Genomic DNA, 144,179 nt, shown 5'->3' with positions numbered 1-144,179 from the left:
TTCTTCCTATTGTGGCTTGGAAGGCATTATGCCATCCTTCTACCGCGTTGTTGGTTTTGGCTTTTTGTGCTATAGTGCTAGTGTACACATTCCACCATGGAATTTGGAACTTAGGTTGTCTGCGGTGACCAGAACAATGTCATCTTCCTACCCAGATGTCTTCAAAATAGTCTAAGAAGGGAGTTAATTTTTTTTCATTACTGCGGTAGAAAGGGCTGTCAATTAATACATTGTAATAATTAGCCACTTCTGTTGTTGGGACATATGCCAGTGCTATTAATTTTTTTATCTGGTAAGCAAAGTTGCTGTTTGTAGAGTATTCTATGCTTAAAGTAGATTTTTGTAAGTGTCTCCATATACTTTGGTTGTAGTGATAATAACACCCTTGTATTGCAGTGTGTGGATATATTTTAAGTATAGCTTGAATCATAGCTATTTCAAAGTCTATTATGATTCTTTGTGGGTAGTAATTATCTGTAAAATCTTTGTTGTTAAGATTTCTATGTAGGTTGCATTTGTTTTATTTGGCAGCAGTGTATAAATTAAGGAGATATTAGTTTCCTGGTATTCACCGTGGATGGTGTAAAGTTGATAGAAAGGTTTTGGACACACTTTAAAAGTTCCGTCTATCATTCATGTTTCACACGATTTTAGTTTTTGCAAGTTGCTATTTGTTGCAAAAAGTAAAATTCTTTTATCATGACTTTGGTTATCATACATTAAGAATTTATCTTCATTATGGGTAATAGTATAGTCTGGATATATTTTAATCTCTTCAAAAGTTTGAGGTGGTGGTGGAGTTGGATCAGAAGCTCTTTTAGTTTTAGCTTTTAATCTTTTCAAGTTGGGGATTGAGGGTAACTGTCCTGTTACGTGTTCTGGGACTTTGGTCAAAACATTTTTCAAAATAGTGGTGCTTGTTTCTTGGGAGCCTGTACTTGCTTCTCTAAGTGTCTCTAATGCTTCCCTTACTTCGACTTCTGTTACATTGGGTGGGTGATTATGCTCACGTACATTTACAACATTGTTATCGACAGTAGTTGCTCTACCATAGCATGCAGTTGAATAATATTTACTACATTTCCAATGAGTTTTATTCTCTTTGACTTTTTCTTGGGTGTAGGTATAACCCATGTAGCTGAGCATTATTTTTCCTTTTTGAGATGTTATAAAAGTATCTCCTTCTGCCCTTTCTAAGGTAGATCTGTGAAGACATATATATGTGTTTTTAGTAAATATGTAAAACATTTATTTCCATGTTTAGGTTTAAATAGTAAATTAAAAAATGTACTTACAATGTTGTTTTTTCAGCTATTCAGATGTTTTCAGTTCTTATATTCAGAGTTTCACTGTTGAATTTCCTGTAGTTGTGGTAGAGAACAGTAGTAATTAATAATATTGTTTGATACTTTTTTGTTTCTCTTTTCTGATTATTAATTGACACAGTGAGTATACTTACTTAATTTTGTAGAAGCTGTTGTTTGTGTAGATGTAGCTTGGTAGAGGAAGTTTGTTGAATCTGAAAAAATAAGTGTTACTATTAGTTTTATATTATATTTGGATATATTTATAGCTCATACAATATCAAGTCATTTCGAACTTTTCTTTGCTATATTGTTATTTATTTTGAACTTTTCTATGTAGGCATTGATAAGGCTGTTCATATTTTAGTATATTTATTTATTGTGGCTGTTGTTGATAGGATTTTTTAGTTTAATTAAAAAAAGAGAGAGCATTTATTTAGTATAGGGAGTTTAGCTAACTTTCTTGAGGCTTTTATTGTACATAAAATGGGAGTTCACTTACTTGAGTTGTAGTAGACTGAGTTGTAGTAGTTGTTGTAGGTGTGTATTCTTTTCTTTTCAGCAAAGTAACCGTTTTCTCCAAGTTTGGGCCAAAAATGGTAATTTTAGTTAAGTATGTAATTGTTTTTATAGTAGTTAGTTAAGTATTTCTTCATTTTGATTGGTTTAATTACATGTATTTTAAATTCATTGGATGAGAACGTTAGTTTGAATTTGATATCCGTTATTTTTAAATGAGGCTGTTTTATTTGTAATTTCGTTCTAGTATATATTTAAAGATGTTTTGTATGTGTTTTATATTTATTGTTTATAATGTTAAAAATGTTTCAATATGTGAAGTGTTGATAAAAGTATTATAAATGGAGTATATTTGAGTTATTAAGTAAGTTTATATTATTTAGTGTTTTGAAAAAAATATATATATATATTTTAAATATATAGTATATTTATATATGTTTTTGAAGCATTATTTAAAATGTAATAATTATAAAATATTACATTTGTTGAGGGTATTGTGTATTTAAGGTTATAGATAAAAAGTCAATATTTTTGGTATTTTTAATTAGGTAGTAAGTAAGTCGATATTTGTGTTATCGATATTTGTGTAGTTGGTAATGTTATTTCAAGAATTGTCAATAATTTTGTAGTCGATATTTATGTACTCGATATAATTGTGAACAATATCAATCTAGTCGATAATAAAATATCGATATTTGTGTAAATCCTTGTTTAAGTATATGGTGACGATATTTTTGTTGACGATGTTTTTGCGACGATATTTTTGTAGGTCAGTGTTTTTGTAATCGATATTTCATCATGGAACCCCTTCTCAGGTGGGACCCAGTCTGGAGCAGGTAACCTGCCCCTCTCTACCTTGCCTTAGTCAGCCCAGGGCTGCAGAGGACAAGAAGGACGGTGAGCCCCAAAGGGCCCCCTGTCAAATAAAGCACCCCCATCAGCAGATTAGGGGCACCAAAGGTAGCATACATAGCCAGGTGAAAACTTTAAAAACTCCTGAGGGTTCCCCCTTAAAAGTAGTTAGGGACCTCCCAGGTTTGGGTCCCAGCCAAACCTGGGACCCAAAGGGCCCAAACCTGAACTGTCCCTCCAGTAAGCCAACCAAAGGGACCCAGCCTCCAGCTTTAGGTAGCCAGAGGTTGACCCTGAGAGCACAGTGCAACTCAGTTGATGAAAGAAAGGCACACATGGTGGAAGATAATTGAAGGAAGCTGAGCCCTAAATTAGTGGAGCCTCACTTCAGTACTCCATATCAACACCAGCCTTTTACTTTGCAAAAACACACCCAAGGTAGTGATTCCCTATGGTGGTTCTAGTTCTAGTTCTAGTTCTAGTTCGGGCATTTGTATAGCGCACTACTCACCCAGAGGGTCTCAAGGCGCTAGGGGAAGGGGTTCATTATTTGTCGAATAGCCAGGTTTTAAGTTCTTTTCTGAAGGAGATGTGGTTCTTGGTAAGGCGGAGGTGGGTGGGGAGTGAGTTCCAGGTCTTGGCAGCCAGGAAGGAGAAGGATCTGCCACCCATGGTGGATTTTCGGATGCGCGGGACTGCGGCGAGGGCTTGATTGGACGATCTTAGTTGGCGGGTGGGTTTGTAGAAGGACAGTCGAGTGTTGAGGCATTCAGGTCCTAGATTGTAGAGGGCTTTGTGGGCGTGGGTGAGAAGGCGGAAAGTAATTCTTTTGTTGACGGGAAGCCAGTGGAGGTCTTTTAGATGTCAGGTGATGTGATCTTGGCGAGGGATGTCTAATATGAGTCTCACTGACGCGTTTTGGATGCGCTGGAGTTTTTTCTGTAATTTTGCTGCGATTCCGGCGTATAGTGTGTTACCATAATCCAGTCGACTCGTGACCAATGCGTGGGTGACAGTCTTTCTTGTTACGAGGGGGATCCAGCTGAAGATTTTTTTGAGAATGCGAAGTACGTTGAAGCAGGAGGACATTACTGCATTGACTTGTCTGGACATCGAGGGAGAGGAGTCTAGGATGAAGCCGAGGTTACGTGCATGGTCTGTGGGTGTGGGTGCTGTGCCCAGTGCGGAAGGCCACCAAGAGTCGTCCCAAGCTGAGAGGGAAGATCCTAGGATGAGCACCTCCGTTTTGTCTGAGTTGAGTTTTAGGCGGCTATGTTTCATCCATTCGGCTACTTCTTTCATGCCTTCGTGAAGATTGGTTTTGGCGGTGTTGGGGTCTTTGGTGAGGGAAAGGATTAACTCGGTGTCGTCGGCGTAAGAGATGATGTTGAGGTTGTGTTGACGCGCGATGGAGGCGAGAGGACTCATGTAGATGTTGAAGAGGGTGGGACTGAGTGAGGATCCTTGAGGTACACCGCAGATGACTTCGGTGGCCTCTGAGTAGAATGGGGGAAGTCGGACTCTTTGAGTTCTCCCAGCGAGGAATGAGATGATCCAGTCCAAGGCTTTTCCTTGTATGCTGATGTTGTTGAGGCGATGTATAAGGGTGCTGTGGCAGACTGTGTCGAAAGCGGCGGATAGGTCGAGTAGGATGAGGGCCACTGTTTCTCCGTTGTCCAGGAGTGTTCGGATGTCGTCGGTCGCTGCAATGAGGGCGGTTTCGGTGCTGTGTTTGGCTCGAAACCCGGATTGAGATGGATCAAGGGAGTTGTTGGATTCAAGGAAGGCGGCGAGCTGGCTGTTGACGGCTTTCTCGATGACTTTGGCCGGGAATGGGAGGAGGGATATGGGTCGGTAGTTTTTAAGTTCAGAGGGGTCTGCTGTGGGTTTCTTCAGAAGGGCGCTGAGTTCTGCGTTTTTCCAGCTTTCTGGAAAGGTGGCAGAGTTGAACGAGCAGTTGATGACATCACGGAGATGGGGTGTGATGATGGAGTCAGCTTTGTTGAAGATGTGGGGGGGGCAGGGGTCGGTAGGCGAGCCAGAGTGGATTGAGTTCATGAGGCGAATGGTGTCTTCAGTGGTGATTGAGTTCCAGGCGCTGAGGTTGTTAGTTGGCAGTGCAGGTTCCTCCTTATATGGCCACAGGTAATATAGGCTTACCTGGTCAAGGATAGCCTTATCTCCTTTCATTTGGGGGGGTTATGTAGGAGGGTGGACACCTGACTAAGGTTACCCCAGATTTTTTGCCTTGTGTTTAGCTGGTTTTCGACTTAGTTGGCCTGGTTCCCTGCCAGTCAGGGCCCCAGGCTATCTGCTCTCTCTGTAAAATGGACTCCATGCACCCTAGGTGCATAACCAATCTGGTACTGGACACCTTATCAGCCTCTGTACAGTGCACTATAGGTGCCCAGGGCATAGGTGCATCCACGGCCTACCAGGGGCTGCAGCATATCTTTTGCCACCCCTGGCTGGACCTTAAATTGACACAACTGGCTGATCACTCAGCTGGGGCAAGGTGGTGTAATCACCCCTTGCTTAGATATAGTATACCTATATCTAAACCTATATCTGGACACATATATACTATAAGTCACTCCTATGGCAGGCCTTAACAATCCTGGAGGCAGAGTGCTTGGTTTTATGTGAGATGGTGCTCTAGCATGAGCTGAGCCTGTCTGCAGCTGTCGGGACCAACTTCCTTAGCTGTTCCGGGATATTGCCATACCATATACTCTTAAGTGCATTGTAATCCATTGCGGTTATGTGCTAACTTTGGTTTGGATTTATCAAAACATGTCGTGTAAGGTGTCATGGGGCTGCGTGGGGCCCTTCTGCATTTTGCTGCTCAACGCGTTGGTCCGGTCGCTTGCCCGTTGGCTAGCGGCCCCAGTACCTAGGAACCTTTGAATTTGCTCTGCCAGTCCGGTTGCTCTGGACTGGCACTCACTCCCCTGAAAAGGAGCACCCGCTCTGACCTTCATGGTCCGAGTAAGAAGCGATCTTCGAATCCTGCGTGGGTTGCCCTTGCCAAGGTTTGTTTGCTCCAATCCGGAAGCCGACACCGGCGACAGCGAGAGCCTTCGTGGGACAGCTCGTGGTCCACTCCTGGACATCCTCAGTACCCCAGAGTCCACGTGGCAGCGGAGACAAGCTTCTCGACAACCACCTGATTGCGCCCGACATTGCCTGGTTCCACCCTGGTCACTGCTGAGTGACCCAGATGCTGTCCCCTCTGCTTTCAGGTACTCTTCATCTTCGATCCACCCTTGGATCGCACCGGACACTTCTCTTCTGGCCGCCTGCAGCATCTTCATCTCCAGGCTCCATAGATCCACACGACGAAAGCCGACACGACTTTGCACCTGTGCACCTGCTTCCTGTGGGTGAGGTAACTCTTGAACGCCGGTGTTCCTGTATTGGTATACACCTCTAGTGTCTAGGTCTAAAGTTTTGTCCTTCTAGGTCAGTCGGAAGACTCTTAAAACAGTAACTCGATAACTTTTACGCACCATTAACTTTGCATTGGTGCATGTGTGTGCTTTCAGCGCTGCACCCGAATCCCGCGGGCTTTTCCCGACTTCAGCATTGCTAGTCCCGATTGGTCCCAGCGATTCCCCAGGCCCTAGGCCTGACCACTGTTCGATTAGTGATACTTATACCACTATTTTAGTATATGGTTTGAGTGGCCCCTGGGCCTCATCCATAATTGTGCAACTTTCATATGTTTTACTGTGCTTTTGTTTAAACGCTTGTGCTTCTAGACTCATAAAGAGTATAGTGGATTATTTTAGTAATAAATACATATATTTTTATATAATATAACTTGTGTGGTGTCCTTTCATTTGATATTACAGGATTGTGATTGGTAAAACAGCTTGCTTCACATGCCCTCTTGAGTTAAGCCTTTAAGGCTGCTTAGTCCATGCTATCCTTAGGATAGCTTGTCTATAAGGTTGACTTACAACCAGACACCATAAGGGATTGTTTGGACTGATACAAGGTGCCCCCAGAATTGGAGACATAATATATCAGGCCAACTTCTCACAGTTTTGAATTTTCTTTGCTTAATGCTCGTTAAAACACATTGTGCAACCCTAGTACTCGTACCTTATAACTGCATGCACAATTCTTCGTGTGGGTTTATAGTTTTTATTCTAATCACACTGCTCGATTTTCGTACTGCATTTCTACGGTGTGCTGCTACAATAACCTCGGGACATTCTTTTACTGTATTAACTTTCACTGACCTTTTTCATTCACACTTCAGGACTATTTATTACATTTGTATAGCGCGTTATCACCGATTGGTCTCTAAGCGCTTGTACTTGAGAAACTGATCCTTTCAGAGAGCAGACAACCTAGTTATATCACACCCCACGCTTCTCGAAAGAGCACTGTTTTTAAAGATCGCCTGAAGGGCATTAAATTTGGTTCCTTCCTGAGACTAGATGGTAGCTTGTTCCAGGCTGCGGGAAGAGTGGTTGAGTAAGCCCGTCCACCTAAGGTGGTCAAACGATAATGCAGATTTACCAGAAGAGTGTCCTCAGATGAACGCAAGGTTCTTCTAGGGGTATACTGCACCAACCTAGCTTTAATGTAGGTGGGTGCATTACCGTAAACCGCTTTATGAGCGATGCACAGACCTTTAAATAAAATCCTCTGCCTAATAGGAAGCCAATGTAATTGGCGTAAAAGAGGAGAGGCATGAGTGTTTCTAGGCTTTCCGAAAATCAGTCTGGCTGCATCGTTCATCACGATTTGCAGTCTCGAAAGTTGCTGCTGGGGAAGCCCAACATAGAGGGCATTCCCATAGTCGAGACGTCCTAGGATCATTGCGGACACCACCGTCCTTCGTGCGGAAAATGAGAGCATTGGGAAGATTTTCTGGAGTTGCCTTAGGAGGCCAGCGCATGTGCCAACCACCGATGACACTTGATTTTTCATGGATAGATTACCATCAATATGGATACCCAGGCTTTTCACCACTTTTGCAGGTATCGGAGTCCTACCCAACTCCTGAGGCCAGAGAAGATCGTTCCAGGGATTGCTTGAGATGGTAATGGGCAATACTTCGGTCTTCTCTGGATTAATCTTCTTAGCCTATTTCACTTCACTCAAGTCGAGCTGTATAACTTTTGTGAGAAGTTGGCCTGATATGTGATGTCCACTATTCTAGTGGGTACCCTGTATCAGTCCAAACAACCCTTATGGTGATGGTTGTAAAGTAAACCTTATAGACCAGCTATCCTAGTGGTAGCATGGACAAAGCAGTCTTAGGCTAAGCTCAAGAGGGCATATGAAGCCAGCTGTTTTACCATATGTAACCCCTTTAATACCAAATGAAAGGACACCACACAGGTTATATATAAAAATATATATGTATTTATTACTAACACAACCCCCTGAACTCTTTATGAGGTCAGAGGCACAAGCACATAACAAGATACTCAATTATCATACAATAAGTTGCACAAAATACAGTAGAGCCCTAGGGGCACGTAAAACCATATACTAAAATAGTGGTATAAGGACCACGTCACGAACAAAGGAAAGGCCTAGTGCCTAGGGAATCACTGGGGCTACGCTGTACTACCAAGAGTTAGGAAGCAGGAGACCCACGGGAGGCGTGTGCAGTGTCTTAACACACACACGAGTTACCATAGAGTTAGAATGGGAACGAAAGAATTGGAAACTAAGCATGGGCGAATTTTGCAAATCTGGCGTTCGCGAATTTGCGTATTTACGAACTCGCAATCCGCAAAATCCGCGAATTCTCGCGAATTTGCAGATTTTTTTTTTGGGTTCACAATGGTTTCTGCCAGTTCGCGAGGGTTTTGTACCAGTTCGCAATTGCGAACTTACTTGTCGGCTCGCAACGGTCGCGACTATGTTATTTGTACATCTGGTTCATCATCACAGGTTCCCAGCACCCTCTGTTTCACCACTGCCACCCTCTGTTTCACCCATGCCACCCTCTGGTACATCAATGCCACCCTCTGGTTCATCATCACTGTAGAATATGGGGGGGGGAAAGGAAGCACACCTGCCCTGCTTCAACTGACATGAATTAATTTGGGGTTGGTTTATTAATGTGTCACTGTTTTAAAATTCCAGTCTGGCACCTGCTTCCTTATCTGTAATTTGCTTTATGTTGCAGTGCAATTTTTTTTTCCAGGACCTTTGTGGCCTACTTGTAGCTATTCTATGAGCCTGCTGTGAGGGTCAGAGCAGGGTCATACAATTGTTGCAACTAGCAACTGAACTCTGGAGGGGCACCAGTCAGGAAGCACTACAGGGAATGGTTACTAATGATGAGTTTGAACTTTTGCACCTGCTGATTACTTTCAGTTTTGCAAAACTCGTTTTTCTGCAATTTCGCGGGATTCGCGGGGCGCGAACTTGCGCGAGATCGAATTCGGAAGCCGCGAATTCGTGCGAATATGCGATTTGTTTTTTTGTGGCGTGTTAGTTCGCAAGGTTTTGTGCGTTTTAGCGAGCCGCTTGTAGCGCAACGGCGCGAAGTTACCCTTGCGGTCGTTCACGGGCGCGGCCATCTTGTTTGCATGACGTATTTCCATTCCCGGGCGCGATGTGTAATCTCGCAAAGTGTGTGGCTCGCTAGTACAATTTCGCGAGTGATCGCGAGGAAAATCTCGCGCGAACTTACCCACGCGGTCGTGAACGGGCGCGGCCATCTTGTTTCTCATTCATTGCTATGGTTCTGGGCATGCTTTTTGTATCCTCTCTAAATATCTGCCATCCTTTGCTTGTTTGAAGTTTTTTTAAATCTATTTTACTTATTATCTATCCCTCTATTTTTCTAGCCCTATATTTTTGTGTTTTCTGCTACTTTTGGTTAATTTTAAACTACTTTTTAAAACTCTTTTCTTTTCTTCTCTTCCCTATTCTATTTTCTTTATTATTTAGCTTCCTTTCCGCCCAGACCATGGTAAAGGGAGCCGGGAAGCATCCCGAGAAGGGGAAGGGTCCCGCACCCCATGCCCGGCTCCCGTGCGGGCGTTTGAGGGGGGAGCAGGTCGCACCCCTGGAGATCTTCAGCCCGGAGGAGGTGGCCGCACTAATTTTTTATGTTCAGCGCCGCCTCCCCAGGACCATCATGGCAGGCGGCAAGATCGGTAGCGGGTACGGGATCCGGGAGCGCCGGAAGCGGTGGGAGAAAGTGTGCCAGGCCATGTACCACCACTCTCGGGTCCGGCGCACCTACAACCAGGCCACCCACCGCTGGACGGATGTCCTGGACCGTGAACGCGATCTGCTCGACCTGCTTGGCCTTGAGATCCCCGGGCTTGGTGAGTTGTAATGTGTTATTATATTGCAAATTTTTGTTTTTTACCAAGAGCAATAATGCTGCTCATTACATTGTAGGTAAATTATATTTCAAAATCTTCTGTGCATTTCAGGTGCACTGCTCTCCTTCTCAGTAGTGTTGCTACTATGCTTATTTGTTTTCGATTTTGTGTTCATTTCATTGGCCTGTGAAATTATGTATGAGTGTAGTTTAAAGAACTGCGTAATGCTAGACACTAAGGTTCAGATTTTTAATTACCGGCGCATCCCTGCAAAGTAGCAGGGATGCCCCAGTAATTGTGCGCCACGCCACCATCACCCATGGTGCGCCCTATTTACAATGCGGCCAGCATGGGCCCAAAACGTCACCAAAGCATTACGCATCTGTGCCGTAAAGGCGGCGCATTGCTGGAGTTGTGTCGCAACGATGGCGCAGCTCCATCAATGCTCTGGGGTGCCCTATCTCCCCAATGCTGCGTCAAGCAGTACGTCTGCTTCAAGCAGGCGCAGGGTTTGAGTCACGCATCATTGTCCTTAAAGTGACTGATTGAAATCTTGTAGATTTCCCTCAGCCACTTTTAGGATGCGTTCCTGCGCAGGAACGCCCTCCCTTGCGCCGGAACGCCCCCTGATGGCGCAGGGCTTTACAACGTGATGCATCTCCCATATGCGTCACGTTGTTAATATACGCCGCACCATTGCGCCTCTTTTGTTCTGCCGCTGCGTCACAAAAGTCACGCAACAATGGAGCAAAAGAGCCGCAAGGGGCTTCTAAATCAGCCCCTACAGACTCAAGTCCAGTCCTTCCTTTGTACACATGGCGATAAGAAGAAATAGTGGTGGTGGATTGATAGTTTGAGTATTTTAATGACTGGTTAACATAGTAGGAAGCTTTAGTGTTGTCGCTGATCTGCAATCACGATGGACTTTGTCTGTCACTTCGCGTGCTGCGGACTGCTGCCTGCCAATCCTAGGCAAACCTTTTTAGTACTTTGTTTAGTGAGTTACATAAGAACTTTCCAAGTCGACGGTCCGCAAATCAAGCAATACTAATAACGTAGTAGACCACATGAGATCGGTCAATATATCCCGTGGAATAGTTGTCTATTTGCTATTTCGCCAAAATATTTTGTTATTGTTCTTTTAAAATGTTTGATTTGGTTGACAAATATCATCCATGTTTTCTGGTATTTCTTTCTTTCATGTTGTACATCAGCTCCCCCCAGGGGCAAGAGGACACAGGAGGAGGAGGAGGGTGCTGTTCAGGATGCAGGCCAGGATCGGGCAGGCGAGGGCTCCTTTGCTGGCCCCAGTAAGTTTTACTTTTAATATAGAGTACCTATTTTTTCCTAGCGATCCTCATTCGATTTTTTCTAAATCGTCTTTGATCTTCTTGTAGACTGGATCTAAATTCTTATCCTGCCTCGACTATGACTCCCTGTGGTATTACTAGATTATTCTTATTAGTCTGTCTGTGTAGCTAACTAAGATTGCATATTTGGCAATTCCATTGGACTCCCATTCTAGTCAGCACTAGCTCTATGCACTGAGTGCAGTCCTCTGGGATTGCCCATAATGTCTTTTCAAGTCTTCTAAATGTTTATGCTTTGACAATTGCCAACAATAAAAAGGTGAATGACCACCAAGAAAAAATAAGATACTACTTTACTTTTGGTTTGGATAGGAGGACAATCCATTCTACTACTGTTGCAGGGACAAATCTGCACAAACAGAACTATGGACACTAAATAATGCACTGCTTAGCTTATCAATTATAATAGACGCTGTTAGACTTTCCACATACCTCAGTGATAACAGACTTTGTAGTTGAACCCCTAATCTCCTTACTGACTAGATAGTGTGGCAGAGTCATTTAACTCCCAAAGTCACCGATGATTGATCCCCAATGATGATTAGATTATCCAACGCAGGACAAGAGTACGGAGTCAGAGTCAAGAAGTGTCGGAGGCACGGACTCATGCTTGCAAAAATTCCAAAACCTTTAGCTCATCCACTCTAGTCTGGAGGACCAAAAACCACAGAGTCTATTTAAGTTTAAAAGCTTTATTAAAAGTAAACACATTTATTAAAATCAAGTTTGTCATAAAACTAAACGTTTAACTGAAAATGGAAAAGTGCTTAGTGCTGACGATTAATTGGACACATTTCTTGTGGTCGAGCCGAGCTCTCACCTGGTTTGAACTTGATCCTGCTCGTGTTCTTAGAAGTCAAGCTTCTGTCTGTTAGGAAAAAAAGTGGTGCGTGTTAAAAATAAAAAGCAAGCATTCATCAGTTGTGCCAAAAAGTGCAGCAAGACAACAGCCTTCCCTGGAAAAAGGGAAATTTTTACTTTAGAGTAGACAGTCACAAATTATTACATTGTATTCTGTTTTTTTCACATTTCTTTATTCCTCCTAGACCAAATATTAAATAGTAGTGAGTGGTGTATTCTAACATTCTTAAATGTACTTTGTAGGTGGAAAATCTGGTGGCGGGGCCAGCGCGGAGGTGGTGGTATTGGACGAGGGGAACAACTCTGGGGAGGAGGCGGTGCAAGTGCCGGACGACACCAATGTGCCTGTGAGGGTTAACACGTTGGTGGCGGGCAGAGGTAAGCTATATATTCCTTACTTATTGAGATTGAAGACTGCAGAGTGTGCTTTCTGCACGGGTGTATTATAAATCAACCAGGTAGTAGTCTCCTCAAAATGTACTTCGACTTAGCTGTGAAGTTTTTGGCGAGAAGAATCCCAATCAGATCTGAGATGAACTTGATGGATGGGATGAACGAAAAGCGAAAGAAGGGTGTAAGTAAGTGTGGAAGGACGAGAAATTTAATGATGACTGGCAAAGAAGAATGATATGTGTTTGCTTGGTCCCCGAGGTGGCTGGGAAGGAAAGAATATGGTATGGTGCATGGCTGGGTGAATGATGAAGCAAGGATGGGTGGAAGGAGAAAAGCCCGGTTGGGTGAAACAGAAACTGTATGTGTGCATATACTTTGAATGGATGGATGCCTGGATCATGGTACTATCTGACTCTTAGATAGCATATGTGTATCTAGAGAGAGTAGACGGTCACTGGATGAACTAAGTGTTACTTTGAAGAACATGTAACACCGCACCCGCACGTCCGTTCCAGTGTAGGAAAGGCAAGGAAAAGAAGTTGTAATTTTGTCCAAATACTACCATGAATAGTAGCAGTAGTTTGTATTGCAACTGCAAGCACAGCATATATCTGGTTATTACGGTGGACACTCCCTACCTCTCTTAATAACTTTAGTTTAGTAGTAGTACGTCATTCATGTGTGGGTGTATCACTGTTCACTCAATAATAAGCAAAGCACCTAAAGTCATCCAATATGTAATCAAATACATCCCATGTGAAGTGATAGATAATCAGATTATTTAGCTTCTTCGTTTTCCTTTTCTAGTACTCATTTGCACTGTAGGGTGAAAGCTAAATTAATTAAGCAGTAGCCCTTTTAACAGAGTATTCTCAGTGCCACCCGTAATAGAAAAGTAAGAGCTTCACCACCTGCATGTACTGGACCGGTACAGTAACGCAAGTCTGTCTCACTCATCATGGTGTGCGTCTGTTTTTCTCGGGTGCAAGTTCACTGCGTTGGCATTATGCCGGCTTGCATAAGATAACGTACCAATTTTCCTAAACAAGAGAGAAGAAGAAGAATAAGACTGGTGTACTGTCATAGTCGACTGTAATGGAAGTCCATAGTGCTCGTAGAATTTGTTCCTTAAACTCCCACTAATGTTAGAGCCAGGATGAAAAAGTGGGAGGTTAGATAGATACTGTCCTCAATAGTTATGTACTATGCTTTCAATTTGCTACTTGTACTGTGACAAAACTTTCTGCTCAATCATTTTGTGTTAATCTTAAGGAGCATTGGTTACAGACTATGTCTTTCTTTCTTCATATAGTTGCTCCTTCCAAATCAAACAGACCATCAAGGAGGGAGCTGGCTCGAATGGCCCGGCAACGGAGGCTGGATGCCACTGTCGCCGAATATCGGCGGCTGGTGGCCCTGGAGGAGGAGGACACGCAGTCTACCGGTACAACAACAACATCCACTGGGACAGCTGCATCCTCCTCCGTGCCCCCACGGGCGGCCAGCCAGTGCAGTGCTCCAGCGGTACGGAGCCGGGCTACCAAAGCCAACCGCCTCCGCCGAGCAGCAAAGACAGCAGCTGCCCCCCACAGGAGTTGCAAGGTACGCCAGCGCCGCTTATGCCTCAGAGTGTCCTACCTGGAGCAGGAGGTCCTAACCTATAAGAACTTTGTGGAGGGCCTCCGCTTCGACCATGCCACCCTCCGCAAGGAGTATGATGCCCTGGCCGCTAAAGTCAACTGCACCCTGCCGTAGTGTCCCTTGCCCCTTTTTTAGAGACTTTTGGGGGGTGGGAATTGGGAGTTGGGTTGTTTTTGGGACTTTTGAAGGACAATCGTTGGGGTTAGGGAGGGTCTTGCTGGAGATTATTTTGTTAGGGCTACAAAAATATACTTTTTGAAACTTTATCTGACCATACCTGTTTTTTACTGCTTTTGAGTCTGGTGGGTGGGGGTTTAACAGTAAGTTTGTTTTCCTGAAGAGTCCTGGACTTTAGTAGTACTACCGTCAATCTCTCGTCTCTCCTAATACTCCATTATACTACCTCCCACCAAACGCTTTTCTTACCTGTAATTTGTGTTTGAAAGTAGGGCTAGGCCCAGGGCTGGCTCCACAGGGAATGGCGATTAAGGTTGGCAATCCTGGGCGGATGAAATGTCCTCCTCATTGCGGTGGTACTAGTGGTGTGACACAGTGGCAGTTGCATGCCTATGGAAAAAAAGAAAATGAAACCTGGTTTGTCCTTACTGTAGCATTACAACGGTACGATAGAGAATATAACAGGTGACAGTACACTAGAACAGTGCCACAATGTAGCCTAACAAATGGTAAAGTATTGAAAGTATAACTTGTACTTGTGTTGAATTTCTTTGACATTGGCTACTACTACAAGAAATAGTACTGAAGCTGAGTAAGTCTAGAATATATCCTCGGATTCCTTCACCAGCCTGTTGCTATGACCTTATCCTCCCCAGCAAGTGTGTGGAATTATTGATGTCATTTAGTCACACATCAAGCAAAACCACACAGCCCGGGGGAAGAGGGTTAGGGTTTGGAAAATGGATGGGAATGGGGGTTTCTTTTTGGGTAGGTTTTGTTGAGAGAAGAAAAAAAAAGCACAGCATGGACAAACAATAATTGAAGATAAAGAAATCTTTGGGTACAAAGCTAACCATAAATCTTTTAAGTGACATAAAGGAAGTGCATGCACTACTGCATGCATTGTTACTGAAAAGTAAGTAGTACTAGAATACGACAGTACAGGGCTGCAGCGTTTTCACTTGCCTATCTCTGCACTCAGAGAAACACTTCTTACATTAAATTAGGTTTAAAAAATAGCCGAAGTAAAACCTATAGAATGGCTGTAGGGATCAATTTAGAAGCAGAGAGAGATCCAAGAAATGCAGTCACACTCATAGAAGAAAACAATGGATACTGTATATGTATGTTGTTGTAGTTGTCCTGTTGAATTTGGTAAGTAAGTTGCATGCAGCAAACAATTCCTCTTATTAGCGGCACTCCTCCATTCCAGCTGACGCTTCATCCATCAATGTTGGTGACCAGAAGACACCCTGTCCACTGCCTGCCTGGCGGATGCTGAATTGCGGCTCGCTAATGTGAAGCCTGACTCCATCCTTTTTTCCCCATTGCACAGACTGAAACCCGGCCTGTAATTATTGAACGAAAAACAGGAAGTGATATTAGAACACCACTGATAAATAAATATAAGGTATATATGCTGTGTAGTGCAAAAAGTCACACTTTGATTTTCCTAATAGACAATACAATATTTTTGAAAGTGCGTACTCTGTCTGAGTCACCTTTTGAAGGATAAATAAGTATGGGCAAATTAATTTAGCGGATCTTTCCCTCAAGCTAGGTGTACTGTAAACTGTGTTTTAGAACAAAATTAGACCTTCCCAGCAGTGCTTCCACCCAGACCCTTACTAAAGCCAGTCGCAAAAATGTAGAAGACCCCCAATCAGATCTCAAAAAACGAGGCCTAGCAGAAAACTGGTGACATCACGTACTTTGAAAGTAAAAGTAGGCCCAAATACCCCCTTACCCACCGTGGATTGTATTCAAACCACTTGCAAGCAAGCAAAAGTATCCATAGCCAGCATCGCTCCAAGACTCGAAAACCCCCCCACCCAAACACATGCAATAGAAATACTGCTAACCCTAACGAGCCCTAAGTTAAGAATAGTGGCAAAGGCTTTCTTTAACTATGCCAAATCCCTCCTTTCCAACCATGGATTTTCTCCAAATGACTTGCAACCAAAATTACACATTCCCACGAGTGCTCTAAGACCCCAGAACTCAGTTGCAAAAATCTAGAACACCCCGAAACACATGCAATCCTGCTGCTAGGGCTAACCCTAACGAACCATAAGTTACAAAAAGTGCTAAAAGGCTTTTCCTTATGGATTTTGTACGAACCACTTCTATCCGGTATTAGACCTTCCCAGCAATGCCCCAAGACCCGCCAACCCACCCGCAAAAAAGCACAACACCCCCAAACAGCCAAAAAGGAAAATCTCATACTTACAATATTTCTCGGCCTTCGGTCCAAACGCGCTGTGCAGCTAGGTCCTAACTCCCGTTTCCCACCACGGATTTCCTGAAAAGCAAATGCAATCAAAATTAGACTGTCCCAGCAGTGCTTCCAGACCCCAAAACTCAACCACAAACACCCGGAACCCCCCCAAACAGCACCTGAAAGGCAAGCAAGTCAGCAAAAATGCAAAAACAAATTTCACCTCCGATTTGGTCCACACCACTTTTATCCGATATTAGAGCTTCCCAGCAATGGCCCCAGAGCCGTCAACCCAGGCGAAAACTAGTATAAGACCTCCAAACAGCCAAAAAGCAAAAGTACAAAAATGGGACACAGTCATTTTTTTGGCAATTTCCAAAATCACTCCGCGCGTGCTCTGCAGCTAGGCCCTAACTCCCCTCTGCCACCATGGATTTACTTCAAACCTCTTGCAATCTAAAGTATCCATAGCCAGCAGTGCTCCCAGATCCCGAAACCCACCCACAAACACCAGGAAGCCCCCCAAACAGGCCCCCTAAAATGCTACATTGAGCAAAATGTCAGAAATAGCAAAAAGAAATTCGACATGGATTTTGTACGAACCACTTCTATCCGGTATTAGACCTTACCAGCAATGCCCCAAGACCCGCCAACCCACCCGCAAAAAAGCACAACACCCCCAAACAGCCAAAAAGGAAAATCTCATACTTACAATATTTCTCGGCCTTCGGTCCAAACGCGCTGTGCAGCTAGGTCATAACTCCCGTTTCCCACCACGGATTTCCTGAAAAGCAAATGCAATCAAAATTAGACTGTCCCAGCAGTGCTCCCAGACCCCAAAACTCAACCACAAACACCCGGAACCCCCCAAACAGCACCTGAAAGGCAAGCAAGTCAGCAAAAACGCAAACAAATTTTCGCCTCCGATTTGGTCCAAACCACTTTTATCCGGTATTAGAGCTTCCCAGCAATGGCCCCAGAGCCGTCAACCCAGGCGAAAACTAGTAGAAGACCCCCAAACAGCCAAAAAGCAAAAGTACAAAAATGGGGACAGTCATTTTTTTGGCAATTTCCAAAATCACTCCGCGCGTGCTCTGCAGCTAGGCCCTAACTCCCCTCTGCCACCATAGATTTGCTTCAAACTTCTTGCAATCTAAAGTATCCATAGCCAGCAGTGCTCTCAGACCCCGAAACCCATCCACAAACACCAGGAAGCCCCCAAACAGGCCCCCGAAAACGCTACATTGAGCAAAATGTCAGAAATAGCAAAAAAAAATTCTGCATGGATTTTGTACGAACCACTTCTATCCGGTATTAGACCTTCCCAGCAATGCCCCAAGACCCGCCAACCCACCCGCAAAAAAGCACAACACCCCCAAACAGCCAAAAAGGAAAATCTCATACTTACAATATTTCTCGGCCTTCGGTCCAAACGCGCTGTGCAGCTAGGTCATAACTTCCGTTTCCCACCACGGATTTCCTGAAAAGCAAATGCAATCAAAATTAGACTGTCCCAGCAGTGCTCCCAGACCCCAAAACTCAACCACAAACACCCGGAACCCCCCAAACAGCACCTGAAAGGCAAGCAAGTCAGCAAAAACGCAAACAAATTTTCGCCTCCGATTTGGTCCAAACCACTTTTATCCGGTATTAGAGCTTCCCAGCAATGGCCCCAGAGCCGTCAACCCAGGCGAAAACTAGTAGAAGACCCCCAAACAGCCAAAAAGCAAAAGTACAAAAATGGGGACAGTCATTTTTTTGGCAATTTCCAAAATCACTCCGCGCGTTCTCTGCAGCTAGGCCCTAACTCCCCTCTGCCACCATAGATTTGCTTCAAACTTCTTGCAATCTAAAGTATCCATAGCCAGCAGTGCTCTCAGACCCCGAAACCCATCCACAAACACCAGGAAGCCCCCAAACAGGCCCCCGAAAACGCTACATTGAGCAAAATGTCAGAAATAGCAAAAAAAAATTCTGCATGGATTTTGTACGAACCACTTCTATCCGGTATTAGACCTTCCCAGCAATGCCCCAAGACCCGCCAACCCACCCGCAAAAAAGCACAACACCCCCAAACAGCCAAAAAGGAAAATATCATACTTACAATATTTCTCGGCCTTCGGTCCAAACGCGCTGTGCAGCTAGGTCATAACTCCCGTTTCCCACCACGGATTTCCTGAAAAGCAAATGCAATCAAAATTAGACTGTCCCAGCAGTGCTCCCAGACCCCAAAACTCAACCACAAACACCCGGAACCCCCCAAACAGCACCTGAAAGGCAAGCAAGTCAGCAAAAACGCAAACAAATTTTCGCCTCCGATTTGGTCCAAACCACTTTTATCCGGTATTAGAGCTTCCCAGCAATGGCCCCAGAGCCGTCAACCCAGGCGAAAACTAGTAGAAGACCCCCAAACAGCCAAAAAGCAAAAGTACAAAAATGGGGACAGTCATTTTTTTGGCAATTTCCAAAATCACTCCGCGCGTGCTCTGCAGCTAGGCCCTAACTCCCCTCTGCCACCATAGATTTGCTTCAAACTTCTTGCAATCTAAAGTATCCATAGCCAGCAGTGCTCCCAGACCCCAAAACTCAACCACTAATCCCCGGAACCCCCCCAAACAGCACCTGAAAGGCAAGCAAGTCAGCAAAAACGCAAAAAAAATTTCGCCTCCGATTTGGTCCAAACCACTTTTATCCGGTATTAGAGCTTCCCAGCAATGGCCCCAGAGCCGTCAACTCACCCGCAAAGAAGTAGAACACCCCCACAAGTGAAGAGTCTTTCTTCATTGGGCGTAATCCAGCCCTCTGCTTTGAGGGAAATAGGAGTCTGGAGGAGGAGGATAGAGGAGCATGTTCTTGTGAACTTGTGAACCTGAGGAATGCAGACTGCGGCACCTTCAAATCAATAAGCAAACAAGTGAAGATAGTTCTGCTGATGGGCTTGTTTTTGTGATTAGGTGATTAAAGTTTGAATTATATTAACTGTGCACAACAAAGAAAGACAGACACACAAGAATAAAAGTGAATAAGGACGAAAAAGAAAGTTATTGATTCATTGTCTCATTTTCAGGGCTCGGTGTCAGTGAATAAGAATAAGGCTTCGTCATCATACTCTGCGAATTCAGGCAGGGTGAGGTCAGTGTCACCTAACAGAGAAGAAATTCCCTCATCTACGTTGCTGTCCACTTCGTCTTCATCCGGCGTGCTTTCTCGTACTTTGTAATCTGGTGGTATGAGGTGCTGATTCATCTTGATCATTGTTAACCTCTCCACATTTTTAGGCGAGAGGTGGCTCCGTTTGGAAGTTACAATGCCACCAGCAGCACTGAAAACACGTTCAGAAGACTGTCACACTTCAGAACAGATTGACCCACCTGTAGTTCCAGATACGGCGGGAGCGAAGCAGATGCTAAGTTCCCTCCTCCCTAGAGAAGGTAATCCAAGTGGGTAATACAGTTAACACACCACCAAGATAACCCCTCTCAGGGAAGGGGGAAAGTGGAGAAAGAAAATATAAAGGACTGGCAGCCAGAAATCATCTACAGCACAGAAGGACAGTGGGAACCCTCACATCAGGTCTAAGATCTGTGCACCTGCAGAAATACACAAGAAACACTGTAAGTATTCCCCCCCCCCCTTTTCCTGGTCTAGACATACACTATAGGTGCAGCTTAAAAGAACACTCACTGATAGAAGCTGCCACAAACATCCAATCCACACAGGTGTAGAAAAAATAAAGTAAAAAAAATGACGAAGGAAAAATGACCCAGCAGCACTTCACAGTTTAGTAGGGTGTGAGTCTAACAGAAGCCCATAAAAAAGCAGAGGGCTTTAAACTCATAAGCTACTGGCGCTTCCAGAGACGAGAAATCCCTTTATAGGTCCAGTGTTTGTCATGGAAGCAAAGCACTTGCCTCCTTAGCGGTCAACAAGGTTCTAATCCTGAACTGATACACAGCTCGGAGGTCCACACTCTAGTAAGGTTGAAGAGTCGAAGAAAACAAACAAACAATATCCAGGAACTGTTGATCCAAGGGAAAGTCACGGTACAGTTCATACAAAAAAGAAAAGGAAATCTGAAAGCGTTTCATTCCGCTCTCAGCGCGACTTACTCAGCGCGTTTCTTCCTGCTCCAAAACGGCACAGCAGGTCAAAGGTAGGAACGCCACGCTACCGTGAAGGCGTATCCTCCGACTCCCAGCGCGGCTCAACAGGTCAAAGTTCGTGAACACCGCACCACCGTGAAGGCGTATCCTCTGACTCCCAGCGCGGCTCCTCCAATGCGGAGAGAACAGAATCCCAGGTCAGGTACACTGCACACGTAGCAAGCCTCTTACTCTGCTACCAGCGGATAAGTTCCAAGCCTGAATCACAGGCACTCGATGTCATACACTCGAAAACTCGAAGAAGGCTAACACTCCTAGTGACAAGCCCCGAGTGCACCGGAAGTGAGTCAATTATAGGAAAGGGAGGGGAATCAGTATGACAAACACAGAGAACGGACACACTCGCAGGCATTCTGGGACATGGAGTCCAAAGCAACCGCACCTAAACCGTGACAAAGACACACTTGCGAGTGGGCAAGACAAGTAGTTTATAGCCAGGTTGGAGAGCTGTGCCCACAATTCTTTATTCCCATGCCAATACGCCAATGGGTCAGCATTAACATAGACCTCTGTTGAGTCATTCAGATAGTCCTGAACCATCGACTCAAGGTCCTCCAAGGTTCCTCCACTAGGCTTACTTTTTGCCGTGGAAAAGAAAAGGAAAATACCCTGCCTTAGGATATGATGGCCCTAGTTAGAGGGTCCAGAAGATATACATAAAGGGGTGAATAACCTAGGGGTTGGCACTGAACATCACAATCATATGGTCACATCAGATAGACCAAACAGCTTATATTGAAAAATATGTATTTTTTTATTATTTTTTGTTTTCTGATCACATAGATATAAACAGTTTCTTCTTAGGTTATAGAGATATATTTTTTAATATATAAAAAAAGTTTTTCAATAGTGCATATATATCATAAATAGGACAAACATATATATCAAAACAAACACAGATGGGAAATTTGTCCTACCCAGTAAAGGCCAATACTAAACACACACCATATCATTCATACTCAATTCTAACTAGTCTCATACCATACATCCTACATTCAACTACTTAATTTTTCTACTCCTTGCAAGTATAGCACAACGATGGTTCATGTGCAGAATATGTCAGGGTGTTAATCCAGAACGGTGGTTTTGACTACGGGTCCTGATGTAGTGAGGACAATGATCGTGTTCGTGGAGACATACGCCGACGCGCGTTTCGGTGACAAGCCAGTAAGGCTGCACCTTCGTCAGGGCAAGGGGCAATATACTGGGGCGGACAAAATGATAAAATTCTGCAAAACAAGGAATAAGACATACATTTCACTTTCAAGTCTGTACATCAATGTTTACAAATTACAATTCATTTATGACATTTAACCCTCATCGTCTTGAATGGATAACTGTAAGTTTCAGACATTTTAAGAAAATTATAAACTGCTAGTTTGTCCCTCCTATAAACATAGGGTCAATCATCCTATATCCGACCGTAGGTTGTCATGCAGTGTCAACCCTTCTAGAGACACTCCCTAAAAAGGATTCCCCAAAATGGTGGAACCTTACAAAGGCATCATGATAGCCTTGACTGTGTGGACCACAGAGCACTTTCAACACTTCACAGATTCATTACTCACACGTAAGTCCATACTTTTTAAAGACGATTCTCATATTAAAAAATATATCTCTATAACCTAAGAAGAAACTGTTTATATCTATGTGATCAGAAAACAAAAAATAATAAAAAAATACATATTTTTCAATATAAGCTGTTTGGTCTATCTGATGTGACCATATGATTGTGATGTTCAGTGCCAACCCCTAGGTTATTCACCCCTTTATGTATATCTTCTGGACCCTCTAACTAGGGCCATCATATCCTAAGGCAGGGTATTTTCCTTTTCTTTTCCATGGTTTTTTCCCCCCTATTTCCTGCCATATCCGTAAGTTACCCATGGGGAACCCCCTTCTTTGTTTACTTTTTGCCGTGACCTTTTGAGAACCAAACCCAAGCCGAGTTAGCCAATCCTCTTCTGCATCCAATGTTACTGTTGTGTCTGGTGCAGATGATCCGGTTGCCGGTGTCTTTAACGGCTGAGAGGTCACTTGTGCCACAGCCACAGGTGCAGAAGTGGATTCTTTTGACTTGGGATGGCCTGCTGATGCTGATCTACTGCCTTTTCCTTCAATTTTCTGCCGTTCTCTTTCAAACCTCTTGGCTGACAAGGCTAGCCAACGTTTGTACTTTGTAACATCTTGATCACCAAAAGGAAAGAATGCTTGGCCTGCCAGCGCCTTTTTGTAGCGTGGATCCAGAATAGTAGCACAAATGTAATGCTGTTCTGAGTGGGTCATTTTAAGACGTTCATCACCAAGTAGGCGCTCTAATAATTTCTCCGCCAAAAGAAAAGCGTCTTTCATTTCTTCATCTTTTTCAAACATAGAAGACACCGCTTGTTGGTGCTCCAGCATGCGCAACAATGGGATAGCTTTTCCTAAATTACAGTCCTCCTTGCTGACTGAACGCGTGAAGACCTCAAAAGGACGAAGCATGTCTGTCAGGCTTTTAACTAGGTCCCATTGCGCCGCATCTAGCCTCAGGTCCTTCTGAGCTGTACCCACTGTTAAGAAATAGTGATCGAGTACCGTATACTGCTCATACAGACGCTCAAGCATGTAGAAGGTTGAGTTCCAACGTGTTGCCACCTCCTGGATGAGTCCTTTCACTGGCATTCGACGTTCATGTAGCAGGGTCCTCAGATGCTTCCGGGCCTTAAAAGAATGGCTGAAATGGTTGCACATTCTTCGGCAGATGGCCACTATCTCGCACGCTGGACTGTCTTCATCACTCAAGAATTTTTTAACAACCAGGTTTATACAGTGCGCCAAACACGGCACTCTGAAATAGTCACCCAGCTCCATGGCCTTAACTACATTGGCGCCATTATCTGTGGAAACATAACCAATCTGGCGTTTTTTTGGGGACAGCCAGTGAAAGACCTTTGTGTTAAACTCATCCAAAATGTTTTGTGCTGTGTGACGTTTCTCCAAGCCAAACATGGCTAGTGTTGCATGTTTCCGAGCAGCTTTAAAAACTTGGTCCGGGTCAACACCTGCGTTTAGCTTTGCTTTAACCCCTGAAAAAGAGACCCAGTGTGCAGTGATGCACATGTAATCAGTGCCTGCGCCACTGGTCCACATGTCTGTTGTCAGATGTATAGTGTAAACAGCACTCTTCTGCAAAGCTGCCCCAATCACCTCCAGCACATCTTCATGTAGTGCTGGAACCGCAACTCTGGCAAAATAGAACCGGCTAGGAACCTTCCATTTAGGGCAGAGCGCTGCCACTAATTCTAGAAAACCAACCCCTTCTACAAAAGAAAAAGGGAGAAGGTCCAGAGCTAGCATTTTAGCCAGCTTAGTGTTATACAGACGTGTCAGTGGGTGGTTGTGTTCATATGGCGCTTCTGTAAACAACATGTTTCTAATGTTACCCTGGACCAAGCATTTACGGGATGATGATGATGATATCTTCGACCCAGTTACGCTCGCTGATGAACTTTTTCGCATTGGTGTCTCACTCTCTCCCACACACGGGGTGTGCTGCTGACAGGGGTACTGGGTGTAAGTGAAGTGTTTGACACGTCTTCTTCCTCCTCGTCATCATCAGATGAAACAACAAAGTTTTCTTGACGTGCAATTCGGGCTTCCTTGATCGCCTTTAGGTGCGCAAACCATTGGACAGCGTGCTGTCTCTTAAGATGACCTCTCTGGCCTCCGGTACCATAGTTGGTACCAAACTTACCACGACTAACTGCAAGCTTACAAATGCCACAAATGGCGAAGTTTTCCCTTTTTGGGCAAACACTAAAGAAGTCCCAAGCTGGGGACTTGAACTGTCTGTGGGGGCCGGAGGAGGCGGCGATACTGGTGGTGGTGGTCATGCTGCTAATGCCAGATGAAGTGGAGGATGTGGATTGCCGAACTTTAGTACGTTGTGCACTTTCACCACCACTAATTGAGGTCGAGGTGGATGGAGGTCCCTTCTGGCGAGGAAGAAATATGGAAGCGGTACGTGTTGGTGTACTAGTTAACTCCAATGATTGTTGTGTTTCCATTGCCTCCTCGTCGACATCATCATCACGCTCAGCAGCTTCTCGGGCTAGGGTCAAAATGTCTGTTTGCTGCATGCCCGCTGGGGCTGCAGTGACCTTTATGATGACTGGGTCGTCGTCGTGAGAGCCTTCATCAGCAGCAGTATCCACCACTTCTTGTTGAGCCTCATCTCACTCCATAACTATGAGACTTTGGACGACCTTCCTTTTACGCTTAAGTACCTTTGTCAGATCATGGTGTGCCTCACTCTCAGACGGCAGTGGTGCTTGTTCCCAATTCTGATCCGTATCATCAGAAGGAGGTGTGCTTGAAGAAGATGTAGACACCACCCTTGATCTCTTCCTTGCTAGGGGTGTGGAAGACAATGAATGATCATCAGGAGGAGTGGCTTCCTCAAATGATACCTCGCCTTGATTGTCGATTTCCTGATGTGCCCCTACTTCGGGAGGAACAACTATTGTGGGCACTTGTGACCCTCCATGCACCTCTGCTTGCGCATCTCCTTGTGCTGCCTCTCCTTCCATTTGTACTTGGGCTTGTACTTGCACATGTGGTTGTTGTTGCGGCTGTGGTTGTTCAACACTCGTCAGATGAGTTACAACAACCTGTGTTGATTGAGGGACATTGCTGCTACTTTCTTGCGATGAGCCAACATCACTGGTCGATGGTGATTGAACAAGTACACTGGCTGCCTCTGCAGTACTCAAGGGCTTGGACTTAAGTTGGCGAACTTGGCGTGGTGGTGGTGGTGGTCGCACTGAGCCCAATGGAGCGGGGGTGCTGCTCCCAGCTTGGTCCCCAGCAGATCCCGCTGCTGCTGCAGACGTACTTTTTTTTTTACTCCTCAAAAATGAATCGGGCGACACACCAGTCTCCTTGGTAAATTGCTTCTTCTGCTCCTTACTGGCAACTTTCTTGCTAGAGGAGCTATGGGGAACTTTTTTTGGGGCCATCTTCTTCAGAGCAGGTCAGAACAGCAGGCCGCAGTTGCACGAGTTGCAGAGTTGTCTGTGGCCAGACGTGACGTCGCGTGACGTTATGCTGCACACACACTCCGCTGCAGGACTTCTTCCTGGCACTGGTGGTTCTCTTGAGTCTTGTGCACCTAAAAGCAATGGAAGACAGAGGAACATCAGTTCAGTTATACACCCCAAAAAAAACGAAAATCACAGAAAAATCTGCACAATCCCAAGCCATCCAGGCCCTCCATGATGTTTAAATTCAAGACACCCCACAGAAAGACTAGGCCCATGCATCACTCACTACCCCTGGGCATAAAGGTTGAAAGCTAGGCAAAATGGTGGCAGACCTAAGAACACTGCCTGCATTCAAAATGGCCCCCTGCCTCCCAGCACATGGCCAGGGCCTGCCTGTAGCAGCACTCAAAATGGCCCCCACCTACATGGCCTGTCCCCATGAACACCCCAAAAAATCGAAAAACACAGAAAAATCAGCACAATCCCATGCCACCCATGCCCTCCATGATGTTTAAATTCAAGACACCCCACAGAAAGACTAGGCCCATGCACCACTCACTACCCCTGGTGAAAAGGTCACAACAACAGCCCAAAAAACGAAAATCACAGAAAAATCAGCACAATCCCAAGCCATCCAGGCCCTCCATGATGTTTAAATTCAAGACACCCCACAGAAAGACTAGGCCCATGCATCACTCACTACCCCTGGGCATAAAGGTTGAAAGCTAGGCAAAATGGTTGCAGACCTAAGAACACTGCCTGCATTCAAAATGGCCCCCTGCCTCCCAGCACATGGCCAGGGCCTGCCTGTAGCAGCACTCAAAATGCCCCCCACCCACATGGCCTGTCCCCATGAACACCCCAAAAAATCGAAAAACACAGAAAAATCAGCACAATCCCATGCCATCCATGCCCTCCATGATGTTTAAATTCAAGACACCCCACAGAAAGACTAGGCTCATGCACCACTCACTACCCCTGGTGAAAAGGCCACAACAACAGCCCAAAAAAACGAAAATCACAGAAAAATCAGCACAATCCCAAGCCATCCAGGCCCTCCATGATGTTTAAATTCAAGACACCCCACAGAAAGACTAGGCCCATGCATCACTCACTACCCCTGGGCATAAAGGTTGAAAGCTAGGCAAAATGGTTGCAGACCTAAGAACACTGCCTGCATTCAAAATGGCCCCCTGCCTCCCAGCACATGGCCAGGGCATGCCTGTAGCAGCACTCAAAATGGCCCCCACCCACATGGCCTGTCCCCATGAACACCCCAAAAAATCGAAAAACACAGAAAAATCAGCACAATCCCATGCCATCCAAGCCCTCCATGATGTATAAATTCAAGATACCCCACAGAAAGACTAGGCCCATGCACCACTCACTACCCCTGGTGAAAAGGCCACAACAACAGCCCAAAAAACGAAAATCACAGAATAATCAGCACAATCCCAAGCCATCCAGGCCCTCCATGATGTTTAAATTCAAGACACCCCACAGAAAGACTCAGTCCACCCACCACTGAGTACCCCTGGGCAAAAGGCCCCAAAAATCGAAAATTCCAAAATTGTAGTTGCAGCAACTGTAATGCCCCAAACAAACTTAAAGTCAAAAAGGCCTCAAATCCAAATATCCAGCAGCATCCACAAAAAGTAATCCTTCCAGGTGAAGAATCCGAATGACAGTGACCAGCACATGAAGAAAGCACTGGGAGGAGCCTGCTGGACAGGAACAGGAAGTTGGAGACTGTGGGGCACTTCCTTCCCCCCCCCCCCAAAATGGACTCCTTGCAAAAAAAAGTGCAGGCAAATGTCAACCTGAGAAGTTATTCTGATAAAAATCATCATTTCCAGAAGGTTTATGCTGCTTGCTGGTGGATTTCTTGTGCAGAATGGCAAATTTTGTATTTTCGCGAGTGCGAGATTGTTGCTGCCCGCCACATCTACAAGTTCGCAATTGCGAACTCCCGCGATACGTGATCACGGCGTACTCGCGTTGACAAACTCTTGCTGTGCAAGGTGGCAAGCCGCGATGACGTAATTGCGCTCGCCAAACTCCCGTGGGATCCCGCAGCAAGATCCAAAATGGCGCAGCACTCGCAAAATATCGATAAAAACAACTCGGCAAACGCTGAAGGACGGTAAGTGAACGCCGCGCGCCGCAAAATTGTATCACCAAGAAAAAAAAATCCGCTGCTTGCGAATTTGCGGATTTTCGGTAAATTCGCGAGCGTTCGCGGATTGCGAATTTACCGAAAATCCGTAAAATCCGCGAGCGGAACGGATTTTCCGCCCATGCTTATTGGAAACTAGTTCTTTTAGGGCACTTCCGGATGGACTAAGAGAAAGCTACTGAAAACTAGGACACTAGGATAGTCAACACCCACAGGAGCACTGGAGTACTTGCGTTACCTTACCCACAGGTATGGGTGCATAGGTGTCAAAGTGTGTCGGGTTTCGTAGCTGAATCCTATGGAGCCGTGAAGAAAGATGCTGCAGGCGACCAGGAGGGAAGTGTCCGGTTGTATCCAAGGGTGGATCGAGGATGAAGAGTACCTGAAAGCAGAGGGGACAGAGTCTGGGTCACTACCCAGTGACCAGGAAGGAACCAGGTGATGTCACAAAGCAATCAGGTGATGTTGTGAAGCTTGTCTCTGCAGCCACGTGGACCAGGAGGTGTCGACGATGACCAGGAGCTGGATACGGATTGTCCCACGAAGGCTCTCGCTGTCGGCGGTGTCGACTTCCGGATTGGAGTCAACAAGCCTTGGCAAAGGCAACCCACGCAGGAATGGAAGATGGCTTCTTGATCAGACCAGCAAGGACTGATGGACTTCTCCTTTTCAGGGAAGCAAGGGCCAGCCTGGAGCAACCAGGCCAGTGGTGTAGATTTGAAGGTTCTTCAACACAGAGGCCACTAGCCAACGGGCAAGCGACTGGACAGACGCATCGAGCAGAAAAATGCAGAAGGGCCCCACGCAGAACTCGTGGAGTGTGGAGGGCTGATCTTCGGTGCAGATGATGCTCGGGGCTTCTCAATCCCCAATGCACAACATCGAGGGTGCCTCTGAAGCTGCACAAGTAGCAAGGAGCAGGCTTTTCAAGATGGCCGGTCCCACGTCTCTCGTCGCCTCCACGGGTCCCAGCTTTGTACGGACTGTGGATCGGGGTAAGAGAAGTCTGGAAGTCTGGCTCTTGTCGGACTCTGTGCTCGGGCTCCGGCGGAAGCGTCGACAAAGTAAACCGCAGATTGCTGTATGGTGCCTGTAGGTACAGGGTGGTCACTCCTTGACCACAAGGGAGATTCTTCAGTCGTCTTCTGTGAAGTAGATCGTCGAAGGTCCAGAGTTTCGTTTCAAGTTTCAGCTCAGGATAAATCTAAAGTCTCTTGACTCAGCTCCTACCTTTATACTAATCAAAGGGGCTGGATTACCTTCTAGGTCCCACCTATTGGTGGGACCAGGGAAGGGGGTGGTTACACCCCTTTCCCTTTGTCCAGTTTCGCACCCGAGCTGGGGCTGTAGTGCCCCAGCACCGGTTTGAACCGGACTAAGCATGGAACACCTTGTGTGCCCCAGGCAGTGTCTCATTTCATTCAGCCCTCCCTGCCCCAATACACTATGGCCTGTCTGGGGTGGTGCTAGCACCTCCCAAGACAGGAAACCTATTGTCCAAGCCTCCCTCACTGGAAGGACTCCCAGCAGCATGAGGTCAGACTTGTGTCTGTGGCAGCAGCATCCATTTTGTGATGCTGAGGCTCTGGTTAACTTTAACCGGGATTAACAGGAACAACATGTCTTCTCCCTCTAGAAGGGTGGAATGCTTCCTCCGCCGCCAGAACTGGCGAGGGGGTAGTATTCTAAAGCGTATGACACCTTACACGACATGTTTTGATAAAGCCAAACCAAAGTTCGTATTCAACAGCAAGGATTATATTGCACTTAAGAGTATATGGTATGGCTATATCATAGAACAGCTATAAGGACATGGTTCCGAAAGCTGCAGACAGGCTCAGCTCATGCTAGAGCACCATATCACATAAAACCAAGCACTCTGCCTTCAGGATTGTTAAGGCCTGCCATAGGAGTGACTTATAGGTGCATATGTGTCTATATATAATGGTAGGTATAGGAATACTATACCTAAGCAAGGGGTGATTACACGACCTTGCCCCAGCTGAGTGATCAGCCAGTTGTGTCAGTTTGGATGGCCAGCCCGGGGTGGCAAACGATATGCTGCAGCCCCTGGAAGGCCTTGGGTGCACCTATGCCCTGGGTACCTATGGTACACTGTACAGGGACTCATAAGAGTGACCCAACATCCAATTTGGTATTTACCTAAAGTACATGTAGTCCATTTTACAGGGAGAGCAGATAGCCTGGGGCCTTGATTAGCAGGATCCCAGGCCAACTAAGTAGAAAACCAGCTAAACACAAGGCAAAAAATCTGGGGTAACCATAGTCAGGTATCCACCTTCCTACAACCTTGTCACAAATGATTGTCTAACTTTGCATTTTCACAGCTGGCCACGAACACTTTTTAGTTTGCTCCTAGTGCTATAACTTTTGCTATGCATTCCCCCTTTGCTGACCAGCGATAGACCAATGTTTTTCTTTGCTATGAATGAAATGCATAGGGGACAAAGTTCACGCTTTTGTAAATGCTTAATTATGTTGAAACCTATATAATTGATACAAGTTCATCTAAGACCAATTAATCATATGATGGAATATGATGAAGATCTTACAAGAATATGCTATACAATAAAGCACTAATTCTTTGAATACTTTTTTGATAAAATTCATCTTCATCTTCGACTACCACAACCACGCGCTAAGTCGCTAGGAGTGTGCTCAGTGTTTGCCCTTACACGGAGTAAGGCTTTTCATTTGGTATTTCAGGGGTGTAACAGGGTGTCCTTTTGACACCCTTGCAACCTTGAAATTGCATGCTCAATTTGTGATTCTCTAATTGCTAATCACAAATTAAGAATGTCTTTCCATTCATTCCTATGGACCTCTAGGCCTATAGGAATGAATGGGGAGGGATTCCTTAATTGCGAATCGCACTTTGCGATTTGCAATTAAGGAATATATAGGATTCTCAAATCTTTTTGCAAATCCTACATACATCTCGTTTTGCAATTCTCAAATAGCGATTATCTGAAATTCACTATTTGAGAATCTCAAAACCAAACTTTCATACATATGCCCCAAAGTGTTAAGCTAATCGAGCATCATTTTCACAAGGGCCCCAACGTCCTTCCTCTATCAAATTACTAAAAGTGGTAATATTCTTTTGCAGGCGGCTCTGTACTTTCCATTACCATGTCTAAAAAGTTCTAAGTTTTAAATGAAATCTCACATTTTAAGTCATTACAAATGACAATAAGTCATGCACACGCCTGATTTGAGTTCCCTAAATGGAGGTAATAGTCTCTTTCCATTTCATAGGATCTGCAAAATACAAGTAGGTGCATAATGTTGAAGAATCAGACGTGCAAAAGGGGTAGATGGATGTTTTGCTGGGACGTTTTACATTATTATCCTTAGGCTTCCTCCATTGTAAAAACACAGGCATTAGTACAGGTCTTAACAACAGCGCCCATCTGCTGGTGCTTCCGACTTTGATATTTTTTAGGTATGGATGGATGCATGTCCCCTCTAGATTCTGTGGTCTGCATATGAGCTAGTTGTTCTCTTCCTAGGCAATCCTTCTCATCCCTTTTAATTGCAGCAGCTTTTATCAACCTTTTTATCACTTTTCCTTACATTATGCTGCTAATTCTCCACTTTTAACACCTGGCTCAACATCCAATGATCATTATTTTTTCAACATTCTCCTGTCAGAGTGCTGCTTTCTTATGTTGGAGATGGAGATTTACTATATGTTTTCGAGCAGAACACTACCTGGTTTAACATAATAAAGCATTTATTCAGTGTTCTTTGATAGTATGTATACTTTATATCTGTTAATCCACGTTTGTTAGACGGACCGGGAGGGTCGGCCGAGGACAAGAGGAGAGGTCTCCGGGGAGAGCCGTCTCCAGCGATCGTACAGACGAATAACTTCCCCCCCACAGACGTACACCACACAAGGATAAGGTTTAACGTTCTTTATAGGCAATCTTTAAGTACGGTAGAATGGTACAAGGAGGTCTGGACTCAGGGGTCCCCTCGATTCTAGTCTCTTGGGCGGAAAGGAGGTAGCGGGACAGTCTTGTTACCAATCTGGTAGTTGCGATGATAAGATGGATAGCTCACAATCCTCGAGCTCGGCGTTCTTAGATGGACGGGCCGCGGCGGAGCCAGCAGGTCCCGAGATGATCGTAGGTAGCGACGGTCCGCGGCGGCGCCAGCAGGTCCCGGTGAAGATGAAGGGTTCAGAAGGTTTGCGGCAGCGCCAGCAAGCAGGACAGTAGTTCACAAGGCAGGGCTACGGCAGCGCCAGTAGTCCGTCAAGGATGAGTTCGTCACGGTGTCTCTCGACTCCAGGATACAACTGCCTTCCTGCTCTGGAGCTCCCCCAGTTATAGGTCTGGCGCCCTTTGATGTCCGGACCCTCGCACTTGGAGGTCGGGAGGTCCGGGATGAGGGAGTCCAGACACCCAGCAGGGGGGTGGAGCCAGCGCCCGGGGGAGCTGGGGGCGATCGGCACCTGGCGGGGGAGAGCCATCGACACTTCTTTCTCCCATTGACCTGCCAAGTGGGCCGCTCACCTCCTGGGTGGATGGTGGTGCCGAGATGTCGGGGCCTGGCCAGGCCCAGGGTTAGGGTCGATCTGAGGCCACGCGGCCTCGTGGTGCAGTGTCCAAGATGGAGGCCGGTCCGGGCGAGGGAGCCGGTAGTGATTCGGCCCCATGATGCAGAGATGTCCGGGGGCAGGAGTCCCGTATGAGACGGGGGGCGGGTTGAATCTGTGGGTAACACCTGGAGGGCCGGGCTCGGGCCTTGTCATGTGGGGAGGAAGCAAGCCCTTCACGTGGCCTGTCCAACATGCGTCCCCCCCAGCTGAAGGCGGGGAGAGTCACCCATCCTCTTGGGGACTCTCTTCGTCGAGGCGGAAAAAGCGTGACAGGCCATCTGCGTTGGCGTGGTCTTGCCCAGGTCGATGTTCCACAGTGAAGTCCATTCCTTGCAGGGAGATGGACCAACGCAATAGTTTTGGGTTTTCCCCCCGCATCTGCATTAGCCACTGCAGGGGCCGATGATCTGTCTGCACCCAGAAGTGGGTACCAAAGAGATAAGGCCGGAGCTTTTTGAGGGCCCACACCACTGCGAAGGCCTCTCTCTCGATGGTGCTCCAGCGTTGTTCTCGGGCCAGAAGGCGTCTGCTGATGAAGGCCACTGGTTGGTCAAGTCCTTCGGGGTTTAACTGGGAAAGGACTGCCCCAATGCCATGGTCGGAGGCATCCGTTTGGACGATGAATTCCCGACTGTAGTCGGGGGCCTGGAGCACAGGGGCAGAGCACATGGCGGCCTTCAACTTCTCGAAGGCCGCTTGGCAGTCTGGGGTCCAGTTGACCTTCTTTGGGTGATTTTTGGACGTGAGTTCCGTGAGGGGCCCCACAATGCTGCCATAGTCCCTCACGAACCGCCGGTAGTAGCCGGTGAGCCCCAAGAAGGCGCGGACCTCGGTCTGTGTGATGGGGGGCTGCCAGGACTGGATGGCAGCGATCTTGAGTTGAAGAGGGGCCACCAGACCTCTTCCCACTTGGTGTCCGAGATAGGTCACGGACCCCTGACCTATTTGGCATTTCCTGGCCTTGATCGTGAGGCCGGCCCGTTGGAGGGCCTGCAGGACCTCTCGGAGGTGGTGGAGGTGGTCGGACCAGTGGCGGCTGTACACAGCGATATCGTCCAGGTAGGCGGCACTGAATTCCTCTAGTCCCGCCAAGACCTGGTTCACTAGTCGCTGAAAAGTAGCTGGGGCATTCTTCATGCCGAATGGCATGACCTTGAAGTGGTAGTGGCCATCAGGGGTGGAAAAGGCGGATCGTTCTTGGGCCCTGGGTGTGAGACCGATCTGCCAGTAGCCCGCTGTCAGGTCGAAGATGCTGAGGTAGCGGGCAGCTCCCATGCGGTCGATTAGTTCATCTGCTCGGGGGATGGGGTGAGCGTGGGTTCTGGTGACAGCGTTCAAGCCCCGGTAGTCGACGCAGAATCGGAGCTCTGGAGTGGCGCCGGGGGCGGCAGCTTTGGGGACCAGTACCACTGGGCTGGCCCAGGGGCTGTCTGAGGGCTTGATGACCCCGAGCGTGAGCATCTTGGACACCTCCTCTTGGATGCAGGCCTGTACCCGATCTGGTACGCGGTATGCCCGATGTCGGACAGGGGGACTGTCTCCAGTGTCCACGTCGTGCAAGCACCAGGGGGTGACCCCTGGAGTGAGGGAAAACAGAGTTGCAAACTGCAGCAGGAGGTCCCGGCAGCCTTGGCGCTGCTCCGGGGTGAGGGCCTCTGAGAGTCGGACCCCGTCCACGGAACCATCTTTCTCCCGGGTCCTTAGGAGATCAGGGAGGGGCTCGGAGTCTTCTTCGGCTCCGCTGTCGGTAGCCATCAGGAGGCTGAGCTCCGAGCGCACAAAGTGGGGTTTTAGTCTATTGGCGTGGAGGACCCGGAGGGGGTTCCGTGAAGATTCCATATCGATGAGATAGGTGACGGGGCTCTTGCGCTCGACCACTTTGAAGGGCCCCGTCCACTTGTCCTGTAAGGCGCACGGTTCGGTGGGGGACATCACCCACACTTGTTGGCCAGGTTCGAATTCGATGGAGGAGGCATTTTGATCGTACCACTTCTTCATGTCCTCCTGACTGGCTTCAAGATTCGCTTTCGCCATTTCTCTGAACCGCCTGGCCTGATTGCGTAGGGTCAGGAGGTACTTGAAGACATCTGGAGGGGTCTTCAGAGGGGGCATCTCCCAACCTTCTTTGACTAGGCTGAGGGGCCCTCGCACAGGGTGTCCGTATAAGAGTTTGAACGGGCTGAAGCCAAGGGACTTCTGGGGGACTTCCCGATATGCAAAGAGGAGGCACGGCAGTAGCACATCCCACTGGCGATGGAGGGGCTCTTCCAACCCCCCAATCATCCCTTTGAGCGTGCGGTTTAACCGCTCGACTAGTCCGTTTCCTTGAGGGTGATAGGGGGTCGTGAATCAGTAGGTGACCCGCACTGTTGCCAGAGGGACTTCATATATTTTGAAATAAAGTTTGTGCCTCGGTCGCTGACGACTTCTCGGGGAAAGCCCACCCGGGAGAAGATCCCCATCAAGGCCCGGCCGACCACCGGGGCTGTCACAGTTCGCAGGGGAACCGCTTCGGGGTAGCGGGTGGCGTGGTCCACCAGTACCAGGATGAACCGATGTCCTTGTGCTGTACGGGGGTCCAGGGGCCCCACAATGTCTATTCCCACCCTCTCGAACGGGGTGGTGACAACTGGGAAGGGTTGCAGAGGTGCTTTAAGTTTGCGACTGCTCTTCCCGCTGGCCTGGCACGTGGGGCAGGACCGGCAGTGGTTGAGGACGTCGTTTCTCATCTTGGGCCAGAAAAAGTGGGTCACCAGGCGACTGTAGGTTTTATCTTGACCCAGGTGACCAGCCAGGGGGACATCGTGGGCCAAGTTTAGCAAGAAGTCTCTGAAGCGGAGGGGCACCACTAGCACTCGACCGGCCCCTAACTCCGCGATTCTCTGTTCACTGTACAACAGGTCGTTGTCCCAATAGATCCAATGGCCTCCGGTGGTGTCCCCTGCACTCTGGGCAAGGGCTTGCTGGCGGAGTCCCTCGAGGGAGGGACAGGTCTTCTGCTCTTGACGGAACTGTTCCTGGGTGGGCCCCCCTTCCTGACGCCACTGAGCCAGGTTGGGAAGGTTCTGGAGCTGAGCGAGCCCTTCGGGGGTTTGTTCTGGGGGGTCGGCACGGTCGGTGTCTTCTACTGGAGCGACCGGGGGAGGAGGTGCTGGCCATTCAGGTTCTTCGGGTCGGGGGATGATACGGGCAGCCATGGACCGGGTGGTTACGCACGCCCAGTCCGGGAGGCCCAACATCCCCAGGTGCTCTCTTCTCTCTACGGCGGCCCATGGGGAACTCTCCAGATCATTCCCCAGGAGACAGTCCACGGGGGCATCGTCTCGGACCGTCACCTTTAACATGCCGGAGACTCCCCCCCATTCGAAGGGGACGCAGGCCATCCGACACAGACTCTCGGAATTGTTGGCTGAACGGACAGGGCAGAGAATGTTCGGCAGTATCTGTTCCGGGGTCACCAGGTGACAGCGGACGGCTGTCACACTGGCCCCTGTGTCACGTAGGGCTTCGGCCCTGCGCCCATTAATGTTCACCCACTGACTATATTTTCTGGTGTTGGCGGGTAGGGGAGCCCGCGGGACCATGTCTCTTCCCCCTAGGCACGCTAGAACCATGGCGGCCAGCTCCAACTCCGGTTGTTCTTGCTCGCATTCCTCTTGCTCTTCGGAGATTTGTTCTTCCCCCAGGGCGGCGGCCGCCACCTGGCGGGGTCTCGGAGTCTGATTCTGAGGACAGTTTGGGTCACTTGCGTAGTGGCCGACGCGCTGGCATCGGTGACACGTGACATTGGCTCTGTACCCCGGGCGCATCGGGGGGTTGCCCCGGTTGGCCGGGGGCGGGGTGCTGGCAGCGGAAGCGGCCGGGGCGGTGTCTTTTCCTCGTCCCTGGCCTCCTCCTCCTCCTCGGGGACGGTGCTGACCTTGGTGGTTCCGGTTCTGTTCGTGCGGCCCGTTCCGGCTTACTCGGGTAATCTCCCACCGGTCAGCCTCGGCGGCGAGCTGCCGTGGATCTGTCAATTTGCTGTCGAGGAGGTGCTGCCTGAGCTCGACGAAGCAGTTGTTAGAGAGGTGCTCCCACACCATGAGATTAAAAAGTTGCTTGTAGGTTGTTACCTTGCTCCCCTTGATCCACCCCTCGAAGGCTCAGCTGAAATAGTTCACATACTCCACCCAAGTTGTACCCGGGATCCGGGTGCAGTCTCGGAACCTCTGGCGGTACATTTCGGGTGTGAGTCCATATCGGGTGAGGAGGCTAGCCTTCATGTGGTCATAGGAGGTCATCAGATGGTCTGGGAGCTGTAACAGGGCATCGCGGCCCTCATTGACGAACCTCCCCCATAGACCGGCTCCCCAGTCACTTCGATCGATCCGGTGGGAGGTCATGGCGATCTCGTAGGCCTTGAACCACTGTTGTATGTCGTCATCTCGGAAATACTCTCGAACGACATCCTTGGGGATGTGTACTTTCTTTTCTGTCGCTCCGGGAGTGCGTGGTTGCTCGGGCACCCCCAGATCTTTGTTCTGTTTCCGTAAGTCTATTTCCGCTAGCTTGCGCTCGTGTTCATACGCTAGTCTCTTTTCTTCGAGTTCTCTTTGTCTCTGTTTTTCTTCTCGTTCTTCTCGGAGCCGCAGATGTTCGAGGTTCAGTTTTTGTTCGGCTAATTTGAGTTCACCTTCCATTTTGAGCCGGGCCATTTCTAACTCATGTAGTCTGTTTTTTTCTCTCTCTTGGATCTCTTCCTGCGAGAGACCCGTTCTTCGCTCCTCGGGAGCCGTGGTGCTCCTCTCCGATGCTGCGACATTTTGGTCCTGGGGTCTGGCGGTCCCGGTTTCTGCCCATGACTCAATGGCGTGCTTGAAATCGTCGTTCGTACTCAGACCGGTGGTAGCAATGCCTAGTTCAATGCAGAATTGTTTCAACTCACGATGGCTGTATTCTTCCAATTTCTCGATCTGGAATTTCTCGGTGGATCCGCTCTCTTTGGTTGTCATTGTGGTTTTGTCGTGGGGTGAGCTACTCTCTGTACGTTTATGCGTTGATTCGGATCGCGCCGCTGGCCACCAATGTTAGACGGACCGGGAGGGTCGGCCGAGGACAAGAGGAGAGGTCTCCGGGGAGAGCCGTCTCCAGCGATCGTACAGACGAATAACTTCCCCCCCACAGACGTACACCACACAAGGATAAGGTTTAACGTTCTTTATAGGCAATCTTTAAGTACGGTAGAATGGTACAAGGAGGTCTGGACTCAGGGGTCCCCTCGATTCTAGTCTCTTGGGCGGAAAGGGGGTAGCGGGACAGTCTTGTTACCAATCTGGTAGTTGCGATGATAAGATGGATAGCTCACAATCCTCGAGCTCGGCGTTCTTAGATGGACGGGCCGCGGCGGAGCCAGCAGGTCCCGAGAGGATCGTAGGTAGCGACGGTCCGCGGCGGCGCCAGCAGGTCCCGGTGAAGGTGAAGGGTTCAGAAGGTTTGCGGCAGCGCCAGCAAGCAGGACAGTAGTTCACAAGGCAGGGCTACGGCAGCGCCAGTAGTCCGTCAAGGATGAGTTTGTCACGGTGTCTCTCGACTCCAGGATACAACTGCCTTCCTGCTCTGGAGCTCCCCCAGTTATAGGTCTGGCGCCCTTTGATGTCCGGACCCTCGCACTTGGAGGTCGGGAGGTCCGGGATGAGGGAGTCCAGACACCCAGCAGGGGGGTGGAGCCAGCGCCCGGGGGAGCTGGGGGCGATCGGCACCTGGCGGGGGAGAGCCATCGACACTTCTTTCTCCCATTGACCTGCCAAGTGGGCCGCTCACCTCCTGGGTGGATGGTGGTGCCGAGATGTCGGGGCCTGGCCAGGCCCAGGGTTAGGGTCGATCTGAGGCCACGCGGCCTCGTGGTGCAGTGTCCAAGATGGCGGCCGGTCCGGGCGAGGGAGCCGGTAGTGATTTGGCCCCATGATGCAGAGATGTCCGGGGGCAGTAGTCCCGTATGAGACGGGGGGCGGGTTGAATCTGTGGGTAACACCTGGAGGGCCGGGCTCGGGCCTTGTCATGTGGGGAGGAAGCAAGCCCTTCACGTGGCCTGTCCAACAACGTTTTAGCCTGAGCGCACTGTTGTGTGCCTTTGGCGAGGCTAAGCTGTTCTTTCCAAATCTTTGTCCCCACGGTTGGAGGCAGCTAACAACCTAGTCATCCAGGACCTCGCTACCACACAACAGTAGGTTTACTATTTTCAGATTGTATGTTTCTTTTATTATATTCAGAGTGTATGTCTCTTTTAGAACTTCCATGGATTCATGGCCAAGTACAATAGCCATATGTCCTAGGGCACCCGCAACCATCATCCTTCTCTGTTCCAACTAATCAATGTGATATTTAAACTTTAAATCCATTAAAAAAAGTCTAAAGTACACATACTCATTCACAATCTCTAGGCCTTCACTATTCAACCACAGCTTCTGGTTAATTTTTAGGGCTTGTAAGAGAGCCCTCTTGAACGGGTTTCAAAATAGGCTTGCAAATTCCACACGCTCGTGCGTGTGATTTTCTTTTTGTGGCTGGCTATTGGCCTTTCACTGCTTGCTGTTTTGTAAGATAGACACCAATAGGCCAGAGGCGGGTGCATAGCTCCGCCCCTGGCCTATTGGTGTCTATTACTCGTATTTCCAGACATATGCTTTCAATTAATTCAAAGCATATGGCAGGAAAGGCGTCCGCGCGGCACCACTCACGAGCTTCTTTCGCAATCAGACTGGATTTTTTTCCTGAAAGCTCTGAGTCGACTTGTTTTTTTTTTAGTTGTGCTGCTCTGGCCATCTGTTGCCTCCTCGCTAGCACCCCCTCCCATCATTGCTGCCCTCACTTACTCTCCCCAGTGCCGTCTCCACCTCCCATGTTTCACATGCATTGCGCCTGCCCCTTTTTTAGCCCGGTTCTGGTAGATCTCACCTACCGACTCTGTCCTCATTAGATCGGTGCTGGATTCGGCATGCTCCCCCTCAGCCTTTTGCTGGATTGACTGTGCTGTGCAGCGCTGGTTAACAGAGAGCACGTGGAATGTGTAAATTGAGGAGGAGTTGTTTGCAAGTTTTTTCATGTGGGCCTTTCACTCTTATTTCCTATTAAACCTCCCCTCCTTTTCCATGCCCTGTTCCATTCTTTAGCTCCCGCTCCTACTTCTGCATGGCTTGCGCCATAAGCCTAGACTTCAACTTAAAATGTTCATCGTCGAACGTTTCCTGCCGTTGAGGCAATTACTATAAATAGAATGACCCCTGCGTATACTTTATTATTTTTCATTAAAACCTCAGTCTAGGCGCTGGCTCATCTTCTTTTGGGCCCGTCGATCCTGTACTATTGTGGCTGGTTGGGACACTCTGACTGCATTTAATTTAAAGAGCCCACCACCATTTTTCTACTTGGTTCAACGTGCTGCACTGTACTCTGCTGACCGGCATTGCTTCATCTTCTCAAACACGAGGCACTATACAAGCACTTCCATCCTCCTTGTGCTCTTCTCTCGAAGTCCGTGGACGGTGGACCCCACGCTCTCACTCACTAGTGTCAAATCTTTGCCCCTGTCCCTCAACCCCACCTTCTGTCCTTTCTGAGCTCTCTATCCTCCGATCACAAGATTGGCAAACTCACCACCACACGCCTTCGGCACCAGCACAAGAAAAGAGAAAGGAAACTTCCAGATCTTCCAGAACACATACCACTGGCAGCGGAATACCAGACTATAAACACACCAGCATCTTCCGGCAGCACACTGGACCATCAGCAGCAGGCAAAGTGACTTTAATAGTGGAAAGACGCTGGCTCAATGGAATAATGCATTCACATCTGAGCCCGATTACTACCGGTTTAATCTCCACGAATCCCATCAGCTCTTCACACACCCCCTTCCGTCAAAAAATTATCATTGAGCTATTGTCCCCCCCAAAATACTCCGTGCCCAGACACCCATTGAGTGCACGCGTCACAAATACAGTTGCAAAAAGAACAATTGATGGACAGAATGCAGAACAATGTCATACATTCATCCCAGTATAGAGATCTGGGCCTTAATCCCTCGTTTTTAGGTCTCAACTATTATATCCCACAGGGATAAATAGGCGAGTATATAGCAGGCAAAACAAAATCTCTACCAACTGCGGATTGCGTCCAGTTCATGTGATGCAGTCGTGTGAGACACGCGCGTGCACGTCAAACCCATCAGCCTCGCATCAGACTTCAATGGAATGCGCTCCCAAGCGGCTCCCCGACCCCCGCCATCAGACTTCAAAGGAAAGCCTCCGGCTCCCCCGTTCCCCCCACAGCAATGCAGACAATGTTTACAGTAGCCTTGCTCCTCAAATGCTATTGCTGTGTTGCCATCTCTCTAGGGGAACTCAGCATGAAAACACTCGACTTGCTAGCTGCAATGCTACATCCGCTATGCTTTGCCTCTAGACACTCCCTCACCCTCACTCACCCTCACCCCCTCACCCTTTCAACCCTCTCAACCCTCTCACCCTCACTCACCATCACCCCTCACACCCCCACACACCTTCACCCTCACACACCCTGTTGGACTTGGCCCTTCTGGCAGGTTCATCCCTAAACTGTTCGCTTTTTAAATGTGAATTGGAGGTAGTGATTTTTGGTTTCTGCGCACTTTCACTGTGTCCTAGTGGAAAGTGCGTGCGCACTCTGAGTGCGTGGAGTAAGGTTGGCCTACCCTCCCATAGGAAGGCATGGGGAATGTGTGTGTCCCTGGTAGTTCCTGATGCGTGGGGTGTACAGGCTCGAGTCTGGTATGTGCGAACTCGTGCGATTGAATGCTGCGAAATGATGTATGCGGCGTGTATGTGTCTAGTGTGGAAGTGCCACTTCTAGACATGGCAGAACGTGTGCTGTGAGGGTGCTTGAGTGTGATGGGCTGGAGCTGGCTGGCAAGCCTGGCTCCAGGAAGTCTGGATGGGATTGCCCAGGAGTGAGTGGAGAGATCAGCATGAGTGATGTAAGGGAGGGCTGCACCTGGTTCCTGAATGGGGCTCGGCTTTCCCCACACAATGCTGGCTCCGCCCCCTGTGGTGCGTCTAACGACCCTAGCCTCCCTAGTGAATGAAAGGGGTGGTTGAGCCATCAAGGGTGCTCCAAAACGAGCTGCGACTGGTTTCTCCCCCACCCTGCACACACAGACAAAGGATTTATTAGTATAAAAAGGGGCTGTGTCCCCTTGCAAGTTATTCTCTTCCAGGATCCTGAGGGGGCTGCTGCTGTTGCTGGGCAGGAGGACCGCCACTTGAACTGCCTCCCTGCCTGGAGGCCCAGTGAGCTGGCTCTGGGCCCAGCCTTGCCCCCCCTGCCTACCTAGGAACTTTGCTGGAGCTTTGCTCTCACCCCTAGCGCTGAGAGCGCTGTGAATTGTCCTTGAGCGCTGTGAGTGCTTTACTTTCCCCCCTAAGCGCCTGGAAGCGTTTGCATTTTCCTCCTAGCGCCTGAGAGCGCTTTGTTCTGCTTCTAGCGCTTAAGAGCGCTTTATTTTGGCTTGTAGCGCTTGGGGAGCGCTTTATTTGTAAAAGCCGGTGCCCACCCGGCATTGGACCCGTTTGCCGATTTTCGGCGCATTGCCCCTCTTTGGCTGCGTTCGTGATTTATTTACGAGTGCCCACCTCGATTTAATATTATTGAAGAAGAGCCGGTGCCCACCCGGCATTTGCTGCTTATCCCCGCCTGCGGTGCCTGAGAAGGGCCGCCGCGCTGCCCGCGACGACCCGGAAGTGGTTGTAGCCGGCCAATTGCGGCGTGGCCAGGACCGGAAGTCCCGCCCCGCAGCCGCGGCGAAGAGAGAGCCGACGCCTGGTCTTCCCCCCCCCCGGGCTCCCAAGAGCGAGGGAGAGCCCCAGGGAGAGAGGGGAAGAGTGGAGAGAGCCCCCGAGGAGCGGGAGCTCTCGAGAGGAGCCGCCACACAGAGGAGCTGCAGCACCTTCCCGCAGAGACCCGGTGAGTGGGAGCCATGAGGTTGTACGGGAGGAGGGGGAGGCGTCGGGGCACATTGCCGGTGCCTGCACCCCCCCCCCCCCAGTGCGAGGGCCAGGGTATTCAGAGGCCCGAGGGGCCCCAGCGACGGCAGCATTCTGGCAGAGAGCCCGGAGAGGCTCCAAGGAGCATATTGGCCATATTAAGCCCACAAGGGGCTCAGGGGGCATTTGTTGCAGTTGCGAGTCCCCCGGGAGGGACTCCTACAGTACCGGGGCCGCTCCCACCTTGCCCACAGTGTGTTGAGAGCCCAGAGAGGCTCTCGAGGGCATTTTGTTTTGCAAAGAGCCCAGCACGGCTCAAAGGGGCCAGTCATTTGTTTAGAGCCCTGTGAGGCTCAGGGGGACATTTTATTTCTTCAGAGCCTGCGAGGCTCCCACGTTGACCCCATCATTTTCTCCAGCTGCCCAGCACTTCGTGGGCAGCTGCCACGTTTAGGCCCCCCTGACTTTAGGACACAGGGCGTCCTAGCCCCAACAAGGCCAGAGGGCCTAGGGACAGTCACAGGTGGTGACTAAAGTGAGTTTTGCGCAACTTGTGATTTACTTGCTAAGGTGATTTTTGCGCAAATGTGTTCTTTGATACACCTCTGAATGTTTTTAGGCATCATGTGTTTTCCTTCCCTGCACCTCTGAATGTGTTGTTTATGCATCATGTGCCTTGTTCCTTACACCTCTGAATGTATGTTCTGCATCATGTGTTATGTGCTTATACCCCTACAGGTATTGTGATACTTAGGTGGTTGTTTTTCTCCTAGTACAGGTGGTGCAAGTGAGGTCCTGGTTCCCTGCGTGACCTGTTCCTAAGGTGGTTAGGGTTGCGTAGGTGGTACTTACCTGTTACCAGTATTACTGGTTGTGTGCTTTATGTTCTATTTTGTGCTACAGTGATTTATACTCTATGTTCTAAGTGCTATTTCTAACCGTGTTTCAAGTTCTAAAAGTGCATATTCCTGACAGTGGTCCATGTGGCCCTGTCTTGTACATATCCCCTGTAAATTCTGCCCGTACCTGTTGGCACATTGTAAAGTGTGTGTTTTATCTAATGTGTTTTGGTATAATACAAAGGCTATTTTATATATAACCTTGTGTGGAGTTTCCTTTGTGGTGGGCCTTGGGTGTTGTTGCTGGGATGCGTGAGCAAATACTTAACTCACATAGCCTCCAAGTTTAGCCTTGCTGCTCGCGCCACGTTACCTAGAGGGTGAGCAGGGGTTATCTTGGCGTGTAACTCCCTTGCCCTGACGTAGGAGTGGTGGTCTCTGACTGACTTTGGCGCAAGCCCTGGCCAGCCAGGGATCCCATTTCTAACATTGGCGGCAGCGGTAAGGATAAGGATTTGTGTTTGCGTTGTACCACAGTGGCAACTGGCCGCACTACAAAACTCTACATTTTAGATGACCACATTTTTGGGATTAGTGTTTTCAAAGTTCTGTTATTTCTTTTCATAAGAGTATCATTTGCAAAGGGTGTCCAGTACATTTATTCCCCGCCCTGCGCCCAGAGTTTGGTACCTGTGTCACTTGTGGTCAGGTTGAGAAATCAGGGGTGGTAGAAACTGCCTTACCAGTTCGAGGGGAGGGTTGTGTGTGGATGAATGGTGTGTTGCCTTGGACAAATGAATGTGAGTTCTCTTTGATAGGGAGCTGCTGGAAGCTTTGAATTGTGTACTCTTACTTCAGACTGTTAGGTCCCCTGTGTTGCACGTGTCTGTGAGCATCCTGCCAAGATGGAATCTTCTTTTAACCTCTGTGGCCTGTTTAGGTACAGTATGCGTGAGTTGGTGCAGTTTTGTGAGGACAGAGACCTCGCAGTGAATGAGTCAGACACCCAGTCCAAGCTTAGGGATAACCTGATCCTATGGCAGAAGGATGACTGGGAACGTGAGCATAGTGAGAAAGAGAGGGCCCGGGCCTCACACCATGAGGGTGGTTGGTCTGTGGGGAGCCCTGAAGAGTCTGATGAGGAGGATGAAAATGGCAGTGGATGGGCACCAGCAGATAGTGAGGACCCCATAGATAGGAAGTCCCTTGCTGGGTCCAGCGTAGGAGGCAGCGCCTCATCCCTTTCCCTGTCCCCAGAGGCGAATAGGAGATTAGCCTTAGAGGAGAAAATGGCGTTATGGGCTCATGAGTTGAGTTTTAGGACATTGGCCCTTGAGCAACAAAGGCTAGAGACTGAGAAGGTCTTAGCGCAGGAGAGGATGGCGGAGGCTGAGAGGGCTTTTGCCAGAGAGAGATTAGCTCAAGAGGGTAGATTGTCCCCTGAGCGCAGTTTTAATTTTCTTAATTCCCCAGGGAGGATTGAGTCCAGTGGTGGCAGCTATTTAAATCTCAGTGTAGAAAATCCCATTCCCAGTTCCCAGAGTCTGGTACCTGTTTCCCCAGAGGAGAAGTTAAGGCTAAAATTCAGGGGCAGTAGGAAACTGTCTCACCAGTCTTGGGAAGAGTTTGTGGTTGAATGTCAAGGTGCACTGGCTGATTGGTTAGAGGTTCACATGGAATCTGAGTTTGACAAGCTATTTGATCTGGTTCTAAGAGAGCAGGTGCTCAGTAGTTGTTTGCCAGAGTTGCGCCAACACCTGTTGGAATGTGGGTTGACTGATCCAGACACCCTTTCAGAAGAAGCAGAGTGCTGGGAGAGTGCCAGAGGTTCTGTAGAGTCATTGGAGAGTGAGTCCAACAGTAGTGGTATAGGTATATTCCAGCCCAGCGTGGTAGAAGGGGCTCAGTGTAGCCCAGCTAGGTCCCAGTATAGTGAGAGTGGTGGAGAGGCTGACTACCTGGCTCAGTGGAGCAGTAGTCAGTGGGAGGCTGAGAGTCCCCCGATGCCCGAAGCCCTATCTCAGAACCTGGGCGGTTTCTTGAGGGAACACCAGGTTGGGGATCTAGGCTGTCCTGTTAGTACACTTGAGGAGGATCTCCTAGTGTCTAGGGAACCTGGAGCATCTGTAACTAGAGCTTCAGGGGTTCCAGTGTCCGGCAGTGCTACTCCAGGAGGGAGGGCACAGAAGTCCGAAGTGAGGAGGGATTGGGGGATGAGTTTCCCAGTGGATGCACCAGTGGACCAGGGACTAGCCAGTTGGGCTAGATCTTCTTGGGGGGACCCGGGTGGCGCCTGTTCTGGGGGACCTTCACGCACTGTCAGGTGGACATGGGACGGGAGATCTGCGCCAGACAGACAGTCACATGACACATGGGTCATGTGTCAGCCTCAGGGGGATGGTGTGTGAGTCCCCAGAAGTCCTGGAGTGCCAGGCAATTATTCCACCAAATGTTTTAGACCGGAGGTTGGGAGGCCAGGTTCAGGTTCAGCCTGACCTGAAGGGTAGGACGTCTGTAAGCAGCGTCCTGACCGGTTAATCATCCAGGGGAACCCCTCCAGTTGGGAGGGTGCAGACCTCTGGAAGGGGGTGCAGCGGGTGGGAAAGCCCACCTCTGACCCCAGTGCAACCTGAGGGGTTAAACCCTGGGTTGGAGTGGCGTTGTAAGGGTACCCCTCGCAGGAGGAGAAGGAACCCTAGAAGAAGAGGTAGGGGGAGGAGAGCCTTCCCTGAGACTCCTGGTCCACCTGAGGGTATAGACCATAGGCTGGAGAACCAGTGGCAGTCTAGCCCTGTCTTGTCGACCGGAAGAGTGGAGAGTGGCTACTATGTGCCAGGGGTAACTACCCCCCACTCTGTGAGTAGGCAGGAACCAGTGGCACCTGGGTGGCCTAGGGCCTGGTCCTGGCCGAGGACAGCTGGAGAGTACCAGTGGGGTAGCCCAGTTAGCCCTACAGTAGTTTTAGAAGGAACCCCAGGGGTTCACGGTGGCGTAGAACAGGAGGGTGTCCCTGCAGTTGCGGGCCCGCGTCCATGTTCTATCGCTCAAAGCAGGGAAGTCCATCACGGTGGTGATTGGTCTCCCCTGCGTTTTGGCTGGAAGGGGGTTGTCTTGGACTTGGCCCTTCTGGCAGGTTCACCCCTAAACTTTTTGCTTTTTAAATGTGAATTGGAGGTAGTGGTTCAGGTTTTAAAGTCTTTATTTCAATTTTTTAGATCATAAAAGACAATTAAAAGCGCAGTAAAATTTGAACATGCATAATAATATTGTATTTTAAGAAAAAGAAGAAAGAAGGAAATTCGATTAAAGTTAAAAAAACTCTCATGGTTATAATTTAACAATTTCATATTTTCCAATCGTTACAATACAAATGTCAGAATTAATATCAGAATTAAACAATGTGATAAAATAAAGAACTAATACAAGTTAGGATAAAAAACCTGTTTAAGAGTTTAACATACAGAGACATAATCAGAGAACGGGAAATGAGTTCATGGTGCCTCCAGGTGTCTTAATCTAATCAACCATGACCACCCCAGGAATTTGGCGACGGCCAACACTACCACCTCTGAGGTATTAGTTCGAAGCATCCAGGTAGCTTCTACGCTCCCTCTGACTTTGAGATGGCGGCAGATAGGCCCTAACCATTTACATCTTGGGGCATGATATGCCGGGCATGCAAATAAAAAATGACCCACACTCTCCTTATGTACGGGACACCAAGGACACAAGTCACTCACTTGGTTGGACCAGTTCCTAGTAAACGATCTTAAAGGTAAACTACCAACTCGGAACTGGTGATAAAGCTTCTTGTCTAGGGGCTTGGTTATGGCATCCCAATAATTTTCTAGATGAGGGTCCAGTTTGTGGTGCAAGAATGTTCCTGTTAAACTAGCACGGTCCAAATCAGTGACAAGCCCTTTGCGAACAGAGGCCAATAAAGTGCTTTAAATTCCTGTTTTGATGGAAAGCTGGTATGTCTCGGCGAAGTCCATAACAGATTAAGGCCCATCGCATCAAAAACCAATTTCACTTCACGCAACCAAGGTATACTACTAGACACCCAGATGGATCTAACTTCCTCAAGTTCTCTAGCAAAGAGGCCTAGATCTGGGGAGGTCCAGATGCGTCTCCACATAGCTACTAGTCTATATCTAGCCATTTCATTGATTGGATTACAAGCCATATCCAGACATAAGGGTTTGATTGGGGTAGATTGTGGGAGACCTACTAATTTCCGCATACATTTATTCTGAACCTTCACTAGTGTTGATAGATCCATATATCCCCAGAGGTCTGCCCCGTACAATATAGCAGAGCTTACCTTAGTAGTATAAATCTTAAGTGCGGGTTTGATGCGTTTTGTTAAGGACCTTTTTTGCTCCTGTAAGAGACAACCTGTAAGGCGGGCAAATTTGAGATGCAATGTATCAACCTGTGGTTTCCAACGGAGGTGGTGATCCAGGGTTACTCCTAAATAAGTCATGACCTCAACTTGTTCTAAACCCACTCCATTCAGGGACACTGAGGAAAATTAAATTTTGGTCATGATGTGTTCCCTAGCGCGTACCCCACCGACTCCATGTACCAGCTTAAAGTGCATGTAACTTCCCTCCTGTGCCAGCTATGAAGACGCAAATACATTTGCGTCCACCGTCAACTTGTCCTCTTTCAGATCCACCATGAATGGATTATATAGCCCGTTCCTAAGTATGCTATGCCACCGTCTTTTTGTAGTACACTTTTCGCTTTCTCCTGCTCTAGCCAGAGTAGGCCCTGAATTCCTGCCATCTGAACCTCTTTTGTGGCTCCTGGCTCTGCCCAGGCTACCTCTGTACTCATGAACTCTGTCCTACTTTCAGCGCGGTCCCTCGCGCTCAGCTCAAGCCTGCTTTCTGCCAAGACTGACTATAACCTTCGAGTTATCTGTTCCGCTCCCCGAGAATACATTCCTGCCTACTAGATCCTGTAAACATCCTCTCCAGCTGCAGAGCCAAAAGGGCCGACCTGTCTTAATGCAAGTAATTCATAGCCTCCGTTGCCATGCTTCCATGGAAGGCCCCGTGCCCCCACGCTTCACATGTAGACACTTAGGCGCTCATACACGCATCCACAGTTAGCATAGAGTAGCTTCTGCCCTAGAGACCTTTCCGCCCAGATAGTATAGTCCCTAAACATCAGATATCAGATATGATAGAAGTACAAGTTGATCTGACATGCCAGACTTCTGTCTCTTTCCGTCAGCGTAAATGTCAAGTCCCCTGCACCCCGTCAATCACACGTCATGCAGCTGCGCGCGCATCCAAGCTTCCGATTTTCTGCTGACATTGCAACATTCTGTTAACACCACCCCTTGGTGCCACCCACTTGCGTCACCTATCAGTGACGTTACTAGCACACACCTCTAGTTCACGCCTAGTTTACGCCTCTTGATGATGTACTAGTACCACGTGTATACTGTTATCTTGTCTTCTCTCAGCTGTTACGCCTCTTACATTGACTCCTATGTATAAATCAAGTATATAAGCTATGTAATGTCAATAAAGTTCAGCGCGCTCATCTATCCCTTCTGACACCCCTGTGGTGGTCAGAACATGATATCCTGATTCCTTTATGAGGAATAAAACCCTTAGAAACTCTAACACCACGGACTCTGTTTTCTTTCCTTCTGATTGAGTTATTATTGATTAAGTACTTACCTGCATAGAAATTAAGAGAGTAAATTAATTATTTACGTCATTTTGGCGCCCGAATAGGGACCCCTCCCCCACCTCACGCGCCGGTAGGTGCGTTGCAATCCGTGTCCCCTGCCATCAGTTAGACGGACTACACGTGTACTGGCAGGATTTCCTGCATCCCCCTCTGACCCACGGAGGTGACGAAGACTGCGATCAGTGCCCAGACGAGGCGGTGAGGAGTGCGGAGGATCCCGACCAGAGCCCAGCCGAAAGAAGCAAGGTCCGAGGTGTGAAGAGGCCCACCAGTTTCCGACGTTTTCCGAAGTTTCCGAAGTTTTCCGAGGTTTTTCCGAAGTTTCGAGTCGAGTCCAGTCGAGTTTTCCGAGGCCTTCTGTTTTCCGTGCTTCCCGGTGAGTACCATTGCTGGGTCGTATCTAGACGGGTTTGGGTACGCAAGTCCAGTCTGCACTGTTTTTAGGCAGTGTATCTGTACTGTTTAGCAGTATATCAAGTATTCCGAATTTCTGCACTGTTACACCAGTGTATCCGTACTGTTGAGCAGTACATACAGTATAGGGGGGTAGTCATCTATGTTTTCAATGTTTTTATGTGATTAATGTTGTGGTATGAATGTGACTGTTCAAACGTGTATTATTGTGTTTCTCGTATAATCTAGCTGTCAAGAGTATTAAGGAATAAAGATCTAACGTTCAGTAATAAGTAAGCAAGATGCCGTTCTTTAACAAGTTAAAACAGATAGGAACCAGGAAAGGGTTACTGGAGGAAAAAATTCCTATCCCCCCTAGGGACACTCCAGGCAATTTTATGTATCAAAAACACGGCATAGATGCCATATTATATCTAGATTTATGGGCCGATTATACCAAACACCTAGACGAAAGACATAGATGGCCTGTCACTGGAACGTGGGATGCCGAGTGCATCATGAGGGTAGAAGAAGCATTATGGAAAAAGAAAGCTAGACAATCTCAGAAGGACGCCATAGAGTTTTGGCGTAAGGAATCACGTAAGCGTGCTGACAAAGCACTCCGTAGAGAAGACAGACTTAAAGAATCAGATAAAGAGCAAGAAAACGAATTAGTTACTGAAGGGATCCGAGTAAAAACAGAACAAATAGACCGTGCCCGAAATAATCTTGTAAACGGTATGTATCTTGCAGCAGATGGCACATCTGAAACTGAATCAGAAATACCGAAAAACTTACCGACACCATTAGTCCCAACTAAAGTAATGCATAAAACTACTAAAGACATATTCCTGAATTCATATCTAGAGGATGTAGTACCAGCTTACACCAATCTGCCTGTTCGTGCCCTGCCTACTGACAGGGATGGGGGTGGCACTGCGCCCCCAGATAATGTTCCGCCGGTACCACGACAGACCTCCCCTGTTCCGCCAGCTCCGCCACTTCCCCCACTCAAAACGGACCTACCGAAACCAGTACTACCTGATCTTACTAAACGACAAATTCAAGTCCAAATCCAGACTACGCGAAGAGATAATGCCCAAGCATCCGCCTCAGGAGGTGCGACAGCGGGTCTACAGACCCCGCCACCGACACACAGATTGCATTTAAGGGATACGCAGAATACTTTCCAGTCTCCCTACTCATCCCGGCTTGACGCATTCAAAGATAGGATGTCAGTTTGTAGATATGATCCAGTACCCGGAAAAGACGATCTAATGGTATTAGCATCACTCCGATTGAGATCTGCCACCGATAACTTGCTATGCTATGTAGGAATGCAGGAAATTCTCGACAGACTATATAAGTTCGTACTGACAGGGAAAGACCCCGAAAGTGTTAAAGCTGCCATGCATAAACAGAAAGTCGACATTCAAGCACAGATATTACGATTTTTCATAAATTGTGTGATAAGAGAACGAGACAGGCCTGGGACAGATCAAAGTGAATTAGACGCATTGAACAAGTGGGGTCAAAATATAGCAGACGCAAGGCATGATAAAGGGACTTGCATAGCCAGTATGTCCCAGAAAATAAGAAAGGCAGTATTGACAGCACACCAGGAAGAGAATGATAAAACTTCCTCAGAGGAGGAAGAGGAACATGAAACATCAGGAAAAGCATCAGGAAAATCGACAGATACTATAGCGTATGTAGGTAGGGGAGCCTACCTTAGGAAGGGTGTCCGTCCAGAGAGCAAGAGAGTTCTTTTTTCTGAGTTAACAAATCCGAATTCTTCTGAACATCAGTTCCAGGAAACTGATAAGAGGCTTCGAGACCGAATGGGGTACCATGTACTGAACTCAATGGACGAACAGGAATTAGCTCGGTCAGCTGTATTATGGGCCGAACATCCAGACATATATAATGATGACACGTTAGTACAGACATTCTTGAACCTTTCCCCGGAAGAGCAGAAAATAGCAGGTGTATATATGATCCAGCACCTCCTCATCAAGTTCAGAAATCATCATTCTGATCCAGGTCCCTTACATGAAACATTAGAAGCACTACTCATGGATAGATGGAGAGGTTTTAGTACCAAATTAATACAGATAATTCTAGAACAACGACGTAAGTATTACAACTTCTTAAGCTCTGAATATGTTCCCGCCCCGCCTCCAGAAAGAAAAACGTACCACATGCAATGCGGTGGTGGCATTGAAAGTCAGAATCCCTTACGAGAAGTGCACCCAGTTATGGGTGCGGACCAACGCTTGAAGCGTGTGTATGTTCACACACCACTGACTAAGTTAGAACTGTTAGAAATGAAGAAATTAGTTCCGTGCCATGATAAAGACCCTGCAGGTTTTCACAGAGAGCTCAAGGACATGTTACTGATGGGAGATTACACGTATGACGATATTACGAAAATGTTGAAAGTACTGTTGCCCACGGGCATTTACGAGAAATTAAAGGAAAAGGATTGGGAGGTGGGAGAGTCAAAGATAGCATGGGCGGAAATAGAAGACGAAGAAAGCAAACGAGTCCCAGGGTTAGGCCTTGGGGATCTGACTAAAGCATTACCAGGTTTAATAGTACAGGTTTTGCCAAGATTATTGACAACTAGAAAGGAAGATTGGGACGCAATCTCGTCCTGTAAACAGAAACAAGATGAAGATACTAGTGACTTTTATTCACGATTCGAGAAATGTTTCATCATAAATAGTGGTCTAAAAACTAGTAGCGAGTCATATCCACACCTTTTTGTAACAAAATTAGTAGAGAACGCCCTACCACTAGTTAAAAATAGAGTGTACAAGGTTGAAAGTACTTGGCAGGCAAATACGCCATCACAGATGTTACAAATGTTACAATATCACCAGAACAGAATTAGGGAAGAACAAGATCAGGAACAGAAACGTATGAAAGACACGAAAATGAAAATGTTAGTAGCTCAGACAATTCCAGCCGAGGGTCATAGAAAAGGTGGGGCCCAGACCAATCATTCTGCCGCTCCCGTTAAAGGGACATGTAATTATTGCAAGCAGCCAGGTCACTACGTACATGAATGTCCAGTCCTGAAACATAACATCGAGACAGGTAAAACTAAAGAAAGACCGCGTCCGCCTAGACATGAACAGGGTCATCAACAGACCTCACAGAACGAACAGCCAATGCAGAATACACAGCCTATGCATGATCAGTCCCATACAGTACAGACCGTAGCAGTACCACAGCCACAGCATGCTCAGACACAGCCCGCTGCCGCAACTCGGCAAGTTTCACAACAGATGTACCAGTATGCCCAGTCGGCATATCCAGATTATCAGCGATATACATGAAACAGCCTAGAGAGGGAAGGTGATTTGCCTCTTATTGAAATTCCTGTAGATCAAGAAGGTCCTTATGTACATAGTCACGTATTAGGAAAAGACAGAAAGTTTTTAATTGACACAGGGGCAAGTCGCACTACTATAAGTCATAATGAAGTTCCAGGGGCACCCCTCTCAGGCTCACAGAATGTTTCCCTTGGTTTTTCAGGACAGCCTATTGTAAATGAAGTGTCAGAACCAGTACCACTAGCTGTGGGTCCATTATCTCGAGTTACAGATTTGTTACTTACGAAATCATGTCCAGAAAATCTGTTAGGAATTAAAACACTGAAGGCTCTAGGGGCTATCATATGCTGTTCCCCGGAAGGAGTCAGACTCTTTCTACGGGATTTCAAGGGTCATTATGTTTTACGTGACTTTGATGTCAGATTGAAAAATGTACCAGATCACTTATGGGCAAAAGGCCCAGCTGATGTAGGTTGTATGCATATCACTCCATATCGTGTTACACTCAAGACAGGAGTTGTTCTACCCAGAATCAGACAATACAAGTTACCACCCGATGCTGTAGTGGCTTTACTGAAAATCATTGAAGAGCTTATTGCCCAAGGAGTGGTCGTAGAGACCGACTCCAATATCTGTAATTCACCTATCATCCCAATTCTTAAACGTACAGACCGCAATGCACCGCCAGTATATCGGCTGGTGATTGACCTTCGAGAACTGAACAAATGTATTGTACCACAGTACCCTGTGGTCCCTGATATCTCCTCCCTATTGACGGCCATTGATTCAGAAGCAACGTTCTTTACTGTAATCGATCTCAAGAACGCTTTCTTCAGTGTACCTATTGACCCGGAGAGCCAATATCTCTTCGGATTCAGTTTAAATGGACGAAGTTTCAAATTTTCCCGCGCACCTCAAGGATTTACAGAAAGCCCCAGCATCTATAGTCAAGCACTGAAAAGACAACTAGATTGTATTCAAATGCCAGTTAATACCGCCTTACTACAGTACGTCGATGATCTACTGATCACCGCACGAAGTGAGCCCGAATGTGAACAAGCATCACTAACAGTTTTGCATTTCCTGGCCGACAAGGGACACAAGGTGTCCCCTTCAAAGCTCCAATTCTGTGTTCAGCAAGTTGTGTACCTGGGTCACTTGCTGTCCAAAGTGGGGAGACAGCTCACTCCCGATCGCATCCAATTAATTGTAAACATGCCACAACCCCAGACACAAAAGGAAGTGCGGGCCTTCATAGGCCTCACCTCGTACTGCAGACAATGGATTCCTCAATATGCCTTTCTAGCTAAACCACTCATTCAGTTAACGACACAGGAGGCAGCGACTTCGACTGTCCTCCCTTGGACTCAGGAACACACACAAGCCTTTGAGGAATTAAAGAAAGCTTTATGCCAAGCACCAGTTTTAGCGACACCATGTTACAGCAAACCGTTTACACTTTTTGTTACAGAACGTGACGGTACAGCGTTGTCTGTCCTCACTCAAGATCAAGCAGGTTCACATAAGCCTTGTGCTTATTTTTCAAGTACATTGGATTCAGTAGCCCAGGCACTCCCTGCATGTTTAAAGTCAGTAGCAGCAACAGCATTAGCAATCAGACAAAGCGACTCAATTGTTTTAGGTCATCAGTTAACAGTACAAGTTCCACATTCTGTAGAGGTTCTGTTAAACAGAACCCAGACTCAACACTTGACTATAGCACGACTTACGGGTTACGAATTGACATTATTCCAGCCACACATAGAAATCAGACGCTGCAGTATCTTGAACCCAGCGACATTGTTACCTACAGTTATGACAGATCCAGCTCCACATGATTGTATAGAAATAATTAATGCAGTAACAAAGCCCAGACGAGATTTAACAGATGTTCCCTTGACAAATCCAGACCTGACACTTTATGTGGATGGCTCATGCATGAGAACAAGTACAGGAGAGTTAGTGGCCGCATATGCAGTGACCACTGAAACTGAAGTTAAAGAAACACATCGTATTGATACATTGTCTGCTCAAGCGGCAGAGCTCATCGCTCTGACCCGAGCCTGTATACTAGCCAAGAACAGAAATGTTAACATATACACTGATTCCCGTTATGCGTTCGGAGTCGTACACGACTTCGGCATGCTCTGGCAGGAACGAGGTTTCCTGACCTCTCATGGTACAAAGATACAACATGGTCCACTCATTCAAGCACTGTTAGAAGCAATACATCTGCCTTCAGGCATATCCGTCATGAAGTGTAAAGCACATACTAAAGTCACAGATTCTGTTTCCCAGGGTAACGACCTGGCAGATCAGACAGCAAAACATACAGCACTGACTCACACTCAGACAACTGATACGATAAAGACAACAGATCCGACAAACTGCATGACAGTCAGAGATCCCACACTAGATGTTATTGACATTCAGACACATGCTACTCCAGAAGAAATAAAGAAGTGGATTGAACTAGGAGGGATCCAGACAGATCAAGGTTGGATGACGAAGGGAAAATCTATATGGTTTCTCCCTGACTCTATGGTTCAAGTCATGATAAATACAGCACATAGTCCTGCCCACCTAGGAGAGAAAGCAATGCTAGACAGTTTGCAAAATCTCTGGTACAATAAACACTTACGAGCAGCAGCAAAACAGAAAGTGCGTACTTGCATGATCTGTTGTCAGTTCAATCCAGGTAAAAGCGTCCCTGTAGAGCAAGGTGGATTCCATCCTCCCGAACACCCTTTTGAAGTCCTCCAGATGGATTATATCCAGATGGACCGTTGTCGAGGATTTAAATATGTTCTCGTAATTGTCTGTGCTCTGTCCCGCTGGACCGAAGCATACCCAGTCCCAGATTACACTGCTCCGACCACTGCCAAACAGTTGGTTCGTGAATTTTTCCCACGGTACGGCTTGCCTCGTGTCGTGTACTCAGATAACGGTCAGCCATTCTCGTCTGCCCTAATGAAAGAAGTTTCCTTGTTATTGGGATACCAGTGGAAGTTCCATTGTGTCCGACATCCAGAAGCAGCAGGCCTTGTAGAAAGGCATAATCAGACATTAAAGATCCGCCTTGCCAAAATATGTCAGGAAAAAGGGGTCGACTGGATAGTCGCCCTACCAGTGGCACTATTCTATATGAGAATGGTCGCCCATTCGAGATCAGGGCTATCTCCGTACGAAGTGGTCTTTGGCAGACCACCGAATATGTGGGGGACGCCCATTCCTAAAAAGATAACAGATGTTGATTCTAATATGTTGACAGATTACCTTGCCTCCTTGATGTCTGCACTCCAATCATGTCGTTCACAGGTTGCCGCAGCCTTCCCTGACAACACCGATGTGAAGCCGCATGACGTCCGCCCCGGGGACGTTGTCCTCGTCCGTAACTTCGACAGGAAAAGTCCATTGGAGCCCCGCTGGAAGTCTCCGAAGACCGTTCTCCTTACTACAAAGACCGCAGTCAAGTTGGAAGGCAGAAAGGGGTGGGTCCACCTAAGCCATATCAAAACATTCCCAGGACTGAAACCGGAACAAGACACACCCACCCCCACCAAAGACTGTGATAACAAAGACTTTACCGAAGTCAAAAGAGAAAAGACTCCTCAAGAACAATACCGTATGAAATTACGATCTAGCAAGTCAGACAGTTTAATTGTTTAAGTCCTCCCCTAGGTGAATCGGTTAAATAGTTTCTGACATGTATCCCCTAGATCGAGTTAGAGAGAGAGAAGAAAAGAAAAGAACATATTGCAAATCACTTCGTAGTCACTGCATAGTGACACTAATAATTATGTTTATTCTCAGTATTTTAATAATTGTTGCTAGCATCTTGTTATCTATCCACTGTCCTATTTTCAAGCGTGAACAATCTGCTTACAATGTCTCTGCTGAACACACTTTTAGTGAGTTACCTCCTCATGAGCTTTCCTACAGACTCGCGCTGCGCAACAATACATTCATTAGTATGTTACATCATTCTCATCAAACTAACAATGCTACGAATTGCTGGATATGTGGCCGACTCCCTCCCTACCAGAATTACAAGGGAGCCCTGCCTCTCTTTCCGTATCCGTTCACTCACAATGGCTCCTGCGGAGCATGGTTTAAGATAATTAATTCTTTAGATCCCGACATTGCTGTTTTCGATGGGGGTTGGGTTTGGGGAAACCTGAACTTGGTCCTACTAGACGTCTGTTACCCGGATAAGGAGGGACTTCCCATTAGAATAGGAACTGATCTAGAAAATGAAGTATATGGATTAGGTAATTATACAATTAGCCTTATGATTCTTACTGTCGAATCCGAAGCCGCACCAGTTCTGCCCATTATGTCAGTACTACCAGTCACTGGTGAATTATGTATCAAGAAGAAAGGTTCAGTACACTTAGGTCATAGTAGATGCACTACTGTGGTCGAATTCAGTGATGATGGAAAATCATCTTTCAAAGCTATCAGTCATTCTTACTTTGTGTGTGGTCATACCGCATACATTCGTCTACCTCCAGATTGGGATGGTACCTGTTATATTGCATTCCTCTTGCCACCTGTTTTCCTAGCTCCTTCTGATTACCATAGAAATAGCAATCTAGTAAAGAATAGGCCCAGAAGAGATGCCCACCTTGTCGACTACACAGAAACGGCATGGGAACAGTACACTGATTTTAATAAAGGATTCTTTTTCTTTTTAGGCCCTGTCCAGAATAGTAAATTAATACGCAGATTAACTAGAACACTTGAAGCAGTAGTAAATGAAACTACCTCCGCCTTAGGTAACTTAACAGAAGAGCAGTCCGCTATGCGGGTTGTTGTCCTTCAGAATCGTCTTGTAATTGACGTCATCTTGGCAGATAGAGGTGGAGCCTGTAAGGTCATCGGGTCAAGCTGCTGTGTTTTCATTCCACAAAATGCACCATCTGTATATCAAGCTATCACCCGTCTCCATAAGATTGCAAATCAGATACATCAGATTCCAGGCACCTGGACTTGGTCCGGTTGGTTCTGGACAACGTTAACAGCTTGGGGATGGAAGATCCTATCCTTCCTAGGCATTGGCCTAGTCCTAGTATTCAGTTGCTGCCTGTGCCTGCAGTGTGGGCCAGCGATTTGTGGACTGTGTGCCACTTCTTGTATTGAACATTCCAGTTTTCATTCAAAACGTAACCGAAAGAAAGAAGAACAAATGATGTTACAAGAACAGACTGATCGATTCATGAGGATCGATATTTCATGAAGGGTCCGTAGGGAACAAGGAGGGAATGAGGAAAATTAAATTTTGGTCATGATGTGTTCCCTAGCGCGTACCCCACCGACTCCATGTACCAGCTTAAAGTGCATGTAACTTCCCTCCTGTGCCAGCTATGAAGACGCAAATACATTTGCGTCCACCGTCAACTTGTCCTCTTTCAGATCCACCATGAATGGATTATATAGCCCGTTCCTAAGTATGCTATGCCACCGTCTTTTTGTAGTACACTTTTCGCTTTCTCCTGCTCTAGCCAGAGTAGGCCCTGAATTCCTGCCATCTGAACCTCTTTTGTGGCTCCTGGCTCTGCCCAGGCTACCTCTGTACTCATGAACTCTGTCCTACTTTCAGCGCGGTCCCTCGCGCTCAGCTCAAGCCTGCTTTCTGCCAAGACTGACTATAACCTTCGAGTTATCTGTTCCGCTCCCCGAGAATACATTCCTGCCTACTAGATCCTGTAAACATCCTCTCCAGCTGCAGAGCCAAAAGGGCCGACCTGTCTTAATGCAAGTAATTCATAGCCTCCGTTGCCATGCTTCCATGGAAGGCCCCGTGCCCCCACGCTTCACATGTAGACACTTAGGCGCTCATACACGCATCCACAGTTAGCATAGAGTAGCTTCTGCCCTAGAGACCTTTCCGCCCAGATAGTATAGTCCCTAAACATCAGATATCAGATATGATAGAAGTACAAGTTGATCTGACATGCCAGACTTCTGTCTCTTTCCGTCAGCGTAAATGTCAAGTCCCCTGCACCCCGTCAATCACACGTCATGCAGCTGCGCGCGCATCCAAGCTTCCGATTTTCTGCTGACATTGCAACATTCTGTTAACACCACCCCTTGGTGCCACCCACTTGCGTCACCTATCAGTGACGTTACTAGCACACACCTCTAGTTCACGCCTAGTTTACGCCTCTTGATGATGTACTAGTACCACGTGTATACTGTTATCTTGTCTTCTCTCAGCTGTTACGCCTCTTACATTGACTCCTATGTATAAATCAAGTATATAAGCTATGTAATGTCAATAAAGTTCAGCGCGCTCATCTATCCCTTCTGACACCCCTGTGGTGGTCAGAACATGATATCCTGATTCCTTTATGAGGAATAAAACCCTTAGAAACTCTAACACCACGGACTCTGTTTTCTTTCCTTCTGATTGAGTTATTATTGATTACGTACTTTAGGTCAGGACCATGAATTTGGTTTTGCTTACATTGATTTTAAGATTGTTGACAATACAAAACTCCTCAAAGCGGGTCAATGCAACCTGCAAACCCCCACGAGTCTTCGAGAGGAGCAAGGTATCATCTGCAAAGATGAGCATGGGGAATATTGTCCCTCCCAAAGAGGGTGGATCGGTAGGGGTATTCGCAAAAAATTTGACCACCTGGTCGATGAACAGTAAAAAGAGTGTGGGTGCCAAGACGCAACCCTGACGGACGCCACGAGTTACCGGGAAGCAGTCCGTCACCTGCCCTTGACCTCACCCTAGCAAAGTTCTCCTCATGTAGTCTAACAATCATGTCCAGTAGTTCCAATGGCAGACCCAAATCTCTAAGAACAGTCCAGAGTTTGGCCCTTGGCACAAGGTCGAAGGCTGACTTCAGATCAATGAACGCAGCATAGATTGTTCCGCCGCCCAACAGCACCACCTTCCAGTAGATCAGACAAAGTCTGAAAACCTGGTCGATGGTGCTGGTTCCCGATCTGAAGCCAGCCTGTAGGGGGGACAGGATATTCTCCAGCTCCATCCATCCCTGAACTCTAGCAAGGACCATCCTAGCAATAACCTTTTGGAGTGAATCTATTAAACTTATGGGACGGTAGTTTCCTGGATCTGAGCGATCCCCCTTTTTAAAAATAGGGAGGATCTCCGCCCCCTTCCAAGACACAGGGATCCTACCGCCCATTGCAACAGCATTCGCTACCTTGGTTATGTTTGGGATCCAGAGTTGTGGGTTGGCCTTGAATAAATCTGCCGGGATGCAATCCATCCCTGTTGCCTTCCCTTTTAGGACCTGGCGGAGCGCAAGCTCAGTTTCCAATGGCGTGAATTTTAGCTCTTTATTAGGAGTGAAAGTAATGACGTTCCTGGGCAAAGCAGTATCAATTGCTAGATTAGAATCCGTAAACTGGGCAGCATAAAAATCAACCCATGTTTCTGCGGGCACATGATTAACTGGGACTTGTGAGTCTGGATTTCTTCCCCACTTTACGATTTCCCAGAATTTAATCTGGTCTGCTGAGTTACATGCATCCAGGAGGTCGGACCAGTATAAATCATCCCACTCCTTTTTCGCCTGCCATTGGGTTCTTTTATACAATAAGCGTGCCTCCTTAATGTCCCTAGATACCCTCGATTTCACTGCTTTAATTAAGCGTCAATGAGCCTCCCTACAGTTTTTATCATACCATTTTTTCCTAGGGCCGTGTACCTTAGTAGCGCTTTTCGTTAATGGGATCGTCAAAAGGATCTTAAGCTGGGCAAAGCACTGTTCGTGAAGGTCACAAATTTGGTTATAGGCAACCCCACTATGGGCAAGGGACGAGATATCCATCAAGGACGAAGAGACCACCTCTGTTATACTATCGAAAAGGGTTGGGTTCTCTACGACCCTGGACCATTTAAGCCTTCTTCTGTCATTTGTTAGTACCACTTCCCCGGTTACATAATCAGGAGATGCCGGCCTACCGGATCCATCTGGTAGTCTCAGGCTAAGTGATAAGGGGTTGTGATCGCTTTCGGGGCGGGACACTACTTCCATATCGATCAAAAGTGACCAATATTCAATTTTTAGCAAGATATAATCTATCCGGCTATTTCTAACCCCATTGTCAAAAGTGGATTTGCCAACTTTGTCAGAGGCTGTGCGACCGTTGGTTGCCCTTAACCCCCATTTTAAACACAGCCCCATCCAATGTATGGCTGCCTCTGAGCTTCTTTTAATAGTATCCATAGAGAGCATTGGAACGTTCCAGACTACATCCTCTGCGAACCCCAAGTACTCTTCTGCTGCATAAAGCGGTTCGAAGGTACAATTGAGGTCCCCTGCTAGAACGAGTAGCTTGTCTCTCCCTACCCCTTCGAGGTACGAATCTAGCACATCTAGGATACCGGGGCAGCGCCCACCTGGTTGACCACGTGCATAGATGTTGATAATTACAATATCCTGACAATTTTCTTTGCTTAGCCTGATTCCAAGGAGGTCCGGGTTGTCCACACAGATTTCCGTTGGTCGGTAGCCTATGGATTGTTTGACCCAAATCACTAACCCCCCGATGCCCGGCCCTTATTACCCCTTATCGCAGGTTTAAAAAAATTTAGGAACCCAACCCTATGAATGGGATCAGGGGCCCAGCTTTCCTGAAATAAGAGAATATCAAAGGTATCAATAAAGTCCACCCAATCTTCTGAGTCCATACGACCCCTCAACCCTGCCACATTCCATGATGCTATTTTAAATGTTGTAACCTGGCTAGGTGTTATGGGACTATCCCCACCATTGGGATCCACTCCCACAGATGCTGCTGCACTCAGATGTGAGCCTACCGCCAAACTATTCTTCTGTTGCAGGTGTACAGAGGCCACTACCAACTCCCTCTCGGTTCTGGGTTCCCCCTGAGTGGACTCTACGGTGCCAATTCCTTTTACCTCATCTAATTGGTTACCCATGACCCACCCATTACCTTTTGCTGTATGAAGTCAATCAATACACTCCAGGCCAGAGAGGGGTTCATAACGATTAAACAAAGATGGGTACTGCAAGAAGGAGGATATTCTATCAGACTGTTGTCCTCTAGCTGGTGTCCTTTGAAAGGTATGGCTAGGGGGGAATTTACAGGGTCGTCTCGGATAAAAATACCCCAGACCTAAGGTCTGCACATCTCCCAACCTCCCAAACCTTGCTTCCCTGCGCAGAAAATCTACCACCCAGGGGTCCTTAAAAGATATAATAATACAATCCCCTTCCAAGTCCTTGGTGCAGTGTCCTACCCATTCAACTCTTCTCACAAACAAAATTTCTGTTGAAGAGGAAGGGGGGAGTGGGCGGTTTTTATTCAGCCAGAATACAACCTTGTTTCGGAGATCCCCATGTGATTCATTTGAGCCCTCTCTAAGAGGGGCAGCACCTGTTAAAACAATCATATAAGGTGTTGCTTCTATAGGTAGATCTGTACATGGGGTGTCCGTTTACTGGCTTTAACAAACGGAATGGGAGGATTAGGGGGATTAATAGGTCTGTTCCCTACTGTACATTTAGTTGGTTTGGGCTGGGACGATCCACTTGGAGCGTTCTTTTTTGCAATATACTGAGACCCAATAGCCACATGGGAAGCGGGACTGTTCGAATGGTCTTGATGGTTGGATTTAAAGGGGGCCTTTTTTGGGACCTGATGCAGGGCAGCTGAGGCAGTCATATAATCATTTTTCCCTGAGCTCCCCCCTACCGGTAAACTCTTGTTTCTATTTGAACCGGGATTAGATGATGTGCCTACAATAGTTGACGAAGTGGTATTACCAATGGTCACATTTTTCTTTCCCTTGGGATTACTCAAGGAGGAACTGGGGTTCCCTAAGACAGTTTGGGAGTTTACCAACTTGTTTAAGAGACCTGTATTGGTGTTAACTACGGACTCGAGTACATCTAGTTTAGAGGTCATCAGGCGCGTTCTTTCTAATACAGGAAGCAAAAGAGTTTTAAACAAGGCTTCCATTTTAGCTAACAAATTATCATCACTACTGTAACAAGTGGGGCATGGGTCCGAGGGGCCAAAGAGGGTATGTGATTTGCTCGGTGGATCATTTGAGACTGGGACGGAGTGTATAATGGAGAGGGCATCATGAATTGGGGCATTGGGAGGTACTGGGGCATTCGGTTTTTGGATCTTATTAATGCCCCCCCTCTGATGACCTTTACGCCTTTTTCTTTTCCATGATGTTTTTCTCTGGTGATCCTCCACCTCTGAGGGACCCGACAGAGATTGGCTAGCCAGAAGCAGACTGACCTCCTCCCCACTGGTTTCTGTATTGTGGGAACTAGAGTAACTCTCTACAATCCTGGTCGGAGATAGGCCTTCAGCCTGTGCTTCATGGTGCACATCAGCCACTATTTCAATGAGATGGTGACTCGTAGTCGGAGGTTGAACATCAGGGCTGGGTATAGTAGCTAGCCTTCCCATGGAGGATCGTTTTTCATTTAGCAGATCTAGGGAAAGCCTTTTTTCGACCATGGCTATCTCTTTTTCTAGGATTCCTGTGGCCCTAGTAATGAAAGCGTCTAAGGGGCCAGAAACTACCCCATTTGAGGTTTGTAACTGAACATTACGTTCTTTTCCTGAACGTAGAGGCATGTTTAGTTAAAGCACAACCCGTACAATACAGTGTTGTCACAACAATAATAGATACTGAGGAGCAAAGGGAAGTGGCCCAACCTCGTCCGACCACAGACGGCCACAGACGGTCCCGCCCTTGTCCCGGGCTTCTCCCGGCGCTCTCCCGCGCGTTCCCGCGCAGCGGGGAGAGCAGAGTATTTTTATAGTTACTCCCGATGGTGGGGGGCGTGTCAGGCAGGCAGGGAGAGCGGCCCAGCTGATTGCGATTGGGTCTGGCAAGGACTCCTGGGAGAGGTAGTCCCGCAGCTCGCAGCCCTGCCCACGCACTTCTTCACCCACAGCAGTCTCCGATGATTCAGGGCAAACCGCAGCAGAGGTCCAAGATTCCGCGATGCACAACACTCGAAGCGGGACCCGCGCAGCGGGTTCCGCGAGGCGCTGCGCTGGAAGCAGTGAAAAGGGCAGCGTGTCCGGTCTCCTCAAACACAGGTCAAAACAGCATCCCAATGAGCAGAGAAAACGCCAAGGATTTTATTCCCGATGGTGGGGGGCGTGTCAGGCAGGCAGGGAGAGCGGCCCAGCTGATTGCGATTGGGTCTGGTGAGGACTCCTGGGAGAGGTAGTCCCGCAGCTCGCAGCCCTGCCCACGCACTTCTTCACCCACAGCAGTCTCAGATGATTCAGGGCAAACCGCAGCAGAGGTCCAAGATTCCGCGATGCACAACACTCGAAGCGGGACCCGCGCAGCGTGTTCCGCGAGGCGCTGCGCTGGAAGCAGTGAAAAGGGCAGCGTGTCCGGTCTCCTCAAACATAAGTCAAAACAGGTAGTGATTTTTGGTTTCTGCGCACTTTCACTGTGTCCCAGTGGAAAGTGCGTGCGCACTCTGAGTGCGTGGAGTAAGGTTGGCCTACCCTCCCATAGGAAGGCATGGGGAATGTATGTGTCCCTGGCAGTTCCTGATGCATGGGGTGTACAGGCTCGAGTCTGGTATGTGCGGACTCGTGTGATTGAATGCTGCGAAATGATGTATGCGGCGTGTATGTGTCTAGTGTGGAAGTGCCACTTCTAGACATGGCTGTACGTGTGCTGTGAGGGTGCTGGAGTGTGATTGGCTGGAGCTGGCTGGCAAGCCTGGCTCCAGGAAATCTGGATGGGTCTGCCCAGGATTGAGTGGAGAGATCAGCATGAGTGATGTGAGGGAGGGCTGCACCTGGTTCCTGAATGGTGCTAGGCTTTCCCCACACAATGCTGGCTCCGCCCCCTGTGGTGCATCTAACGACCCTAGCCTCCCTAGTGAATGAAAGGGGTGGTTGAGCCATCAAGGGTGCTCCAAAACCAGCTGCGACTGGTTTCTCCCCCACCCTGCACACACAGACAAAGGATTTATTAGTATAAAAAGGGGCTGTGTCCCCTTCAAGTTGTTCTCTTCCAGGATCCTGAGGGGGCTGCTGCTGTTGCTGGGCAGGAGGACCGCCACTTGGACTGCCTCCCTGCCTAGAGGCCCAGTGAGCTGGCTCTGGGCCCAGCCTTGCCCCCCCTGCCTACCTAGGAACTTTGCTGGAGCTTTGCTCTCACCCCTAGCACTGAGAGCGCTGTGAATTGTCCTTGAGCGCTGTGAGCGCTTTAGTTTCCCCCCTAAGCGCCTGGAAGCGCTTGCATTTTCCTCCTTATATTTACAACAAGGGGTGGTGAGGGACAGAGTCTCTGAATTAAACAGAATACTCTCACCCAGTCAAGTGATCAGGGCTAGATCCAACACCGTTTTTTAGCTCACTGCACCATCCCAGTTTCAGAACCTGGCTGTATGCAAATTAGTCTGTTCCTGTCCCAGTGCATGATGGGAACAGGGCAAACCAAACTACAAAAGCCAATTCTTACACTGGGAAGGAAACAAGCTACCGGGGACCGGTTTCTGGCATTTCAGCCTCTTCGGCCCGGCTTGCTTGAATCCTGATGGTGCAATGAGCAAGGGACTCACATCTGAGTATACCCTTCCACGCTTAGGGTGGACAAAAATATTTACAACAAGGGGTGGTGAGGGACAGAGTCTCTGAATTAAACAGAATACTCTCACCCAGTCAAGTGATCAGGGCTAGATCCAACACCGTTTTTTAGCTCACTGCACCATCCCAGTTTCAGAACCTGGCTGTATGCAAATTAGTCTGTTCCTGTCCCAGTGCATGATGGGAACAGGGCAAACCAAACTACAAAAGCCAATTCTTACACTGGGAAGGAAACAAGCTACCGGGGACCGGTTTCTGGCATTTCAGCCTCTTCGGCCCGGCTTGCTTGAATCCTGATGGTGCAATGAGCAAGGGACTCACATCTGAGTATACCCTTCCACGCTTAGGGTGGACAAAAATATTTACAACAAGGGGTGGTGAGGGACAGAGTCTCTGAATTAAACAGAATACTCTCACCCAGTCAAGTGATCAGGGCTAGATCCAACACCGTTTTTTCGCTCACTGCACCATCCCAGTTTCAGAACCTGGCTGTATGCAAATTAGTCTGTTCCTGTCCCAGTGCATGATGGGAACAGGGCAAACCAAACTACAAAAGCCAATTCTTACACTGGGAAGGAAACAAGCTACCGGGCACCGGTTTCTGGCATTTCAGCCTCTTCGGCCCGGCTTGCTTGAATCCTGATGGTGCAATGAGCAAGGGACTCACATCTGAGTATACCCTTCCACGCTTAGGGTGGACAAAAATATTTACAACAAGGGGTGGTGAGGGACAGAGTCTCTGAATTAAACAGAATACTCTCACCCAGTCAAGTGATCAGGGCTAGATCCAACACCGTTTTTTAGCTCACTGCACCATCCCAGTTTCAGAACCTGGCTGTATGCAAATTAGTCTGTTCCTGTCCCAGTGCATGATGGGAACAGGGCAAACCAAACTACAAAAGCCAATTCTTACACTGGGAAGGAAACAAGCTACCGGGGACCGGTTTCTGGCATTTCAGCCTCTTCGGCCCGGCTTGCTTGAATCCTGATGGTGCAATGAGCAAGGGACTCACATCTGAGTATACCCTTCCACGCTTAGGGTGGACAAAAATATTTACAACAAGGGGTGGTGAGGGACAGAGTCTCTGAATTAAACAGAATACTCTCACCCAGTCAAGTGATCAGGGCTAGATCCAACACCGTTTTTTAGCTCACTGCACCATCCCAGTTTCAGAACCTGGCTGTATGCAAATTAGTCTGTTCCTGTCCCAGTGCATGATGGGAACAGGGCAAACCAAACTACAAAAGCCAATTCTTACACTGGGAAGGAAACAAGCTACCGGGGACCGGTTTCTGGCATTTCAGCCTCTTCGGCCCGGCTTGCTTGAATCCTGATGGTGCAATGAGCAAGGGACTCACATCTGAGTATACCCTTCCACGCTTAGGGTGGACAAAAATATTTACAACAAGGGGTGGTGAGGGACAGAGTCTCTGAATTAAACAGAATACTCTCACCCAGTCAAGTGATCAGGGCTAGATCCAACACCGTTTTTTAGCTCACTGCACCATCCCAGTTTCAGAACCTGGCTGTATGCAAATTAGTCTGTTCCTGTCCCAGTGCATGATGGGAACAGGGCAAACCAAACTACAAAAGCCAATTCTTACACTGGGAAGGAAACAAGCTACCGGGGACCGGTTTCTGGCATTTCAGCCTCTTCGGCCCGGCTTGCTTGAATCCTGATGGTGCAATGAGCAAGGGACTCACATCTGAGTATACCCTTCCACGCTTAGGGTGGACAAAAATATTTACAACAAGGGGTGGTGAGGGACAGAGTCTCTGAATTAAACAGAATACTCTCACCCAGTCAAGTGATCAGGGCTAGATCCAACACCGTTTTTTTGCTCACTGCACCATCCCAGTTTCAGAACCTGGCTGTATGCAAATTAGTCTGTTCCTGTCCCAGTGCATGATGGGAACAGGGCAAACCAAACTACAAAAGCCAATTCTTACACTGGGAAGGAAACAAGCTACCGGGGACCGGTTTCTGGCATTTCAGCCTCTTCGGCCCAGCTTGCTTGAATCCTGATGGTGCAATGAGCAAGGGACTCACATCTGAGTATACCCTTCCACGCTTAGGGTGGACAAAAATATTTACAACAAGGGGTGGTGAGGGACAGAGTCTCTGAATTAAACAGAATACTCTCACCCAGTCAAGTGATCAGGGCTAGATCCAACACCGTTTTTTAGCTCACTGCACCATCCCAGTTTCAGAACCTGGCTGTATGCAAATTAGTCTGTTCCTGTCCCAGTGCATGATGGGAACAGGGCAAACCAAACTACAAAAGCCAATTCTTACACTGGGAAGGAAACAAGCTACCGGGGACCGGTTTCTGGCATTTCAGCCTCTTCGGCCCGGCTTGCTTGAATCCTGATGGTGCAATGAGCAAGGGACTCACATCTGAGTATACCCTTCCACGCTTAGGGTGGACAAAAATATTTACAACAAGGGGTGGTGAGGGACAGAGTCTCTGAATTAAACAGAATACTCTCACCCAGTCAAGTGATCAGGGCTAGATCCAACACCGTTTTTTAGCTCACTGCACCATCCCAGTTTCAGAACCTGGCTGTATGCAAATTAGTCTGTTCCTGTCCCAGTGCATGATGGGAACAGGGCAAACCAAACTACAAAAGCCAATTCTTACACTGGGAAGGAAACAAGCTACCGGGGACCGGTTTCTGGCATTTCAGCCTCTTCGGCCCGGCTTGCTTGAATCCTGATGGTGCAATGAGCAAGGGACTCACATCTGAGTATACCCTTCCACGCTTAGGGTGGACAAAAATATTTACAACAAGGGGTGGTGAGGGACAGAGTCTCTGAATTAAACAGAATACTCTCACCCAGTCAAGTGATCAGGGCTAGATCCAACACCGTTTTTTAGCTCACTGCACCATCCCAGTTTCAGAACCTGGCTGTATGCAAATTAGTCTGTTCCTGTCCCAGTGCATGATGGGAACAGGGCAAACCAAACTACAAAAGCCAATTCTTACACTGGGAAGGAAACAAGCTACCGGGGACCGGTTTCTGGCATTTCAGCCTCTTCGGCCCGGCTTGCTTGAATCCTGATGGTGCAATGAGCAAGGGACTCACATCTGAGTATACCCTTCCACGCTTAGGGTGGACAAAAATATTTACAACAAGGGGTGGTGAGGGACAGAGTCTCTGAATTAAACAGAATACTCTCACCCAGTCAAGTGATCAGGGCTAGATCCAACACCGTTTTTTAGCTCACTGCACCATCCCAGTTTCAGAACCTGGCTGTATGCAAATTAGTCTGTTCCTGTCCCAGTGCATGATGGGAACAGGGCAAACCAAACTACAAGCTTGTCTCCTTTCTGGTAAAGAATTGGCTTGGTAGTTTAGTCTGCCCTGTTCCCATGATGCACTGGGCCAGGGACAGACTGATTTGCATATAGCCATGTTCTGAGCTGGGATGGGGCAGTGAGATAAATAACGGTGATGGATCAAGCCCTGATCTTTGGACTGGGTAAGAGTGGTCTGCTCAATTCAGACACTCTGTTCATCACCACCCCCTTTTGTAAATCGATTTTGGCCACTATAGGTGTGGCAGGGTATACTCAGACATGAGTCCCTTTCTCACTGCTCCATCAGGATTCAAGCAAGCCGGGCCGAAGAGGCTGAAATGCCAGAAACCGGTCCCCGGTAGCTTGTCTCCTTTCTGGTAAAGAATTGGCTTGGTAGTTTAGTCTGCCCTGTTCCCATGATGCACTGGGCCAGGGACAGACTGATTTGCATATAGCCATGTTCTGAGCTGGGATGGGGCAGTGAGATAAATAACGGTGATGGATCAAGCCCTGATCTTTGGACTGGGTAAGAGTGGTCTGCTCAATTCAGACACTCTGTTCATCACCACCCCCTTTTGTAAAATGCATTTTCCTCCTAGCGCCTGGGAGCGCTTTGTTCTGCTTCTAGCGCTTAAGAGCGCTTTATTTTGGCTTGTAGCGCTTGGGGAGCGCTTTATTTGTAAAAGCCGGTGCCCACCCGGCATTGGACCCGTTTGCCGATTTTCAGCGCATTGCCCCTCTTTGGCTGCGTTCGTGATTTATTTACGAGTGCCCACCTCGATTTAATATTATTGAAGAAGAGCCGGTGCCCACCCGGCATTTGCTGCTTATCCCCCACTTGCGGTGCCTGAGAAGGGCTGCCGCGCTGCCCATGATGACCCGGAAGTGGTTGTAGCGGGCCAATTGCGGCGCGGCCAGGAACGGAAGTCCCGCCCCGCAGCCGCGACGAAGAGAGAGCCAGCGCCTGGTCTTCCTCCCCCCCCCCCCCCCGGGGCTCCCAAGAGCGAGGGAGAGCCCCAGGGAGAGAGGGGGAAGAGTGGAGAGAGCCCCCGAGGAGCGGGAGCTCTCAAGAGGAGCCACCACAGAGAGGAGCTGCAGCACCTTCCCGCAGAGACCCGGTGAGTGGGAGCCGTGAGGTTTTTCGGGAGGAGGGGGAGGCATCGGAGCACATTGCCGGTGCCCGCACCCCCCCAGTACGAGGGCCAGGGTGTTCAGAGGCCCGAGGGCCCCAGCGACGGCAGCATTCTGGCAGAGAACCCGGAGAGGCTCCAAGGAGCATATTGGCCATATTAAGCCCACGAGGGGCTCAGGGGGCATTTGTTGCAGTTGCGAGTCCCCCGGGAGGGACTCCTACAGTACCGGGGCCGCTCCCACCTTGCCCACAGTGTGTTGAGAGCCCAGAGAGGCTCTTGAGGGCATTTTGTTTTGCAAAGAGCCCAGCGAGGCTCAAAGGGGCCAGTCATTTGTTTAGAGCCCTGAGAGGCTCAGGGGGACATTTATTTCTTCAGAGCCTGCGAGGCTCCCACGTTGGCCCCATCATTTTCTTCAGCTGCCCAGCACTTCGTGGGCAGCTGCCATGTTTAGGCCCCCCTGACTTAGGGACACAGGGCGTCCTAGCCCCAACAAGGCCAGAGGGCCTAGGGACAGTCACAGGTGGTGAATACAGTGAGTTTTGCGCAACTTGTGATTTACTTGCTAAGGTGATTTTTGCGCACATGTGTTCTTTGATACACCTCTGAATGTTTTTAGGCATCATGTGTTTTCCTTCCCTGCACCTCTGAATGTGTTGTATATGCATCATGTGCCTTGTTCCTTACACCTCTGAATGTATGTTCTGCATCATGTGTTATGTGCTTATACCCCTACAGGTATTGTGATACTTAGGTGGTTGTTTTTCTCCTAGTACAGGTGGTGCTAGTGAGGTCCTGGTTCCCTGCGTGACCTGTTCCTAAGGTGGTTAGGGTTGCGTAGGTGGTACTTACCTGTTACCAGTAGTTTCTGGTTGTGTGCTTTATGTTCTATTTTGTGCACACCCTTTCACTCTCACACACCCTCTCACCCTCACCCTCACACACACTCTCACCCACCCGCACCCACCCTCAGACCCCTCACCCTCACACACCCTCACCCTCATACCCCCTCACCCTCACACCCCCTCATACCCCCAAACACACTCACACCCCCACACCCCCTCACACCCCCACACACCCTCAGAACCCACCCCCCTCACCCTCACCCACCCCCTCTCAACCCATCACTCTCACACCCCCTCACTCACACCCACTCACCCTCACCCTCACCCTCACACACCCTCACCCTCATACACCTTCACCCTCTCACCCTCACTCACCTTCTCATCCTCACACACCCTCTCACTCACCCTCTCACCCTCACACACCCTCACACCCCCTACCCTCACCCTCACACACCCTCACTCACCCTCACTCACCCTCACACACCCTCACTGACCCTCACACACCCTCTCACCCTCACACACCCTCTCACCCTTGTAGGGATCTAGAATTATATGTACTTATGATTGGCCCACTATGTACCATATACCGCATATGTAAATGAATAATCATGTGTTAATATGTAGTATAGGTATGCTTTGCGATTGCTTCATGAAGGCCCATTTCCGACCTATTGGCATGACTGCAGCCATCCTGTTTTGTTTCCCTTCGTTCATGTACTGTTTCCTAGAAGTCACGTGGGTTAGCTCTTGGTACGAAATCATGTTGCCAGGCTTAGCCTCCTTCTCTGTTCTTTAGTGTGTAGCTCAGGGAAACCCAAGGTCACACCTGCCCTTCTTGTGGGATGCGTGCATTCTAGCAGAGCCTGTTCCTGTACTCCCCGGGCTCTAGATAGACAAGAGGGCATCACACTGGCCTGCCCCCGGAATAGCTCCTGTTTAGCTACTAGCAATCAATGGTGCCTTATATGGGTCTTCCTGCTGGCTCACTGGCAACTTGTATTTTTCCTTGTAGGTTGTTAACCTGAATGTGCGAAAACGTATATATGCTTTGTATCATTTGTATCAAGTCAGTCTCCTCTGCGCACCTCCGAAGGGTCGTGTAGACCGAGGCTCCCCTGTCAGGGTTTGCATTGATTTGAATAAACGATTCGACCTTCTCCATTGCCGACTACTTTGTTGTTCGTTTATATTATATGTGGGCTATTGGTAAGTAAAGTCCGGACTATCAGAAATTTGGTTCCTTCAGTTGGCGACTCCGCCGGGACTCCGCGATAGGGTCGTCCCCCTCCTGTAAACAGGAGTAGACGGGACAGGGAGGAGTTCTGGCCGAGTGGGTGGACAAACAGAATTTTGATTTAAAGCACCCGTTTTGCGGTATGTTACTTGGAAGTTCCGCCCTCGAGCCCAGTATCCCTCTCAGCTGCTGAAGACCCTACGACGGAGTCCTACGGGCTTAACCCGAGAATAAAACAGGCTTTGTCGGGCTGTCTAGAAGTCGGCAGTGGAGAATTCGTGATCGGCCTGAGTGCACCAGGTGAGTAAATTTTGTGATTGTATTTGGAAACGACGCTTGGAATAAGTGCTTGCTTGGTAACAGCAGTCTGCTTTTCGGAGTAGTGGCCAGGGAAGCTGGTCCACAAGGGAATCAGGGGAGTTTGACGTTGTGGCGCAGGGGCTGCACGGGTAGACTCCTCATGGATTTGTTTTGAATTTTGAACAAGAATGCTTGGTGCCTTCGCAGAGCACGGAGTGCTCGCATGGCTGAGCCCACTCTTGGAAAATCCTGGGAGCAACTGGGTAAGCTAAGGCTCTGGGGCCGTAGGTCCCGAAGTCCGGCCCAACCAGAACAGGACCAGGTGATGATCTAGGAGTGAGTTTGTGGTTCGCCTACCAAGTGATTCTTAGAAGCGGTCTACGGACTATTCTTTTGTGGTGTAATTCTGGTTGGTTTTGGAATTCTTTTTTAATTGATTCCCTGAACAGGAGTCGACGGACTCTGTTCGTTTTGGAGACATGTCATTTGCATTTGAATTTGTATTGAGCTCATTTTGAACCCTGCCTTGTTTTACAGCACTTTATATGGTTGAAAAATAGAAAGAGTGTGAGAAAGTGAATGGTAAATAGGGCGCGCCCGTGTGTAAGAAATGATTGAAAGTTATAACATGAAATTGTAATACTGTTTTATTATGCCTTGTTTCAGAAAAATATGTTTTGGGTACTGTTGTCGGCGAGGGTCTCGGCTGGAACAGAGACAGCCCGCCCCTCCTGAGGGAAGCCCTAGCTTTGATATGTATGTAAAGCATGGTCTTACCCCGATCCTGTTCAATACCCTATGGCACAAATACACCAGGGATAATATGGATTTGAAATGGCCTTTAACAGGATCATTTGATGAGAAAAAGATTCATTATCTCCAGAATAAGATGTTTATGAAAAAGAGTCGTCAGTCGATGTTTGACTCCTTGAACCTATGGTTGAAGGAAGCAAAACGACGATGAATAAGAGAAGAGAAATTGGGAAAGATTAAATCAGGACAGAATGTCACTCAGAAAGCTATAGCTTATGATAAAGGAAAGGTGGAGGAAAATATAGCCCAGATGGATAGACAGTTCCGACTGGAAACAGATAAAAGTTATGTGGCACGACCCGATACTGGAGATGAGATGGAGGATTTATTAGAGGCCCGTCCGCCTCCTCCTTATGCTCCACAAGGTTTATATCCAGCAGTTCCGGTGGTCCGAGTAGACCGACCAGGGGCCGCAGCAACCATTACGGTTTCAGTTGGGACAGTAGCCACTGCCCCATCTGATGGATCCATACGAAGTGCGCTATTTTCCCCTCCCTCACTCCGACCAACTACCTCACCTTTGATTTCATTACAACCGGATACGGTTGTTTCCTCCCCTTTGTGCCCGGTATTTCTCTCTCCCCCGGCCCGAAGTTCTATAGATCCCCGAGCTTTGGCTACCTTAGATACCACGCCTAAACGCCTCAGATCCGATTCAAGTGATCAACGAATCTTTACTAGATCAGCGTTAGGAATGGAGGAAAGAAAGACAATAGTAATTCAGGCGTCCCAGTGGATGCGGAAAGCCATTTATACAATGGAGGATATTTAGAGTACTATGAAAGATTTCGAACCGGTTTCTCAGCAACTGGCTTTAGAAAATATGACGATTCGATTAATTTCGCTCTGGGAACAGTGTTTTGAGGATGGGATCGCTCCCCAAATATTGAGGGATATAAGAGAACGAGCCCATAAGTTCCAGTTGCAGGCTGATGAAGTGTATCAGAATGTAGCGGTTCTGTTACAATATCGAGAACGAATGCATCGGAAATGTGCCGATTGGGGAACACAGAATCCTATGAGGGAGGTACACCCTCCTTTCTTTCCCGAATTACCTGAAATAAAAGACGCTGGGGGCACCGTCACTAGAGCAAGGGTAGACGCAAGGCTCCAGGAACAATGGGTTTACACCCCTTGGAAGCGAAGTGAGGTTCTTACATTAAAAGCTCAGCTTTCTGATCCCCGTAAGAATCTCACAGCCTACTATAAGGAATTGGCAGAGGCTGCTAATTCCACTATCACGACTGTCCCCGACATTGAGTTATTTTTTGGTCTTCTGATCCCGGTTGATATCTGGAGGCAGATACATGATACAGATCATGCCCCGAGTTAGGGGGAACCTGGGATCAGCTGAAAAATTGGGATAAGGAACGAAAACCTGGTGAAAAACCCTGAGATGAAATTTTAGCGGTACCGGATAAAATCATTACATTTATGCAGACCCTCCTCCCTCCTAAGAAAATAGATTGGGATAAATTAACGGCTTGTAAACAAAAAAAGGATGAAAGTGTGTCAGATTTTTTTTACCAGGTTTGAGAAAACGTTCATAAATTTTAGTGGACAAGATTTGTCCACAGATTGAGGGATTCGATTGTTCGTGAACAGATTCATTACGAATCTGCTCCCAGAAATCATGTCTTGCCTCCAAGCAGCAGAAAGTACTTGGACTACGGCCACCCCGTCCGTGATCCTCAGTATGGCTCAATACTATGATCACAGAGAGAACGAGAGTAAGGAAAAGACTGAAAAGAAAACGAAGGATTTAAAGACCAGAGTTCTGTTGCAACAGGTTAGTAGAGGACAAAATACGGGACGAGGTGGGCGTGGTTTCTCCCAAAGGGGAGTAACAACCGGTAGAGGAAGAGGAGGTCCCCCGAATATCGGTATTAATCAATGTTCGTATTGTAAACAAGAGGGACATTGGAGAGCGCATTGTCCATTGTTACTGGCAAGAAATGGTCCCACTAGGGGACGAGGACGTGGTCGAGGAAATATGGATCGTAACAGTATGATACGGGAGAAGGAGGATTCTCGGAAAAATGATTTTGATAATCCACAGAACAGGCAGTACTATAATGAGAATTATAGAGAGCACGGATATGATGGACATGATTATGCATGAGACAGCCAAGGACAGAGAGGGGCCACATTACAGTACCAGTTGACCATGAGGGACCTTATGTACAAGGGGAACTGTTGGGCGCATCGGGAAAATTCCTATTGGATACTGGAGCAATTAATAGTTCTGTTGCTCGTACAATGGTCCCAGGGGCTGCTCTGTCTGGCCAAAATAATGTATCAGTGGGATTCTCTGGAATACCTGTGGTAAGCCCCGTTTCTAAGCCCTTGCCTTTTACCGTTGGTCCTATTTCTATACAGTCACCCTTTCTGTTGACATCCAACTGCGGTGAGAACCTTTTGGGGTTCGATATTTTAAAGAAGTTACATGCACAAATTTATTGTTCGCCAGATGGGGTGTATTTGACCATGCAGAAACCTTCCCCGTCAGACGCACAATACTTTGCAAAAACTAAACGCCTTCCTCCCGAATTTTCTACGATTCCTCAGACACTGTGGGCTACTGGAGACACTGATGTTGTTCTGTTAAGAATAGCCCCAGTGTCCATTACTTTGAAACCTAATGCACAGCTGCCTCGCATTCCACAGTATAAAATTTCACCAGAAGGTGAACGGGCTCTGTTGCACATTATTCGTGACCTTATTCAAAAGGGGGTGGTAGAAGAAACAGCAGCAAATACGTGTAACAGCCCGATTTTACAGATTTTGAAGAAAGCACCAGTTGATGGTGCCCCAGATTATAAGAATACATATCGTTTTGTGATTGGCCTCCGAGAGGTTAATAAAATAGTGGTCCCACAGTATCCGGTGGTACCCGATATAACTGCTATTTTGACCATGATTCCTCCCACGGCCCAGTACTTTTCTGTAATTGATCTGAAGAATGCCTTTTTCAGCATCCCGATTCATCCCGATAGTAGGCATATCTTCGGATTCTCATTGGCTGGCCGAAGTTTTAGATTTACACGCGCCCCCCAAGGCTATACTGAAAGTCCCAGTATTTATAGTCAAGCCTTGAAGGCAGTTCTGGATGAATTGATTTTGCCCGCTGGGAATACAATTATTCAATATGTTGACGACATTTTGGTGGCCTCTGATACAAAAGAGGGATGCAAAGAGGCTACTGTAAAATTATTACATCATTTGGCTGATAAGGGAAATAAAGTGTTGCTTTCTAAATTTCAATATTGTCGACCGGAAGTGACCTATCTAGGCCATTTCCTTTCGAAAGCAGGGAGGTGACTAACTCCTGAACAAATATCTGTTATAACTAACATGTCTGTATCTCGTACTCAGCGTGATGTTCGTGCTTTTCTTGGCATAACTTCTTACTGTCGTCAATGGATACCTAACTATTCACTCCTCTCTAAATCCTTGTTGCATTTGACAACCAACGATGTGCATGAACCCTTGCCCTGGACGGATGAATGCCAAGAAGCCTTTGAATCTTTAAAATCTGCTCTTTGTTCTGCACCTGAGTTGGGAACTCCAGATTACCGGAAGCCTTTTTCACTTTATGTGCACGAGGTGGATGGTTGTTCATTATCAGTATTAACTCAGACTTTTGGTAGGAAACAGAGACCCTGTGCATTTTTCTCTTCAGTTTTAGACATTGTTGCTCGAGCCCTCCCAAGTTGTTTGAGGGCCACGGCTGCAGTAGCATTGGCCATCCGACAATCGGAAGGAATAGTCCTAAATACTGATCTCACAGTTATGGTACCGCATGCTGTGGACATTCTCTTAAATAGGACAAAAACCCAACACCTGACGAGCGCTAGATTAACAGGATATGAACTGACACTGTTTGCCCCACACATTACCATCAAGAGATGTGATACTTTGAACCCAGCTACATTGTTACCTCTCCCTGAGAATGGCGAAAAAGATGATGTGCATGATTGCATATTTAGAACAGAGGAGGAAACAAAGGGACGTGTGGATTTGACTGACACCCTTTTACTCGAAGCAGAGGGAGAATTGTATGTTGATGGTTCTTGTTTTAAACTACCAGATGGCACTACGACAGCTGCATATGCCATTACGACTTTGAAGACAGTGGTAGAAACCGCAAGGATTTCACACCACTCAGCTCAGGCAGCTGAACGAATAGCTTTGATGAGAGCATGTGAATTGTGTGAGGGACTGAGGGTGAATATTTTTACAGACAGCCAGTACGGCTTTGGCGTTGCCCATAGCTTTGGGAGGCTGTGGAGGGAGAGGGGTTTCTTTACCACGCACGGACAGAAAATCCAACATGGCCCCCTAATTGATTGATTATTATTTGCTTTGACTTTACCAGCAAAAGTGGCATTAATAAATGCAGTGCCCACAAGAAAGTTGTAGATTCTACAGGGAAGGGAAATGCCTTTGCTGATTCGGTAGCGAAAGAAACGGCTCAAGCTAAAGGAAGCCCCATGTTCCCCAGTACTTCCGCCCGATGGCCTACTGAAACATCCCTTTTTGACAATACCATTGAGAGTGTAAAAGAATTGCAAAAAGAAGCAACTATGGAAGAAATACGAAGGTGGGAACAGGAAATAGGAAGACTAGATAGGAATGAATGTTGGATAGATCGATCTGAGAAACAGCGATGGTTGCTTCCTAATGCACTAGTATATGCAGTTGTAACTATGGCCCATGGTCCAGCCCATATAAGTGCGAAAGGAATTAGTCCGGTACTAGACCCAGTGTGGAACAATCCAAATATTTCCAAAACTGCCGCACACATTGTCAATATTGTCCGGTATGTTTGCAGCACAATCCTGGAGGTAGAGAACCTGTTTTGAGTGGCAATTTTGCCCCGCCTTCCTTGCCTTTTGAAGTCATACAGATGGATTTTATACATATGGAACGTGTGAACAATTTGAAATATGTACTGGTGGTGGTGTGTGCCTTTAGTAAATGGGTTGAAGCCTACCCCACCAAAGATGCCACGGCAGCTGCTACTGCCAAAGTGTTGATAAAATAATTTTTTTCCCGATTTTGTTTGCCCCGAATTATCTGGTTGGACAATGGGCCCCATTTAATGCCCAGTTGGTACAGAGTGTTTGTCAAAGCCTGAAGATAAGGCAGAAGTTTCACGCTGCTAGACATCCACAGTTAGCAGGGTTGGTTGAGAAATATAATGGTACGCTGAAATTGAAGATGGCCAAAATCTGTGCGAGCACTGGATTAAAGTGGCCGGATGCTCTTCCATTGGCCTTATTGTCCCTTAGAACGCCCCTCACATTCGGACAGGGCTGTCTCCTTATGAAGTGATTTTTGGGCGCCCTGCCAATGTATGGGGAGTCCCTAGGCCCTGATCCTTTAGAGATATTGATTACCCGTTGATGACAGATTATTTGTATGCCTTGACTAAAGATTTGCGTTCTATTCACCAACAGGTATCGGACACATTGCAGCCACTACCGGAGGGTCCTGGACATCGTTTGGAGCCTGGCCAGTGGGTACTGGTGAAGAATTATCAGCCGAAATTGAGTTTGGAGCCTAGGTGGTCCGATCCCTACCAGATCATCTTGGCTACGAGGACGGCGGTGAAGGTGCATGGCCGAAAACACTGGATACATGTGTCCCATCTGAAGCGCCTGCCGCTGCCCCTGCCTTCTGATCGCCAAAACGGATTCGGAGTGCCAAATCAGGAGAACGAGTAGCTGAAAGGTTTTGTGCCAATTTCAGATGCCCAGGAAATAGGGCAATCGAGTGAAGTGCTGCCTGAAGAGAAAGGTGTGATAGCTCATTCAGAAGCAGTTGCCAGTCCCGAGGTGTCACAAGGATTGACCGAATCTGCTACTAATGCTACCGAATTGTTTTCTGACCAGGAGCAGCCTGGTCGTTGTTGATACGATCTGCGGCCCCGAAAACAGCGCGGTACCCCACTCACTAATGGAAGAAATTAGATCAAGACTTTGTGTTGAAAAATTTTAAGTAAAGTGATTAGGGGTACTGAGCGAGACACTGGACTGAACCCGCAGAGAGCTTGGAACATTGTATTACTTTGGCTCTGTTCAGAAAGAAAGACTGAGTTGAGGGCCGCGATCGTACCTTTGGAATCTGTAAGTTTGCTTTTTCAAATGAGATGAGAAGAGTCTGCCTGTGAGGCTCTAAAACGGACTCAGGGAGAAGATCCCTTGGTGGGAAGAAGAAACCCTCTGGTGGTGTGCGTGCTTTGTGGGTACAAAGATTAGTTTTTGGACTTGTAGCAAGGGACCGAGATTGATTTTGGACTTATAGAGAGTATGTTCCCTTTTGCTCGATTTATGATGGAAGATGAACGACCACTTGCTCCCCGGCGCCCTATTAATGATATGCAACTGTTTTCCGGATGGCCCACCAGAGTGAAGGTGGCATTCGTTGTGTGTATTTCTATAATTACTGTAATTATGATGTGTGTGCTTGTATATTTAGAGTTTCAGCATCCAGTGCAGGCATTATTGAAAACCACTCCTGCTCCGGAAGAACATCTCTTTTATTCTCTACCCCCACATAAGGCTAGACATAGGGAAACCTATTCAAAGAATGTATTTATCGAAATGCTACATCAGACTCACAGTACTACGAACAAGACAAATTGTTGGGTTTGTGGGTTGTTACCATCAGTCATGCATCAGCATGAGTTATTCATTTCCCTTCCTCTGTCCTATTTAGCTAGCTGTAAAGCCTGGTGGCAATTATTGTCATTAATGTATTCACATTATGTTGAAAATCCCAAAATATACTCTGAGAAAGATTATGAGGCCATACTGAAGTATATAGAGCGACACCAAGGATTCGATGCTGAGGGGGATGGAGGTCAGGGTTCCTTAGATCCAAATGCTTGTATGAATGCATACACTGATTCTATAAACGATACCTGGTTGCAGGAAGAAATGCAGGATTTCGAACTTTTTAATTCTACTCTGTATTTCCAGCACTTTAAGGAACGTAATGTGACAAATGATAAAGCCCTTCCAATTCCAATAATCAACGCTACCTCCCTATTTTGCATTAGGGGACGAGGTCACGTTAAGGTAGGGAGTAGCACTTGTAATTATACTTATACCTTGCAGACTGACAGTACTCCTCCGATGATCACTCCCCCTAATGTATATTTTGTATGTGGGGAAAATGCTTATACTTGGCTCTCTCGGGGAGGGGCAGGACGATGTTATCTGTCCTTTCTCTATCCCCCTGTATATATTGCCCCTTCTGATTACCATAGGACCCATTGATTGGTCAGAAGAGGATTAGATGCTAATCGGACTATTAGGAGTTTTGATACTGATAGTACTGATCAGACAGATACCCCGCTGCAACAATTTGAAGACATCTCTAAGGGCTTGGTCCCATTCTGGGGCTTGATTTTTAATAGTCGGAATATAAGACGTTTATCTAGAATAGTAGAAAATGTGGTTCAAACCACAACTGAAATCCTGACCAACCTTACTGTTGAGCTTCAGGCCACGAGACTCGTTTCGCTCCAAAATCGGATGGTGTTAGACGTCATCCTAGCAGATACGGGAGGAGCTTGTAAAGTGATTGGCAGCTCTTGCTGCGTTTTTATTCCTGATTCGGCTCCCACCATACACCTCGCTATTAAGAAATTACATCGATTAGCCAGTGAGCTTCATGTAGAAAACGGGACTTGGTCCTTTAGTGGGTGGTTCTGGGGACTCTTGACTACCTGGGGTTGGAAGATATTTTTGATCTTAGCGGGGGCCTTCGGAATTATTTTTGTATGTTGCATATGCCTCCAATGTGGCCCAGCCTGTTGCACTTTTTGTGCAACTAGAATAACGTCTGCTCTAACCACTACCAGACAGGAAAAGATTAAGAAACAGATGATACAGAAGGAGGTATCCGATCTCATGCAAATTGATGAAGGTGTGTTTGTTGAGTAGATAGTTATATTGGCCATAGTAGGCCAAAAGGGCCGTGTGTAGGGATCTAGAATTAAATGTACTTATGATTGGCCCACTATGTACCATATAACCACATATGTAAATGAATAATCATGTGTTATTATGTAGTATAGGTATGCTTTGCGATTGCTTCATGAAGGCCCATTTCCGACCTATTGGCATGACTGCAGCCATCCTGTTTCGTTTCCCTTCGTTCATGTACTGTTTCCCAGAAGTCACGTGGGTTAGCTCTTGGTACGAAATCATGTTGCCAGGCTTAGCCTCCTTCTCTGTTCTTTAGTGTGTAGCTCAGGGAAACCCAAGGTCACACCTGCCCTTCTTGTGGGATGCGTGCATTCTAGCAGAGCCTGTTCCTGTACTCCCCGGGCTCTAGATAAACAAGAGGGCATCACACTGGCCTGCCCCCGGAATAGCTCCTGCTTAGCTACTAGCAATCAATGGTGCCTTATATGGGTCTTCCTGCTGGCTCACTGACAACTTGTATTTTTCCTTGTAGGGTGTTAACCTGAATGTGCTAAAACGTATATATGCTTTGTATCATTTGTATGAAGTCAGTCTCCTCTGCGCACCTCCGAAGGGTCGTGTAGACCGAGGCTCCCCTGTCAGGGATTGCATTGATTCGAATAAACGATTCAACCTTCTCCATTGCCGACTACTTTGTTGTTCGTTTATATTATATGTGGGCTATTGGTAAGTATAGTCCGGACTATCAGAAATGTGGTTCCTTCACCCTCACACACCCTAACAGCCTCTTACCCTCACACCCCTCACCCTCACACCACACACTGCTGCATGCCACACACTGCTGCACGCTGCACACTGCTGCACGCCTCACACTGCTGCACGCATCACACTGCTGCACGACTCACACTGCCGCATACCTCACACTGCTGCACGCCTCACACTACTGCACGCCTTACACTGCTGCCCGCCTCACACTGCTGCACGCCTCACACTGCTGCACGCCTCACACTGCTGCCCACTCCTGCATTACTCACACTGTTGCACGCCTCACACTGCTGCACACCGCACACTGCTGCACACCGCACACTGCTGCATGCCTCACACAGCTGCACGCCTCACACTGCTGCACGCCTCACACTGCTGCACGCCTCACACTGCTGCATTACTCACACTGCTGCACACCACACACTGCTGCATGCCACACACTGCTGCATGCCTCACACTGCTGCACGCCTCACACTGCTGCACGCCTCACACTGCTGCACGCCTCACACTGCTGCACGCTGCACACTGCTGCATGCTGCATACTTCTGCACGCTGCACACTGCTGCACGCTGCACACTGCTGCATGCCGCACACTGCTGCACACTGCTTTATTACTCACACTGCTGCATGCTGCACACTGTTGCACACCTCACACTGCTGCACGCCTCACACTGCTGCATGCCACACACTGCTGGATGCCTCACACTGCTGCATGCCTCACACTGCTGCATGACTCACACTGCTGCACGCTAAGCATGGGCGAATTTTGCGAATCTGGCGTTCGTGAATTTAGCGAATTTGCGAACTCGCAATCCGCAAAATCTGCGAATTCCCGCGAATTTGCGGATTTTTTTTGTGTTCGCAAGTGTTTCTGCCAGTTCGCGAGGATTTGGTAGTAGTTCGCAGTTGCGAACTTACTTGTCGGCTCGCAACGGTCGCCACTATGTTGTTTCTACGTGTGGTTCATCATCACAGCCTCCCAGCACCCTCTGTTTCACCACTGCCACCCTCTCTTTGACCCATGCCACCCTCTGTTACATCAATGCCAATTATGGCACCCTCTGGTTCATGATTCATCACTGTAGAAGATGGGGGGGAAAAGCAAGCACACCTGCCCTGCTTCAACTGACATGAATTAATTTGGGGTTAGTTTATTAACAACACCTGCCCTGCCCCAACTGACAATAATGAATTAGGGGCTAAATAACGTGTCACTGAATTTGAAGTTCCAGCCTGGCACCTGCTTGTCTGCTCCCTTAGCTGTAAATCAGGACCTTTGTGGCATACAGTTAAGTTCAGAGCAGGGTCACACAATAGTTGCAAGCAGGCAACCGAATTCTGGAGGGCCCCCTCAGGAAGCACAACAGGGAATCGTTACAAATCATGAGATTGACCTTTTGCACCTGCTCATTTGTTTTGCTTTTGCAAAAATCGTTTTTCGGTATTTTCACGCTATTTGCGAGGCTCGGCGTCGTGCGAAACCGACCGCGGAAGCCGCCAATTCGTGCGAATGAGCTTTAGATTTTTTTGCAGCGCGTTATTTCGCGAGTTTTTTTGCAGTATTCGCGAGCCGCTTGCAGCGCAACACGCGAATTTACCCCAAGGTCGAGTACGGGCGCGGCCATTTTGTTTGCGTGACGTATTTCCGTTTCCGCCCGCTATGTATAATCTCGCGAGGTAAGCGCATTGCGAGTACAAGTTCGCACGAGATCGCGAGGAAAATTGCGTGCGAACTTACTTTCGCGCTCGTGAACGGGCGGCCATCTTGTTTTTCATTCATTTCCTGTGTCTGGGCATGGTGTTTATCCTCTTGCTATCTTTGCCATCCTTTGCTTGTTTTAAGTTTTTTTCGAACGATTTTGCTTCTTATCTATCCCTCTCTTTTCCTAGCTGTATATTTTTGTCTTTTCTGCTATTTTTGTTTACTTTTAAACTACTTTTTAAACTCTTTTCTTTTCTTCTTCCCTATCCTATTCCTTCTTAATTTTTCTTTACCTGCCCTGACCATGGTGAAGCCAGGCGCCGTGAAGCTGCCCAGGCACTTGAGGGACGCAACGGCGGCGGGGAGGAGGAGTCCTGGACCCCGTGCCAGGACAGCATGCGGGCGATTGAGGGGGGAGCAGGTGAGCGGGAGATCTTCAGCCCGGAGGAAGTGGGCGCGCTGGTCTACTTCGTCCAGCGCCGCCTGCCCAGGACCATCGCGGGAGGCGGCAGGATCGCGGCCGGCTACAACATCCGGGAGCGCCGGAAGCGGTGGCAGAAGGTGTGCTGGGCCATGTCCCAACTCTCCGGGGTCCAGCGCACCTACAGCCAGGTCACCCACCGCTGGACGGACGTCCTGGACAGGGAGCGCGACCTGCTGGACCAGCTCGGCTTGGAGATCCCCGGGCTTGGTGAGTAGTAGTAGCTATTTCATCACTCACTACTATGTTTTCTCCTGCTCTGTGTTGTTGTATTGCAAATATTTGTTTTTTACATGGAGCAAGCCAATATTGCTGCTGACGATTATATTGTAGTTAAATTATATTTCAAAATCTTCTGTGCATTTCAGGTGCACTGCTCTCCTTCTCAGTGGCGTTGCTACTATGCTTATTTGTTTTCTATTTTGTGGTCTCATTGGCCTAAGTAACAATTATGTATGAGTGTACTTTACAGAACTGCGTAATGCTAGACACTAGGGGGCAGATTACATTTACAAGCCCCTTGCGCCACGTTTACGTTGCCTTGCGTGACGCAACAGCGGCCTCAACGTGGCGCATCCCTGCGAGTCATTTACAGCGTGACGCATCTAGGGAGATGCGTCACGTTATATAGCCATGGGCCTGCGCCACAATGGGTGCGTTCCTAGTACGCAGGGTGGGCGGTCCTGCGGCTGTGCTCCTCGCAAAAGTGCCTGCGTGAAATCTACAAGATTTAACGCAGGCACTTCTGCGACGCTGCTACGTCAATTCAATTCCTTATGCCTGCTTGAAGCAGGCATAAGGACTGACACAGCATGTTAAGTATTGGGTGGCCCTGAGCATTACTGAAGTTGCATTGCATTGGCGTCGTGACTCCAGCGATGCGCCGCTCTTACGTGACGAGATGCGTCACGCAAGTGCCTACCCTTGCGCCAGGGCGCGCCGCATTGTAAATGAGGCGCAACTGCCGTGTTGCAAGGGTAGTTTTGCGTGATGCATTTGATCTGGCGCATCTCTGGAGATGCGCCAGAACGCGTAAGTAAGTATGCCCCTAAGGGGCAGAATTGCAATTACCGTTGCATCCCTGCAAAGTAGCAGGGATGCGCCAGTAATTGTGCGGCCCGTTACCACCACCAAACATGGTGCGCCGTATTTGCAATGCGGCGCACCATGGGCCCAAAACGTCACCAAAGCTTTACTGCTGGAGTTGCGTCGCAACGATGGCGCAGCTCCAGCAATGCTCTGGGGTACCCTATCTCCCCAATGCTGGGTCAAGCCGTACGTCTGCTTCAAGCAGGTGCAGGGTTTGTGTGACGCATCATTGTCCTAAAGGTGACTGATTGAAATTTTGTAGATTTCCCTCAGCCACTTTTAGGATGTGTTCCAGCGCAGGAATGCCCTCCCTTGCGCCGGAACGCCACCTGATGACGCAGGGCTTTATAACGGGATGCATCTCCCAAATGCGTCACGTTGTTATAATATTATACGCCACACCATGGCGCCTCTTTTGTTTAGCTGCTGCGTCACAAAAGTCACGCAAGAACGGAGCAAAAGAGCCGCAAGGGGCTTAAATCTGCCCCTTCCTTTGTACCCCTGACAATAAGAAAAATAGTGGCGGTGGATTGATAGTTTGACTATTTAAATGACTGGTTATGCAGCAGGCAACTGTTAGTGTTGTCACTGATCTGACTGAACTCACAATGGAGTTTGTCTGTCACTTTGCGTCTTGCCTGCGGACTGCTGCCTGCCAGTCCTAGGTGAACCTTTCAGTACTTTGTTTAGTGAGTTACGTGACTTTCGAAGTCGCAGGTCCGCAAATCAATGAAAACTAACCCTAATCAATATAATTTCGTGGAAATATTTTGTTATTGTTGTTTTGAAATGTTTGATTTGGTTGACATTGACAAGCAACAATCATCCATGTTTTCTGTTCTTTCTTTCATGTTGTACGTCAGCTCCCTCCAGGGGCGAGGGGACACAGGAGCAGCAGGCGGCGGATGCTGTTGAACAGGGCCAGGATCGGGCAGGCGAGTGCTCCTTTGCTGGCCCCAGTAAGTTTTCATTTCAGACTAGTACCTATTTTTCCTAGCGTTCCCCATTTGATTTTTTCAAAATCGTCTTTGATCTTCTTGTAGACTGTATCTAAATTCTTATCCTGCCTCTACTATGACTCCCTGTGGTATTACTAGATTATTCTTATTAGTCTGTCTGTGTAGCTAACTAAGATTGCACGGTTGGCGAAACTCCCATTCTAGTCAGCAATAGCTCTATCAACTTAGTGCAGTGCAGTCCTCTGGGATTGTCCATAATGTCTTTTGAAGTGTTCTATCTGCTTTGAAAATTCCCAACTATAAAATGTGAATGACCACCAAGAAAGAATAAGATACTACCTTTTGGTTTGGATAGGAGGACAATCCATACCACTACTGTTGAGGGGACAATTCTTCTGCAGAAACAGAACTATGGACAATAAATAGTGCATTGCTTATCAATTATAATAGGCGCTGTTAGAGTTTCCACATACCTCTGTGATAACAGACTTTGAACCCCCAATGTCCTTACTGACTGACTACATAGTGTGGCACAGTCATTTACCTCCCGAATTCATCGATCATTGATCCCCAATCATGAGTATCCAACGTAGCTCAAGAGTACGGACTCGGAGTCAGAGTCAAGAAGTGTCAGAGGCACGGACTCATGCTTGCAAAAATTGCAAAACCTTTCGCTCAGTCACTCTAGTTTGGACCAAAAAACACAGAGTCTATTTAAGTGTTAGAATTGGGGGTCTCTGGTTGGCGCAAGTATGCACTTGTGACAAGCAGGGACCCTCTCCTCTAAGTCAGGGCGAAGGATGACCCCTTAGAATTACCCTTGCTCACCCTCTAGGTGCGTGGCGTGAGCAGCCAAGGCTATTCTTCAGGCGTTAGTTAGTTAAGCATTTGTAATCACACACACAGTAAAATATACCAATCCTCCCACAAATGGACACCAGGCTGTGAGTATATAAAAAAAACGAATCTTTATGTAAAATATATATATCTCTTAGGTCAGACTTATCACAAGACCAAATAACGTTTCTTGTGCACCACAGGTTGTAAATAGGCAAAGCATTTTCTTCTGTTTCAGTTCAAATGTTCTGTTTTTAGTTCAAGTTGTATTCCACAGTGTTCTCTGTTAAATGTACTTCTAGTTGCACTTCAGAATGGTTTCTCTTTTAAATTCAGCTCCTCCACATTCTCTCAGTGTCTTTGCCTTTCCTCAGAAAGCCTCTCTCTGTTCTGGGGCTTTGGGTCTCTCCCCGGGCCTTCGGCGTGCCTTGCAGTGCCTCTCCTGCCTTCAAGGGTGAAACTGACTCGGCCCCTACCAACTCTCACGCATCGGGCGTGAGCACCTCTCCTGCCTTCAAGGGTGAAACTGACTCGGCCCCTGCCAACTCTCATGCATCGGGCGTGAGCACGCCTGTGCCGGTCCCCCCTCTTCCTCTCGGCTCGAGGACAGAGTCAGCTGCGGGCCGGCCCAGCGGTGCGGGGGGGACTCGGGAGACAGCGCGGCGGGTGAGAGCAAGCTCGGGGGCCCTGACGGGGAGTACTGACGGAGCACACAGCTCTACTCACCCGTGGGGGCTCCGGGCAGACGGAGGCTTCCCTGCGCAGCTCCCAGGCAGGGAGCGAGGACGGGGAAAGAAGGAGTTGCAGGCCCCGGGCCCGGTGGTGATTTAATGCGCACTTCTTCTTCTTCTTTGGCAAGAGTCGGCACAGGCTTGTGCGACTCCAACGATGGGGGCACTCTCGGATCTTGACGCCAGCGGGCGTATGCAGACAGGCAGGCGCGGCCCGCGACCCTTGGCACGACGGTGCAGGGGTCTCCTCAGCGGGGGCGGCGCGGCCTGACAAAACCTCGGGGATTGCGAAGCGGGGTCACAGGGCACGGACTGTGCAGCTGTCGACCCGGCGTGGATCACAATCCACAAAGGAAATTCCGGCGGGAGGGGTGAGGGCGCTTCAAGGCACTCCAGTAGCAGGCAAGGGGCAGAGGAGCAGGAAGCCAAGCCTGGGGGCATAGAGCGACTCTGGTCGGAGCGAGGCTCTCACAGGGCAGAGGCTGGCAAGCTCCCGAGGGCCACAGCCCTAGGAGGGGGCGATGAGGGGCGCAGTCTGGCTCCAGCAGGAAAGCACACACGGCTCGGAAGTCAAGACGAGCAAAAGCACCAAGAACCCACTAGTCCTGGGGTTCAGGTCAGGGGGCAAGCTCAATCAAGCCCTTGGAGAATGTTTAGAGCACAAAGCAGCAAAGTCTTTAAAGCAAGTCTTCTCCTCTCCTTTCTCAGCAAGGCAAGCAGCAGGCCAGTCCTTCCAGCGTCTCTTCTCCTTCTAGTCGGGTAGAGGTCCTTTGTGGTAAAACAGGATTCTGATTTCTTAGGAGCAGGGCTCCTACCTTTATACTCCATTTCTTTTGTTCTGACAGGCCAGGGGGGCCTTTGCATAGCCACTTTCCGTCTCTGAGTACTTTGTTGGGTGCAATCTGGCTTCTGCTTTCAGTGTGAGGGGCAGGCACATCAGACGCTCCACAGGAGGTGGAGCCAGTATTGTGTGGACAGGGGCAGCCAGGAGTACCTTGATGATGGGGCTTCGCCCTTCCTGGGCCAGGTGCAGGCTGAGTCATCAGTCGCTCCCCAGGGGGGCGGAGCCAGCATTGTGGTGGCAGAGCACAGCCAGATTAAGAGTCAAGGGCCACTCCTACCTCCCACTAAGGTGTAATCCTTCCATTCACCACCTGTCATCCCCCAGCCCTGTCACTCACACATCCCAGACAGTCAGATACACATACTGCAGAGGCGGGCTGAAATGGCTAGGCAAGCAAATGCTAACTTTCTAAAAGTAGCATTTGCAAACACAGGATATTAAAATAAACTTTACTAAAAGAAATATTTTATTATTCTGAGTTCAGGCATACTAAACATTATTCTCTACCATGCTCCCTGAGCCTGCTGGGATTATAGAGTGTAATAATTCCATCAGCCCATCTGGCCTAAAAGGGAGCAGGTAGCCTTACAATAGTGAAAACGAATTTGGCTGTAATTCACTATTAGGACATGCCACACACATCAGGGCTTGTCCTACCTTACACTTACAATGCACCCTGCCCTTGGGCCTACCATAGGGGTGACTAATATGAAGTTAAGGGAATGTTTAGGGGCTGGCGAGTGTGTGCACTTGCCCAGCCAGCATGACAGTACCAGACTGCACGCAGGTTCTGCAATGGCAGACCCTAGACACATTTTTAAAAAGCTGCTTGTGTGGGTGGCGCAACCAGCACTGCAGGCCCACTAGCAGTATTGGCATTTACAAGCCCTGGCACTCCTGGTGCACTTTACTTGGGACTGACAGTAAATCCAATGAACCAATCAGGAACATCAATCACAGTTACATTTTATACAGGGAGAGCATATGCACTTTAGCACTGGTCAGCAGTGGTAAAGTGCCCAGAGTCATTAAACCAACAAAAACAGGTCAGAGAGAGTATTGCAGGAAGGCAAAAAGTTTAGGGATGACCCTGCCAAGAGGCCCAGGTCCAACATTAAGTTTAAAAGCTTTATTAAAAGTAAACACATTTATTAAAATGAAGTCATAATAAAAAAACTAAACGTTTAACTGAGAATGGAAAAGTGGTTAGTGCTGACGATTAATTGGAGACATTTCTTGTGGTCGGGCCGAGCTCTCGCCTGGTTTCAACTTGATCTTGTTGTTAGAAGTCCATCTTCTGTCTGCGTGGAGAAAAATGGTGCGTGTTAAAAAGCCAGCCTTCATCAGTTGTGCCAAAAAGTGCAGCAAGACAACACCCTTCCCTGGAAAAAGGGACAATTTTTTTTACTTTCGAGTACACAGTCACAAATTACATTGTTTTCACATGTCTTCATTCCTAGACCAAATACTAGTGAGTGGTTTATTCTAACATTCTTAAATGTACTTTGTAGGTGGAACATCTGGTGGCGGGGCCAGCGTGGAGGTGGTGGTGCTAGACACGGAGGCGGAGGGCAATTCTTCAGGGGAGGAGGCGGCGGTTCCAGTGCCGGCTGTGAGAGTTGAGACGGTGGTGTTGGCGGGCAGAGGTAAGCTCTTATATATTCCTTACTTATTGAGATTGAAGACGTGGCAGGGAAGGAAAGAATATGAGATGCATGGCTGGGTGAATGATGAAGCAATGATTGGTGGAAGGACAACAGCCTGGGTGGGTGACACAGAAACTGTATGTGTCCATAATATACCTGGATCATGCTACTATCTGACTCTTAGATAGCATATGTGTATCTAGAGCAGGGGTACTCATAGTACGGCCCGCAGGCCGGTGGCGGCCCGGCAAGCCTTCCTTGGCGGTGCGCAGACCTTGCAGACAATCACTGCTCCCCCGGCCCCCACAGAGCAGAGGCTTTGTTGTATTTCACCTGTTAGCGCCCCTGCATCTCCACTCTGACAATCACTGCTCCCCCGGCCCCCACAGAGCAGAGTGGAGATGCAGGGCCAATAAGAGGTGAAATAGAACAAAGCCTCTGCTCTGTGGGGTCGGGCAAGCAGTGATTGTCAGGGTGGAGATGCAGGGGCTCTACAACAAACAAAGCCTCAATAATCTGTAAATGGTCTTTTAAAGACCTGTTAAGTACTTTGGTGTGGCTGTCTGTGTGTGCGCGTTGAGGAAGCTGTCTCAGCCCGGGCTAAAGGCTGACACAGACAGATACACACACAGTGAGATGACAGAGGGGGAGGGAGAGGGAGGGCAGGAGGGAGAGAGAGATGGAGAGGGAGGGCAGGAAGGAGAGCAGGAGGGAGAGAGATGTATGTAAATGCTGGGTCTGGTGGCTCAGTGGATGAAGGCATCTGCTGCAGAGACCTGTGTGCAACCTCATGGTCACACGTTTTCGTTTTGCTTTAGCCCCGCCCCCTCTGACTCCGCCCCCACCAGTGCGGCCCTCGGCCACAAACTACACTGTAAATTTAGCCCCTGAGAGAAAGTTTGTGAGTACCCATGATCTACTGAGAGTAGACGGTCAGTGGATGAACTAAGTGTAACTTTGAAGAGCATGTAACACTGCACCCGCACGTCCTTTCCAGTGTAGGAAAGGCAAGGAAAAGAAGTTGTAATTTTGTCCAAATACTACCATCAATAGTAGCAGTAGTTTGTATTGCAAGCACAGCATAGATCCGGTTATTACGGTGGCCACTCCCTACCTCTCTTAATAAGTTTAGTAGTACTCAGTCATTCATGTGTGGATGGATCACTGGTCACTCAATAAAAAGCAAAGCACCTAAAGTCATCCCATATGTAAGCAAAAACATCCCATGTGAAGTGATAGATAATCAGATTATTTATCTTCTTCATTTTTCCATTTCTAGTACTCATTTGCACTGTAGGGTGAAAGTTAAATTAATTAAGCAGTAGCCCTTGTAACAGAGTATTCTCAGTGACACCCGTAATAGAAAAGTAAGAGCTTCACCACCTGCATGTACTAAACCGGTAAAGTAACGCAAGTCTAGGTCACTCATCATGGCGTGCGTCTCTTTTTCTCGGGTGCAAGTTCACTGCGCTGGCATTATGCCGGCTTGCAGAAGATAACGTACCAATTTTCCTAAACAAGAGACAAGAAGAAGAATAAGACTGGTGTACTTTCATAATCGACTCCAATGGAAGTCCATAGTGCTCGTAGAATTTGTTCCTTAAACTCCCACTAATGTTAGAGCAAGGATGAAGAAGTGGGAGGTTAGATAGATACTGGCCTCAATAGTTATGTAATGCGCTTGCAAGTTGCTCATTGTACTGCAACACAAATTTCTGCTGAATGATTGAGTTAATCTTAAAGAGCATTGGTTACAGACTATGTCTTTCTTTCTTCATACAGATGCTCCTTCCAAACAAACAAGGAGGAAGGAGCTGGCTAGAGCGGCCCGGCAACGGAGGATTGCTGCCACTGTTGCAGAATATCGGCGGCTGGTGGCCCTGGAGGACGACGAAAGTGTGCAGTCGACCACAAAAACAACGTCGTCTGCATCGGCCTCCGTGCCCCCACCGGCTGCCACACAGCACAGTGCTCCAGCCAGACTGAGCCGGGCTGCCAAAGCCAAACGCCAACGCCGAGCAGCAAGGACAACAGCTGCCTCTCACAGCCATTGTAACTGCAAGGCACGCCTGCGCCGCAGTACCCCGAGGGTGTCCCGCCTTCAGCAGGAGCTCCACCACTTTACAAACGTGTTGGAGGGGCTCCGCGTAGAGCACGCCTTGCTCCGCCAGGAGTATGATGCCCTGGCCCAAAAAGTAAACAGCATCCACCCATAGTGTCCCTTGCCCCTTTTTTAGAGACTTTTGGGGGGTGGGAATCGGGAGTTGGGTTTGGGACTTTTAAAGGACAACCGTTGGGGTTAGGGAGGGTCTTGCGGGAGATTATTTTGTTAGGGATATAAATATACTTTTTCAAACTTTATCTGAGCATACCTGTTTTTTACTGCTTGCCTGGTGGGTGGGGGTTTAACAGTAACTTTGTTTTCCTGAAAGTTTAGTTCCATTTTCTTCCTTTAAGTGTAAATGCCCAAATGTTTTCAACACTAAGTGCCTCTCACAGAGTAAGTGAAGTGAATTCAAGAGTCCTAGGACTTTAGTAGTACTACCGTCAGTCTCTCGTCTCTCCTAATACTCCATTATACTCCCTCCCACCAAACGCTTATCTTACCTGTAATTTGTGTTTGAAAGTAGGGCTAGACCCAGGGCTGGCTCCACGGGAAACAGCGAATAAGGTTGGCAATCCTGGGCGGATAAAATTTCCTCATAGCGGTGGTATTAGTGGTGTGACACAGTGGCAGTTGCATGCCTATGAAAAAAAAGAAAATGAAATCTGGTTTGTCCTCCTGAGCAATACAACGGTACAATAGAGAATATAGCAGGTGACAGTACACTAGAACAGTGCCACATTGTAGCCTAACAAATGGTAAAGTATAACTACTAATTCGGTTGAAGTTCTTTGACATTAGCCATGGGTCTTTGTCAAGCAGAGTAAGAATATATCCTCGGATTTCTTCACCAGCCTGTTGCTATCACCTTATCCTCCCCAGCAAGTGTGTGGATTTATTGCTGTAATTTAGTCACACATCAATCAAAACCACACTGCCCGGGGGAAGAGGGTTAGGGTTTGAAAAATGGATGGGTACGGGGGTTTTTGGGAAAGGTTTTGGGAGACAAGAAAAAATAGCACAGCATGGACAAACAATTGTGAACATAAACAAATCTTTGGGTACAAACCTATCCATCAATCTTTGAAAGTGCATGCACTACTGCATGCATGTCAGTGAAAAGTAAGTAGTACTTTCGACAACTGTGGAAGAAAGAATGCGACAGTACAGGGCGTGTGTGGAAATATTGATAACTATATTCAACATAAGGTCTCTGTTGCCAGATACCTGAGAGCCTTGCTGGTCACTATAAATCCATTCACAACACTCAATGGGGTTGGTCTGGAAGGTATAGTAGATAGAAAAGGAGAAATTGCTCTTTTTCTAGGTGTCCCCTCACTCACCAGGGTTGCCCCTTGGTGACATGCTTCATCATTGGGGCCATCCCAGTCCTCTACGGGCTGGGGCGTGCTGCGACTTGCGAATTACGTAGGAGCACTTACAAATGACTATGTGTGGTGCAGATGTGATAGTGGAGTGGACTAAGTGATGTGTTAAGGGATCAATTTAGAAGCAGAGAGAGATCCAAGAAATGCAGTCACAGTCATAGAAAGAAACAATGGATACTGTATCTGTATGTTGTTGTAGTTGTCCTGTTGAAATTGGTAAGAAAGTTGCATGCAGAAAAAAATTCCTCTTATTAGCGGCACTCCTCCATTCCATCTGACGCTTCGTCCATCAATGTTGGTCACCAGAAGACAGCCTGTAAAAAAAACACAGCATGGACAAACAATTGTGAACATAAACAAATCTTTGGGTACAAACCTATCCATCAATCTTTGAAAGTGCATGCACTACTGCATGCATGTCAGTGAAAAGTAAGTAGTACTTTCGACAACTGTGGAAGAAAGAATGCGACAGTACAGGGCGTGTGTGGAAATATTGATAACTATATTCAACATAAGGTCTCTGTTGCCAGATACCTAAGAGCCTTGCTGGTCACTATAAATCCATTCACAACACTCAATGGGGTTGGTCTGGAAGGTATAGTAGATCGAAAAGGAGAAATTGCTCTTTTTCTAGGTGTCCCCTCACTCACCAGGGTTGCCCCTTGGTGACATGCTTCATCATTGGGGCCATCCCAATCCTCTACGGGCTGGGGCGTGCTGCGACTTGCGAATTACGTAGGAGCACTTACAAATGACTATGTGTGGTGCAGATGTGATAGTGGAGTGGACTAAGTGATGTGTTAAGGGATCAATTTAGAAGCAGAGAGAGATCCAAGAAATGCAGTCACAGTCATAGAAAGAAACAATGGATACTGTATCTGTATGTTGTTGTAGTTGTCCTGTTGAAATTGGTAAGTAAGTTGCATGCAGAAAAAAATTCCTCTTATTAGCGGCACTCCTCCATTCCATCTGACGCTTCGTCCATCAATGTTGGTCACCAGAAGACACCCTGTCCACTGCCTGCCTGGCGGATGCTGAATTGCGGCTCGCTAAGGTGAAGCCTGACTCCATCCTTTTTTCCCCATTGCACAGACTGAAACCCGGCCTGTAATTATTCAACGAAAAACAGGAAGTGATATAATATTACAACACCACTGATAAATCAATATAAGGTATGTAGGCTGTGGAGTGCAAAAAGTCACACTTTGATTTTCCTAGTAGACAGTACAATATTTTTGAAAGTGCGTACTCTGTCTGAGTCACCTTTTGAAGGCTAACTAATATGGGCAAATTAATGTAGCGGATCTTTCCCCTCAAGCTAGGTGTACTGTAAACTGTGTTTTAGAACAAAATTAGATCTTCCCAGCAGTGCTCCCACCCAGACCCTTACTAAAGCCAGTCGCAAAAATGTAGAAGACCCCCCAATCAAATCTCAAAAAACGAGGCCTAGCAGAAAACTGGTGACAAAACGTACTTTGAAAGTAAAAGTAGGCCCAAATACCCCCTTATCCACCGTGGATTGTATTCAAACCACTTGCAAGCAACCAAGCAAAAGTATCCATAGCCAGCATCGCTCCAAGACTCGAAAACCCCCCCACCCAAACACATGCAATAGAAATACTGCTAACCCTAACGAACCCTAAGTTAAGAATAGTGGCAAAGGCTTTCTTTAACTATGCCAAATCCCCCCTTTCCCACCATGGATTTTCTTCAAATGACTTGCAACCAAAATTACACATTCTCACGAGTGCTCTAAGACCCCAGAACTCAGTTGCAAAAATCTAGAACACCCCGAAACACATGCAATCCTGCTGCTAGGGCTAACCCTAACGAACCCTAAGTTACAAAAAGTGCCAAAAGGCTTTTCCGTGTGGATTTTGTCCCAACCACTTCTATCCGGTATTAGACCTTCCCAGCAATGCCCCAAGACCCGCCAACCCACCCGCAAAAAAGCACAACACCCCCAAACAGCCAAAAAGGAAAATCTCATACGTACAATATTTCTCGGCCTTCGGTCCAAACGCGCTGTGCAGCTAGGTCATAACTCCCGTTTCCCACCACGGATTTCCTGAAAAGCAAATGCAATCAAAATTAGACTGTCCCAGCAGTGCTTCCAGACCCCAAAACTCAACCACAAACACCCGGAACCCCCCCCCCAAACAGCACCTGAAAGGCAAGCAAGTCAGCAAAAACACCAACAAATTTCCGCCTCGGATTTGGGCCAAACCACTTTTATCCGGTATTAGAGCTTCCCAGCAATGGCCCCAGAGCCGTCAACCCAGGAGAAAACGAGTAGAAGACCCCCAAACAGCCAAAGAGCAAAAGTACAAAAATGGGGACTTAGTGATTTTTTGGCAAATTTCCCAAATTACTGATCGCGCGCTCTGCAGCTAGGCCCTAACTCCCCTCTGCCACCCTGGATTTGCTTCAAACCTCTTGCAAAGTAAAATATCCATAGCCAGCAGTGCTCCCAGACCCGGAAACCCACCCACAAACACCAGGAAGCCCCCCAAACAGGCCCCCGAAAACGCTACATTGAGCAAAATGTCAGAAATAGCAACAACAAAAAATCGGCGTGGATTTTGTCCCAACCACTTCTATCCGGTATTAGACCTTCCCAGGAATGCCCCAAGACCCGCCAACCCACCCGCCAAAAAGCATAACACCCCCAAACAGGGCAAAAGCAAAATCTCATACTTACAATATTTCTCGGCCTTCGGTCCAAACGCGCTGTGTAGCTAGGCCATAAGTCCGGTTTACCACCACGGATTTCCTGAAAAGCAAATGCAATCAAGATTAGAGTGTCCCAGCAGTGCTCACAGACCCCGAAACTCACCCACAAACAGCCGGAACCCCCCGAAAGAGCACCTCAAAGGCAAGCAAGTCAGCAAAAACACCAAAAAACTTCTGCCTCGGATTTGGGCCAAACCACTTTTATCCGGTATTAGAGCTTCCCAGCAATGGCCCCAGAGCCGTCAACCCAGGAGAAAACGAGTAGAAGACCCCCAAACAGCCAAAGAGCAAAAGTACAAAAATGGGGACTTAGTCATTTTTTGGCAAATTTCCCAAATCACTCCGCGCGCGCTCTGCAGCTAGGCCCTAACTCCCCTCTGCCACCCTGGATTTGCTTCAAACCTCTTGCAAAGTAAAGTATCCATAGCCAGCAGTGCTCCCAGACCCCGAAACCCACCCACAAACACCAGGAAGCCCCCCAAACAGGCCCCCGAAAACGCTACATTGAGCAAAATGTCAGAAATAGCAACAACAAAAAAATCGGCGTGGATTTTGTCCCAACCACTTCTATCCGGTATTAGACCTTCCCAGGAATGCCCCAAGACCCGCCAAAAAGCATAACACCCCCAAACAGGGCAAAAGCAAAATCTCATACTTACAATATTTCTCGGCCTTCGGTTCAAACGCGCTGTGTAGCTAGGCCATAAGTCCGGTTTACCACCACGGATTTCCTGAAAAGCAAATGCAATCAAGATTAGAGTGTCCCAGCAGTGCTCACAGACCCCGAAACTCACCCACAAACAGCCGGAACCCCCCAAAGAGCACCTCAAAGGCAAGCAAGTCAGCAAAAACACTAAAAAATTTCCGCCTCGGATTTGGGCCAAACCACTTTTATCCGGTATTAGAGCTTCCCAGCAATGGCCCCAGCGCCGTCAACCCAGGAGAAAACGAGTAGAAGACCCCCAAACAGCCAAAGAGCAAAAGTACAAAAATGGGGACTTAGTCATTTTTTGGCAAATTTCCCAAATCACTCCGTGCGCGCTCTGCAGCTAGGCCCTAACTCCCCTCTGCCACCCTGGATTTGCTTCAAACCTCTTGCAAAGTAAAGTATCTATAGCCAGCAGTGCTCCCAGACCCCGAAACCCACCCACAAACACCAGGAAGCCCCCCAAACAGGCCCCCGAAAACGCTACATTGAGCAAAATGTCAGAAATAGCAACAAAAAAATCGGCGTGGATTTTGTCCCAACCACTTCTATCCGGTATTAGACCTTCCCAGGAATGCCCCAAGACCCGCCAACCCACCCGCCAAAAAGCATAACACCCCCAAACAGGGCAAAAGCAAAATCTCATACTTACAATATTTCTCGGCCTTCGGTCCAAACGCGCTGTGTAGCTAGGCCATAAGTCCGGTTTACCACCACGGATTTCCTGAAAAGCAAATGCAATCAAGATTAGAGTGTTCCAGCAGTGCTCACAGACCCCGAAACACACCCACAAACAGCCGGAACCCCCCAAAGAGCACCTCAAAGGCAAGCAAGTCAGCAAAAACACCAAAAAATTTCTGCCTCGGATTTGGGCCAAACCACTTTTATCCGGTATTAGAGCTTCCCAGCAATGGACCCAGAGCCATCAACTCACCTGCAAAGAGGTAGAACAACACCCCCACAACTGCTGAGTCTTTCTTCATTGGGCGTAAACCAGCCCTATGTTTTGATGGAAATAGGAGTCTGGAGGAGGAGGATAGAGGAGCATGTTCTTCTGAACTTGTGAACCTGAGGAATGCAGACTGCGGCACCTTCAAATCAATTAGCAAACAAGTGAAGACAGTTCTGCTGATGGGCTTGTTTTTGTGATTATGTGATTAAAGTTTGAATTATATTAACTGTGCACAACAAAGAAAGACAGACACACAGGAATAAAAGTGAATAAGGACGAAAAAGAAAGTTATTGATTCGTTGTCTCATTTTCAGGGCTCGGTATCACGGTCCATGAATAAGAATAAGGCTTCGTCATCATACTCTGCGAATTCAGGCAGGGTGAGCTCAGTGTCACCTGACAGAGAAGAAATTCCCTCATCTATGTTGCTGTCCACCTCGTCTTCATCCGGCGCGATTTCTCGTACTCTGAAATCTGGTGATATGAGGTGCTGATTCATCTTGATCATTGTTAACCTCTCCACATTTTTGGGCGAGAGGCGGCTCCGTTTGGAAGTTACAATGCCACCAGCAGCACTGAAAACACGTTCAGAAGACACGCTTGCGAGTGGGCAAGACAAGTAGTTTAAAGCCAGGTTGGAGAGCTGTGGCCACAATTCTTTTTTCCCATGCCAATACGCCAATGGGTCAGCATTAACATAGACCTCTGTTGAGTCATTCAGATAGTCCTTCACCATCGTCTCAAGGTTCTCCTCCAAGGTTCCTCCACTTTGCTTAGCTGTTGCTGTTACCTTTTGAGAACCAGACCCAAGCCGAGCTAGCCAATCCTCTTCATCCTCCAATGTTACTGTTGTGTCTGGTGGTGCAGATGATCCGGTTGCCGGTCTCTTTAACGGCTGAGAGGTCACTTGTGCTGCAGCCACAGGTGCAGAAGTGGATTGTTCTGACTGGGGATGGCCTGCTGATGCTGATGTACTGCCTTTTCCTTCAATTTGCTGCCGTTCTCTTTCAAACCTCTTGGCTGAGGAGGCTAGCCACTGTTTGTACTTTGTAACATCTTCATCAGCAAAAGGAAAGAATGCTTGGCCTGCCAGCGCCTTTTTGTGGCGTGGATCCAGAATAGTAGCACAAATGTAATGCTGGTTTGAGTGGATCATTTTAAGACGTTCATCACCTTGTAGGTGCTCTAATAATTTCTCAGCCAGAACAAAAGGGTCTTGGTTTTCTTCATCTTTTTCAAACACAGAACACACCTCCTTCAGTTGGTGCTCCAGCATGTACAACAATGGAATAGCTTTTCCCAAATTACAGTCCTCCTTGCTGACTGCACGCGTGAAGAACTCAAAAGGACGAAGAATGCGTGTCAGGCTTTTAACTATGTTCCATTGCGCCGCACCCATCCTCAGGTCCTCCTTCTGAGCTGTACCCTGTGTTAAGAAATAGTGATCGAGTACCGTATACTGCTCATACAGACGCTCAAGCACGTAGAAGGTTGAGTTCCAACGTGTTACCACCTCCTGGATGAGTGCTTTCACTGGCATTTGTCATGGCTGGATTTTCTGATTAGATGGGATCAGCCCTTAGGGGCCCCTCCAACCCAGCCAGAACGTAATCACATCCCTCCTCAGGACCATCTATCCAGGCACCTGGGTACCTACCTGAGGATGGGGAACTCGCAATATACAAGCTCATATTATTAAAAACACCACTAAATCTATAGGGATACTAAGAATACTCACTGATTACTAGGGATATCCATACCCTACACCACACTCATATTCACATCAGTTGGTCTCGCGGCCACCCCGACCCAGACCGGTCTACCCTAGGGCAGATATGACACACAATCCGGTGCGTCTACACATGGGCCTGCAGAACCCAATGCTCTCCTTTCCAAACGATCCACAATCCGGTAGATCTACACGCCAGTATCCTCCCTGACGCTCTCACTTATGCAAGCCACAATCCTGTGGGTATCCGCGTTGGTAATCCCCCCCAACGTTCTCACTAACGCCGCATATCAACGACGACCACATTCCTATGAACACCTTCAGATATATGTTGGGAAGTCTCTTCACTAAGGGTCTGCTACTACAATATTAGGAGTTAGCCAATTAATATAATGTACCTCTTATTCTTGGCATCATAGGTCCACTCGCTCCCTATTTATGTGATCACCACTTACCTGATTGGGATTACTCATCCATTCATATAACTAATAAACACCTAGGAGATACATTTACCTAGATTGAACAAGGATACAAGGCACTTTGCAGTTTGCTACAAACTGGGGGTTTTATTAGAACAATATAAACACTTACACAGATCTGTAACTGACAAAGACTATAGATAGAACACACCGCTGAAAGAGAAAAGATTAGCAATACAATAGCTTAGGGAATAAGGACAAGATTAAGATGCAAGTGTAAAGTAAACTAATGTGATGAAAACAATATCACCTGATTAGTGTGAAGTCTTGTTCTAGCTGTCATCTGGATTCCTCTCTCGTCTGTGCCTTGGCTCATCTCAGACTCTCTCTCTCTCCTGCACTCTTGGGTACACCTCTGCGCTGATCACTTTGCACTGGACTCCTCTCCCCCACGAACTGTCTCCACCTTCCAGCTTCAATCTAATGGTTCCTGCCGCTCTGATCACCGTTCATTCCACTAGCTTATTCACTCTGTCTCTGCACCAATGTCCAAATAACTCCAGCTGCTCCCACAGGTTAGTCCACGATCTCTCCTCCGTCTCTTCTAAAAGGCATTACTTCAGACTCCAGCTATTCACACCTCCTCCTGATAAGTAACTGCTTCTGACTGCTTCCTTCAGTTCCAGCTCACTATTCAACTCAGCTCTCTCCAGCTTGAACCCTCTCTCTCTGCCAACTCCACTCGACTGCTTACCACTCCTCCACCTCAACACGACTGACTGGCTCCGCCACCTCCACTCAACTCACTAACTCCGCCTCTGCACTTCACTGATATAGAATGCTGTTTCCTCATGGAAAGTTCCAGCCATCAGCCTGCCGCCCACCAGGTCCCTGCATCACCTCGCATCAAGGACACACACCCAGCCGGCCGGCCTTTTGTTGTGTCTTCCACACAGAGAATAATACAGCCTACCGATAAGGGCTGGCCCAGACCGGTTCTCTCCAAGTGAAAAACAGCTTTAACTATAAACTTTACCTTTACCCTGAAAAGCCTCTCAGCTTCATCAGGATGGAGTCCCTCTAGCTCTAGGCCTGTAGGCCTGAAAGGGATGAAATGCCCCTTAGCTCTGCCAGAATACCTACATAAACCATACCAATGTGTCAAGTATGTCAAAGCCAATAGGCAATAGACAGGTTAGAGTCAAGAATAAGGGATCTATCATCATATTAAGCAGCTATCCTCTTCTAGGTCTGGAAGAAAGGGCTTAAAAGGGCCAACACAAGCTAAGAATAGATGTGAGCAAGACTAAGATCTATATCACTGCTAAATAGAGCCAAAAACTCTGCCATAACAGCATTTGACGTTCATATAGCAGGCTCCTCAGATGCTTCCGGGCCTTAAAAGAATGGCTGAAATGGTTGCACATTTTTCGGCAGGTGTCCACTACTCTGTACGCTGCACTGTCTTTATCACTCAAGAATTTTTTGACAACCAGGTTTATACAGTGCGCCAAACACGGCACTCTGAAATAGTCACCCAGCTGCATGGCCTTAACTATATTGGCGCCATTGTCCGTGGAAACATAACCAACCTGGCGTTTTTTTGGGGACAGCCAGTCAAGGACCTTTGTGTTAAACACATCCAAAATGTTTTGTGCTGTGTGACGTTTCTCCAAACCAAACATGGCTAGTGTTGCATGTTTCCGAGCAGCTTTAAAAACAATGTCCGGGGCAACACCTGCGTTTAGCTTTGCTTTAACCCCTGAAAAAGAGACCCAGTGTGCAGTGATGCACATGTAATCAGCGCCTGCGCCACTGGTCCACATGTCTGTTGTCAGATGTATAGTGTGAACAGCACTCTTCTGCAAAGCTGCCCCAATCACCTCCAGAACATCTTCATGTAGTGCTGGAACCGCAACTCGGGCAAAATAGAACCGGCTAGGAACCTTCCATTTAGGGCAGAGCGCTGCCACTAATTCTAGAAAACCAACCCCTTCTACAAAAGAAAAAGGGAGAAGGTCCAGAGCTAGCATTTTAGCCAGCTTAGTGTTATACAGACGCGTCAGTGGGTGGTTGCGTTCATATTGCGCTTCTGTAAACAACATCTTTTTAATGTTGCCCTGGACCAAGGATTTACGGGATGATGATGAAGATTTCTTCGACCCAGTTACGCTCGCTGATGAACTTTTTCGCATTGGTGTCTCACTCTCTCCCACACTCTTAGTGTGGCTCACATGGGGTGTGCTGCTGACAGGGGAACTGGGTGTAAGTGAAGTGTTTGAATCGTCTTCTTCCTCCTCGTCATCATCAGATGAAAAATCAACGTTTTCATTACGTGCAATTCGGGCTTCCTTGATCGCCTCTAGGTGCGCAAACCATTGGACAGCGTGCGTTCTCCTAAGATGACCTCTCTGGCCTCCGGTACCATAGTTGGTACCAAACTTACCACGACTAACTCGAAGCTTACAAATGCTACAAATGGTTACGTTTTCCTTTTTTGGGCAAACACTAAAGAAGTCCCAAACTGGAGACTTGAAATGTCTTTGGGGGCTGGAGGAGGCGGCGATACTGGTGGTGGTTGTCCTGATGCTAATGCCAGATGAAGTGGAGGATGTGGATTGCCGAACTTCAGTACGTTTTGCACTTTCACCACCACTAATTGAGGTCGAGGTGGATGGAGGTCCCTTCTTGCGAGGAAGAAATATGGAAGCGGTAGGTGTTGGTGTACTAGTTAACTCCAAATCCAATGATTGTTGTGTTTCCATTGCCTCCTCGTCGACATCATCATCACGCTCAGCAGCTTCTCGGGATAGGGTCAAAATGTCTCTTTGCTGCATGCCCGCTGGGGCTGCAGTGACCTTTATGATGACTGGCTCGTCGTCATCGTGAGAGGCTTCATCAGCTGTGTTGGACTTGGCCCGTCTGGCAGGTCCACCCCTGAAGTTTTGTGCTTATTATCTGTGTCCGGGGGATGGTGATTCCCCTTCTGAGTGTGTGTGTGGTGAGAGAGACCTGCCTCCCATAGGGATGCATGGGGAATGTATGTGGCTCTGGTAGTTCCTGATGCGTGGGGCGTGCCGGGTCGTGTTTGGTATGTATGCGCTCGTGAGGTTGAATGCTACAAGATGATGTATGCAGCATGGGTGTGACTAGAAGGGAAGTGCCACTTCTAGACCTTGGTGTGTGTGTGCAGTAGGTGTGCTGGCGCCTGATTGGCTGAAGCCGGCCGGGCCTTCCCCCACCAGGCTGGCTCCACCCCCCTGGGGTGCGTCCAGTGCCCCTGGCCTGGCCAGTAACCTGAAATTCCTGATAACCAGTTCCGGCTGGTTCTCTCCCTGCCTGCCCCTTTTGGAGACAAAGGAAGCTCCTGTATAAAAGGAGGGTGGGCCCTCTTCTCTCTCTCTTCGCCTCTTCCTGCTTGTCCGGACTGGAACCCTGCCAGGGGCGTGCTGCTGCGTGGGCTCAGGGTTGGCTGGCCTCCCTGGGCCCTGCCCTGCTCCTGAACTGCTGATGTCCCTTTTTCCCTTCCAAGAGCTGATGTGCTCCCTCTGAACTCCTGGACTGCCTATGGATCCTGCTTGCTATGGCCCTAGTGCCTGGGAGCGCTTTCTTGCTGTCCCGGCGCCTCGGGGCGTGTCATTCACCCTTCTAGCGCTGGGGAGCGCTTTCTTACTGTCCTAGCGCCTTTTGGCGCTCATGCGCGTTTCTAAGCGCTGGGAGCACTCTCCTCCACCAGCCGGAGCCCACCCGGCCTTTGCCCCTTTCGTGTGGGGGGGGGCCCGAGCCCCCAGCGAGAGCCTACCTCGCTTGCCCCGTTCGCGCTACATTTATCGAGGGAGCCTACTCCTCTTATTTCCCCCCGAGTTCACCGCCGCAGCCCGGGACCCCTCGTGAGGCCCTCCCCCGGGCCGCGCTGGGATTGGCTGCCGAGCTGATGACGTCTCCCCAGGCTGCGCTCTGATTGGCCGGCGGCCCGGGGAGCCTTGAGAGACGACCGAGAGAGCCGCGAAGGCAGGGGTCGGCGGGAGCCTACTCCGCGCCCCTGCGTCCCACTGAGAAGCTGCTGATTCCCCCCCCGGGGCCCCCGCGAGGGAGAGAGCCCCGGAGCACACGACGAAGGCTGGCGCAGCCAAGGAGACCGGCGAGACAGACCCGGTGAGTGCAGCGGAGGGGAGGGGGCGTCGGGGCACATTGTCGGTGCTCGCCCGCCCCTCCAACAACCCGCCTGTTGTGCCCCCGAGGGGGGCCCCGCCTGCCCAGATCATCCCTGAGCCCCCGAGGAGGCTCCACCATGGGTCTCTAGCCCTCCGAGCCCGCGAGGCTCCGCCCAGCGTTCTTGAGCCCGAGAGGCTCCAGCTGTAATCCTCTCGAGCCCGGAGAGGCTCCACCATTGTCCTCGAGCCCCGAGAAGCTCCACCGTTGGCCCCAGTCCCTACGAGCCTGCAAGGCTCCGCCCACTATTCTGTCCTAAGAGCCCCGAGAGGCTCCCACGTGGCCCCTTCCTCCTCGAGCCCCGAGGGGCTCCCCCCATTGTCCCTTGCCCTCTCGAGCCTGCGAGGCTCCTACGTGATGTCCCCCTCATCCCCGGTTGCCCAGCACTTCGTGGGCAGCCGCCACGTTTAGGTTTGCCCCGGGCCTCTTGCAGCCCACTCTGGACATCGAGACTCTAGAGCGCCCTTGCCCCAGGAAGGCTATCTGGCCTAGGGGGCGCTACTGACTATTATCAAAGTAATGCTGAGAATTCTTATGTGTGGCCCTGCTGATGGGGGCCTCTGTGTGTTATGTACCTTGCCTCATGTATGTCTATGCTGGTTAGAGTGAGTTCTATTGCTAGTCCTATGAGACCCCGGGGCGTGACGTATTCTAATGCTAAGCTCCTGGTGATTATGTGTTCTAGTCCTAGTCCGAGGAAACTCCCAGTTGTTATATGTCTAAATGCCAACTCCATCATGTGCACCTCCCTGGCAGTGGTCCCTTGGCTCTGCCCTGTACCCTTTTCCCTTGTAACCCCTGCCGTGCCTCGAGCACATTGTAAAGTGTATGTTCCTATGTGTCCTTCTTAATACAAAGACTATTTTCAGATATACTTGGTGTGGAGTTCCTTTTGTGGGAGGCCCGGGATGTTGTTGCTGGTGGGTGCGTGCGCAAATGCTTCACACATGTCCTCCGAGATAGGCCTGACTGCCCGCGCCGCGTTACCTAGAGGGCGAGCAGGGGTCGACTTTATATAGGGGTGGCGGTCTCTGACTGGCTGTGGCGCAAGCCCTGGCCGGCCGGGGGTCCCATTTCCTACAAGCAGCAGTATCCGTCACTTCTTGTTGAGCCTCATCACACTCCATAGCTATGAGTTTTTCGATGACCTTCCTTTTACGCTTAGGTATCTGTAATGGCAGAGTTTTTTGGGCTTTATTTAGCAGTGATAATAGATCATTATTCTTGCTCGCATCTAGTATAGGCATTCTTAGCCTGTGTTGGCCCTTTTAAGCCCTTTTTCCAGACCTAGAAGAGGATAGCTGCTTAATATGCCTTTATTCTTGACTTTAACCTGTCTATTGCCTATTGGCTTTGACATATTAGACATATTGGTATGGTTTATGTAGGTATTCTGACAGAGCTAAGGAGCATTTCACCCCTTTCAGGCCTAAAGCTAGAGAGACTCCATCTTGATGGAAGCAGAGAGGCTTTTTAGGGCAAAAGTAATGTTTATAGTTATAACTGTTGTTCGCCCTAAGCGGACCGGAGAGAACCGGCCAGAGCTGAATCTAATCAGGAATTGTTCCCGGGCTCAGTCTCTAGACGAAACAAGCAGACTGGTCACTGTGGGAGCGTCTAGCGCAAGGAGCCTGGTGCATGGGATTGGTGGGAAGAAGCTGCTGGCTGGAACTTTCCATGAGGAAACAGCATTCTATATTTGTGAAGTGCAGAGGCGGAGTCAGTCAGTCAGCCAGAGGGGAGTCGAAGAGAGAAGTCGAGGAGAGAGTCCAGCAGTGGAGTGGAGTTGGCAGAGAGAGAGAGAGAGGGTTCAATCTGGAGAAGAGCTGAGTTGAATAGTGAGCTGGAACTGAAGGAAGCAGTCAGAAGCAGTTGCTTATCAGGAGGAGGTGTGAATAGCTGGAGTCTGAAGTAATGCCTTTTAAAAGAGATAGAGGAGAGCTCGTGGATTAACCTATGGGAGCAGATGGAATTGGACATTGGCGCAGAGATAGAACGAATAAGATAGTGGAATGAACGGTGATCAGAGTGGCAGGAACTATTAATAGTGAAGACGCAAGGTGGAGAGACAGTTCGTGTGGGGGAGAGGAGTCCAGAGACAGAGCGATCAGCGCAGAGGTGTACCCAAGAGTGCAGGAGAGAGAGAGAGCATGAGATGAGCCAAGGCACAGACGAGAGAGGAACCCAGATGACAGCTAGAACAAGACTTCACACTAATCAGGTGATATTGTTTTCATCACATTAGCTACACTTAATCTTTTCCCTTTCAGCGGAGTGTTCCTGTTATGTGTAATCTTTTCTCTTTCAAGCGGTGTGTTCTACCTATAGCCTTTGTTAGATTTGTATTAATGTTTATATTACTGTAATAAAAGACCCCCAGTTTATAACAAACTGGTGTGTAGCCCCTATTCTTGTTCACTGAAGGTAAATGAAGCTCCTAGGTGAGCATTAGATGCATGAATGGATGAGTAATCCCAATCAGGTAAGTGGTGATCACATAAATAGGGAGTGAGTGGACCTTTGATGCCAAGAGCAGGTAATACACAATAATCTGGACCCACAATCAAAGTTATTATTGTAGTTTCATCCCGAGTAGACAGCTGAGATAATATCCCAATATATATATATATACATATGTATAGGTGTTCATAGGAATGTGGTCGTCGTTGATATGCGGCGTTAATGAGAACACTGGGTAGGAGACCAGTGTGTAAATCCACCAGATTGTGGCTTAAATAAATGAGAGCACTAGGTAGTGGAACTAGTGTGTAAGTTTCGCAGGATCGCGAACGGTTTGGAAAAGGGAGCATTGGGTTCTGCAGGCCCGTGTGTAGACGCACCAGATTGTGTGTCAGATCTGCCCTAGGGTAGAACGGTCTGGGTCAGGGTGGCCGCGAGACCAACTGATGTGAATAAGTGTGGTGTAGGGTATGGATATCCCTAGTAATCAGTGAGTATTCTTAGTATCCCTATAGATTTAGTGGTGTTCTTAATAATATGAGCTTGTATATTGCGAGTTCCCTATCCTCAGGTAGGTACCAGGTGCCTGGATATAGAGGAGTCCTGAGGACGGAAGGTGAGTACGTTTTGGCTGGGTCACAGGGGCCCCTGGGGGCTGATCCCATCTAAACAGAAAATCCAGCCATTACAGTATCTTTGTCAGATCATGGTGTGCCTCACTCTCAGACTGCCGTGATGATGGTTCCCAATCTTCATCCAGATTAAGATCATCAGAAGGAGGTGGGCTTGAAGAAGATGTAGACACCCCCCTTGAACTTTTCCTTGCTAGGGATGTGGAAGACAATGAATGATCATCAGGAGGAGTGGCTTCCTCAGATGATACCTCGGTTTGATTGTCAATTTCCTGATGTGCTTTCCTGATGTGCCCCTACTTCGGGAGGAACAACTATTGTGGGCACTTGTGACCCTCCATGCACCTCTGCTTGCGCATCTCCTTGCGCTGCCTCTCCTTCCACATGTACTTGGGCTTGTACTTGCACATGGTGTTGTTGTTGCGGCTGTGGTTGTTCAACACTTGTCAGATGAGTTACAACAACCTGTGTTGATTCAGGGACATTGCTGCTACTTTCTTGCGATGAGCCAACATCACTGGTCGATGGTGATTGAAGAAGTACACTGACTGCCTCTGAAGCACTCAAGGGCTTTGACTTAAGTTGGCGTGGTGGTGGAGGCACTGAACCCAATGGAGCGGGGGTGCTGCTCCCAGCTTGGTTCCCAGCAGATCCTGCTGCTGCTGCAGGCGTACTTTTTTATTTTGCTCCCAAAAAACGCGGCGGCCGGCACACCAGCCTCCTTGGTAACTTGCTTCTTCTGCTCCTTACTAGCAACTTTCTTGCTAGAGGAGCTACGGAGACCTTTTTTTGGGGCCATCTTCTTCAGAGCAGGTCAGACAGCAGGCCGCAGTTGCACGAATTGTAGAGTTGTCTGAGGCCAGACGTGACGTCGCGTGACGTTATGCTGCACACACACACCGCTGCAGGACTTCTTCCTGGCACTGGTGGTTCTCTTGAGTCTTGTGCACCTAAAAGCAATGGAAGATAGAGGAACATCAGTTCAGTTATACACCCCAAAAAAATTGAGAAAAAAAACAGAAAAATCAGCACAATACCATGCCCTCCATGATGCTTAAATTCAAGACACCCCACAGAAAGACTAGGCACATGCAACACTCACTAGTCACTACCCCTGGTGAAAAGGCCACAACAACAGGCCAAAAAAACGAAAATCACAGAAAAATCAGCACAATCCCATGCCATCCAGCCCCTCCATGATGTTTAAATTCAAGACAACCCACAGAAAGACTAGGCACATGCACCACTCACTACCCCTGGGCATAATGGATGAAAGCTAGGCAAAATGGGTGCAGGCCTGAGAACACTGCCTGCATTCAAAATGGACCCCTCCATCACAGCACATGGCCAGGGCCTGTAGCAGCACTCAAAATGGCCCCCAACCACATGGCCTGTCCACAACAGGCCAAAAAAATGAAAATCACAGAAAAATCAGCACAATCCCATGCCATCCAGCCCCTCCATGATGTTTAAATTCAAGACAACCCACAGAAAGACTAGGCACATGCACCACTCACTACCCCTGGGCATAATGGATGAAAGCTAGGCAAAATGGGTGCAGGCCTGAGAACACTGCCTGCATTCAAAATGGCCCCCTCCATCACAGCACATGGCCAGGGCCTGTAGCAGCACTCAAAATGGCCCCCAACCACATGGCCTGTCCACAACAGGCCAAAAAAACGAAAATCACAGAAAAATCAGCACAATCCCATGCCATCCAGCCCCTCCATGATGTTTAAATTCAAGACAACCCACAGAAAGACTAGGCACATGCACCACTCACTACCACTGGGCATAATGGATGAAAGCTAGGCAAAATGGGTGCAGGCCTGAGAACACTGTCTGCATTCAAAATGGCCCCCTCCATCACAGCACATGGCCAGGGCCTGTAGCAGCACTCAAAATGGCCCCCAACCACATGGCCTGTCCACAACAGGCCAAAAAAACGAAAATCACAGAAAAATCAGCACAATCCCATGCCATCCAGCCCCTCCATGATGTTTAAATTCAAGACAACCCACAGAAAGACTAGGCACATGCACCACTCACTACCCCTGGGCATAATGGATGAAAGCTAGGCAAAATGGGTGCAGGCCTGAGAACACTGCCTGCATTCAAAATGGCCCCCTCCATCACAGCACATGGCCAGGGCCTGTAGCAGCACTCAAAATGGCCCCCAACCACATGGCCTGTCCACAACAGGTCAAAAAAACGAAAATCACAGAAAAATCAGCACAATCCCATGCCATCCAGCCCCTCCATGATGTTTAAATTCAAGACAACCCACAGAAAGACTAGGCACATGCACCACTCACTACCCCTGGGCATAATGGATGAAAGCTAGGCAAAATGGGTGCAGGCCTGAGAACACTGCCTGCGTTCAAAATGGCCCCCTCCATCACAGCACATGGCCAGGGCCTGTAGCAGCACTCAAAATGGCCCCCAACCACATGGCCTGTCCACAACAGGCCAAAAAAACAAAAATCACAGAAAAATCAGCACAATCCCATGCCATCCAGCCCCTCCATGATGTTTAAATTCAAGACAACCCACAGAAAGACTAGGCACATGCACCACTCACTACCCCTGGGCATACTGGATGAAAGCTAGGCAAAATGGGTGCAGGCCTGAGAACACTGCCTGCATTCAAAATGGCCCCTCCATCACAGCACATGGCCAGGGCCTGTAGCAGCAGTCAAAATGGCCCCCAACCACATGGCCTGTCCACAACAGGCCAAAAAAACGAAAATCACAGAAAAATCAGCACAATCCCATGCCATCCAGCCCCTCCATGATGTTTAAATTCAAGACAACCCACAGAAAGACTAGGCACATGCACCACTCACTACCCCTGGGCATAATGGATGAAAGCTAGGCAAAAGGGGTGCAGGCCTGAGAACACTGCCTGCGTTCAAATTGGCCCCCTCCATCACAGCACATGGCCAGGGCCTGTAGCAGCACTCAAAATGGCCCCCAACCACATGGCCTGTCCACAACAGGCCAAAAAGACGAAAATCACAGAAAAATCAGCACAATCCCATGCCATCCAGCCCCTCCATGATGTTTAAATTCAAGACAACCCACAGAAAGACTAGGCACATGCACCACTCACTACCCCTGGGCATAATGGATGAAAGCTAGGCAAAATGGGTGCAGGCCTGAGAACACTGCCTGCATTCAAAATGGCCCCCTCCATCACAGCACATGGCCAGGGCCTGTAGCAGCACTCAAAATGGCCCCCAACCACATGGCCTGTCCACAACAGGCCAAAAAAACGAAAATCACAGAAAAATCAGCACAATCCCATGCCATCCAGCCCCTCCATGATGTTTAAATTCAAGACAACCCACAGAAAGACTAGGCACATGCACCACTCACTACCCCTGGGCATAATGGATGAAAGCTAGGCAAAATGAGTGCAGGCCTGAGAACACTGCCTGCATTCAAAATGGCCCCCTCCATCACAGCACATGGCCAGGGCCTGTAGCAGCACTCAAAATGGCCCCCAACCACATGGCCTGTCCACAACAGGCCAAAAAAACGAAAATCACAGAAAAATCAGCACAATCCCATGCCATCCAGCCCCTCCATGATGTTTAAATTCAAGACAACCCACAGAAAGACTAGGCACATGCACCACTCACTACCCCTGGGCATAATGGATGAAAGCTAGGCAAAATGGGTGCAGGCCTGAGAACACTGCCTGCATTCAAAATGGCCCCCTCCATCACAGCACATGGCCAGGGCCTGTAGCAGCACTCAAAATGGCCCCCAACCACATGGCCTGTCCACAACAGGCCCAAAAAACGAAAATCACAGAAAAATCAGCACAATCCCATGCCATCCAGCCCCTCCATGATGTTTAAATTCAAGACAACCCACAGAAAGACTAGGCACATGCACCACTCACTACCCCGGGTAAAAAGGCCACAACAGGCCAAAAAAACGAAAATCACAGAAAAATCAGCACAATCCCAAGCCATCCAGCCCCTCCATGATGTTTAAATTCAAAACACCCCACAGAAAGATTCAGTGCACCCACCACTGAGTACCCCTGGGCAAAAGGCCCCAAAACAGCCCAAAAATCGAAAATTCCAAAATTGTAGTTGCAGCAACTGTAATGCCCCAAACAAACTTACTTGTGAAATTTCTAATCCAAAAGTGATCCAAAGAAAGTCAAAAAGGCCTCAAATCTAAATATCCAGCAGCATCCACAAAAAGTAAGCCTTCTAGCTCCAGATCCAAATGAAAAGTGACCAGGAGATGAACAAAGCACTGGGAGGAGCCTGCTGGACAGGAACAGGAAGTTGAAGACTGTGGGGCACTTCCTTCCTCCCACCCACCCCCCTCCCCAAAATGGACTCCTCGCAAAAAAAGTGCAGGCAAATGTCAACCTGAGGAGTTATTCAGATAAAAATCATCATTTCCAGAAGGTTTATGCTGCTTCCTGGTGGATTTCTTGTGCAGAATTGCAAATTTTATATTTTCGCGAGTGCGAGATTGTTGCTGCTCGCCGCATCTCAAAGCTCACAATTGCGAAGTACCGCGATTCGTGATCACGGCGTACTTGCGTTGACAAACTCTCGCTGTAAAAGTTGGCAAGCCGCGATTACGTAATCGCGCTTGCCAAATTCCCGCTGGATCCCGCAGCAAGATCCAAAATGGCGCAGCACTCGCAAAATATCAAGAAAAATAACTCGGCAAACGATGAATGACGGGAAGTAAACGCCGCGCGCCGTAAAATTGTATCACCAAGAAAAAAAAAATCTGCTGCGTGCGAATTTGCGGATTTTGCGGGAAATCCACAAATCTCGCGGATTGCGAATTTACCGAAAATCCGCAAAATCCGCGAGCGTAACGGATTTTCCGCCCATACCTACTGCACGCCACATACTGCTGGACGCCTCACACTGCTGCAAGACACACTGCTGCACGCCACACACTGCTGCACGCCTCACACTGCTGCACGCCTCACACTGCTGCACACTGCTGCATTACTCACACTGCTTTCTGCACACTGCTGCATGCCACACTCTGCTGCACGCCTCACACTGCTGCACGCCTCACACTGCTGCACACTGCTGCATTACTTACACTGCTTTCAGCACACTGCTGCACTCCACACACTGCTGCACGCCACACACTGCTGCACGCCTAACACTGCTGCACGCCGCACACTGCTGCACGCCGCACACTGCTGCACGCCTCACACTGCTGCACGCCTCACACTGCTGCACACTGCTGCATTACTCACACTGCTGCACGCCACACACTGCTGCATGCCTCACACTGCTGCACGCCTCACACTGCTGCACGCCTCACACTGCTTTACACCACACACTGCTGTATGCCACACACTGCTGCACGCCACACACTGCTGCATGCCTCACACTGCTGCACGCCTCATACTGCTGCATGCCTCACACTGCTGCACGCCTCACACTGCTGCACGCCTCACACTGCTGCACGCCTTACACTGCTGCACGCCGCACACTGCTGCATGCCTCACACTGCTGCACACTGCTGCATTACTCACACTGCTGCACGCCATACACTGCTGCATGCCTCACACTGCTGCACGCCTCACACTGCTTCACACCACACACTGCTGTACGCCACACACTGCTGCAGGCCACACACTGCTGCACTCCTCACACTGCTACACGCCTCACACTGCTGCACGCCTCACACTGCTGCACGCCACACACTGCTGCATGCCACACACTGCTGCACGCCTCACACTGCTGCAATACTCACACTGCTGCACGCCGCACACTGCTGCACGCCGCACACTGCTGCACACCTCACACTGCTGCACACTCCTGCATTACTCACACTGCTGCATGCTGCACACTGCTGCACGCCACACACTGCTGCACACCTCACACTGCTGCACACTTCACACTGCTGCACGCCGCACACTGCTGCATGCTGCACACTACTGCACGACTGACACTGCTGCACGCCTCACACTGCTGCACGCCTCACACTGCTGCATTACTCACACTGCTGCACACCACACACTGCTGCACCCCTCACACTGCTGCACACCTCACACTGCTGCACACCTCACACTGCTGCACGACTCACACTGCTGCACGCCTTACCCTGCTGCACGCTGCACACTGCTGCATTACTCACACTGCAGCAGGCTGCACAATGCCGCATGCCTCACACTGCTGCACGGCTCACACTGCTGCACGCCTCACACTGCTGCACGCCTCACACTGCTGCACAACTCACACTGCTGCACACCTCACACGGCTGCACACTGCTGCATTACTCACACTGCCACATGCAACACATTCCTGAATGCCACACACTGCTGCACGTGTAACACTGCTGCACGCCTCACACTGCTGCACGCCTCACACTGCTGCATGCCAAACACTGCTGTACGCTGCTTACTGCTGCATGCTGCACACTGCTGCATGCTGCACACTGCTGCATTACTCACACTGCTGCGTGCCGCACACTGCTGCATGCTGCACACTGCTGCACGACGCACACTGCTGCATGCTGCACACTGCTGCATTACTCACACTGCTGCATGCATCACAGTGCTGCAGTACTCACACTGCTGCATGCTGCACACTACCGCACGGCTCACACTGCTGCACGCCTCACACTGCTGCACTCCTCACACTGCTACACACTGCTGCACGCTGCACTCTGCTGCATGCTGCACACTGCTGCATGCCACACACTGCTGCATGCCACACACTGCTGCATGCCACACACTGCTGCACGTCTCACAATGCTGCACGCCTCACACTGCTGCACGTCTCACACTGCTGCACGTCACACACTGCTGCACGCCTCACAATGCTGCACGCCTCACACTGCTGCACGTCTCACACTGCTGCACGCCACACACTGCTGCATGCTGCACACTGCTGCATTACTCACACTGCTGCAATACTCACACTGCTGCATGCATCACAGTGCTGCAGTACTCACACTGCTGCATGCTGCACACTACCGCACGGCTCACACTGCTGCACGCCTCACACTGCTGCACTCCTCACACTGCTACACACTGCTGCACACTGCACTCTGCTGCATGCTGCACACTGCTGCATGCCACACACTGCTGCATGCCACACACTGCTGCATGCCACACACTGCTGCACGTCTCACAATGCTGCACGCCTCACACTGCTGCACGTCTCACACTGCTGCACGTCACACACTGCTGCACGCCTCACAATGCTGCACGCCTCACACTGCTGCACGTCTCACACTGCTGCACGCCACACACTGCTGCATGCCGTACACTGCTGCACATCGCACACTGCTGCACGCCACACACTGCTGCACACCTACCACTGCTGCATGCCTCAGACTGCTGCACGCTGCACACTGCTGCACGCTGCACACTGCTGCATGTTGCACACTCACTGCTGCATTACTCACACTGCTGCATGCTGCACACTACCGCACGCCTCACACTGCTGCATGCCTCACACTGCTGCATGCCTCACACTGCTGCATGCCTCACACTGTTGCACTCCACACACTGCTGCATGCCACACACTGCTGCACGTGTAACACTGCTGCACGCCTCACACTGCTGCACGCCTCACACTGCTGCATGCCACACACTGCTGTACGCTGCTTACTGCTGCATGCTACACACTGCTGCATGCTGCACACTGCTGCATTACTCACACTGCTGCGTGCCGCACACTGCTGCATGCTGCACACTGCTGCACGATGCACACTCCTGCATGCTGCACACTGCACACTGCTGCATTACTCACACTGCTGCATGCTGCACAGTGCTGCAGTACTCACACTGCTGCATGCTGCACACTACCGCACGGCTCACACTGCTGCACGCCTCACACTGGTGCACTCCTCACACTGCTACACACTGCTGCACGCTGCACTCTGCTGCACGCCTCACACTGCTGCACGTCTCACACTGCTGCACGCCACACACTGCTGCATGTCGCACACTGCTGCACATCGCACACTGCTGCACGCCACACACTGCTGCACACCTACCACTGCTGCATGCCTCAGACTGCTGCACGCTGCACACTGCTGCACGCTGCACACTGCTGCATGTTGCACACTCACTGCTGCATTACTCACACTGCTGCATGCTGCACACTACCGCACGCCTCACACTGCTGCATGCCTCACACTGCTGCATGCCTCACACTGTTCCACTCCACACACTGCTGCATGCCACACACTGCTGCATGCCTCACACTGCTGCGCGACACACTGCTGCACGACACACTGCTGCACGCCTCACACTGCTGCACGCCTCACACTGCTGCATGCCACACAGTGCTGCATGCCTCACACTGCTGCATGCCTCACACTGCTACATGCCTCACACTGCTGCATGCCTCACACTGCTGCATGCCTCACACTGCTGCACGCCTCACTGTTGCACGCCTCACACTGCAGCACACTGCTGCATTACTCACACTGCTTTCTGCACACTGCTGCATGCCGCACACTGCTCCATGCCACACTGCTTCACGCCTCACACTGCTGCACGCTGCACACTGCTGCACACTGCTGCACACTGCTGCACACCTCACACTGCCGCATACCTCACACTGCTGCACGCCACACACTGCTGCATGCCGCTCACTGCTGCACGCCACACACTGCTGCACGCCACACACTGCTGCACGCCTCACACTGCTGCACGCCTCACACTGCTGCACGCCTCACACTGCTGCATGCCTCACACTGCTGCACGCCACACACTGATGCACGCCACACACTGCTGCATTACTCACACTGCTGCAATACTCACACTGCAGCATTACTCACACTGCTGCACGCCTCACACTGCTGCATTACTCACACTGCTGCACACCACACACTGCTGCACGCCTCACACTGCTGCACGCCTCACACTGCTGCACGCCTCACACTGCTGCATGCCACACAGTGCTGCATGCCTCACACTGCTGCATGCCTCACACTGCTACATGCCTCACACTGCTGCATGCCTCACACTGCTGCATGCCTCACACTGCTGCACGCCTCACTGTTGCACGCCTCACACTGCAGCACACTGCTGCATTACTCACACTGCTTTCTGCACACTGCTGCATGCCGCACACTGCTCCATGCCACACTGCTTCACGCCTCACACTGCTGCATGCTGCACACTGCTGCACACTGCTGCACACTGCTGCACACCTCACACTGCCGCATACCTCACACTGCTGCACGCCACACACTGCTGCATGCCGCTCACTGCTGCACGCCACACACTGCTGCACGCCACACACTGCTGCACGCCACACACTGCTGCACGCCTCACACTGCTGCACGCCTCACACTGCTGCACGCCTCACACTGCTGCATGCCTCACACTGCTGCATGCCTCACACTGCTGCACGCCACACACTGATGCACGCCACACACTGCTGCATTACTCACACTGCTGCAATACTCACACTGCAGCATTACTCACACTGCTGCACGCCTCACACTGCTGCATTACTCACACTGCTGCACACCACACACTGCTGCACGCCTCACACTGCTGCACGCCTCACACTGCTGGAGGCCTCACACTGCTGCACGCCTCACACTGATGCACACCTTACCCTGCTGCACGCTGCTGCATTACTCACACTGCTCCAGGCTGCACAATGCCGCATGCCTCACACTGCTGCACGGCTCACACTGCTGCACGCCTCACACATCTGCATGCCTCACACTGCTGCACACCTCACACTGCTGCACGCCTCACACTGCTGCACACTGCTGCATTTTTCACACTGCCGCATGCAACACATTGCTGCACGCCACACACTGCTGCATGCCACACTGCTGCATGCCACACACTGCTGCATGCCTCACACTGCTGCACGCCTCACACTGCTGCACGCCTCACACTGCTGCATGCCGCACACTGCTGCATGCCGCACACTGCTGCATGCCGCACACTGCTGCACGATGCACACAGCTGCATGCTGCACACTGCACATTGCTGCATTACTCATACTGCTGCATGCTGCACAGTGCTGCATGCTGCACAGTGCTGCAGTACTCACACTGCTGCATGCTGCACACTACCGCATGACTCACACTGCTGCACGCCTCACACGGCTGCACTCCTCACACTGCTGCACACTGCTGCACGCTGCACACTGCACACTGCTGCATGCCACACACTGCTGCATGCCACACACTGCTGCACACCACACACTGCTGCACGCCTCACAATGCTGCACGCCTCACACTGCTGCATGTCTCACACTGCTGCACGCCACACACTGCTGCATGCCGCACACTGCTGCACGTCGCACACTGCTGCACGTTGCACACTGCTGCAGGCCACACACTGCTGCACACCTACCTCTTCTGCATGCCTCAGACTGCTGCATGCTGCACACTGCTGCACGCTGCACACCGCTGCATGTTGCACACTCACTGCTGCATTACTCACACTGCTGCATGCTGCACACTACCGCACGCCTCACACTGCTGCAAGCCTCACACTGCTGCATGCCTCACACTGCTGCACGCCTCACACTGCTGCACTCCACACACTGCTGCATGCCACACACTGCTGCACGCCTCACACTGCTGCACGCCTCACACTCCTCCACGCCGCACACTGCTGCACGCCTCACACTGTTGCACACTGCTGCATTACTCACACTGCTGCACGCCACACACTGCTGCATGCCTCACACAGCTGCACACCTCACACTGCTGCACGCCTCACACTGCTTCACACCACACACTGCTGTATGCCACACACTGCTGCACGCCACACACTGCTGCATGCCTCACACTGCTGCACGCCTCATACTGCTGCATGCCTCACACTACTGCACGCCTCACACTGCTGCACGCCTTACACTGCTTCACGCCGCACACTGCTGCATGCCTCACACTGCTGCACACTGCTGCATGCCTCACACTGCTGCACGCCTCACACTGCTTCACACCACACACTGCTGTACGCCTCACACTGCTACACGCCTCACACTGCTGCACGCCTCACACTGCTGCACGCCACACACTGCTGCATGCCACACACTGCTGCACACCTCACACTGCTGCAATACTCACACTGCTGCATTACTCACACTGCTGCACGCCGCACACTGCTGCACGCCGCACACTGCTGCACACCTCACACTGCTGCACACTCCTGCATTACTCACACTGCTGCATGCTGCACACTGCTGCACGCCACACACTGCTGCACACCTCACACTGCTGCACACTTCACACTGCTGCACGCCGCACACTGCTGCATGCTGCACACTACCGCACGACTGACACTGCTGCACACCTCACACTGCTGCACGCCTCACACTGCTGCATTACTCACACTGCTGCACACCACACACTGCTGCACCCCTCACACTGCTGCATGCCTCACACTGCTTCACGCCTCACACTGCTGCACGACTCACACTGCTGCACGCCTTACCCTGCTGCATGCTGCACACTGCTGCATTACTCACACTGCAGCAGGCTGCACAATGCCGCATGCCTCACACTGCTGCACGGCTCACACTGCTGCACGCCTCACACTGCTGCACACCTCACACTGCTGCACAACTCACACTGCTGCACACCTCACACTGCTGCACACTGCTGCATTACTCACACTGCCACATGCAACACATTGCTGCACGCCACACACTGCTGCACGCGTGACACTGCTGCATGCCTCACACTGCTGCACGCCTCACACTGCTGCACGCCACACACTGCTGTACGCTGCTTACTGCTGCATGCTGCACACTGCTGCATGCTGCACACTGCTGCATTACTCACACTGCTGCGTGCCGCACACTGCTGCATGCTGCACACTGCTGCACGATGCACACTGCTGCATGCTGCACACTGCACACTGCTGCATTACTCACACTGCTGCATGCATCACAGTGCTGCAGTACTCACACTGCTGCATGCTGCACACTACCGCACGGCTCACACTGCTGCACACCTCACACTGCTGCACTCCTCACACTGCTACACACTGCTGCACGCTGCACTCTGCTGCACGCCTCACACTGCTGCACGTCTCACACTGCTGCACGCCACACACTGCTGCATGTCGCACACTGCTGCACATCACACACTGCTGCACGCCACACACTGCTGCATGCCACACACTGCTGCACGCCTCACAATGCTGCACGCCTCACACTGCTGCACGTCTCACACTGCTGCACGCCACACAGTGCTGCATGCCACACACTGCTGCACATCGCACACTGCTGCACGCCACACACTGCTGCACACCTACCACTGCTGCATGCCTCAGACTGCTGCACGCTGCACACTGCTGCACGCTGCACACTGCTGCATGTTGCACACTCACTGCTGCATTACTCACACTGCTGCATGCTGCACACTACCGCACGCCTCACACTGCTGCACGCCTCACACTGCTGCACGCCTCACACTGCTGCATGCCTCACACTGCTGCACGCCTCACACTGTTGCACTCCACACACTGCTGCACGCCACACACTGCTGCACGCATAACACTGCTGTACGCCTCACACTGCTGCACGCCTCACAATGCGTCACGCCTCACACTGCTGAACGTCTCACACTGCTGCTTGCCACACACTGCTGCATGCCGCACACTGCTGCACATCGCACACTGCTGCACGCCACACACTGCTGCACACCTACCACTGCTGCATGCCTCAGACTGCTGCACGCTGCACACTGCTGCACGCTGCACACTGCTGCTTGTTGGACACTCACTGCTGCATTACTCACACTGCTGCATGCTGCATACTACCGCACGCCTCACACTGCTGCACGCCTCACACTGCTGCATGCCTCACACTGCTGCACGCCTCACACTGTTGCACTCCACACACTGCTGCACGCCACACACTGCTGCACGCCTCACACTGCTGCGCGACACACTGCTGCACGACACACTGCTGCACGCCTCACACTGCTGCACGCCACAAAGTGCTGCATGCCTCACACTGCTGCATGCCTCACACTGCTGCATGCCTCACACTGCTGCACGCCTCACTGCTGCACACCTCACACTGCAGCACACTGCTGCATTACTCACACTGCTTTCTGCACACTGCTGCATGCCACACACTGCTGCATGCCACACTGCTTCACGCCTCACACTGCTGCACGCTGCACACTGCTGCACACTGCTGCACACCTCACACTGCTGCATGCCTCACACTGCTGCACGCCACACACTGCTGCATGCCGCTCACTGCTGCACGCCACACACTGCTGCACGCCACACACTGCTGCACGCCTCACACTGCTGCACACCTCACACTGCTGCACGCCTCACACTGCTGCACACCTCACACTGCTGCATGCCTCACACTGCTGCACGCCACACACTGATGCATTACTCACACTGCTGCATTACTCACACTGCTGCAATACTCACACTGCAGCATTACTCACACTGCTGCACGCCTCACACTGCTGCATTACTCACACTGCTGCACACCACACACTGCTGCACGCCTCACACTGCTGCACGCCTCACACTGCTGGAGGCCTCACACTGCTGCACGCCTCACACTGATGCACACCTTACCCTGCTGCACGCTGCTGCATTACTCACACTGCTGCAGGCTGCACAATGCCGCATGCCTCACACTGCTGCACGGCTCACACTGCTGCATGCCTCACACATCTGCATGCCTCACACTGCTGCACGCCTCACACTGCTGCACGCCTCACACTGCTGCACACTGCTGCATTTTTCACACTGCCGCATGCAACACATTGCTGCACGCCACACACTGCTGCACGCCACACACTGCTGCATGCCACACACTGCTGCATGCCTCACACTGCTGCACGCCTCACACTGCTGCACGCCTCACACTGCTGCATGCCGCACACTGCTGCATGCCGCACACTGCTGCATGCCGCACACTGCTGCACGATGCACACTGCTGCATGCTGCACACTGCACATTGCTGCATTACTCACACTGCTGCATGCTGCACAGTGCTGCATGCTGCACAGTGCTGCAGTACTCACACTGCTGCATGCTGCACACTACCGCATGACTCACACTGCTGCACGCCTCACACTGCTGCACTCCTCACACTGCTGCACACTGCTGCACGCTGCACGCTGCTGCATGCCACACACTGCTGCACACCACACACTGCTGCACGCCTCAAATGCTGCACGCCTCACACTGCTGCACGTCTCACACTGCTGCACGCCACACATTGCTGCATGCCACACACTGCTGCACGTCGCACACTGCTGCACGTCGCACACTGCTGCAGGCCACACACTGCTGCACACCTACCTCTGCTGCATACCTCAGACTGCTGCATGCTGCACACTGCTGCACGCTGCACACCGCTGCATGTTGCACACTGTTGGACAGGCCACATGAAGGGCCGCTCTCCCCCCGGCCCAACCAGGCCTGAGCCCAGTCCCGCAAGTACCACACACCACCATTGCACGTCCTCCGTCCCCTCAGGGACCCCTGCCCTCGAGCCTGCCGACCTCGTGGGTCCGATCCACTGCCGGCCCACGCGCCCAGCCTGGGGCGCCATCTTGGACACTCCACCACGAGGCCGCCTGGCCCCCGATCGACCTCAACCCTGGGCCTGGCCCGGCCGCAGACATTCCGGCACCACCCTCCACCCAGGAGGTGAGCGGACTACTCGGCAAGTCAATGGGAGAAAGAGGTGCCGATGGCTCTCCCCCACCAAGTGCCGCTCGCCCATCGCCTCCCCGGGCGCTGGCTCCACCCCCCTGCTGGGTGTCTGGACGCCCCCATCCCGGACCTCCCGACCTCCAAGTGCGAGGGTCCGGACATCAAAGCACACCAGCCCTATAACTGGGGCAGCTCCAGAGCAGGAAGGCAGTTGTATCTTGGAGTCGAGAGACGTAAAGAGGAACTCATCCTGGACGGACTACTGGCGCTGCCATAGCTCTGTCCTGTGCACCATCGTCCTGCCTGTTGGCGCTGCCACAGCCGTCGTAACCTTCATCCTTCATCGTCGTCGGGATCTGCTGGCGTGGCCGCGGACCGTTGTAACCGTCATCTTCCACCGGGACCTGCAGGCTCCGCCGCGGACCGTCGTCCTTCCTTCATCCATCTCGGGACCTGCTTGGCTCCTCCACGGCCCGACCATCTAGAACGCCGAGCTCGAGGATTGAGAGCTATTTTGTACTCATTGGTAACTAAGACTGTCCCGCTACCCCTTTCCTAAACCAGAGACTAGAACCGAGGGGACCCCTGAGTCCAGACCTCCTTGTATCCATCATCGTAACCTAAGAATTGCATATAAAGTCTCGTTAACCTTCAACCTTGTGTGGTGTCCGTCTGTGGGGGGGAAGTTACTTATCTGTACAGTCGTTGGAGACGGCTCTCCCTGGAGACCTCTCCCCGTAACCTCGGCCGACCCTCCCGGTCCGTCTAACATTGGTGGCCAGCGGCGCGATCCGAATCACCGCATAAACGTACAGAGAGTAGCTCACCCCACGACGGAGTCACAATGACCACGAAAGAGAGCGGATCAACCGAGAAATTCCAAATGGAGAAATTGGGGGAGTACAACCATCGTGAACTTAAACAATTCTGCATCGAACTGGGTATCGCTACCACCGGACTGAGTACCAAGGACGATTTTAAGCATGCCCTAGAATCTTGGGCAGAAACCGGGGCTGCCGGAACCCCTGATCAAAGCACCGTAGAAAAAACGACCACGGCCCCGGAAGAGCAAAGAACGGGTCTCTCGCAAGACGAGATCCAGGAAAGAGAAAGGACCCGACTACACGAACTCGAAATGGCCCGACTTAAAATGGACGTTGAACTTAAGTTGGCCGAACAAAAAATCAACTTAGAGCACCTGCGTCTCCGAGAAGAAAGAGAGGAGAAACAGAGACAAAGGGAGCTCGAGGAAAAAAAACTAGCGTACGAACACGAACGAAACCTAGCCGAGATCAACCTACGCAAGCAGAATAAAGAAGCAGGGGTGCCCGAGCGACCCCCCACCCCAGGGGCCACAGACAAAAAGGTACACATCCCCAAGGATGTTGTCCGAGAATACTTCAGAGAGGACGACATCCAGCAATGGTTTAAAGCCTATGAAATCGCTATGACTGCACACCGGATCGATAGAAGCGACTGGGGAGCCGGTCTCTGGGGAAGATTCCTCAATGAGGGCCGCGACACCCTACTACAGCTCCCGGACCACCAGATGACCTCCTACGACCATATGAAAGCGGCCCTCCTCACCCGCTATGGTCTCACACCCGAGATGTACCGTCAGAGGTTCCGAGACTGCACCCGCATCCCGGGTACAACTTGGGTGGACTATGTAACATACTTTAGCCGAGCCTTCGAGGGCTGGATCCGAGGAAGCAACGTCACGACCTACGAGCAACTATTTAACCTGATGGTATGGGAGCATCTGTCGAACAATTGCTTCATTGAACTCCGCCAACACCTCCTCGACAGCAAGTTAACGGATCCCCGGCAGCTCGCAGCCGAAGCTGACCGGTGGGAGATCACCAGAGTGGGCCGGAATGGGTCCTACGAACAGAACCGGAACAACAATGGTCAGCACCGACCCAGAGGAGGAGGAGGGGGCCAAGGGCGAGGAAGAGACAACGCCCCGGTCGCCCCCGCTACCAACACCACCCCCCCGGCCAACCGGGGCAGCACCCCAGCGCGACCGGGGTACAGAGCCAATGTCACGTGTCACCGATGTCAATGAGTCGGCCAGTATGCGAACGACCCAAACTGCCCGCAGTACCAGAGCCCAAGACCCCGCCAAGTGGCCGCTGCAGCCCTAGGGGAAGAACAGATCTCCGAGGAACAGGAAGAGTACGAACAAGAGCATCAAGAGTGGGAACCAGCCGCCATGACTCTAGCCTGCTTAGGGGGGAAAGACATGGTCCCGCGGGTCCCCCTACCCGCTAACACCCAGAAGTACAGCCAATGGGTGAGCATCAATGGACACCAGGCCGAAGCCCTTCGTGACACCGGGGCCAGTGTGACAGCCGTCCGCTGTCACCTGGTGGCCCCAGAACAGTATCTACCGAACATTCTCTGCCCTGTACGATCAGCCGATAACTCGGAGAGCCTGTGTCGGATGGCCTGCGTCCCCTTCGAATGGGGGGGGGGTCTCCGGCATGTTGAAAGTGACGGTCCGAGACGATGCCCCCGTAGACTGCCTCCTGGGCAATGACCTGGAAAGCTCTCCGTGGGCCGCCGTGGAGCGAAAGGAACACCTGGGGATGTTGGGCGTCCCAGACTGGGCGTGCGTCACCACCCGTTCCATGGCCGCCCGTGCCAACCACCAGCCAGAAGAACCCGAATGGCCGGCGCCACCGCCTCCGGTCGCCCCGGCCGAAAACACCGACCGTAACATTCCCGCCGAACCAGCTCAATCTACCGACCTCGCTAACCTCGACCAGTGGCCTCAAGAAGGGGGGCCCACGCAAGAACAATTTCGCAAAGAACAGAAGACCTGTCCCTCCCTCGAGGGACTCCGCCAGCAAGCGCTCGCCCAAAGCGCAGGGGATACCCCCGGAACTCATTGGGTCTACTGGGACAATGATCTGCTGTACAGCGAGCAAAGAATCGCCGAGCTGGGGAGCAACCGAGTACTAGTGGTACCCCTCCGTTTCAGAGACTTCCTGTTAAACCTGGCCCACGATGTCCCCCTGGCAGGACATCTGGGACAAGATAAAACCTACAGTCGCCTAGTGACCCACTTCTTCTGGCCCAAAATGAGAAACGATGTGCACCAGCATTGCCGATCTTGCCCCACGTGCCAAGCCAGTGGGAAGAGCGGCCGCAAACTAAAGGCTCCCCTGCAACCTTTTCCCGTGGTCACTACCCCGTTTGAGAGAGTCGGAATAGACATTGTGGGGCCCTTGGACCCACGCACAAAACAAGGCCATCGATTCATCCTGGTGCTAGTGGACCACGCCACCCGCTACCCTGAGGCTGTTCCTCTGCGAACTGTGACAGCCCCGGTGGTCGGCCGGGCCCTGATGGGGATCTTCTCCCGTGTGGGCTTCCCCCGAGAAGTCGTCAGCGACAGAGGCACGAACTTTATCTCCAAATACATGAAGTCCCTCTGGCAACAGTGCGGGGTCACCTACAGATTCACAACCCCCTATCACCCTCAAGGGAACGGACTCGTTGAGCGGTTCAACCGCACGCTAAAGGGAATGATCGGGGGGTTGGAAGAGCCCCTCCGTCGCCAGTGGGATGTGCTGCTGCCGTGCCTCCTCTTCGCGTATCGAGAAGTCCCCCAGAAATCCCTGGGCTTCAGCCCATTTGAACTGCTATATGGACACCCAGTGCGAGGGCCGCTCAGTCTCGTCAAAGAAGGCTGGGAGATGCCTCCGCTAAAGAACCCTCCAGATGTCTTCCGGTACCTCCTCACCCTCCGCAACCAGACCCGGCGGTTCAGAGAACTAGCGAAGGCCAACCTAGAGGCCAGTCAAGAGGACATGAAAAAATGGTATGACCAGAACGCCTCATCCATTGAATTCGAACCTGGCCAACAGGTATGGGTGATGTCCCCCACTGAGCCATGCGCCCTGCAAGACAAATGGACGGGGCCCTTCAAAGTAATAGAGCGCAAGGGTCCTGCCACTTATCTCATCGACATGGAATCCTCCCAGAACCCTCTCCGGGTCCTCCACGCTAACAGACTAAAGCCCCACTTTGTGCGAACAGAGCTCAGCCTCCTGATGGCCACAGACACTGGGGTTGAAGAAGACTCCGAGCCTCTCCCTGACCTCCTACGGACTCAAGAGCAAGACGGCTCCGTGGATGGGGTCCGGCTCTCAGAGGCCCTCACCAGAGAACAACGCCAGGAGTGTCAAGCCCTCCTATCACAGTTCGCCAGCCTGTTCTCCCTCACCCCGGGTGTCACTTCCTGGTGTGTGCACGATGTGGATACCGGGGACAGCCCCCCTATCCGCCACCGAGCCTACCGCGTGCCAGACCGGGTACGGGCCTGCATCCAGGAAGAAATAGCCAAGATGCTCACGATCGGGGTCATCGAGCCCTCAGACAGTCCCTGGGCCAGCCCTGTCGTACTGGTCCCCAAAGCAGCTGCCCCCGGCACCACACCAGAACTCCGGTTCTGCGTCGACTACCGGGGCTTGAATGCGGTCACCAGAACAGACGCGCACCCCATCCCCCGGGCAGATGAACTAGTCGACCGAATGGGAGCTGCCCGCTACCTCAGCATCTTCGACCTGACAGCAGGCTATTGGCAGATCGGCCTCACACCCCGGGCGCAAGAACGTTCTGCCTTCTCCACCCCCGATGGCCATTACCATTTCACGGTCATGCCCTTCGGCATGAAGAATGCCCCAGCAACATTCCAACGGCTCGTCAATCAGGTCCTAGCGGGGCTCGAAGGATTCAGCGCCGCCTACCTAGACGACATCGCTGTATACAGCCACCATTGGACCGAGCACCTCCACCACCTCCGAGCAGTGCTGCAAGCCCTTCAGCGAGCTGGCCTCACGATCAAGGCCAGCAAGTGTCAAATTGGGCAAGGGTCTGTAACCTACCTCGGACACCAGGTGGGAAGCGGCCTAGTGGCCCCGCTACAGCTGAAAATTGCCGCCATCCAGGCCTGGCAGCCCCCCATCACCCAAACCGAGGTACGAGCCTTCCTGGGCCTCACGGGCTACTACCGAAGGTTCGTAAAAGACTATGGTACCATAGTGGGGCCCCTCACAGAACTCACGTCAAAGAACCAACCCAAGAAAGTCACCTGGACCCCAGAGTGTCAAACTGCATTTGAACAATTAAAGGCCGCCATGTGTTCCGCCCCTGTGCTCCAGGCCCCAGACTACAGCCGGGAGTTCGTCGTCCAGACGGACGCCTCCGACCAGGGCATTGGGGCAGTCCTGTCTCAAGTGAACACCGAAGGCCTTGATCAACCGGTGGCCTTCATCAGCCGGAGACTCCTACCACGGGAGCAACGCTGGAGCACCATAGAGAGGGAGGCCTTCGCTGTGGTATGGGCCCTCAAGAAACTCCGGCCCTACCTTTTCGGCACCCACTTTCGGGTGCAGACCGACCACCGACCCCTGCAATGGCTGATGCATATGCGGGGGGAGAACCCAAAGTTGCTACGCTGGTCCATCTCCTTGCAAGGTATGGACTTCACAGTCGAACACCGGCCTGGGCCAGATCACGCCAACGCGGATGGCCTGTCCCGGTTTTTCCGCCTCGACGAGGAGAGTCCCCAAGAGGATGGGTAACTCTCCCCGCCTTCAGCTGGGGGGGACGCATGTTGGACAGGCCACATGAAGGGCCGCTCTCCCCCCGGCCCAACCAGGCCTGAGCCCAGTCCCGCAAGTACCACACACCACCATTGCACGTCCTCCGTCCCCTCAGGGACCCCTGCCCTCGAGCCTGCCGACCTCGTGGGTCCGATCCACTGCCGGCCCACGCGCCCAGCCTGGGGCGCCATCTTGGACACTCCACCACGAGGCCGCCTGGCCCCCGATCGACCTCAACCCTGGGCCTGGCCCGGCCGCAGACATTCCGGCACCACCCTCCACCCAGGAGGTGAGCGGACTACTCGGCAAGTCAATGGGAGAAAGAGGTGCCGATGGCTCTCCCCCACCAAGTGCCGCTCGCCCATCGCCTCCCCGGGCGCTGGCTCCACCCCCCTGCTGGGTGTCTGGACGCCCCCATCCCGGACCTCCCGACCTCCAAGTGCGAGGGTCCGGACATCAAAGCACACCAGCCCTATAACTGGGGCAGCTCCAGAGCAGGAAGGCAGTTGTATCTTGGAGTCGAGAGACGTAAAGAGGAACTCATCCTGGACGGACTACTGGCGCTGCCATAGCTCTGTCCTGTGCACCATCGTCCTGCCTGTTGGCGCTGCCACAGCCGTCGTAACCTTCATCCTTCATCGTCGTCGGGATCTGCTGGCGTGGCCGCGGACCGTTGTAACCGTCATCTTCCACCGGGACCTGCAGGCTCCGCCGCGGACCGTCGTCCTTCCTTCATCCATCTCGGGACCTGCTTGGCTCCTCCACGGCCCGACCATCTAGAACGCCGAGCTCGAGGATTGAGAGCTATTTTGTACTCATTGGTAACTAAGACTGTCCCGCTACCCCTTTCCTAAACCAGAGACTAGAACCGAGGGGACCCCTGAGTCCAGACCTCCTTGTATCCATCATCGTAACCTAAGAATTGCATATAAAGTCTCGTTAACCTTCAACCTTGTGTGGTGTCCGTCTGTGGGGGGGAAGTTACTTATCTGTACAGTCGTTGGAGACGGCTCTCCCTGGAGACCTCTCCCCGTAACCTCGGCCGACCCTCCCGGTCCGTCTAACACACACTCACTGCTGCATTACTCACACTGCTGCATGCTGCACACTACCGCACGCCTCACACTGCTGCACGCCTCACACTGCTGCATGCCTCACACTGCTGCACGCCTCACACTGCTGCACTCCACACACTGCTGCATGCCACACACTGCTGCACACCTCACACTCCTCCACGCCTTACACTGCTGCACGACACACTGCTGCATGACACACTGCTGCACGCCTCACAATGCTGCACGCCTCACACTGCTGAACGTCTCACACTGCTGCTTGCCACACACTGCTGCATGCCGCACACTGCTGCACATCGCACACTGCTGCACGCCACACACTGCTGCACACCTACCACTGCTGCATGCCTCAGACTGCTGCACGCTGCACACTGCTGCACGCTGCACACTGCTGCTTGTTGGACACTCACTGCTGCATTACTCACACTGCTGCATGCTGCATACTACCGCACGCCTCACACTGCTGCACGCCTCACACTGCTGCATGCCTCACACTGCTGCACGCCTCACACTGTTGCACTCCACACACTGCTGCACGCCACACACTGCTGCACGCCTCACACTGCTGCGCGACACACTGCTGCACGACACACTGCTGCACGCCTCACACTGCTGCACGCCTCACACTGCTGCATGCCACACAGTGCTGCATGCCTCACACTGCTGCATGCCTCACACTGCTGCATGCCTCACACTGCTGCATGCCTCACACTGCTGCACGCCTCACTGCTGCACACCTCACACTGCAGCACACTGCTGCATTACTCACACTGCTTTCTGCACACTGCTGCATGCCACACACTGCTGCATGCCACACTGCTTCACGCCTCACACTGCTGCACGCTGCACACTGCTGCACACTGCTGCACACCTCACACTGCTGCATGCCTCACACTGCTGCTCGCCACACACTGCTGCATGCCGCTCACTGCTGCACGCCACACACTGCTGCACGCCACACACTGCTGCACGCCTCACACTGCTGCACACCTCACACTGCTGCACTCCTCACACTGCTGCACACCTCACACTGCTGCATGCCTCACACTGCTGCACGCCACACACTGATGCATTACTCACACTGCTGCATTACTCACACTGCTGCAATACTCACACTGCAGCATTCCTCACACTGCTGCACGCCTCACACTGCTGCATTACTCACACTGCTGCACACCACACACTGCTGCACGCCTCACACTGCTGCACGCCTCACACTGCTGGAGGCCTCACACTGCTGCACGCCTCACACTGATGCACACCTTACCCTGCTGCACGCTGCTGCATTACTCACCCTGCTGCAGGCTGCACAATGCCGCATGCCTCACACTGCTGCACGGCTCACACTGCTGCATGCCTCACACATCTGCATGCCTCACACTGCTGCACGCCTCACACTGCTGCACACTGCTGCATTTTTCACACTGCCGCATGCAACACATTGCTGCACGCCACACACTGCTGCACGCCACACACTGCTGCACGCCACACACTGCTGCACGCCACACACTGCTGCACGCCTCACACTGCTGCACGCCTCACACTGCTGCACGCCTCACACTGCTGCACGCCTCACACTGCTGCACGCCTCACACTGCTGCATGCCGCACACTGCTGCATGCCGCACACTGCTGCATGCCGCACACTGCTGCACGATGCACACTGCTGCACACTGCACATTGCTGCATTACTCACACTGCTGCATGCTGCACAGTGCTGCATGCTGCACAGTGCTGCAGTACTCACACTGCTGCATGCTGCACACTACCGCATGACTCACACTGCTGCACGCCTCACACTGCTGCACTCCTCACACTGCTGCACACTGCTGCACGCTGCACGCTGCTGCATGCCACACACTGCTGCACACCACACACTGCTGCATGCCTCAAATGCTGCACGCCTCACACTGCTGCACGTCTCACACTGCTGCACGCCACACATTGCTGCATGCCACACACTGCTGCACGTCGCACACTGCTGCACGTCGCACACTGCTGCAGGCCACACACTGCTGCACACCTACCTCTGCTGCATACCTCATACTGCTGCATGCTGCACACTGCTGCACGCTGCACACCGCTGCATGTTGCACACTCACTGCTGCATTACTCACACTGCTGCATGCTGCACACTACCGCACGCCTCACACGGCTGCACGCCTCACACTGCTGCATGCCTCACACTGCTGCACGCCTCACACTGCTGCACTCCACACACTGCTGCATGCCACACACTGCTGCACACCTCACACTCCTCCACGCCTTACACTGCTGCACGACACACTGCTGCATGACACACTGCTGCACGCCTCACACTGCTGCACGCCTCACACTGCTGCATGCCACACAGTGCTGCACGCCTCACACTGCTGCACGCCTCACACTGCTGCATGCCTCACACTGCTGCACGCCTCACTGCTGCACGCCTCACACTGCTGCACACTGCTGCATTACTCACACTGCTGCAGGCTGCACAATGCCGCATGCCTCACACTGCTGCACGCCTCACACTGCTGCACGCCTCATACTGCTGCATGCCGCACACTGCTGCATGCTGCACACTGCTGCACGATGCACACTGCTGCATGCTGCACACTGCACACTGCTGCATTACTCACACTGCTGCATGCTGCACAGTGCTGCATGCTGCACACTACTGCTCGACTCACACTGCTGCATGCCTCACACTGCTGCACTCCTCACACTGCTGCGCACTGCTGCACACTGCTGCACGCTGCACTCTGCTGCACGCTGCTGCACGCCACACACTGCTGCATGCCACACACTGCTGTACGCCTCACACTGCTGCACGCCTCACACTGCTGCACGCCTCATACTGCTGCATGCCGCACACTGCTGCATGCTGCACACTGCTGCACGATGCACACTGCTGCATGCTGCACACTGCACACTGCTGCATTACTCACACTGCTGCATGCTGCACAGTGCTGCATGCTGCACACTACTGCTCGACTCACACTGCTGCATGCCTTACACTGCTGCACTCCTCACACTGCTGCACACTGCTGCACACTGCACTCTGCTGCACGCTGCACACTGCTGCATGCCACACACTGCTGCATGCCACACACTGCTGCACACCACACACTGCTGGATGCCTCACAATGCTGCACGCCTCACACTGCTGCACGTCTCACACTGCTGCACGCCACACACTGCTGCATGCCGCACACTGCTGCACGTCGCACACTGCTGCATGCCACACACTGCTGCACGCCTACCACTGCTGCATTCCTCAGACTGCTGCACGCTGCACACTGCTGCACGCTGCACACTGCTGCACGCTGCACACTGCTGCATGTTGCACACTCACTGCTGCATTACTCACACTGCTGCATGCTGCACACTACCGCACGCCTCACACTGCTGCACGCCTCACACTGCTGCACGCCTCACACTGCTGCACTCCACACACTGCTGCACACCTCACACTGCTGCATGCCTCACACTGCTGAACGCCTCACTGCTGCACGCCTCACACTGCTGCACACTGCTGCATTACTCACACTGCTTTCTGCACACTGCTGCATTTCACACACTGCTGCATGCCACACACTGCTGCATGCCTCACACTGCTGCACACTGCTGCACACTTCACACTGCTGCATGCCTCACACTGCTGCACGTCACACACTGCTGCATGCCGCACACTGCTGCATGCAGCACACTGCTGCACGATGCACACTGCTGCATTACTCACACTGCTGCATGCTGCACACTGCTGCATGCTGCACAGTGCTGCATGCTGCACAGTGCTGCATTACTCACACTGCTGCATGCTGCAAACTACCGCATGCCTCACACTGCTGCACGCCTCACACTGCTGCACGCCTCACACTGCTGCACACTGCTGCACGCTGCACACTGCTGCACGCTGCACACTGCTGCATGCCACACACTGCTGCATGCCACACACTGCTGCACGCCACACACTGCTGCATGCCTCACACTGCTGCATTGCTCACACTGCTGCATGCCATATTTATTTATTTGTTTATTTATTTATTTATTTAAACTTTTACCGCGCACAGCTACCCACAGTGGGTTTCCCGGCGCTAGGGACAGACTGGAGAAGAAGATATCAGATAGTCAGCATACAGGATCCAACTACTTATGTGAACAACAGCGTTTTCAGTGCTCTGCGAAAACGAAGAAGACTGGTCTCTAATTTAAGGGCAGTGGGCAGGGCACGTCCCCCCATCCTTGCCAGCTTAAATCTTGGTATAGAGAAATTGCCAATTTCCGAGGATCGTAAGGTACGTTTGGGCCTGTAAAGTTGCACCAGTTTTTGTAGGTAAGTAGGTGCAATGCCTTGCTTGATCCTAAACATGTAGCATAATGCCTTAAACTTTATGCGGCTGGAGATCTTCAACCAATGAAGATCATGCAAGGCAGATAATGCAGAAGTTCTTCTAGGGACATTCTTCAAGAGTTGCGCGGCTGCATTTTGTACAACCTGCAATACTTTAACAGTGGCTACATCAGCACCCAAATATAGTATGTTGCCATAGTCCAGGCAAGATGTTATCAATGCCTGGACAACCGTTCTACGGGAAGGAATGGGAAGCATCCATAAGATCTTTTGTAGCCACCTGAGAGTAGAAAAACAGGTTGCTGCGACCTTAGTGGCCTGCTGCTTCATTGTTAACTTGTCGTCGATTTGAACGCCCAAGTTACGTACAGCATGTGTGGGTACAGGAAGTGCACCCATCTCATTTGGCCAATGCTGAGGGCCCCAGAGGTTCTTATTTTTCCCCAGAATGACCACCTCTGTCTTCTCCCCATTCAGTTTGAGACAGTTCCTCTGCATCCAGTCCGCCACAAGAATGAGGCCCGACTTTAGTGCAGAGGGGTTATTCTCGTCTCGCCCTGATAGGGAGAAGACGATCTGGGTGTCATCAGCGTAAGAGAACAGGGTCAGCCCCGCCTGCTCTACGATGTTAGCCAAGGGTTTTACATAAAGATTGAATAATAGGGGGCTGAGTATGGACCCCTGGGGGACACCCCGCGCTGAGGAACAGACCGCTGATGCCGCCTTAGGGGAGAAAACTTGAAAGGTTCGCTCGCCAAGAAAGGAGGCCACCCAGGCTAAGGCCCTACCAGTCACGCCGAGTGACCGCAGAGAGTCAAGAAGAATGGAATGTGACACGGTGTCGAAAGCTGCGCTCAAATCCAACAGGATGAGCGCCATAGTTTCACCCTGGTCGACACCGTGTCGGAGACTCTCTGTCACCCCAAGAAGGGCTGTCTCGGTCGAGTGGCAGGACCGAAAACCCGACTGGGAGGAATGTAAGAAACCAGAACTTTCCACCAGTTCAGTGAGCTGGGTATTAATGTGTCTCTCTAACACTTTAGAGAAGATGGGTAGCAGGGATATTGGACGAAAGTTGGCAAGATTCGAGATATCAGCACCAGACTTTTTTAACAAGGGCACTACCATAGCGTGTTTCCATGGCTGGGGTACATATGCCTCAGTAAGTGAGGCGTTTAACAATTTAACAAAAATCTGATGGGTGGAGGGATCTAATTGTTTGAGTATTTTAGCCGGAAGTGCATCGCACGGAGAGCCAGAGCGCACACTATTTAGACAAGAAGAAAAGGAACTGTTAGAACCGGGACCCTGGCCGGCCAAGACTCGCGTCGAGGTCAGTCAGGGATCGCCAGTTCTAAGTGTCAGGGCAAGGGAGTCACACACCAAGGTAACCCCTACTCGCCCTCTAGGTAACGTGGCGCGAGCAGTCAAGGCTAAACTTGGAGGCGATGTAAGTTAAGTATTTGCGCATGCACCCCAGCAACAACACCCAAGGCCCACCACAAAGAAACACTCCACACAAGGTTATATAAAAATAGCCTTTGTATTCCAATAAACATACATTAGATAAAACACACACTTTACATTGTGCCAGAGGCACGGGCAGAATTTACAGGGGATAATGTACAGGACAGGGCCACCTGGACCACTGTCAAGGGTAGGCACTTTTAGAAATAATACTTTCAGAAATAGCACTTTTTAGATCATAGAATTATCACTGTAGCACAAAATTAACATACAACCAGTCACTACTGGTACCAGGTGAGCACCACCTATGCAACCCTCACTATCTTAGGAGATTACACTAGGGAACCTGGGCTCTGCTAGCACCACCTGTACTAGCAAGAAGGAAACAACCACCTACATATCACACTACCTGTAGGGGTGTAAGAACATAACCCATGATGCAATGCATAACATTCATTCAGAGGTGTAAGCAAAATGAACAATTGCGCCAAACTCACGTAAGTCACCACCTGTGACGGTCCCTAGGCCCTCTGGCCTTGTTGGGGCTAGGACGCCCTGTGTCCAATGTCAGGGGGGGCCTAAACGTGGCAGTTGCCCACAAAGTGCTGGGCAACTGGGTAGCACAATGGTGGGGCCAACAGGATGGGGGAGCCTCACAGGCTCTGCAAAACTGACTGTCTCTCAAGAGCCTCACTGGGCTCTGAATATCAATTATGCCCCTGAGCCTCTCAGGGCTCAAAACGAAGCAATGCAGCCCCTCTGGGCTCTGAATACAAATGGCACCCTCAGAGCCTCTCTGGGCTCGCAGAACGAAGGACGGTCGCCTCACTGGGCGGGGGAGCCTCTCTGGGCTCAAGAATAAGGATGCGCTCTCGAGCCTCCCGGGGCTCGTCACACATGGGGCCGCGTGGGGGGGAAAGAAGACTGCTCTTGAGCCTCTCGGGGCTCTGCCACGCACGTTGCCCCCTGAGCCCCACTGGGCTCTAAGTAAAGAAATGCCCCGTCCAGAGCCTCACTGGGCTCTACACAAGTGTGCCGCCTTGGTGGAGTCCCCCTCCTGGGGACTCAAAGCAGCTCTGGCCCCCAAGAGCCTCTGGGGCTCGAACAGCAGCAATGCCTCAGGACGTCCCCACTCACCGGGTCTCCTACGGCGGCCGGCTGCTTCACGAGAGCTCCCGCTCCTCGGGGCTCTCTGCAGACTTCTGCCCTCTCTCCGGGGCCCTCCCTCGCTCTGGGGGCCCGGGGGGGACAAGGGAAGACGCCGGCTCCTCTCTCCTTGCTCACCAGATCCCGGGGTCGGCTCCCGGCAGCTTCTGGCTTCCTCCTTCCTGTCCCGGGCCGGCAGCCAATCAGAGCGCGGCCCGGGTAAGGTCACGTGATGTCCCGCAGTCCCGCCCCCGGCCTGCCTGACTTCCTGGTCGCGGGCCGGGCGGCGATTTTGCAGCAATGTACGGGGCAAATGCCGGGTGGGCACCGGCTCTTTTTAAAATACAATAAATCGAGGTGGGCACTCGGTCGGGCCCGCAAATCCACCACCAAAACGGGCCAGATGCCGGGTGGGCACCGGCGAAGCAAAATAAAGCGCTCTCAGGCGCCAGGGGCACGGAACAAGCGCTCCCAGCGCTGCAGGAGAAATCAAGCGCTTCCAGGCGCTTGGAAGCCCAGAAGTCCAGCAAAAGTCCTCCTAGGCAGGCAGGGGGGCAAGGCTGGGCCAGGGGCCAGCTCACTGGCCCTCCAGGCAGGGAGGCAGTCCAAGTGGCGGTTCCTCCTGGCCCCAGCAGCAGCAGCCCCTCGAGTAGGATCAGGGAAGAACAACTTCTGTGGGCACACAGCCCCATTTTTATACAGTACATTCCTTTGTCTGAAGGTGCAGGGTGGGGGCGGAACCAGTCGCAGCTGGTTCTTGAGTACCCTTGATGGCCCAACCACCCCTTTCTTTCACTGGCAGGTCTAGGGACATCAGTCACACCACAGGGGGGCGGAGCCAGCATTGTGTGGGGGAAAACCCAGCCCATCCAGGACACAGATACACTCCTCCCACACATCACTCATGCTAATCTCCCACTCACCACCGGGCAGACCCATCCAGACTTCCTGGAGCCTGGCATGCCAGCCAGCTCCAGCCAATCACGCTCCAGCACCCTCACTGCACACATATCTCAATGTCCAGAAGTAGCACTTCCCAACTAGACACACACATGCCGCAGACACCATCTTGCAGCATTCACTCTCACGAGTTTAAGCATACCAAACTCGAGCCTGCACTCCCCACGCATCAGGAACTACCAGGGACACACACATTCCCCATGCATTCCTATGGGAGGGCAGGCCAGCCATACTACACGCACGCACTTTCACTCTGGGACTCAGGGGAAAGTGCGCAGAGACCCAAAAATCACTAACACAGGGTCACAAATAAGGCAAAAAGTCTAGGGGTGAACCTGCCCTGCGGGCCAAGTCCAACACAACCCCCTTCCAGCCAAAACGCAGGGGAGAACAATCACCACCGTGATGGACTTCCCTGCTTGGGGCGATAGAACACGGACGCAGGCCCGCCACTGCCGGGACACTCTCCTGTTCTATGCCATGGTGAACCCCTAGGGTTCCTTCTAAAGCTCCTGTAAGGACCAACTGGGCTACCCCACTGGTACTCCTCAGCTGTCCGCGGCCAGGACCCGGCCCTGGGCCACCCAGGTGCCACCGGTCCTTGCCAATTCGCAGAGCGGGGGGTAGTAACCCCTGGCACATAGTGTCCATTCTCCACTCTCCCTGTCTGCAAGACAGGACTAGACTGCCACTGGTTCACCAGCCTTTGGTCTACAACCTCAGGCGGACCAGGAGTCTCAGGGAAGGCTCTCCTCCCCTTACCTCGTCTTCCAGGGTTCCTCCTCCTCCTGCGAGGGGTACCCTTACAACGCCACTCCAACCCAGGGTTTAACCCCTCAGGTTGCGCCGGGGTCAGAGGTGGGCTTTCCCACCCTCTGCACCCCCTTCCAGAGGTCTGCCCTCTCCCAACTGGAGAAGTTCCTCTGGAAGAAGAACCGGTCAGGACACTGGTTACAGTCGTCCTACCCCTCAGGTCAGGCTGATCCTGAACCTGGCCATCCACCCGCCGGTCTAAAACCTTTGGTGGAACAATTGCCTGGCACTCCAGGACTTCTGGGGATTCACACACAATCCCCCTGAGGCTGACACATGACCCATGTGTCGTGTGACTGTCTGCCTGGCGCAGATCTCCCGCCTCTTGTCCACCTGACAGTGCGCAAAGATCCCCCAGCACAGAAGTGGCGCCACCCGGGTCCCCCCAAGAAGATCTAGCCCAACTGGCTAGTCTCTGGTCCGCTGGTGCATCCACTGGGAAACTCATCCCCCAATCACTCCTCACGCTGGACTCCTGTACCCTCCCTACCGGAGCGGTATTGCCAGCCTCTAGAACCACAGGAGCTCTGGTTACAGACGCTCCAGGTCCTCTACTCACTGGGAGATCCTCCTCAAATGGGCTAACAGGACAGCCTAGGTCCCCAACCTGGTGTTCCCTCAAGAAACCACCCAGGTTCTGAGACAGGGCTTTGGGCCTCTGGGGGCATTCAGCCACCCACTGACTCCTGCTCCACTGAGCCAGGTAGTCAGCCCCTACACCCTTCTCACTATACTGGGACCTAGCTGGGCTACACTGAGCCTCTTCCACCATGCTGGGCTGGAAGATCCCTGACCCACTACTTTCGGAGTCACTCCCTAATGACTCAAAGGAACCTCTTGCACTCTCCCAGCGCTCTGCTTCATCTGCAAGGTCCCAAGGACTAAGGGATTCAGACTTCAACAGGTGCTGGCGCAACTCTGGACAAACAACACTGAGCAACTGCTCTTTGAGAAACATATTCAGTACTCCGTCTCTCTCATCATCCGAGCTAGCCGCCAGCCAATCCCACATTGCATCAGAACAGTCATCCACAAACTCCCCCCACTCCTGGTGAGGCAGTCTCCTAAGGTTCCTGAATGTTAGACGGACCGGGAGGGTCGGCCGAGATTACGGGGAGAGGTCTCCAGGGAGAGCCGTCTCCAACGACTGTACAGATAAGTAACTTCCCCCCCACAGACGGACACCACACAAGATTGAAGGTTAACGAGACTTTATATGCACTTCTTAGGTTACGTTGATATAATACAAGGAGGTCTGGACTCAGGGGTCCCCTCGGTTCTGATCTCTGGTTGAGGAAAAGGGTAGCGGGACAGTCTTAGTTACCAATGAGTTCAATAGCTCTCAATCCTCGAGCTCGGCGTGGTTGCTGATCGGGCCGTGGAGGAGCCAAGCAGGTCCCGAGATGGATGAAGGTTGGTCGACGGGCCGTGGAGAAGCCAAGCAGGTCCCGATATGGATGAAGGATGGTCGACGGGCCGTGGAGAAGCCAAGCAGGTCCCGATGCAGATGACAGTTACAACGGTCCGCGGCCTCGCCAGCAGATCCGGACGACGGTGAAGGATGAAGGTTACGACGGCTGTGGCAGCGCCAACAGGCAGGATGATGGTGCACAGGACAGAGCTACGGCAGCGCCAGTAGTCCGTCCAGGATGAGTTCTTCTTTCGTCTCTCGACTCCAAGATACAACTGCCTTCCTGTTCTGGAGCTGCCCCAGTTATAGGGCTGGCGTGCTTTGATGTCCGGACCCTCGCACTTGGAGGTCGGGAGGTCCGGGATGAGGGAGTCCAGACACCCAGCAGGGGGGTGGAGCCAGCGCCCGGGGAGGCGATGGGCGAGCGGCACTGGCCGGGGGAGAACCATCGACACCTCTTTCTCCCATTGACTGGCCAAGTAGCTCGCTCGCCTCCTGGGTGGAGGGTGGTGCCGGAATGTCTGAGGCCGGGCTAGGCCCAGGGTTGAGGTCGATCGGGGGCCAGGCGGCCTCGTGGCGAGGTGTCCAAGATGGCGGCCCGGGCTGGGCGCGTGGGTCGGCCGTGGATCGGACCCACGAGGTTATCATGCTTGAGGGCAGGTGTCCCTGAGGGGACGTAGGACGTGCAATGGTGGTGTGTGGTGCTTGTATGACTGGCTCGGGCTTGGTCGAGCCGGGGGAGAGCGGCCCGTCATGTGGCCTGTCCAACATGCGTCCCCCCCAGCTGAAGGCGGGGAGAGTTACCCATCCTCTTGGGGACTCTCTTCGTCGAGGCGGAAAAACCGGGACAGGCCATCCGCGTTGGCGTGGTCAGACCCAGGCCGGTGTTCAACGGTAAAGTCCATACCTTGCAAGGAGATGGACCAGCGTAGCAGTTTTGGGTTTTCCCCCCGCATATGCATCAACCACTGCAGGGGTCGGTGGTCAGTCTGCACCCGGAAGTGGGTGCCAAAAAGGTAGGGTCGGAGCTTCTTGAGGGCCCATACCACAGCGAAGGCTTCCCTCTCTATGGTGCTCCAGCGTTGCTCCCGTGGTAGGAGTCTCCGGCTGATGAAGGCCACCGGTTGATCAAGGCCTTCGGTGTTCACCTGGGACAGGACCGCCCCAATGCCCTGGTCGGAGGCATCCGTCTGGACGACGAACTCCCGGCTGTAGTCTGGGGCCTGGAGTACAGGAGCGGAACACATGGCGGCCTTTAGCTGTTCGAAGGCCGCTTGACACTCTGGGGTCCAGTTCACCTTCTTGGGCTGATTTTTCGACGTGAGTTCGGTGAGAGGCCCCACGATGGTACCATAGTCTTTCACGAACCTTCGGTAGTAGCCCGTGAGGCCCAGGAAGGCTCGCACCTCAGTTTGAGTGTTAGGGGGTTGCCAGTTCTGGATGGCGGCAATTTTCAGTTGAAGAGGGGCCACTAGACCGCTTCCCACTTGGTGTCCGAGGTAGGTCACTGACCCTTGTCCAATTTGACATTTGCTGGCCTTGATCGTGAGGCCAGCTCGCTGAAGGGCTTGCAACACTGCTTGGAGGTGGTGGAGGTGCTCGGTCCAGTGGTGGCTGTACACAGCGATGTCGTCCAGGTAGGCGGCGCTGAACTCTTCGAGCCCCGCCAGGACCTGATTAACGAGCCGTTGGAACGTCGCTGGGGCATTCTTCATGCCGAAGGGCATGACCGTGAAGTGATAGTGGCCATCGGGGGTGGAGAAGGCAGAACGTTCTTGTGCTCGGGGTGTGAGGCCGATCTGCCAATATCCTGCCGTTAGATCGAAGATGCTGAGGTAGCGGGCAGCGCCCATTCGGTCGACCAGTTCATCTGCCCGGGGGATGGGGTGTGCGTCCGTTCTGGTGACTTCATTCAGGCCCCGGTAGTCGACACAGAACCGGAGTTCGGGTGTGGTTCCGGGGGCGGCTGCTTTGGGGACCAGTACGACCGGGCTGGCCCATGGACTGTCGGAGGGCTCGATGACCCCGAGCGTGAGCATCTTAGTTACTTCCGCCTGGATGCAGGCCCGTACCCGATCAGGTACGCGGTAGGCCCGGTGGCGGATAGGAGGGCTGTCTCCGGTGTCCACATCGTGCACACACCAGGAAGTGACACCTGGGGTGAGGGAGAACAGGCTGGCAAACCGTGATAGGAGGGCTTGGCACTCTTGGCGTTGTTCCTGGGAGAGGGTCTCCGAGAGTCGGACCCCATCCACGGAGCCGTCTTGCTCCTGGGTCCGCAAGAGGTCAGGGAGAGGCTCGGAGTCGTCCTCAACCCCGTTGTCTGTGGCCATCAAGAGGCTGAGTTCTGTTCGTGCAAAGTGGGGTTTCAGTCTGTTGGTGTGGAGGACTCGGAGCGGATTCCGGGCGGACTCCATATCGATCAGATAGGTGGCGGGTCCCTTGCGCTCGATTACTTTGAAGGGTCCCGTCCATTTGTCTTGGAGAGCGCACGGTTCTGTGGGGGACATTACCCAGACCTGTTGCCCCGGCTCGAATTCAATAGATGAGGCGTTCTGGTCATACCATCTCTTCATGTCCTCTTGACTGGCCTCTAGGTTGGCTTTCGCTAGGTCTCTGAACCGCTGGGACTGGTTGCGGAGGGTGAGGAGGTACCGGAAGACATCTGGAGGACTCTTGGCCGGAGGCAACTCCCAGCCTTCTTTGATCAGGCTGAGTGGCCCCCGTACTGGGTGCCCATAGAGCAGCTCGAATGGGCTGAAGCCTAGGGACTTCTGTGGGACCTCCCGGTAGGCGAAGAGGAGGCACGGCAGCAGCACGTCCCACTGGCGACGGAGGGGTTCTTCCAATCCCCCGATCATCCCTTTTAGAGTGCGATTGAACCGCTCAACAAGTCCGTTTCCTTGGGGGTGATAGGGGGTCGTGAAGCGGTAGGTGACCCCACACTGTTGCCAGAGGGACTTCATGTATTTGGAAATAAAGTTCGTGCCTCTGTCACTGACGACTTCTCGGGGGAACCCCACACGGGAGAAGATCCCCATCAGGGCCCTGCCGACCACTGGGGCTGTGACGGTCCGGAGAGGAATAGCCTCAGGGTAGCGGGTGGCGTGGTCCACTAGTACTAGGATGAAGCGATGGCCTTGTCTTGTACGTGGGTCTAGGGGTCCCACAATGTCTATTCCGACCCTCTCAAATGGGGTCGTGACTACGGGAAAGGGTTGCAGGGGGGCCTTTAATTTGCGGCCGCTCTTCCCACTGGCTTGGCACGTGGGGCAAGATCGGCAATGCTGGTGCACATCGTTTCTCATTTTTGGCCAGAAGAAGTGGGTCACTAGGCGGCTGTAGGTTTTATCTTGTCCCAGGTGCCCTGCCAGGGGGACATCGTGGGCCAGATTTAGCAGGAAGTCTCTAAAGCGGAGTGGCACCACTAGTACTCGGTTGGCCCCCAGCTCGGCGATTCGTTGCTCGCTGTACAGTAGGTCATTGTCCCAGTAGACCCAATGAGTTCCGGAGGTATCCCCTGCGCTTTGGGCGAGCGCTTGTTGTCGGAGTCCCTCAAGGGAGGGACAGGTCTTCTGCTCCTGACGAAATTGTTCTTGTGTGGGCCCCCCTTCTTGAGCCCACTGGTCGAGATTAGCAAGGTCGGAAGGTTGAGCAGGTTCGAGGGGGATGCCCTGGTCGGGGGTCTCGGCGGGGGCGACCGGAGGCGGAGGCGCCGGCCATTCTGGTTCTTCCGGGTGATGGTTGGCACGGGCGGCCATAGACCGGGTGGTGACGCACGCCCAGTCTGGGACGCCCAACATCCCCAAGTGTTCTTTTCGCTCCACGGCTGCCCACGGGGAGCTTTCCAGGTCATTTCCGAGGAGGCAGTCCACGGGGGCGTCGTCTCGGACCGTTACTTTCAACATGCCGGAGACCCCTCCCCACTCAAAGGGGACGCAGGCCATCCGACACAGACTCTCCGAGTTGTCGGCTGATCGTACAGGGCAGAGAATGTTCGGTAGATATTGTTCTGGGGTCACCAGATGACAGCGGACGGCTGTCACACTGGCCCCGGTGTCTCGAAGGGCTTCGGCCCGTTGTCCATTGATGCTCACCCATTGGCTGTACTTCTGGGTGTTAGCGGGTAGGGGGACCCGCGGGACCATGTCTCTTCCCCCTAAGCACGCGAGAGTCATGGCGGCTGGCTCCCACCCTTGATACTCTTGCTCGTCTGTTTCTGGTTCCTCGGAGATCTGTTCTTCCCCTAGTGCCGCGGCGGCCACCTGGCGGGGTCTTGGGCTCGGATACTGCGGGCAGCTTGGGTCATTTGCATAGTGGCCTACTCGTTGGCATCGGTGACATGTAACATTGGCTCTGTATCCCGGTCGCGCCGGGGTGCTGCCCCGGTTGGCCGGGGGGGTGGTGCTGGTAGTGGGGGTGGCCGGAGTGTTGTCTCTTCCTCGTCCTTGGCCCCCTCCTCCTCCTCTGGATCGGTGGTGACCATTGTTGTTCCTGTTCTGCTCGTAGGACCCATTCCGGCCCACTCGGGTGATCTCCCACCGGTCAGCTTCGGCTGCGAGCTGCCGGGGATCGGTTAACTTGCTGTCGAGGAGGTGTTGGCGTAGTTCAATGAAGCAGTTGTTGGACAGATGCTCCCATACCATCAGATTGAACAACTGCTCGTAGGTCGTGACGTTGTTCCCTCTGATCCAGCCTTCGAAGGCTCGGCTGAAGTACGTTACATAGTCCACCCAAGTTGTACCTGGAATGCGTGTGCAGTCTCGGAACCTCTGACGGTACATCTCGGGCGTGAGGCCATAGCGAGTGAGGAGGGCCGCTTTCATATGGTCGTAGGAGGTCATCTGGTGGTCTGGGAGCTGTAACAGAGTATCGCGGCCCTCATTGAGGAATTTGCCCCATAGGCCGGCTCCCCAGTCGGCTCTATCGATCCGGTGCGCAGTCATCGCGATTTCATATGCCTTAAACCATTGCTGGATGTCGTCTTCTCGAAAATATTCTCGGACCACATCCTTGGGGATGTGCACTTTTTTGTCCGTGGTCCCGGGGGTGGACGGTCTGTCGGGCACCCCTAATTCTTTATTCTGTTTGCGCAGGTTGATCTCGGCTAGGTTCCGCTCGTGCTCGTACGTTAGTCTTTTTTCCTCGAGCTCCCTTTGCCTCTGTTTCTCCTCTCTTTCTTCTCGGAGGCGAAGGTGCTCTAAGTTTATTTTTTGCTCGGCCAATTTGAGTTCTATGTCCATCTTGAGTCGGGCCA

Source organism: Lissotriton vulgaris, chromosome 4_1 (assembly GCF_964263255.1).
Source record: "Lissotriton vulgaris chromosome 4_1, aLisVul1.2, whole genome shotgun sequence".
Taxonomy (NCBI): Eukaryota; Metazoa; Chordata; class Amphibia; order Caudata; family Salamandridae; genus Lissotriton; species Lissotriton vulgaris.
This window is presented reverse-complemented; position numbering follows the sequence as displayed.